The sequence below is a fragment of the Molothrus ater genome, chromosome 2 (genome assembly GCF_012460135.2).
Source record: "Molothrus ater isolate BHLD 08-10-18 breed brown headed cowbird chromosome 2, BPBGC_Mater_1.1, whole genome shotgun sequence".
NCBI lineage: Eukaryota > Metazoa > Chordata > Aves > Passeriformes > Icteridae > Molothrus > Molothrus ater.
This window is the reverse complement of record NC_050479.2, coordinates 89,873,751-90,017,929: the sequence shown is the minus strand read 5'-3', so window position 1 is coordinate 90,017,929 and position 144,179 is coordinate 89,873,751. Positions and strand designations below refer to the sequence as shown.

Below are 144,179 nucleotides of genomic sequence, written 5' to 3'. Positions count from 1 at the left end.
ACTAACCATGCTATGATTAATGGCTCAGATAAATAGGCTCAAAATAGGTCTGGCACACATGTAGGGAAGGAGAAGGGTAAATGGGATACGGACTGGATGGGTCTGTTGCAGGACATCGGTGGCGTGAATGGCATAGCGGGCACAGAGGCAGGAAAAAATGTTTCATGCTATTTATAGATCAAAATTACAGCTACAGATGGTGAGGCTGTCATGTAGCAAGGGCTTGGGACATGGAGAAAAGGCAACCTGCATTGCCCAGACTTGTCTCTCCCTGAAAGCTGCTGTGTCTCTGAGATGTACACAAGTCCTCCTTACCCCAATAGTAGGGCAATGCATAATGCTTGACTGAAGCTTTATCTGGATCTCCTGGAGTGGTTTTGCTCAGTGCTTTACTATACAACATATTCTGCTATCCCTCTTCCACAGGCAATATTTTCCAGCTTCTTCTGTCAGCTGTTATTCTGTTTACATTCAGCTCACATCGTACAGTGATAATTTTGAGCGGAAATGCCAGACACACTGTGTTAGCAAATGGGGACAAGTGTGTCCCTTCAGTGGGCTCTGAGAGGTACAAAATCACAGCTGGTGAAGTTTGTAGGGGAGACAAAGCTGGAGGTGTGGTGAAGAATGGGGACGAGGGGACACTGATTCAGGCTGCTGATTCAGGCCTGATCACCTGAACAGAACCCTTTGAGCAAAACTCAGCTTGAATAAATAAAAATGCCAGGACATGCATCTAGTGGGACAGAATGGAAAGCTCTGTCCAGTGTGGAGAGGCAGGCACACATCCTGGAAAGCAGAGACTCAGGAAGGGTCACGAGGCTGGATAACTCCAGGCAGATGGCTGAGGCAGGAAAGCAAGTCAGACCCTACAGCTCAATGAGGAGAATAAGGAATGGAAAATGAGTGGTCCAAATTTTAACAAGAAGCAGGTCACAGTCACAAGCTGTTACAACACAGTCATATGGCCTTCCAGACAGGTGGGAGCAGAGAGCAAAGGGAGCATTGGACATACAAGGCTGTCCCCATGTGAGTCTGCACAGCCTTGAAACACCTTTGCTGCTGCAATCCCTGTGGCTCAGCTGCATCCCAGAAATATCCCCTCCTACAGGATTCCTGCTTGCTGCTGGCAGTAGGATGCAGCTGGCAGAGCTGGCATGGCTGTGAGCTCTCCGGAGTCACAGGCCAGGTTAGCACTGTGTTTCTTACAGAAACCCCTTTGCAGCTGTGAGTGACAAACTGTGTCACTATGAGATACTTACCAGCAATTTCTAAAGTTGCTTTGCCATTATTTTCTGTCTGAAATGGTCTAGAATGACTCATGTTTCTGAAATAAGAATAACAAGAGAGTAATTTCATACTTTTTGCCAGGGTGAAACCTCATTAAAAATGATGAGGTGTTTGGATTTGATGCTGTTTGCACCTTTCCACCTCTGATGGCACAGGTTCCTGGGGACAAGACTCTTCTTTGGGGACTAAACATAACTTTGGTTTCTGGGAAACAAAAATCCTTTTGACAAAAAGTGTGAAATATTTTTTCTGAGGGCTCAAAATAAGTGAAATCTTTCCCCCTGAGCAGTGGTAATACAGAAGGTGTACATAGGCCTCTGTCAGCAATACATGAACATTAGATTTCTGCCACAATGCAATAGCAGCGTTCTGTCTCAGGGAAGCAGATTCCCTCTTTTAAAATGGGAAGCCAGAAAACTGTGTGGATGTAATGAGATGTTTCCCAGTTGCTGGAGTACTACAGGATTGTCATGAGGCAGTAGAAAGCCTCCCAGTTCTGTGAATTCATCAAGGCTGAGATGAAATGTCACCTTTTCCCTCAGCTCTCTCTCTCCCGAGAAACCAAAAAAAGAGCTTCCAGGGAGCTGAGCTTGCAACTTACAGACTTATCCATATAGGCATTAGAAATAAATGCTCTATGACTTTCTCTGTCCAGCTTGTATTGCATATTATACAACTTACTGTAATTTAAATATCACCAACTGTATATTAAGCATATTAAACTATATTTAACCATCCTGCCTTATATATCTTTGCTTGTGCTAATATATTTGTCTATTTTTTTTATAAACATGGATATGGAGTATGTATTATAGAGGGTCAGATATTTCCCATGAATATCTTTTTCTGAATGGAAATTTAGTCTTCAAGAGCTCTGAATTTCCCTATGGCACTTTTGCTGGAGATTTTTAGTCCCCATTGGGAAAAATAAAATGCTTTGTTTTGAATTAGCCCAACCTAAATTGAAATACTTTGGTTTGTCAAACTGAATTAAAACATTTCATGAAGGGGCAGTTCAGCTTTAATTTATGTCCACAAGAGTTACTATGTGCCTTGTGGACATTTTAATTTATAGCCATCATACTCCCATAATGCATCATAATTGTCTCTCTCATTAAGTTTTTGCAATGTACTCTGAGAGTCAGTGGCCACAAAACATCACAGGACTCTGGCTGGGAACTTCATCGACTGAGCAACATGATGTATCACCCTCATGAGGCACCACAGCAGTTCCAAGGGACCCACAGTTATATCAAACCAGGCTGATGCTAAACTTTTTCTGAGAAAGGACACATTTGCTTTTAGTAAAAACATTACTCTTTCAACATTTCTTCCAGATGTGCATCCAAAATAAATGTTGATACCAGAGCTTTCTGTAGAACAAAACATATAAATTTTGACAACTTCTCTGCCTAATAAATAAGTTCTACCTTCAAGGCTTTAAGCACTTTTTGCTCTCTTGTAACACAGGAGCATTCACTGTAGTTTTTGATGTAGCAAACATCAGTGACCTGCCATCTAGGTAGAATTAAATTATTTGGGTCAGGAGTATGAGGGGAATCTGTTGAATTTTAAAAAAAGCTCAAAACTTCCACATCTCCCCATGGGCATGAGAAATGGTAGATCAGAGGAATCAGAGCACAGAAACAGATAAATAGTAAAGGATGTTTCTAACACTAAAAAATAATTATAAACCATGACAGTTAAGATTTTAATTTCAAAATATTGGGATTTTCAGAGTCACAATTGCCTTTCTGAGTGTATGCCTGCTAGCTGCATTCTGGTAAGGTCTTTAATTACATCAGCACACAACACAGGACATAAAGCTTGGAAAATATTTACATTACAGCTCTGGACTGAATAGATTCAGGCATAGAAATGTGACATATCTTGGAGTGATGCTGAAAGAAGGCAGAGATTGTTGTGGGACGGGTGCTCAGGTGATGATGGATCATACAGTTTGTTATGAGCTGAGTGTCGGGAGTGTGTGGCATAAAGCCTGGACACAGGACAAAGGATTTTGACTCTAGTCAACTTTGCATGAAATTACAGGAATACAGTATGGAATTACATGTGTTGGCCTTCAGACAGGACACCATAGCTAAGACCTTTTCTTTTATTAGAAATGATAAGTCAGATTTCAGGTAAGATTTTCAGGATGGCTTCTGCCAAGGCTTGCACTCCACAAGAGAAAAGGCAAGAGTGGTCATCACTTGGGATATGAGAGGTATGGACATTGTTTGCAGAGGCTGTATTGAATCACAGTGAAAAATCAGAACAGTGATTTTGTCTGGGTTTAGGATTAAGGGACTTTCCACTTACGTGGCTTTCGTTTCTCATTAGGCTGTCGTGAAACATGTCATGGTTGTGTCACTGAAACATGGAGATCCAGGCTTCAGATGACACCAGGTGTAGGATTATGCACAACACCTGACTGCCCTTTCCAGAGCAAAGTGTTGACATCCCAGTCTGAGAATACCTTGGTCTAGTGTCTGGTTCTCTCTGTCCTTGAGGGAACTATCCTAGTTGGGGAAGTTAGCTACATGTAACTGAGAATTGTGTCAGGTCTAATGCCCCTTTAAGGTCTCCCTGAGTACTGCTGTGAGGCAGCAGGCCTATGTTTAGAAGACCTTGTAGGAGACTTATTTTGCCAGCAGAAGTGATGAGGTTTGCTGTATCAAAATTAGTGTGAGCTCTGGGTGTTGCCTTCTGCTGGCCCAGAGACAGAGTCCTATATACTTGCTGCTTGTGACCTCCACATAAAACACCAGCTGTCTTCCCCTTCTCTTTTACTTTCCAAGGTCATGAGAGCAGGAGATTCAAGTCAGTTGAAGCCTATTTGGTGCCATTCCCACTTTCTCTGTTGATGTATCCAGAGCACCCCAGATGTGCATGCCACACTGACTCTCCCACCCAATCCTTTGCCTTCCATCTCAAAGCTTTTCCTGGTCCGTGTCTGTTTTTACTTAAAAGACTGTTCTGGTATTGGCATTGATGCCCAAAGTATGTCAATGAAGAATATTGGAAAACTGCCCTGTAGATATCGCCAAAACTGTCACTGAAGAAGTGGATCACAGAGCTTGCTAGAACAGAGACCCAGTATCTCAGGTGTGTATTCCTGGACTTAGAGGACACTAGTTCTTTCCACTTTGTACCACACAATTCCAAAACAAATAGGGAAGATCACCAGTTCTGGAATCAGAAATGACTACAGGGAAAACTCCCTTCTCCTTCTCAGCTTGTTACCAGCCTGTAGCAGTCACGGAATGAAATAGGTCTGGATTTTGCATTTTAATAGTCATTTTGTGTTGTATAGACTTGGATATGTCAAAAGAAGGACATCTTCTAGAGAAATCCTTTTTTATCTGCTGCAGCTTGTTCGTGAACTCGCACCAGCTGGTTCCATGTGGTGCTCTGTTTGGCACCTCCCCGGAGGAGGAGGAGTAATTCCCCTCCAGTCCTCTCCCAGGAGGTGACCTCCGTTCTTGAGAAAGACAGGGATTAACTGAGCCAGCAGGGCATGTAGTTAATGCAGCTGGGGAGCACAGGGAGTGCTGCATGGCTTCAGCAGAGTCCTGTTACATAGTGCTGACCACGGCAGGAAGAAAAGGAAAAGGCCTGGAGAGCACAGGCAGGGCTGGAGCACACAAGGTAGCGCCATGCCTGGTGAACACCACCTTGCTGGTTAAAATAGGTGATTTGAATTAAAGGAAGGCAATTATCATTAATTTTAGATTGATTTGTGTGCAGTGTTGGTATCCTAGGCTTATGAAGAGTGTCTCAGTACTGGAAAAAAGAAAGGAAAAGGTGAAGGAAAATGAGAAAATTGAGTTGGTTGAGTTGGTCGTGATGATAATAGGAGTTATATATTGATGTCATATATAGAAAATGTAGATGCACACTCACATGCAGTAGCACATAGAGAAGATACACATACACATCCTGGATTTTATGCAAAATAACAAGAATTTCAGTTAGCCAAATTGTTCTGGTGGATCTAAGACATCCAGTGTAGATTGGCTTACTCAGTATTTGTGCTTGCTAATGCCAAAAGCCCACATGATGTCTCCCAACTGTAAGCAAAACATAAATAAAAATAAAGCACAGAAATTAAAACAAAATTACCTTTGGTTAGTGAAAGATGGGACATAGGTCACACCCTGATGTGCTGCTAAAAAGTTGTGCCTCTCAGGATGTGGAATTTTCTTGGACAATGTTTGGGCTGGTAGCTGTGATTTGTGCACAAAACCAACCATCATAAGAAGAATCTTGGTCAGAGTGATCATAAAAACCATACCAGGCACCATAATGGAAAGACATCCAAAAACTAAAAACAATATCTTCCTCTGAAAGGAAGCCAAGAGCCTGTGCAGTTCCTAGAGAACAAAGCTTGGAAAGTAGCCCAAAAAAATCTGTTGCATTGGTGTAGTGTACTGGTATATTGGGCACACTCCCATAGTAGCTTAGTCAAAGAGTAACTATGAAAGTTTAAATATTTTAAAATTAAATTATCTGACGACTTTGCAGTCAAGATTTTTTTGAAGCAAATCAGGGAGCTTTCTGAATACTGGATTTAATTTCTCAAGTTTTGAAGTATTGGAAGGGTTCCAATGAAATATTAAGAAGCTAGTCTGCTGACATTTTAAAGAGATAAATGGCATAACAGGGGAAGTTATAGGTCAGTTAGGATGATATTGATGCTGGGAAAAAATAGCAGTGGGACACAATCAAAAAACAGTTAAAGTACAAGAATTCAATGAGTGTTAGTGAGGTTGCATGGAAAAGGGATTCTACTAAAATAAATTCACTTTCTTCATTGAAAAGATTGTATTCCTGGCTGACAAAGCTAATTCTGTTAGGGTAGGTTTCAATTCCTTCCAAATGTGACTTTGCAATATTTTGAATTCTGATTAAAAACTAGTAACCTGCCAAAACACTATTTCACATATTAAAGAAATCAGAAATTAATGAAGTGACTGAAAACTGTATTTACCAGTGGGGAATCTTCAGTAAAGGGGTGTGTGCTTCTAATGTGGTCCCACAGAGGTCTGGGTTTAGTCTATCACTGCTGAGTATTTTCTCTGATAGTCTTAAAGTAAGCATAAAAAGCCTTTTTAGTTCAGGTAGCTAATTGCACAAGATTTATGGCATAGTAGATAAGGATGAAAGCTCCTGATGGATGCAAAGAAAACTGGGTAACTTTTTAGGCTGAAAACAGTTGAACATACATGAGTATATCCTAATATATATACAGCAACCAAAGAAATGTGTACATGATGACACAGTTTGGGGTAGTGCCAGTGTGAATCCCAAGAAGAATATCCATGGTGGGGGCTGGGAAGTGCTCTCAGAGCAGCTGTAGTGGGACTATTTCAGGGAGTGTTTTGGAATTACACCTCTGGGGAAACTGCTAAGCTGGGAAAGTTCCTGTGTTGTACAAGGTCACACAGAAATCTCATGTCCCCGAAATCAGCTGTTCAATTTGCCTGCTGAGAGCCTCCTGGCAGGCAGGCAAATGCTCTGCTCAGGTGAGCTGGAGAGGAAGCTGTGAGAAAGCCTTCTTCAAGAGAGAACTGGCAGTGTAATAATATTGCCAGACAAATTCTACCTTCTTTAGGAGAAAAGTGGCCTGTAGATGCAACTCATGTTTTTAGGGAGAAAGCCTGGAAATTCAGAAGGAAGGAAAGGCCAGCATGAATTGAGCAGGCATAATGGTCAGGTTAAAAGACTGGGAAGACTTAATTTGTGTCTCATAGAGCATCAACATGGGAAAGATCTTTGTTGGACCTGTATGAAATATGTAGATAGATAGATAGATAGATAGATAGATAGATAGATAGATAGATAGATAGATAGATAGATAGATGGAGAGATAGAGATAGAGATAGAGATAGAGATAGAGATAGAGATAGAGATAGAGATAGAGACAGAGATATATGTTATGTCCTCTGGAAAACTGTGGAGTAGGGAGGTGAAAATTGGTTGTGTCAGCCATAAGCCACATTGCTCATCCTGGTGATAGCCACTAAAAGGCCAGAAAGAAGCAGGCAGGTGGACTATGAGGAAGACATCTGAGCACTTGTTTTCTTGTGTGTGTGAAGCTGTCTCCTCATGTAAAGCAAAGTTGTTGAGGACCCTTGGACCTGGAGTTAGATTTGTGTCCCAGTAGGCACCATATTCATGAAACAGAAGGTTTCTGTGTTGGCAAAGGCAAGGTGATTCCATTTCTGATGGGAGTCTGTGTTGTTACGAACTCTTAGGAAGAAAAATATTATCTTTGGCTGATAGTCTTACATGAAGGGCTGCATTTTGAAAGTGACCTTGACCTGCCCTTGAAACTTGCACCTGCTGTTCTGCAAGCACAGAGTTGCTGGGCAGAGATTTACTCTCTTCCATTTCTATAATTTCATTTTGCAGGCAGAGATACAGCCAGGCCCTTAATGCAGTAAAAAGTTCACAAACTCACAGACTATGCTGCTTGTTTGCACACGAGCTTAATTGTGTTTAAATTTTATGGCACTTTGGCTTTTGATAGTAATTTATCTGAAAGTATTTATTTGAAAGTAATTTATAACCCATACCTGCACATGGCTCACATGGGCATGTGAAAATTCACAAGCTATTTTTGAAATGTCTTCTAATGTTTGCATTTCATTCTGTCAAATGAACCATATGAGAATTTGCTGGTAAATCCAAATTGGGTGGGATGCTTTGATTTGTGTTCTGCTAGACTGCTCTGTGACCACATGGGCAGAACTATCCAGGTAAAAAACAACTCTGGTTAACTTCTGGCAAAGGGTTTGTGTCAGATGACAAAAAATGGTTGTAAGAAAGACCGACTTCCGGATGAGTGAAGAAACCAAATCTGTTCAGTTTAGAAAGGAGAGATGGAGTAGGTGAAATGATAACAAGAGCAAAGGGCATCCCTGAATTTGAATATCAGCTTCAGATTTGAAGATTGGCCTAAGGAGATTTTTTTGTCATGTAGCTCTTAATGAATCTGTAATGGTCACAAAAACATCTGAGACTGTGTGAATAGTTAAATGAAATTCAAAAGCAGGTGTGCTGAAGGAATACTCCCAAGCACATGGTGTGATTCTTGGGGATGATTTGATGCAGGGCCAGGAGCTGGACTAGGGGATCCTTTTGGGTCCCTTCCAAATGAGCATATTCTGTGATTCTGTGAAGTTATTGTGGAAAATGATGTTTTAAAAAGCAATAGTATGAACTCCTTTTCTACTGGTAGAAACTAGGAAGGAGCTTTTCCCATTATTGCATTTCACAGGCTTGTCTACAGAGAGGACACCAGGGCACGTGTCATTCCCATTTGGTCATGAAAATTATCATGTGCCTCCAGAAGCAACTAGAAAAGCAAGAATTTTAACATTCAATAGACAAGCATCATTTTATGGTCTGAATACCCATTTGCAAACAAGCAGAATTCTTGCTGCTTCTGCTTTAGTTCTTTAGTTATATTGTCATATGGTAATGTTATCCAAAACTTTCAAAACTCGAATGTGATCAAAGTAACAATTTTTTTGTCTTTCCATATTAAACCCTACAACCTTCTTCCCTTTCAGAGCATTTTTGTGGCATAGCTGCAGATGTTAATACAGTCGCCTAAATTCTTCAGGCCTTCCCTTAGGATGGAGTTCTTGTTTTCCCAAAACAGACACAGTCCGCACAACACCTCATCAAATAGTCAGCTATGCCTTCAATTTTATAGCAAACAACAAAGCTTTTACAGGAAAGTAATCTTGTCATATAAACAGTAGCTAAAAACATATGTAACTGTCCAAACACTTTGAAATTGTCTATTAAAGTAGACTTCTAGTTGCTGAAAGAGCAATGCATAGAAATTCTGAGACCTCTAAACTTCTGGTGTGATTTAAATCCATTGCATGATACATACCAGGGCAATGTCTGCTTAATACTATGGCCTTATCAAGTCTGTTGCCCATTCACATTCTCTGGAAGCCTGGGATGATAGCAAAACATATGTGGGCATCTTTTCTGAGCAGCCTGCCAGATTAAAATGTTGACAGTTCTGATACACATGTGTGCTATATGGAAGTTCAGAAAAGATCTTTGAGCAAACTATCAGAGATGTCACATGAAGCCCACAATGATGGGTGTCTCTAAAGCAGAAGATCTGATAAGTTATGGCACTTTTACTGCAGCCCCTGCAGAGTGACATGCTTGAAAAGGGAGGAACCAAGCTCACCAGGGCTGCTAACAGAGTGGTGTAACAAAAAACACAAAAACAGCGCAGCCATTCATGGGGTGACAGATCAGATTTTTATACAATAGGTTGTGGCCAGAAAAGTTATTGTCACAGAGTTGAGCATCTTCATATTTGGAAAGCTAAAATAAATTATGATAAACTTATCTTTATTATTATAAACTAATAAATAATGTAAATGCAAACATATAGCAGTGATACATAGCACAATGTATTTTATGTAGCACAGTGTATGACTAGATTTACACTACCTTGATATAAAATGGGGTTTAGAAAATTTCTTGTATGCAATGCTATTGGATATAAAAAGAAGAAGAAAATATGATAAAGAGTGTTTTACTGTGAGATGGGGTAAGTCAGAAAGCTGCCTGAAAATGCTTAGAACTTAAAGTAACAGGCTGTGGAACAGAGAGGAAAACTAGTGTAAAACCAGGAAGAAAATGGCTTACTACAAGGTAGAAAGGAAACAATTTATTGCAGGTAACAGCCAAATGTGGAAACAATTTTGAAAGAGTTTCAGAAGAAGAGTGAAAGGCACTTATGATCTAGAGTACCTGTCGTTTGTCTCAAATCATAGATTGGTATCATAGATTGGAGGTGACATTCTGTGGATGTTAAAAAATTGGAGTAGAAAATAAATGGGTAGAACTGGTACCTTCTGATGACCAAGAAAACAGCCATGTAGAGTATGTCCACCTGAACCAAAAGGCAGGCACGTGCACCTGTTTCTGAGAAGATCTGTACTCTCTGACTGCACAGTTTGTCACATCACCCACCATGAGGGACAAAGGAGCTCCTCCTGTTCCCTTTCACTCCTGCAAACTTTTGCTCATGACTGTGAAGGTGTGTTGCCACTTGGGCTTATGTGCATACCAATCTCTCTAGATGTCTTTGTGGACCTGGGTAGCTTTTGCTGTTGCTGTTGTTCCTAGTATGGCATCCTGGTGTCACTTGTAGTGTTTGGCCACTTGTACTTGCTGGTTTAGATAAACACATGACTTCTGGAAGAGAGGGGAAGAGTGGCAATTAACTTAGAGCAGGAAAGAGATTTCTCCCAAGACCAAAAAAGGGGTTACACAGCACAGCTACAGCAAACCCTGAGCAATCTGATTTGTTCTCACAGACAACTCTGTTTAAGCAGAGGCTTGGGCTGAGATTTTCAAGTTGTCAGGATTCTAGGTCATGGTCACATATTTATCAAGGGACACTGATTTACAACTTTCCAGGTTCCAGCTCCTGGGCACACTCTGATTATGACCTGACTGCATGTCTAGATTACAGCTGTTATTCACCACCCCTATCCAAGCCTGATTTCTTTAGAACAAGGGAGATGTGATGTGCCTCAGGAGTTCTCCTGTGGCACTGGTCTGCATAATGCAGAGGCTTTAGGGCTCAGGAGAAGCACACAGAAGTGCTCAGCACCTCAAGAGCTGTTCAGAAAGGCCTCCCAAACACTGTTAACTTCCACACTGACTCAAACAAGGGTCAGTAACATTTGCTGAGGCTGAATTTGTCACTCTCACACTCACCAGGTCTGCTGGAAGTTCTACCTGCAAAGGCCTCAAGAAGAAACTTCTATTGGTTCACCCGCAGCCAATTGTAGTGAATTGCTACCTCTGAGTGCTTGTGAAGACTAGGAAGCGAAGCGAAGCAGGAACAGTCTGTCTTTGGCTCCAAAGGACCCTCTCAAGCATCTGAATCTTATATCTAGCCCATTTTCTTCTGCCCCTGAGCCCCCCACCCTGACTACCTCCCATCCTCTGGCTGCTGAGCTCCACTGCTCCCATGCAAAGCTGCAACCCATTTAAATCAATTCTGACACCTAACACCTCTCTGTTTTCTCAGCCTGCCTGCCCCAAATATTTCCCTCCAGCCTTGACAGAACGGGTATTCACAGGGCAGCTCCAGAATAACAAGTTTCCATTTTTTGAGACGGTTGTATGGGGAGCTTTGTGGTATGGCACTTGGCCAATGGGTGATCATTTAGCCAGGGTAGCTCACTACTGGGTAGTTAATTTGACATGCTGAACAGGGTGGTTGGGCTCTCTCTGAAGCCCAGTCAGACACTTCTGGGTTCCCAGAATTAAATTATGCCTGATGTGCAACGTCAAAATATCTGCACTTGCGTGCAAACCTTGACTTCAGGGATGTTCATCATCCCAGCAGTGGCTCATTTGCTCCGACACAATCAATTTTCTCCAGCAGTCACTGGGACCATTACCTGCTTTACAGAGAGATGTGAGTTGCATTAGGCTGTCCACAACCTCTGCATCACTAAACTGGGGAAAATAAAAAGGTGAAGACATAGTGGCGACAAATAGTGCTGATGAACCCATAAATATAAGGCTGGGAAGAGCAGGTCCTTTCTCAGTGGTAATAGCCCAGGACTCTGGATTGACTCATTTCCCAGGAAATATATCAAGTGTAGAAATGAGAGCATGGTTGCAGAGATGGATTCCCACTTTACACATGCTCTTTCTCCATCTCGTTTAGGGCTTGGACTGAATAATCGTTATCACCACATGGTAGCTATCAGGGACTAGCTGACACATTATAAAAACCTAATGTAGCCAGTGCACATTGGAGTCTTTGCCAGCACCTGAATTGTTTGCCAGAACACTTTTGAGATAGACTGTTCTTGTGGTATTTGTATCACTGGCAAGAACCAGAAACAGAGGAAATCTGGAAAACATTTCTCAGGCATAGAAAAAAAATCTGTGAAGTGCTGTGGAGTCCAAGATGGCACTGAAACTCTGGTTCCTTATTCAAATGGCTGTAGAGCTTGGTAGTCTTTTGGGCCTCAGAACAATATTTCTGATTGTGTTAGAAATTACAATCACTTGGTCTTGGTCATTTATTTTCCCTCCAATTTTTGGACCACTCCTGTCCCAAAGCCTGTGCTTCAGCATTGCTGTCCTTCTAACTGAGGAAACAGGAGAATTGTCCCTACTGAACACAGCTGCTTGAAAACCAGGGGGAAAATACTATAAATAAATTATTTTAATAAATTAAAAATATCATTAATAAAAAATATACTCTTCTATATCATGTGGCACTGGCCTATCCTGTCTCAGTGCTGTCCCCAAAATGCATGCAACATCCTGAGGTCTCCAGGGAGCATTTGCTATCTGATTAGGCAGTTGCATATTAGGATGACAACTGGAACATAAACCAAAATAGCCATAAAGGAAACAGAACCGTCCCTCTGGAATAGATTTGCTCTGCCATTCATATCCATCTCTCACACAGAGCTGGTTGTGCAAAGTGCTGTAACAGGACTGCTAGAGCCCCGTGATGGCAAACAGAGAAAATACTGTCTCTCAATAAACACAGTTGGGATCTGTAGCACCCATTCACCAGAAAAGTCTGATATTTCAAAATATTTTTCATGCTATTGAATGGCTGACAAAATACAGTTTGCCACTGCACCAGAAGTATTGAGATATCCTGAATGACTTTTGCCCAACATTTCTTACTGAGATGAATGTTTTTTCCACAGATCAAAACTGTAGTTGTTTTATTAAAAAAAAAAACTGAACACGAATGTTTCCACTGCAAGGGCCAGTTCATCTTTTTTGCAAGGCCTCAGGAGTTGTGGCAGATCTCTTGGGACCCTCTGTGTCACCTCTGCATCCTTTGTGGGCAAGGATCTGAGTTGAATTTCCTCTTGCCAGTTGCTCTGATATGATTCTCCCAGGCACTTTCATTTTGGTGAAAAAATACTTGATTGATTTGAACTGCTTCTCTTACTTTTGGGAGTATTTCTATTTTCTCCCCTGCCAGGGCAAAGAGAAACTTGCCAAATATCTCCAGCAAATTTTGTGGGAATGCTAATGTAAAATCCTTTCAATCAGTTGCGTAGAAATGAAAGGATCTACCCCATAAAACACTGCGGTCAGATAACTTTCTATGAGAGATTTGAGCCTGGCATTCCTTTGAGTTGTGCTTGATGGAGTTAAATACATAATTTTAATTTCTTTAGCTTTTACTCACATTATTAAAAATTTACAGTAGAAAATGACATCTTTTGTAATAATCCAATGGACCACTGGAGAGTTAGAAGGACTCTGCCTTCAAAAACATTCAGAGAACTGAGAATGGAAGGAATGTCTAACTGGCCTGCTAATAATGCCACATGGCAGAATATAAGGAGGAAAGAGGGAGGAAAATATGCAGGACTCAAGAGCAGGACGATTCCAAGCAAGAATGGTAGTGCATCCAAATAGAAAATACATATATTTTGCTAGAAGAGTGTCAAATTCCATGCTGAGAAATCCTGTCTTTTGATCCCATGGAGCACATGCGTTTTGGCCATAGGGTACCTGGTCCTTTAGAATGTTTTGCTGTCATCTCCACAAAAAGTGATCCCTGAAGTTTCCATCTTCTGTCCCAGGACTGTGCCAAGACATTTATAGCAAAGTTCATGAGAATTGCTGGAGCATTGCTGACCCTCATTCCTTTATGTGGGGATGCACCTGTGGCTCCTTGTGCCCAATGTAGGACTTTATAATAATTCTGTGATCACAACTGTATTAGCCTGAGGCCAGTGTTTCTCACCCTTGCAGGGAGGCTGCTTCACAGCCAGTCCTTTCCTCTTGCTTCAGATATTTGAATGGTCTTCTTCAGCTTCCTCTGAAGAAGATAATCCCACCCCTTTGGATCTTCCAACTGCTAGGAGGCCTCAATGGAACTGGGTTTTCCAGCAGGAAAAATTCAATGCCTCTGGCTGGCAACAAAGCCGTACCTGTAAGGTAAGCAAAGAGTGAGAATGTTTGAGGGAAGCAACCTCCCTTTGGGAGGGAGCTGAGAGAGTCATCAGAATGGACCTGCCTTGTCCTCCTCTTTCGATGACATCTTCCTTTAAGACGTGAATTAAATAGTGGTGGAGGTAGGAGCTGGGTTCTTGGCCTGCAGGAGAGCTGTTTGTGCTACTATGTCTTATCAGGCGGGGGGGAAAAAGAAAAAAAAATAGTGCTAAAAAAACCCATGAGGAAAACAGAAACTACCTGTGTCCTTAATGACTGACTGCAATTGCCACCTGGGTCCCCTGCTGGGTGCTAAGTGACCATGGAAATGCACACCATGGTCACACTGAGTGGGAGCTGAGAAGCTGAGGAGTGCTGTGCTGACATGGCCCTTCCCCTGGAGGCATTTGGCACCTAATCGTTTTTGATCCAAGCAGATCACCTTTCTGGGAAGTTGCTTTGTCACTGGCAAACACAAGGCAATATGGTACCAAGGTTTCTGGCAGGCTGTGGACTGTAGAGGTGAATGGAAGAGCTGGTGCTCAGATGGAGGTGGAAGAGCAGCCTGCTCTCAGATGAAGTGCTCTTAATGTGAGATTTTTGGAACTCGCTCTTCAGTGTCCCCTGTCACTTCATGACTTACCACTTCCTTTTTCTTCAGGATTAATTTAATTTGAACTTCAGGGTTTGCACCTTAACCTCTCAGTCTGCAGGGAGTGGGGAGAGGACCTGCATCTCAGTAAAATGCTAGCAATGGCTGATACCATAAATCAGAGGGATTTTAGAATCTGATGACAAACCGAATTCTTGTCAGAAAAGAGCAGAGATGACCCCTCCCAAACTGTCATCGAAGCTGGGTCATAAAAATCACAGCTGTCACCAAAGCATGCCAGGCCTCTGGGGGACATGCCATCCTGGGGACTCATCTGCTGCTTCCATGGCCAAATTCCAAGCCCTCAGGCACATTCCACTTGACATTTTGTCACATCTCTTGCTGGTGCATCTGTTCGGGGGTATTAACTCTTCTTAAATCACTTTATCCCTTTTTTTTCTCTCTCAGAAAAAAACAAGACTATAGGAGATGAAGAGGTCTGAGCAGTGGTCTGTGGCACAAAACAGAGTCCAAATGTTTAAAATTTGGCAGCATCTGGAGTAACTAATCCTACAGGCAACGTTACTACAGCAACAACATCAGAAGTATAACCCGTATTCACGTAAACTTCAAAAAACAACTTCAGCTCAGTTTTGTAGATACAAAGCTACAAGAGATCTTCCCAGTTGTGTCCCTTTGAGCTTTGTCCACAGACAGAGCTCTGTCTTCAAAGGAGGTGGGTGAGCAACAAGTCAGACCATGGTGACTGGGGTTGACCTGAAGTGACTGTACACTCTGCAGTGGCAAAGAGCAAGAGCAGAGACATTGAGGCACCTTTCTCAAACCATTTGAGATGGATGGGGTCCATGGATGGGGTCCAAGCTCTGAGATGCCGCTGTGTGCCTGAATCAAAATTTCTCTAACCCACCTGTTCATGATAACCATGCAGTCAGTGAAATTCCCAGCCGCCTTGTCCAGCAGGGATGGCAGCAGAGAGGCTGTGTCTCCAGGCAGCAGAGAGGCTGTGTCTCCAGGCAGCAGAGGGGCTGTAATGTGCTCAAGAGTGACTGTTCCAGAATCACAAAATTTGAATGTGTGTGGGATAAAGGTCAGCTGGTTTCACTAAGGATGGGGAATGACAGCCATCTGGCCTAGGAGAACATGGAGAGTATTTGCTGGACTTCTCAGGTTACTAGTGACAAAACTTCTAAGAGTTTCTAAAAATAATATGTGCTAATTTCTTTACATGCAGTGTCCTGCATCCTGGATGAGATAGTTCAGTACCAACTCTGAATATTCATTAAGAGTTAATAAATTTGTTATATTTAAATAAATATATTTTTATATTTATATATAATTTACTAAGAGTTAATAAATAACCTAAAGGTCAATGTTTAATAAATACAGTCATAATAATAACATAATAACACTAACAAGAGTAACAACAATAATAACAATAATACCAACGACAACAACAACAACTGAATGATAAAGGGTAATTAAAAAACAATACCTAATACTCCCCCCACAAAGCCTTGTTTGAATATGGGTCTCTTTAACAGCAAAACTGTGAAGTCCAAAGTGTTCAGTGCACATTGTATTCCTGCTATAAAGACAAAATAAAGTATGATATTATGGATGGAGTAAAAAGTTTGCAGTCTGTAGCAAAGGAAGGCGTGAGACAGAAGCTACCTTAACTAAATAACAAAGGTTTTTGAACTTCTTGAATCATACTCTTTTCAAAAATCCTGTGGATCTGGGAAAATTTGAAAGTTTTGGAGGATTCATTTGCTAGGAGGGGTAGGAAATGATAAAGCTATGAGAAAATTTTGAGATTTGCAAATGCCTGTTTAGTTTCCAGGATGAGAGCCACAGTTTGTAAATCAAGGGCTAAGAGAAAGTCACTTGCATTAAACTTCTCAGTAAAATACTTACCTCCCTTTGCCCTCAGTATGCTGCAAATGCCCTCAGTTCTGTATAACTCTCTGAATGAGCAAGAGCTGAAAGCAAATTCAGTTCATTTGTTCCCTGAAGGTATCAGAAGGGTGTTTCTCCTTGGTGTTCTGCTGGCCAGACATGTTCTAGTGTGCTTTCAGGCTTTTGCAGTGAGAACTAATGTTTGTTTTCTTGCTTTGCTTCTTCCTGAGGGCTGAGAAACCAGAGAAAATAAAAGGCAGCTCTCTGAGTGGGAGCTGGTCTGTGCTCCAAAGCACTTCTGCTGCAGGTGCCTGGGGGTGGTACCTTGTGCCCCTGTGTTCAGGGTTACAGTCCCTGGCTTGCTCAGGGTGCAAATGGGGCTTCCCCAAGCTCAGGCTGGCACAGTCTTGGAGGTGGCTTCCCCTTCTGCAGTACATGGCACACTTTGTTTGCCAGGCTGTTGCTTGTGTTCAGGGAGGCTTCCCTGCTCCTGTTGGGATACAGGCAGAAGATTCTGCTATGCCCTGTTCTTGGCTTTGTTCAGGCTTTGGCCTTGGAACTGAATGTGAAGTGATGTAGACAACATGTGTACCACAGTCAGTGATACATGGGAGGTCTCAGCAGACAGCTTGAGGGCCCTTCTTCCCTGTCAATCTGTGAAAATAACTTGAGAAAGTTCTGAACAATTACTAAAAGTAAACATTTTAAGGTCCACAGACTAGATACATTTTACCAAAGAGCTTTAAAAATACTTGCTGAAGAGGGCTCTGAGCTATTCCTCTTGCTATTTCATGGATCCTGGAAGAGTGAGACAGCTCCAGATAATTGGGGGGAAAAGCTCATTGTTGCTCCTGTGCTCAAGGGGACAAATGGTATTGCTCAAGCAAAGCAGGCCCATTAACCTGGCATCAGTCCCAGGGAAAATTATACGAAGAGACATAGGAGACATGGCTGGTAAAGAATTAAAGGATACTGATGCAATTAAATATCACTGGTATCATAATATGGAGAGAAAATCCTGTTGGAAAAAATTAACATCTCTTAGTAGAGAATGATTATGAAGTGACTGATAAAAGTATGTTTGCTGGCCAAAGCAGTTGATTTTGTGTGATAACTTTCTGATGTAAGCTTCATCTTGTACAAATGTCTACAATTGTTGGTAAAGAATCTTCCTCTCAAACTGTGGGGGTTTCTCTGTCTCTGTCTCTGTCTCTCTCTTTTTTTAATGGGAGCTTGTTTTGCACAGGATTTTTCCCATTTGGAGAATCAAAACCATATGTTTCAGTTTTGGTGTGTATTGAAATATTTCAGTTTGCTCAATGGAGGCAAAGTCTGACCATAGCTGTGTCTGAAATCCCGTTCTTTGTGAGGAAATCATAAGGACTCTCAGTGCTTACTTGAATTATTTTGAGTTTATCGACCTGCAAGCAAATCATTCAGACTGTGGATTTACTCAGCAGGCCTCTGGAGTTAGAACAGCAAATCTAAAGAAAAAATCAACAGTTTTGAAAGCTCCAGGCCTCTGAAGCTGGAGCCCAAACCAATCTATATCAAATGGAAAGGGGAAAGACAGAGCTTACCAGGCACTTTCCCCAGCAGTACTTTATCTGCTAAGCCTTCTACTGAAAAAGCCTCCTTTGAAAACAGCTGTTTCAGACAACCAACACAAGCATGAGAGTAGCTGCAGTAGTGCTCTGACTTCTGACAGCAGTGTGCAATGCTCCTGAGGGTTAATAACACCCTCCTTGCTGGCACCACAGCTCAGGGCTGCACAGGCAGCCTCCACCCTGCATTGTCACAGAGGTATCACCCCTGGCAGCACATGCTGTGTATTGGGTGGGCTAGAGAACTACAGCCCAACACAGCACAGTGGAAGGACATCAGTACTGTTACCCATCCACCTTAGCTTGAAGTTGGGTCTTTAGGTTCTGTATGTTTTGCTGCTTTCAAGGGGGAAAATGAGAGCATAAGGGTCCTTGTTCCTCCTCATGCCCATTCCTTTTCACCCCCATTGTCTCCTCATTACTTCTGTGGCTTTCAGTCTTCTCCCTATCCTCTGAGTGGTTCCTAACCCTGAGTGGTTCTTCCCTTCTCATTCCCTAAGATTTCCCCTTCCCAAACTGTCTTTACACCTTTTTTCTCTTCCTTTGATCCCTTTCATTTTTCTTCCTGGCCACCCATTGTCCCCACCCTTTCTACCTCTGAGATTCCCAACGGTGGCAGGTTTCCACGTTCCTCATCCTTGCTCCTGCTAGCTGCAGAGCTTTAACCTCCTGAAAACAATCTCTTACTCTCCCATATCTTTTAACCTGTTGCATCTGGAAGCTGGTGGTGACACAGCTGCAGTGGCAGAAGGGACCTCTAGCAAACTGCCCACTCCCAGGGCTGCCACTGCAGCCTCACAAGCTCTCTCTCTGCTCCTCAGCTGCCAGGTCAAAGGGTGGGGTTGTTTGGTTTTTGGGTTTTTTTTTCCTATTTGGTGGATAGCTGTGGGGGTATTTTGAATATTGCATCAACTGCCATTCATTGGTTATCCCTGAACTGCTATGATCCAAAAGGAAAGGAAATCAAATGCAACTGTGTTGATCCCGGGTTTGCTGCTTTTATCCTTCAAAAGGCATTTAAGAAGTCACGCGCATATGGCAGCGAAGAACCATCACAGAAAAGGATCACATGTTGCACAGTAAATATTGACAGATATGCAGCAGATATCTGTCCCACTCCTTTCTTTTGCTCTCTCTCTTTCTCTTCCTCTCTTCATTCTTCTATCTCAACAGCCGGCCCTGTTTCTGCTTTCTTCCATCTGGCAGCTCTCACAATAATCTCACCCACCTGTTAAATGAGAGAACGTCAAGTTAAATTTACTGCAGGGCCTGGAAACAGGATGCTACAGAAAAGTATTTTAATTAAAATCCTCTAATTGAATGCATGCTTCCTCGTGAAAAGGGAGCTGCCAAGAAGGGCTTGATGTCACCACCTCTACCCCCATTTGCCACAAAAGGAGAGCAATTAAAACCAGCTCTCAAGGTGGAAAGAGGAAAGGGCATTTCCAGGGAGTTTTCCAGGGTCACCCTTGCAAAATTCTTGGATGGTTCATGGGAGGTTTTTGCCATTTCACCAGAATCAGAGGTGAAGATGGTACAACAGCTGCACTGCTTCTGTCAGACACTTTGTAGAGTAAGAATCTGTGTGTGTAAGGATGGGGCAATATCTGTGTGAAACCTGAACTCTGAATAGAAATATGACAAACATAAATCCTGTCTGATGTAGAGATCACCATTGCACAAACTCTCCTGGGAACACTGTGCTCTCCTTTGCTAGGCAATCAAGTGGGGTTTTAAGACCTGGTTTGCTGGAATAGACACAAGAATGGAGAGCAAAGGGTTGATATGGAAAGGAAGATGGCAAGACACACCAAGAGGCAAATTTCTGGAGTTCCCATCCAGAGAGTGTGGATGACCACACCTGGTGCAGCTGTTCTATAACTCCAGACGCAGCCCAGAGAGAGAGAAATAACAGGGTGGGTAAGTCCAAAGAGCCAAAGGTGGGAGGCAGGAGGAAGTATTTAGGGAGAAGAGGGAATTAGCAAGTGCTGTAGAACTGCGTCACTGCCATGTAACTGTAGCTCTTCTAAATACTATGCAAATCCATCAACACCATATACTTCCTGTAAGCATGAAACCTCTGACTTTTCTTTCCTTGTTAGACAGTGGTTGACTGTTATGAAAAGCAAGTTACAGAGGATAAAATGCACAGCACATGCCTCTACCTAAAGGCACAGTGATACCAACAACAATTAGTGACATTCTGCAATATTTACAGGTTTTTCCATTAAGCTGCCCACAACACGTGGAGGGGAAGTTTGGCACCACCTCATTCCTGTGCCTCCAGGCTGGTAAAGGTCATTTCCCGCAGGCCTCAGGTCACAGAGCAGAGAAGTTCCCGGCACCCTCAGGTGTTAGCCAGCCCTCCTTCCTTGACAACAGAGAATCCTTTCATAAAACACATTTATTTTACATTTTGATATTTTAATGCTTCATTGGCCTATTTAGAAATTGGAAAATCTTACATCCCCTCTTGAGAAATCTGGCAGGCACGTTTGGCTCATGCTGGGAAAGCAAAACCACTGGCAAACCCTCCAGCCTTCACTAAAATTTAAAAAGGACAGTCCAAGTGTTAAAGGCATTTTGAAAAGACATTCCCTTTGGGAGTCCTGGGGACTCAAAGAATGAAGACCTAAAGAAGAATAAATTTTTTTACATAGGAAGCTCTGAGTTGCATGGATGACTTCCAAGACAAAAAATACAGCTCCCCAGAATGGTACACAGGTCAGGGGTCTTAGGGTAATGGAGAATAGAGAAGCCAAGACTTTTGCCCTAAGATTTTTGAGTCTCACCCACATACTAAGCACCAGCTCTAAGAGAAAGTGTTGTAGAGTGCAGTAACGGTTTGCTGACCAGGAGCAGCATTTGCCCTCAGCAACTCACATCACCAAACATGGTCTGGAACGTGCTCGAGCGTAGCTTTGGTGATGAGGAGCAGAGCTGGTGGAGCAGGAGGGCAGGGCCAGTACTGCAGATGTGGGTAGGCTGGGAGTAGGGACAGTGGCTGGAGAGAAGCTCTTCAGATGGACTGGAAAAGAACTACTGGGGATAGAGATGACTCTGCCAGGCAGAGCTCAAAATGAATATTTTCATACACATAATGTCTTCTGCAAACCAAGATAATGGCAATGTCCTATAGATGCTTAGCATGTGTTTTAAAGGAACACCTAATGAAAATGTACACTGGCTGAAGAACAATTCTAGTCTTAAACTAGCATATGAAAATGGAGAAATGCCCTTGAGAACTGAACAATGTTTTTGTAAAAAACATTTGCTTTATATCTGTATGAACTGCACTGTGCTGCAAAAGGTATTAAATGAGCTTGGAAGTAGGGTTCAGATCCTCAACTGATGAAACATTTCTTTAGTTTGCAAAACTTGCATTTTATTTCCTAAGAAATCACAGGAGTTTGCAGGCATTCAATGAAATATTAAAATTCTGCCTAAAATCTTTTAAGTAACCTACAGCATCACGAGTGTTCAGCCATTCACCTAATTTGGACCATATGAACCTTGTAAGTAATTTTCAAGCAGTTGGAAGGCAACAGCTCAGCAAGAGACAGAAAAGTAGAGCTGGTGCCACACTACAAGCCTTGCACAGTATGCTCAGAGTGCCAGGAATATCCTCTCCTGCCCAGTTGTTATCAGGCTGTTAAGCTGATATATAAAAGAGTGAGAAGTGTTGTCACTTGCAGCTGGGGATCAACAAGGCTGATTGAGCTCCAGAGCAGTGGCTATAAGTAGAAGAGTCAGTGTCATTTTCAAGGAAGTTTTAAAAGTGGAATAAAAGATAGAAATGAAAGAAATGAATAGGGGTTCAGGGAGAGTAAGACTGAAAGGAAATTCCCTGCAAACTTTTAGGCAGTCCCTGATGTTGGTGATAGAGAAAAGGTAAATATGAGCAGTCACAGAGACTGTGTAAGACCCTGTTGGTGTTCTAATGAAGGAAACACTCATCTGGGTTCAAGCAGTGCCCAGCTGAGGATCTGTCTGCAAGGGGAGGTGAGACAGGTCAGTGGGTGGTTGTTTTGGGTCTCCTGGTAAAGCTCAGCCCTGTGCTGCAGCTGACCTAAAGAAGTAGGGGCTCCTCTAGGTGCTCCTAAGAGACAACCCTGCCAGCATGCAGGGAGGGCATCTGGCTGCCTTCTTGTGGCTTTTGGCAGCCCCAGTAATCACATGCAGCATCTGAGAAAGAAGCGGCAACTGAGCTGGCCGTTCACTTCTCAAAGCTGTCACTCTGAGCTGGATGTGACACCAAGCTGTGTGGGTGTGAGAAGCTGGCCCTGTCTGTGTCAGCCTACATCTGCTCTCTGGGGACCCAGCTCCAGTTTCTAATGCTGCCAGGCTGGTGTTCCTCACTGCTCCACTGACTGCTTCTAAGGAAAATGTTAATCACGGGGATTAGTTACAAAGAAAAGACTGTGAAGCCCAAACCACTCAGGTTTGTAGCATTGCTACTGGCACACTCCTGAGCTTGAAGCACGTCTGAGTCACTACCATCAGATAAATAAGTGTAATGTTTCTGTTGAGGAAGCACTGAATTTTCCAATTTTAAGGTTTTAATGGAGGAACTCATCTAGTGTGAGTGCATCTCTGGGGATACCACATTGTCAAACATGGAGTGGTAGCCAGACCTTAGGGCGCTCTGGAATACCATGGAGAGGTCCTGGGAGTCACCCACGTTGTGACATTGTCAAAGGGCTCGCTTGAAGGTATAAACCTCTGGGTGTCATACAGCTGCAGATGGATCTGTGCCCACTGCTAGACTGTATCAAAGTGCTTGAACACTTTGGGCTGTTTGAGATCTGGGGAGGGCGTGAGCACTTCCCATTGCTTAGCAGTTGTTTGTCCTTCTCCCAGGAAGCAGGTGCCAGCTCCAGAGGAGTGGGCTGGACCCATCATTCCATTCCTCACCTCCAGCTGTAACCACCCATCCCTCTGCCTGCCAAGGATCATATCCTACAGGGATTAGTTTTGGAAACCTGATAATGTAAGGAAGAATCCCAGATGTTGTTCAGAGGAAAGTTTTGACTCTTTCCCTAGCAAAAGAGAGACAGAGTGTATTGGAATTTCTGTCACATAGTGTAAGTTCACAGGTTATTTTGGTGACCAGCTGTCACCAAAGTCAAGCTGTGTTGCTGGGTTCTGGGAATCTTCAATTTTTCTCATGCTTTTGAAAGCTGATGAAGAACTGGATGCTCCCAATCCCATCAATGCCCTTAGTGACTCTTTTCTGCTTGTGGGCTCTGAGTTCCTTGCTCCTTGACAGTGGTGACCAAGAGCAGGGAAGCAGCCCCAACCCCTCCAACGCTCTTCCCTCAACCCTTCTCACAATCTTCCTCAATGATGTCCACCCCTCATCTCCTCTGCAGCTCTTTGCCATTCATGTCCTTGTTCTGAGCCACTCTTTTCTTGCATCATGCTTCTCTAAGCTCCATCAAACTCACCCATGTCACTGCACTCCCTCCTGCACTCTGGACCCTCCTGTGTGCCTTCAAGCTGTGACCTTAGCTAAACAGAGCTCCGCATGTGGCCCTCTCTCCCTGCCTCTACTCCTCAGTCTCCCCCTAATTCCCTGTCTGGATTTTTAAGAAGCTGCCCCTTCCCTCTGCCTTTCAAGGCTCATTCTCCTCTAGTTCTGAGTGACCTTCTGCCTCTTAGAGACTTTCATTTCCTTGAGCATTCAGCCGGTGGAAGATTATTGACATCTTGGCACTGTCTCAATCCAAAGTTACTGGGGACAACTCTCTGTTGGTCAAGAGTCTGATAGCAAATGTTGGAAGATGGAGCTGTTTTAGTTATTGTTAATTTGTGCCAGCAGATCCTGAGGGAAAAGCATCAATACAGGATAATTCGAGACTCATTAGACATGGTCCTCTCTCTTGTTCTTTGCTTGGGCTCCCTGCTTTCTCCTGAAGGCTGCTCAGCCTTCCTCTCTCCTAAATGACTTTTGCTTTTCTTTATCCTTACCAGTATTTTCTTCCTGGTGTTCAGATAATAATGAGTAAATTATCTAAACTGAAAAGAAAAAATAATGAGTCTCACAAACCACCCTCACGACAATGTCCATTTACAATTATAGAAAAAGCTAATCTTGAGCTGTACAAATCTTGGAGAAAGACTCAAAAACAAACTGCATATGAAGCTGCAAAGAGGGTGGAGGGGAAAGAAAAAGGAAAATGCATGACAAATCCACATGAAGTGTCCCAGACAGCTTTTGTCTGCACAGAAATGGTTTTATGGGATTCTCTGCAGAAAAAGGAACAAAAAATTAAGGAGCTGGGTTCAAAAGATCAAGTTGCATTTTCATTGATCTCAGACTTGTAAGAGCTGCCTCATCAATCACAGTTGCTTAAAAATTCCTATTAATGGCCTCAAGTGCTGGGGCTGCCCATATGGTTCATCTTTGTAGCATTTGAGCAACTCCCTGGGAGCAGTATGAGATCTGTCAGTGTCAGAGCCAGGCACTCAGTGCTCATCCCTGCATTCCCGCAAGTGGTGTAAGGAGAATAACTATCACTGCAAGCCTGAGGAGCTCCATCTGATCCAGGGAGCAAGGAGCAACAGAGGATGAGAAAATCATGAAATCCAAATAATTTGGCTTTCAGGGACACTGGAGAACTGCAGACGTGAGCGAAAGTCCAGGGGGTGTACTGGGACAGCTTCAAGCCAAGGTGCTGCATGGCATTGCACAGGAGTGAACACTGTCTGCTCCCAAGGAGCTGAGAAGAACATGGTTGGTGGAGGCTTTCAGACTGGACAGGAAAAATTCGTAGGAGTTTCCCCCAAGATTATTCTGAATGATGTGATTAACTCTGGGCTAGGCTGGAAGTCTTGTCAGGCACAGCTGGAGCTTGTCCTGTCCTGGGCAGCAAAGTGAGCATGGTGATCAGACTGAGCTCTGCAGGTGTCCAGGCAGGGGCTGTGCTCCTCCCTGCTGCCTCGTGCCCTTGGGCACCTCATGTGCTTTGAGGTTGGCTGCTGCCCTTGGCATTGGACATCCCTAATAGTATGGGTAGAATACTAGGAATGTTCTTGATGAGCACATTTCCCCTCTTCCAGAGGACTATCCCATCTAGCCAAACTGACTTCATGCCCTTCATGCTGTCAGTTTTCCTTGGGGACAATTCAGATCCAAAATTCAACAAATCTGTCTCTCTAATGGGCAAAATATTTTCTTTGTAGTAAGTTATCCTACTTTCTTTCATTGGAGAATTATCATGAGGACACATTTTTGAACTGAATCTTCAACTCAGCTCCACATTGGACTTAAGTAACAACAAAATAACTCAGAAAATACTGAAAATAACACTGAAAATAACACTGAAAATAACTGTGCCTGACATTAGTAAGAGTTAAAACATTCACTTTGCCACTGTTGTCCCAGAAGCTGAGTTGTGTTTTCAGAGGCATGGAACAACTCTCCTGGGAGGAAAGATTGAGAGAGGTGGAGCTGTTGATCCTAGAGAAGAGAAGGCTCTGTGGAGACCATATAGCAGCCTTCCAGCACCTAAAGGGGGGCCCACAGGAAAGGTAGGGACAGACATTTTAGTAGAGTCTGTTGCAATATGAAAAGGGATAATGTTTTTAAACTAAAAGAGGGAAGATATGGACTAGATATATGGCAGACCTGTTGTTTGGGTTTTTTATAGTGAAGGTGGTGAAACACTAGAAGAAGTTGCCCAGAGAGGTGGTGGATGCCCTATACCTGGAAATATTCAGGGTCAGGTCTGACAGGTTTCTGAGCACCCTGGTCTAGTTGAAGATGTCCCTGTTTATTACAGAGGGTAACACTAGATGACTTTTAAAGGTCCCTTCCAACTCAAACCACTCTATGATTCTATGATAGGTGTAGTTGGACAGCTTTTGGAATCTGAAATAAACACCAGGAACCAGCAGTTTGCTGCTTTCATGGAGAAGTTTTAATGTGAGCTATGACTGTTGACATATTTGTTCACTACTCTTATTGGAAAGGAATAAAGCTGCATCGGGTGAAATTCAGGTTGGATGTCAGGAAAATGTTCTTCACTGAGAAGATGGTCAGTCACTAGAAGAGGCTCCCCAGGGAAGCGATCACAGTGCCAAGCCTCTAGAAAGAGCATCTGGATGATGCTCTCAGTAATATTGTTTAGTTTCATGTATTCCTGAAAGGAGCTGGATGCTAGAAATTATGATCTTTATGGGTCCCTTCCCAGTTGAGATATTCTACAGTTCTGAGCTGTGACAGAGCAAGTAGGAGCCATCAAAACTGCCAGAAGGTCCTTTGAGTTTGCAGGGTCTTGCTGTATAGAAATCTGCAAGGGGAGAGGAACATTCACAATCCCTGCTCCCCTCGTGCTCTTGGTTTACCCCCAAAGGCATCACAGTTTATTAAAAAAGGTAAATACTTGTACATGAATGAGGCCAGTAGAGTGTCAGAGAGTGATCACTTCTTCTTCATGTGGGCTGAGAGTTACAGGGATGCAAAGCTCAGCTCCTGCTCATCCCATGCCAGGGCTGAGTGAAGGAGCACCTCCTCAGGTCTGAGCACAGACAGAATGAGTGATGCCATGAGAAAAGTCTCTTGCCCCAGAAGCAGCAGAGCTGACATGACAGCAGCGTCAACCCCTGCTCTTCAGTGAGCCAGCCTGCCACAGGGAAGTGCTTCCAAGCAGGATTAAACTTGTTGGACTGAGGTCTGCCACGTCTCAGGGACATGCACACTCATTCTTTGTATGCCCCCTGCACACATGACACTTCCAATTCCTTTGCAATCGAGATGCTTGCAATGCTGAATTTCAGTGCACATCCACTATTTCACACATTTTCACCTAATCTCAAGCTCTTAGGCAACAAATTTTTGAGGGACAAAAGAGTTTTTTTCCTGCCTTTTCTGGATGTCTTTTCCTTGTTAGTTCTATGAGGTTTCTCTCTTTGTAGCTTCAATTAAGGCATTCTGATTATTTTCACTTGGCTAGTTTGATCCTGCAATGTACTTACAGGAGCAAGAATATTTTTTCTGGTGGCTGCCTCAGGATCCCGGCAAGATGCCACAGTCTGTTAGATGAGAAATAGTGACCTCATGGATAGGGGAAGGGAAAAGAGGAGGCAAGACTCAATTTTTGGTTTTCTACATTTAAATCCCATCAGGCTTTGTGTTTTCATTTCAAATTCTTTCCAAAATACTCTATCTATTTTCTTCCAAGATACTATGACTGAAATGACTTTATGCTTTGCCTCCAATGATTATTTTTTTAAACCAAAAGAAATTATTTGTTTTCTGAAGGATCTAAAACTTATCCAATAAAAAGTACCCAGAAATAACGAAGAAAAAAAGAGTAATAATCAAGTGCTGTAGAAATTAGCAAGTCACAAAAGAGTTAAAATTCCTTACACGTGGCCAAGTTAAATAAGACCTAGAGGGACACATGGTTCTCCCCCCAGCACCCCCTGAACTCTGGGGTGTGGGCTTGCCTGGGAGGCAAAGTTGGCCCCCATTGTGTCTTGTTTAATTTGGCTGCTTGAAATACTCACTTTTTTTTTTTTGTAATTTGGCTCTTCCTGCAGTTCTCACACCTTTCTTTAACATAAATGTCCTTTACATTTTCAACGTGCCTTTCCTCAGCCCTCCATTCCATATTGTTTGAGCAACTGCCTCTTTTTCCCTGTGCACCTACACGTGGCTGCTGGCACAGGGCTGCGTTTACCCACACACAGAGGGAGATTCAAACCAAACTGCAGAGCACCATCGGCACAAGCGTTGTGTTTCCAGGGTGCACTTCTCAGCTCCACAGTCTCATAAGGAGCCAGGAGTTGCATCCAGGAGATTTCTGCTGGCCAGCAGCAGGACTGCTCTGGAGCAGCACACAATGATGAAGTTTTCCCGCCTGTGCATTGTAGCCTCAGCTGGAAATTCTTCCACAACCACCTTGCCATGGGTCGGTGATAAAATACTAAGCTCGGTCCCACCAAGCCTGCGTGTCTGGGTTGTGTTGCAACAGTGATGGGAAAAATACAGCTCAGACTTGACACCTGTGCTTGGTGGTGTCAGCCATCACACAGCATGCTCTTCCCTCCATCTGCCTTTAATATTAAAGTATAAATTGAGCTACATTACATTTATTCAGTGCCAAGTTGGCAAAGATGGGGACTTTGTCAATACTTCTGCCAGTGATAACAGTTTTGCAATAATGCAGCAGAGATTGGCACACATGGCCAAGGGCAAGTCCTTTTTTTGGTTTACTTGCTGTAAAATGGGGATACAATGCTTTGACCAGCAAGGGAGCTACAGGGATTTCACAGTTATTCTCTAACTGCTTTGGCCATGGAAAGCTGAAGATAAATTTTGAAGCGCTGTCACAAAAATGAGGTTGCAGGTTTTCCCCCTGACTATACAGAGAAAAAAAAAAAAAGGTGTTTAAAAACTTATTAACATAAAATGGAATTTAATACAAATTTTAAGATTTTCTTTTTTTGTTATATGCAAGTCTGTATTTAGGCATAAATGCCCAACAAATTTGCTGAAAAGCAAACAACTTATTCTTGCACTGAAGGAGATGAGTTTCTACTTGCTGTGTTAGAAATGTGTTCACTCCAAAGTATGTCTATGTGTGAAAAGGCAAAGCCCCAAGTGAGTGAAGGAAATGCAGGACTAGAAGACATTCCAGCTGCTGAGACCTGACATCTTTGGGAGCACAACCATTCATGTTACTGCAGACACTCTCTCAGCAGTGGCTGGGTCAAGGACACCTTGTCCATGTCTCAGGATAATGTCAAGGACAGATATTCCATTTTACTCTGTACACTATCAAAATATTCCTGGGAAAAAAGGCTCTGTCGGCAATGACTCTATGGGATTGAACACTGGCAGCCAGTAACGCTTTTCTTTCCATTATTGCTGTGAAAATAATTTTTATAAAAGGTCCAAAAGGAAATCTGAAAAAGTGCAGTGAGAAACCAGTGAAACCAGGAAATGGAAATGGATGACTGGATACATTGGGATTGCTACAGGCAGCTCTGGTTCAGTGGGATTTGCTGGGTTGTTGCTTTGCTGGTCTGGGAGATACATCAGAAGATGATATTTAAAAATCATAAATAATCTCATTATATTGCAGCTGCCAGCATTCTGGGAAACATGGGTAAAAGCAGAGCAGAACTGAGTTTAAGGAACCCCCCGGTGGCACAATTGTGGCAACAGATGAAGGGAGAAAAAAACATAGATATTATGGATGGACGAACAGAGAGGATTTTTTAGGCTTGGATTCAAGCTCAATTGTAATTGAGCATGCCTGCTTGCCTTGTGAGGGCAACCCATGGATACTGTCACTCCTTCTGCTGTAGAAGTGTTGGGCATTAGCACTGGGCATCCAGTCCACCCAGGTCCACAGCCCACTCAGCACTGACTGACTCCATAGACTTCCCCAAGGTTTACAGCTGGAACTCTGTTCCACAGCTAAATTCAGCTTGAAAAGCCACTTAATTTATTATTCTCTTTGCATTTCCCTTTTATTGTTCTATCTTCTCTTCACAACTTGTATAGGATGAAAAGTAAATCACTGCTGAAATGGAGTGTCAGGGGCTGCCCTGAACGTGGGTCACATGGATTTGGATGAGGCTGTGACTGCATTTCTTATCAATAGCTCATTGGTGCCAATACAATGAATGTGGAATAGTCTACCAGCTCAGACCTGAAAGAGATGGACATCAGAGGATCACTTCCCATCAGGTATCATGGCACACTCAGACACTCACAGGGTGAATATGTCCCTGATATTAGAAAGGAGAGGCCAGAGAACTAAGGCCATATGACAGCTAAGCCTTGCTCCACCACTCTGCCTCTTTCACTTTGTGCTATTTATAAGCCTGACTTGACAGCTTGATCTATGGTCATGTTAGGCAGATATTTCCAGCCTTGCATTTGTCTTATGGCATTACAGGACCTCCCCACCATGTCCTTTGGGGTAGAAAACACAGGTTCCAGAATTACTTAGTTCCCCAGTTTGGATTTTTGCATGAGTAGACCTGCAACAGGAGTCAGGGTCTTCATTTTTTTTGACAGAAAGGAAGCATGATAAATCAAGAATGACTGCAAAACAGATTTTTATCTCCACAAGTTCTTTGAAACAGATTGTTTCCTTCCCAGATCATGGCAGTGATGGAAAAATCTTTCTAAGTCACAGGGGCAGACAACATCTCAGTAGATGACTCCTAACATTTCATGGTGGTTTTGTCACCCTAAATAAAGAAAGAAAAATTAGGCTTTGCCTAAAACCATTTATGTTGGTGTATAGGAAATGTAACCAGTTTGGTGTGCTTTCAATTGTGTCTAGTGATTTGTTGTGATGAACAGTGCCTGAAATTGTGTATACAGTGTAAAAAAAAAATATAATACAGCACATTTCACATTGAAGAAGTGAATGTGTTTCCTTTCAAAGGTTCATTTTTCTGTTGATATGACTTCTGTCTGTGTGGTCAGAAACTAGAGCATCTCAAGCTCCTTGGATCCATCCAAGAAGGAAAGCAGCTTATTATTCATTATCTAAAAGTAACTGAGGTATTCACAGAATATCTTTTCAGACTATGCTGTTCCTTTTTCTATGTGACCATAGCCAATTATCTCTTGTTTTGGATGCATGCACTTTATATTTCTCTTTTTTTTGTACAGGTTTCTTCATGTAAGACCAATCTTCTTTTAATAATCTTTGGGGGTTTTTTCTTTCCCCAGTTCACCAAATTTTTGTGTTGGTTTCCTTTGCTCTCCTATAAAACTTGACTTTGTAATGTTTACAGAGTTAGGAGGTGGAGTATTTTATGGATAATACTACAGCTGTAGGAACTCATGTAAAAAAATACAATACTGTATGAAAGTGGAAGAGATTTTCATTTCGTTTTTAAAAAAAAAAATATGACACTGCCAACTCACACATGGAACCCACAAGCTCCAAAATTTATGTCTCCAAGTATTCTGGAGTGATTGCCATTAAAACTTCTTCATCTTCTGGCTTTCTTTTCACTGATAATAATGTATTGGCATTTGGACAGATCTTGTATATATTTCAGGAGTCACAGGTATTGAACTTTAACCTTTGAATTTTGGTTAATTATCCACTGTAAATCTTGGGTGACATCGCTGCACTTCTCCTTCCCTAGTCTGGGTGTCTTGCTAGCAAATCTAGACTTCTTGTTGGGGTTACAGTAAGAGAAATGCCACAGCAGTGCACTGCAGTCTCACTGCCACTCTCCCATTGCTGCTTGCAGGGTGAGCCACCTGTGCTGTGATTTGGGTGAAAGCAACACATTCCTCAGAGCTTACCAGTTTCACTGCCATTGATCATGTACCTGGCTATCAGTACAGGCCACTCTTTGCACCCTTGCTCTCTTGTTCCTCTAGTGCTTTTCCACACCCCTCTGCATTCATGCTGCCTTCTAACTAATCTTCATATTTCTGTATACAGATTTTTGCATGGCAACATAATATAAACCAGAGAGTGCAGTGCTGGCCCTGGCTTGGATGGCTGGTAGGATAAATCTATTTTATGCAGGGTTAATTGTACTGCAACTTGTTCCAGCTTTACTGAGAGAGACAGATGCAGGTGATTACATCATGTCTTCAATCACTAAACCACATCACCTCTTTAATATAGCTCAGCGACTGCAGTTTTCCTTTGTGCCTGTTCCTGGGTTGGTTACACCAACCTAATGCAACTGTATTCACCTGCAATTACCTGACTGCACATTAAGGGAAATGTTATAAACCAGCTCAAGTAGGAAAAGAGCCCTAGACCATGTCAACCTCCCTGCAAGTCACTGAGCACCCCTGATTCTTACAGTGGAAACACTGGGAAGACTGTGGGTGCTGCAGAATGTCCCCAGGGCTGCCATCAGTGTAGTCTGGAGGGAGAAGTCCCAGCCACAGCCTCCTCCACTGACAATAACTATGTGAGTAAAGCTCCAGGTTCATTAGCAGCTGAACCAGCTTCTTGGCTGAAGCAGCACCACCCTCTCCACCATCCTAAGAAGGGCAATGGTCTCTGCTGGCAGTGCCCCGAGCTGGGATGCTGGAAGTTTAAGGGCAGACTCAGCTAAACAGAGCCTAGCACTGCTCCTGAAAGCATCTGAGGTTAGTCCACAGAAGTCACTCTATCCAATGTCAGAGCTTCCAAAATGGTCAACAAATTCAGAACATTACTGGAATAAGAACAGCATCTGTAGGAACACCAACCAGTGTAAAATTACATGCTCCTAATCCTTCTCCCCCACAGCACGCAATGAGTTCCACAGTGAGTCAGAAAAGAAGCGAGCCCAGTGCTCCAGAGATGGGCTATTGCACAACTGTCCCCACTGTGGAGGTTTATCACTCCTCCCAAAATCAGCTGGTGATTACCACTGTCCAGCACAGAGGCCACACTCACCAACTGCTGTCGGAACACAACACTGTGCAGTGTCCATGGGAACTGCTCTTTTCCAGCCTCTTCCTCTGTTCAGACAGGCTAGAACTGTTGGAGGGCTTTATAGCAGAAAGAAGCTGATATCTGAAGAGCTGTACACTGCTCCTGTAATTTGTGGCCATGTCACACCTCTGGGGTGATAAGCAACAGTGACTGATATGGAGAAGTAACCCTTGGAAGGAGTTATATGGATTTTAGTTATATTCTATGCAGTTTCCTAGATACAATTACACACAAACTATAAGAAGCAGTGAGAAAACTGAGTGAGCCACTTTTCCAGCAGAAGTTTTGTGGGTCAGCATGAGGCTACAGAAGCCCTTCCCAGCTAACCCACAGAGAAGCTCTCAAAAATGATCCCATCTGTGGATTCAAAGTGCTGGGCTACAGACTTGGCCAAAAAGTTTGCTCCTGCAGTTTGCCTCTCTGTAGAAGAAAAAATACTGAAGGAGTCAGATGTTCCCTGGACAGGAACTGGCTTATTTATAGCAAACTGTCCCTTGGCCACACCAGCACCCTCCTCATGAAGTCCTGTCATTGCTTTTATAGCTGCATTTCTACTACATCTGTGGCATGCAATGGGCATGCTCAGGCATTCCTCTGCCCAGCCCTTGGCTGCATTTTCATGTTGTTGTTTCATCTAGAATGATGCCCAACAAGCAGCATCCAGCAAAACTGATCTGCTAGGGCTGATCTCACATGGGATGGGTGCTCTAGGTCAATGCAGCTATTCCAGTTGGGAGGAAAAATAATCTGAAGACTTTTTAATGGCAGATGCTACCTGTCAGCCCTCACCCTCCTCAGTAAAGCTTCAATCAGTATGCAATAAATGAGCCACTTGGGCAGATTGTCTTCTGCAATTTTTGCTGTAGTGCATTGTAAAGCCCCAAAAATATAAAACACTTCCCAAAGCATTAACTTGGCCCATTCAACTCAGCAAACTCTAAGCCCATTAGATTTTAAGTTACTCAAAATTCCCGTAAGAGGGAATTAGAAGAAGAAAGAAAGAAAGACAGAAAAGATATAGAAAAGGACAAATATAGCCACCACTCCTGGTTCCTGCAGTGTTCAGCTGATAGAAATTACAAGAGGATGTAGGGTCAAGACATGTCCTTGCTGCATGTCCTGGGTTAAATACCCTTTGGCTTTCCTGGGCCTTTCCTCCATGTGGGACTTCTGGTCATTTTTGGAGCTGGATTAGGGGCTCCAGAGATGAATGCGTTGCCTCTGATGTGCCAGGGATTGGCAGCCACTGCCAGGCTGGGATACAGACTCTAGGAATAGGGTGGGCAGGGCAGGGCATCCCCTCTCCAGGGCAAGACCAGACCTGACCTTACCCCTCACACACACACACAGAATGTTTCAAACCAGCAATCCTTCCAGCCTCTCACATTCTTCAGAGAGTGTCAGAGCCTGTACAACTTAATTTACACTTATGTTTGTGCCCTGAACATTTTGCTTTAGCACATAGTGCTTACATTTCCTCTGGGAACAGTATGTTGCCCTGGTTTCCAGTGTCCTGGCATTGCTGAGCTGCACTGACTGTGGTAATATTTATGTCCTGTGCCCGTCAGTGTGCTAAGGAATGAAGCTAAATAAATTCGGTAGAGCCTGCAAACCTACCCTGATTGTTTTTGTGCCATTCTTTTTATTTCTGTAACAAGTTGTCAGGTTTGCACTTGGAACAGCCTGTGTTGTAAGATGAGGGATCTCCCATCATTGAGTTTCCATTACTCCTTCTGTGATTTGGATTCAGCTTTTACAAAGTGATACTTCTTCAGAGAGGTACATGATATTTGACCTTTTAGATTTGCAGCAGCAAACGGGGAGATAGAGAGCTTTCTTTTTTCCTGGACTGGAAACCAGAAGCCTGCATGGGCTAAGGCCAAATGGGCCAGCCCAGGAGAGGTAGAGTTGAGACCCTCTGGCTTCTGCAGCTCTGGGTGGATCCTCTGGTGTTAAATGACATCCATATGCCAGAGGAAACTTGTGGCTGGGGGCTTGCATGCAGGACACCTGTTCCTTGTGTGGCTTCTCTGAATGAGATGTTACATGGTGGCCTTCCCTGCACTGGGAAAATTAATAAGGTCCCTGCCCTCCTGCACTGTCTGTTCTAAAGAAACATGTGAGAACTTCCATCCCAAAGCTGCTTAACTGCCCAAAGCATTCAAATGTTCGTGGTAAAGTAGGGAAGGAAGGAAGGAGACAGGAACCACAGCACTGCTGCCTCTGCCACCCACACACACATGCTGTGCAAATGAGCCATCAAAGGGCTCCTGGATCAGAGGGGACCATGCCAGGAGGGCTCCCAAGCCCTGTGGTCAGGGAAGTCACCCAAGGAAAGGGAGCCTGCCGGGGGTGGCTGCTGGGTGTTCTGCAACCCGGGCTGCCCACCAGGCCAGCTGGACATGGTTGATCTCACACTGATCCCAGTGCATCTCTCCCATTCTCCCCTGCTATCACCTCTCTCTGGGAAGCCCCAGTAAGAAGTGGCAAATGGCTCAGGGCCCTGTGGCCATACGTGGGTGGCAGTGGGAGAAGAGCCACTGCTGTACAGGAGACTCCTGTCACACGTGGGTCCACCTCAAATATAATGCTCATGTCGTTTTTCTGGGGTGGTGTCAAGGCCTTAAGCAGGTTATCTGCTCAGGGGAGTGTTACCCTTGTGCACCTAAACAAGCACTAAGTAAATAATTTCAACAAATTTGTCCCATTATTGCTGATACTGTCTCCCAAACACTGTTCTGGTTTCACTTTGCCCAGTGACTGCCAAGGAAAAAGTGAAATATTTTTTGCCCATTTCACTGTTACCTTGTTTTTAATCCTCATAAACTGTCAGTGCAACTTTCACACCAACAATTATTTGTGTACTTACAACTTTACATCTTGGAACAGGGAAGCCTCTCATATTTTTTTCCTATTTTTTTCAGTTTTGATGCTGACTATTCTGACCCTGCAGCAACAAAACACTAAGGAATAACTACTATCTAGCTATCTAAGCTCTCTCATTTTATTTATGTGCCCCATAAGAGTTAAATAAATATGTCTATAAGTAGGGTCCATGAATGCTCACCCTGGGGTCAATATGCTTCATACTAAAAGGAATTTCAATTTGTACTAATGCAGTAAGATTTTCTGAAGAATATGGTAGGATCAGGGGAAAAAGTACTCAATAACATGAAGGATCACACTGCTAAAGAGTCTGGGTGACCATTCCAAAGCTCTTACCCATGGATTCCTACAAAAATGTGTGGAAACTTAGATGCCAGTTCTTCACACTAATATTGGAGTTGTGCCCTGCATATGTGTTTTGCTTTTTTGAGCTATTGTTTCCAGTGATCATTTTTTATTCTTTTGTTTTGTTTTGTTTAATCCAGATTAGACACATGTATTTTGATACAGACAATGATTTTGATTTTGTTGAGTCTCTTCTTCTAGCTGAAATACAGACTGACTCACAAAGAATTAAACTGATTAAATAAGAAAGAGCAATCTAATGCAAAGAGCCAGAAGAAAGAAATGCTGGTTCACACAACATACTATTAACCTGTAGAAATTGTTGCATAAAAATGGAATTAAGCCCAAAAACAAAAATCAAAGCACAGTTTGAAGGGCATTTCTGAAAGATTCAGAAAGGATTTTAGAAAGGCTCTAAAACTCCCTGGTCAAGATTAAACTAATAATTCATTATTAGGGTAAACAAAAGACAACAAGGTGAAGGACAGATTGTCCCCATCCATAATCCCCCCTACCCTTCTCAGCAGCATCCAAGGCCAGACACAGTAAGAGGCAGAATACAGTCAGACAGACTAGCACAGAACTGGGAATGGCATTGGTATATTTATCTTCCCTTGTAAAAACAAAAATAAAGAAATGCTTGCAGAATTGATCTTTAAAGGTCTTTCTACCTTTCTGGTACTTTTTCAGTTCAGAGGAAAAGAAGTTTATTGACAGAAGGAAAGCTGTAAACTCTGCAGCCATAACTTACAGCCAGGTTTAAAGGGGCTTCAGCCTCCCACAGCTTTCAGTATTAATGTCTCAATCTCATATTAGAATTACAGTGCAAATAAAAAACTGACATATTCCCCCAAATTGCAATTTAAAATTATTTTTATATTATAAATAAACTATATTGCTATTTTTAAGTATCATTGACTGTACTGACTGTGAAAAATTGTTCTGAAGAGCTCCTTCAATAATCAAAATAACATTTTGAGACACTTGCTGTGAAGAAGACAACTTACAAACTCCAAGGACTAAATTTTTAAAATACTTGAGAAGACAGAATTTTTTATTTTTATTGCAATATTGCCTGGACTTCACAATTTGGCACCATATCTTCACCCCTTCTGTTGTGCGAACATATGTGGCAGTATTTTTAAAATGTCTGTCTCTAGAAAACCACTGAGGAAGCCTCACAGACAGAGAAGAACACAGAAGGAACAATTGCAAAGATTTATTTAGCGCTTTCTGTGCTTGGCACTTAGAAACAGAGTTCCGTGCATAGGGCAAATCTTTATACAGCTTTTTCTTCATACATATTTTACATACCATTTTTATTGCCCTCTTTTATATTCATAATATTGAATACCCCACTAGGCATATAAATACATTTATCTACAACACCTCACAACAACTCTCAATAATATCTGTATTCTGTTACTTGGTATTTGCATTTTCACACAACTTAAATGCATAGCTTGCACCAAGCTACAATTGTTTTCTTATTTTTAAAGGATTTGAAGAGAAAAAAAGGGAAAAAAAAGAACAAGGGAAAAAAAACAGAAAAGAAGATGTTAAAAGGCAATGATCTATTTGGTTAAGCAGAGACCATGTGGCAGGTGGAAGGTTGGCAAATACTCAACCACACTGTTTCTGAAATGCTAATGGTTTTCTACGGCAACTCTCGCATGCAAGGTCAGCTGCACTCCTGTAGAACTCTCTTTTCTCATCACTCTTCCCCATGAGCTCAGTCTGGACAATTTCTTCCCAGTGGGATGAGTGCTATGGGAGACACACATTCCCCACAAAGGCTGTCATCCATTCCGTTTCGCTGCATTACTTCCAGTCAAGCCAACAGGAGCTGAGCCCCCTCCCCTCATTCACCTTTCCAAAGTTCCATCCCCACTTCTGTCTGAGGCTCATTTGTGAGCTAAAACTTTTCTCTCCTCTCTCTCCCACCTTCATCTGCAGGCTGGGTGCTGGTGAGCTCGACCTCCATAAAGAAACAGCCGGTTGGGCAGAACCATGGTGAGAATGAGAAACCTCTTCAGAAGAAGATCCAGCCCCACAGCGCCATTCCTGTGCTACAGTGGAAGGAAGACCCACAGGCCTCGCTGGTTTCAGAAATGGCCTGAGCCACTCTGGCAGTGAGGAACTGTCTGGGAAGGAGGAGGTCTTTAGAGCCTTGGCAGCGCAGCCTCAGAGGATGAAGCTCTGGGAGACTGCCCTTCTTCAACACTTGGAGGAGACAGCACAGGGAATGGATCCCTCCACGCTGAAAGCTCACACTGCCTAAAGTTAATGCAAAATTCAGTAAATTCAGCTGCTTCTCTCCAGCTCCTCGTTAAAGTCATGCCCTCTTTTCTGCAATGTCCAGAAAAAGCAGATGCTGCGTGCCAGTCTGGAGGCCCTGGGCTACAACAAGCTGCGATCGCTGTCAGTCGAGGCTCTCCAGCAGGTTCTGGGGCACACACCTAGATGGCTTATGTTCTTGTTTATCGTTACAATACTAGTTCCACTATAAGTTTGAAGGCAAAAGAGTACTGGGATGGGGTCACCCCTGGGAAGGATGAAGGTCCAGCTGCCTTCGATGCCAAGGAGAGGCAAGGCTTGTTAGACCATGGGCACAGACATCTGTGAGGAGGAGCCCTGGACCGCTCCGTACTGCCTGTTGTCACAGGCGGCCGCCGTCTGCTGGTTGCTGGAGGGAGGGCTGATCATGTGCATCCCATGATCCATCCCTGTGGAAAGGTATTGCCTCTCTCCAAAGGCCCCACTGGAGGGGGAAGAGCAGAGTAAAGTGCTTTGGGAGGTGGTGAGTTTCTCTGGGCTTGCCGCCAGCCTGGGGGAAGCAGGGAAATTGTATCCATAGAGGTTGTAGGGATTGTGCAGGGAGAAGGCATTGTAGGAGCTCTGCTGCATGTGGCCGCCACCAAACATGTGTGAAGAGGAGGAGGTGGAGGCAGGGTTGCCTGCTTGCATGACATACTGAAACTGGGAGCTGGGGAAAGATCCCAGCTGGCCACTGTACGCCTCCATCTTGCTGTTGCTGGGCAGGGAGGAAGGAGCCGGCATTCCTGAGATCAAGGAGGGAGTCCTCTGAGGCATGAAGGTTTCGGAGGGCTGCGAGGCAGAAGCGCTGCTGCTCTGCAGCCGGTTGTAGCCCCCGTCGCTCAGCCCTGGGTAGCTCTGCAGCGCTGCCATGTTGCTTCTGGCGCAAGGAGGATAATCAGACAGGTTGAGGTTGCAAAGCTGACTCTCTCGGCAGCCAACATTGAAAGTGTTGGGGGCCAGATGGAAGGCTGGAGGAGAGCAGGATGGAGAGAGAAGGTGAGAAGAAGCGGATGGTGATGGGGTCCCCGTGCTGGAGGTGGTTGGGGATGTTCCTGTGCTGCCTCCTGCAAAACAAAACACATGGGAGGATGTTCAGCACCCAGAACCACATCTGCAAAATGAGACAGCCTCATTGAAAAACAGCTTAGTTCAATAAAGAAGCAAGGGTGGTAAAATGGCCACTGAAAAACTCAGCATTTCTTGGCAAGGGCCCTCGCTTTATTAATAGCATCCCTCAGTCTTTCCTTCTGCTTTTTTGTTACAACCTTGGATTTCAACAGACATTTTATTCCCTTTTAAAATGGGAGAGGGAAGCAAGCCTGCCACAGAGTAACCCAAGGCATTGGGAAAAGCTGCAAGGAACGATGGCTCCGTCAGTCAAGAGATCTGCCATTTCCAGGCATAGTTATCTTTAGGGGGGGGGAAAAAAAAAGGTAATTTGGTAATTTCTGCTCTCTCCTGGTCTGCAGGAAGATCCCCAGTCAGTGAAGTGTTTGGTCCCACTGCAAACACGCTTTATCATCTGCCTGGGGGCTCGTGGTGGGAAGTGGCTGAAAGCGTGTTGGACTTTGCACTATTCAGCATTTTTGTCAGCTGGCTCACGGTGCAGCAGCACTGATTCAAGCCAGAAGTAACACTAAAATGAAGAGACACAGTTTCAAGCTATATCCTGCTCCACAGAGTGCAGAAAGGGGACGTGTCAGGATTTTCAATCATGCGCACAAAATTTAAAAGGGATTCCATATGTTGTACCACAGATGTTAACAAAATACTGATATATATGCGTGTCAGTAATATCAGCGCCTTATACAATATTTATGCTACGAATGATGGAATTGACCATTCTGCACAGCAGGGATGCTCACATGTTCTGACCTGGGAAAATAATACTGTGTAATACTACCAAGAATGGTAGCAAACTGAAAGTAAATGTTATGAAAAAGAGATGGCACAATTTTGAGCTTAAGAAGTGATTATTTATAGGCAACATTCTGAATTGGAGGAAGCTTCCTTGAACAACAAGGAAAATTAGTTCTGTGCCTAAAAGAATTCAGTTTTCTGATGTGAAAACTTTTATTTTCATTTGGTTATTCTTTGTAAGAGATTCCCTTTCTGCATTAGTAAAGTGAAGACTCTTGTAAAAGGAAGACTCTTGTAAAAGGACCAAAGAAGTACTGGTGAAAAAATTTGACCAGGGAATAAACAGACCCAGAGGAGCTGGGAAGCAGCATTTCCAACAAGGTAGAAAATTACAGATGAGAGGCAAAGGGAATTGAAAAGACAGTGTTTGAATGGGCAGGTGAAATTTCACCAAGGCAGAGATTGCACACTGAGGATCAAAAATAAAGGACAACTTTTTCTTGTATCATCTTACATGGAAAAAATCCAGCAGGATTTTGAGACCAATCTAGGTCTGCTGCTAGAAAAAAAAAAAAAAAAAGAAGAGTTTAATGCAGTGTTGCTTGATGAAAAGAGAAAAAAGAGAATAGGTGATGCCAGGTGTTAAGAGATGCACTAGAAAGATGTGTTCTGTGTCAGTATATGATGGTGAGAATGAAAGTGAGATTATATCTGACTCTTTCTGACACATCTAGGGTGAAATAGAATGGGGAGAGAAAACCTTGAGACAGTAATAATATTTGCGATTTTTTTTTAATTTTAATTTTTTTTTTTAACCCAGATTCATAAAAAATTAAGAAAAACAGCACTGGGTAAGCACAGCCTGAAGTGATTGCTGTTGACCCAGGCAACATTAACAAAAGGCGAATTTCTGTGTTGCCAAGTCAGAGTAGTCATTCCCATTACTAGCCATGGGGAGGAATGTTTACCAGTTATTGCTGAGCCACTGACTCCTTTTGTCATTCATTCCAAAGCATAAAAGAGAAGCATTGCATCAAGTCTCCATTAAAGTAAATGAGAGAAACTGAATTTTCAAGTGCCACTATGGACTCTGCTTTCACTTCTTAACAGTACTGATATGCTCAAACCTGCTCACATATTTTAGCTCCAGAGTTCAAAGGTTTGTTGTGTTGTCTAAGTTTCTAATTTAGCATTTATTTTAAAGGCAACACCTTCCTGGTTCATTTAATGTCTCTGTCAGACAACCTTGGGCTATTTTGGCTGTGGTAAGTAAAGATGGCACCTCCTTCAGCCTTTGTCCCTATCTCTCTTTCATAGGTTGTCAATATGCAATAGGGTCAGCAGAAGGGAAGGTTGGCTTTTACACAAGTAGTTCCACTCCAGCCTGTTTTAGTTGAAATTGCTGAAAAAGGTGAGATTGAACACAACTACAGACAATATTTTTTGTTAGCCCTGCTGTAAAGAGCACCTCTATCAGGGAGAACAGGCAGACAGCTGAATCCATGTATCATCTTCTAGTTATCCAAGACCAAAATACGGAGATCAAACAATCACAAAGCAAATACAGCACAAAGTGAGGTGTATTTAACCCACAGTAATCCTGCTTTTGACTCTTTACACCATTTATTTCATTAACAGACTGCAGAAAGTGACTCCCTTGCTTACAATGTCTGGAGAATAAGTGAAAATGCATATGTATGCATGTATGAGTATTTAATGATCTGTTTGAAATAAAATATATAGATAAATTATTAAATACAATGTCTTGATTTCAGTCTTCCTTTGCCCCAGAGCTAAACTTTATCAACTCAGTAGGAGAAAAGTGCACACACCAGTTACCAGGGAGAGATGTCATATTAGTTACCACTGTAAAGAGCCAACCCTGAGTTCCCTTGCTAAACTGAACAACCAGAGTTACAAAGCACAGGTTCAGACTGTGAATTCCTACCTATTCCTGATTTTTCCAAATCTGTTTGCTTACAAGAATTTTCTAACAAGCAAGTTCTTAACTTTGCCAAGCTTGTTTTGAAACTTTAAAGCTTTATGTTTTCTTCATTTTTTTCCTATTAATTCTAGGATTAATATTTGAAGCCTTGAGTTTTTAGCATGTTCACAGATATGGATATATCACACTCTCACTTTCTCTAGAGGACATATCACAGCCTGTGACTTACATGACTGTCAAAGATACTCAGAAGACAATCTAGAAAGAATATAGAAGTGAATCCTTCATCCTGCTTGGTGGAATAAGGATCCTTAAAATGTGAGAGGAGGGTACAGAGAGATCTGCTTGTATAATTTGCATTTAAATTGGGGGTCATTGGACTTTATTCATCTGCTGAGAAGCTACAATCCAGTTGTACCCATAACTGAGGCTTTGGCTACACAGAGTAAGTTTTGCTTGTTAGCAGTTTCAAGGGTTTCTTAATGGTTCCAAAACTGAGAATTGCACATTTCGGTCACCTCTACATTGCACATTTGGAGGTCACCTCCAAAGAAGGATTGAGTGATTCTGCTTTGAATAATCCCTATTTGCAGGCAAACAGGAAAACCCTGAAGTAACAACACAGCAGTTAAGAAACAGAGTAAAAAAGATTTTTCTTTTTCTCTGTAACTTCAAAATGATGAGGAGGTAAGAGATCCATCAACGTGAGCAAGTACCAAACCTGACAAGTCTCTTTCAAGAATGCTTTGCTACCAATGCCAACCACAAGCACAGGACATGCCACACTTCTGCTGCAACAGAGCATAACGCAGAAGCAAGAAGTTCCTGATCATTTGCAGAGTAATCTTTACACCTTTAAGTGGAACAGGAAATAATACAAAGCAAGGCCTGTCTCAGGTCATTCTCTTCAGACCAGCTCCACTCTTCTCTGAAGGACATTTCTTAGCCACCTTTGCTGGCAGCCCCAAGTGTGGGCCATACACAACCTGGACTTTTGTGAAGTTATAACTTGGTCTATAGTTGTTACAAAGTCAGCCAAATACCCCTAGAGATGGCAGCAAGCCCAGTAAATATATCCACACCATACCACAGTCTTGGAAAAACAGATGTGTGTGTCATTTCAATGGAAGGCATGGATAGAAACCAATCTAGTTAAACTGATACACAAAACTATGTTAGGTCTGGTTTAAGTCAACTGAAACCACATTTAAGCAAGAATAAAATGAATCCCTCGATAGTTGCCCTCTGTTCCTTTTCTCTACCCACCATTTCCCCTGGAAATAATTGCCAACACCAAAAGTATTTACCAGCTATGTCACAGTATCTCTCACCTTCACACTTACCATCACTCCAGAGTGATTAATTACTATTTTGAACAGCCCCTAGAAGATAATTTTTTGGCTCTGCAGGCATTGGTTCCACATATGTGCCTTTATTGAGCCACATTTGTATAACATAGAAGGCTCAGAATTTCAAAGGCCCCTCCTTTGTATCTGAACCCTGCCCCACATGGCAGGGGAAAGTGTCTGTCCTTCACAGTGTCCTGCTATTCTGTCCAGAGTTTAGCCAAGCAATGCTGTCATCTCTGGGCATACAAGTGATAACTAAATTGACCTTATCAAAAGGACAGAAGCATTTTCTATGAGGGGAACTGGAGAATGATCAAGTGCAAGAGAAGTCAAAATTTGCAAACTGGTACTGAGAAGTAGGGAAAAAGAAGAATGAAATCATGGTGGAAGACAGGGAGACCATGTGGAAAGGGTGGGATGTAAAGGCAAACCTTCCTTTTCTTGACGCTCTTGTGACACTGAATAGAAATGCTGTCTGTGCACCAGTGTCAGGTACATGCCCACAAGTCTTAGGGAAGAAATTACAGCTTTTCCTTTGGGTATCAACAAGAGGTGCCATTAAAATACCACCTCAAATAGCTTATGACTGGCATTTCCTTCCTGTCACATGTCCATCTATGCCACATTAATGGTGCTGTCTTCCTGTATGTCCCAAATAAACCCTTGCTTTTGCTTTTACCTAGACTGAGCTTGTGTTGAGGACAATTTAAGGGCAAACTGCAGCCCAAACATACATAGTCCATAAGGTATGATGTGCCTTAAAATGAGGGGTTGGAATATTCTGGAAACATTCAGCGTGCCAGGGCATCTGAAATCCTACAGGGACCTCTTCCACAGAAGGCAGATCACGTAGAGAACTTCTAATACTGCAGTGTAGATGGAAAATGCATCTGCCAGCAGCCAGCATTTGCCAAAGGAGCTTTCTGGCAACAGCAAGATAGTGGGGAGAGCATCAGTGCCAAGGGAGTCTGAAGCAACTGTGCATGGAAAATTTTCTGGGATCTCTCTTACAAATGACACCATACTATTCACTTGACCCTCAACTTATCCCAACCTCCTTTATCTGAAAGGTGCACATAAATCAAACTTTGGACTCCGCTACCAGCATATTTTCCTTGGTAATGTTTCCAGGCGTTGGATGCTACCATCACCTACAGTGGCTCCATAAAAACCTCTTGGTCCCTGAAGCCCTTGCTCAGTGCAGAGCTGCCTTCAGCACAACATACCTGAACAGGAGTGCCTGTGCAATGGTAGAGTCTCACCAGACAGACAAGAGCTTTAAAGAAGTTTGGACAACTTGGTCACAGCCTGCAGCTCTCAGCGTGGCTGGTCTCACACAGGGGTGACCTGGTATTCACTGTCACATTGCAAACAGATGTGGCTGCACGTCCTCAGAGTTTGTGCTTTACTTTCTGACCAGGATGGGAACAGCAAGATGGTTTGTCTTGAGATTTTATGTTTGGATGGGTCAGGCAGCACAAAGCTATTCTTTGAATGCAAGAGCTTTGCCCACTCCCACCTACAAGCTGGTTTAGCTTGTGGCCAGACATGAACCACAGGGTCAGCAGGTCAGCCAGGCCTGCAGGCTGTGCTGAGCCCACAGGACACTGTCCAGCCCACAGCCTCAGCCAGGCCATCTCCTTCCACCTCCATATGTGAACAGGACCTGATGCTTGGATTGATAGGTGCATAACCTCACCTGGAGGAGCCACAGACCCTCTTCTGACACCTGCCCAAGATGTTAGCATCTTCATCATATGATAGGCATGTATCCAAGCACCTGGGGGTGCAGAAAAAAGGGACTGTGGCCACCAGTCATTCACCTGGCTCACAACTCTCCTCCTGGCACTTAACTTGGGCAAATAAGTCCTCCTGAGAGGTAGTTTATATTCACTTGGGCACAGAGCCATGCTAATGCAACTCTCCATCTTTCCAAATGTAGCTGGCCAGGAGCTGGCATGTGTCTGGCCAGCAAGGAGCACAGAGGAGCCTGCCCATGCAGATGTACTCCAAGTCATTTCTGAAAGGTCTGGTTTTTGTGAGGACTCTACAGTCTTGAATACATATAAACAGGGTCTTTCTAAAACACAGGAAAGAGCAACTCTTACCAGTGTTTTGCAGTGTCCTATCCTCAGACACAACAGTAAATAAATGTAATGGCATGTATGCAGGAAAACAAATTTGAACAGAAAGGTAAATCCTACTACCATTCTGTGCACTTCCACACACATGCACACTAAGTATGGCATATGAAATTCACTCTCTGCCTTCCAAGTCACTTCACCTTTGGTCGCAGAAGAAAAATTAAATTTTTTAATTGCCCAAGGATAGGAATCTGAGGGAGTTATGAGGTCAGGAGGGAGGGTTTGTGCAGATTGCCAGGCGGTCTGACAAATAGATTATGAGGCCAGAGTGTGCCACTGTAACCATCTGATCTCATGTCCTTTTGGAGCCAGGCGTAGCACAAACCTGGATCCATTTCTGCTTCAAGCAGCACATGCCTCAGTCCTGCTTGATGCCTTCAGACATCTAAATGCCACAATATCAGGTGTCACTCCTGCTCTCACCTATCATGGCAACTTTTTCTTTGCAAGTATAACTGGCAGCCCAAGGTCTCTGCTCCCAATCCTAGCTTTCCAAAATTCAAACCTAAAACCTCCAGAAGGACTGAGACATTCTTCATCACCATTACTACCCCTCTGAGTTCCCTCACCACCTTGGAAAACTGAATGGCTTTGATGCCTGTTCCTTGTCTTCTCACCAAGAAAGGGCAGGGCCACCTGGTCTGTGACATGCTGGACTCTCTCTTCACTCCTTCCCTATTTTTAGGAATGAAAACTTCCCACTTTCATGGGAATGAGAGCCATTTCTGTCTTCAGAGAGTGTAGCTGCCTTTTTTCTCTCTAGAGCCCTTGGCCAATTATCAAATTATGAATCCGCTGGTAAAATCTTTAAAAGGCCCAAATGAGACTCAACTCCTATTGCGTGCCAAGTTGCTGGGTTGTAGAGGAAACATAAAGAGTGCTTTGTAGTTCTTTGGGATACAGCTCACAGAGCACATAAAAAAAAGAAGATAATTACAGCAATGGATTTAAGGGGGAAAGTATGTACTGTATGGCACAAAAGTGAGGAATGAAAGGAAATTTTGGTTAAGGTTAGCAAATTATAGAGAAGGACTTTTTAAATAAGTTTGCCTCAAATTACAAGAATCATTGGAATTAATGGTAGATCTAGAACAATTCAGAATAATACTTTACTTCCCCTTACATCTTACAAATTTCTTCTAGGCAGACTGAGCAGTCAGAAAGTTTTATCTCTAACTTGCCTCAGTCATCCTCCAAGAAAAAAAATATTTTCAAGATCTAATGGTAAAAACCGACCTTCTTTTCTAATGTGGACAAAGAGTATGATTCAGGAGATGTGATTTTCATTCCCATCCATATCCAGAGCACCAAGACAGCTGAGGAAAAACATTGAAGTACTGCGGCGAGTTCAAGGAACATGTAATTTTTTATTAATAAGAAAATTATGTGCAACTCTTAGGAAACCATTCAAATCTTCAAAGTATCATTGCCCACCTCTAGTCATTCATGTGAAATCTGAACACCACTCAGCAGATAACAAAGAGTTAGGCTTCAGTCACTGGAACTCAGGGTAAACACCTCTCTGGAGTAACAGAGCACTTCAGGCTCCTTTCAGATCATTGGGAAGTGGCACAGGCTTTGACTTCCAGCTCCCTGTGTCACATCTGGGAGGGCATTTTAATTTCCAGTGATGCGCCAAAAATGTTCCTTCTCTTAAGAAGAATGATCTGCAGCTCAACCTAGAAGAAGCTGGACAGTACATACTTCCCCCTTAAATCCATGCTGTATTTCCCTGGTGCTTTGTTTAAATGAGGCAATCTACGAGCCATTGCAAGTATGTAGCAGAAACCAGCGCTTGATCCCAATAACTCTGGCAACAAATGCTCTGTTTCCAATCTCCTCTTCAAGGTCAAAAGAATCAAGCAGATAATTGGGTCCACACCCAGCTATCTGACCTCTGCCAATAGCCTAGACTGTTCGCAATTGATTTTGAAAGGGAAGCAGAATCCAGATTATCCTGGTGGCGTTGCTGACAGAACTGATGACTGCCTTTGGGAGACGAGGGACCAATCAGATGAATTTGTAGGTGGTTCAACCTCCCTTGGCATAAACAGCTCCACTCTTTTGGGAGACACTATTTTTGGGGTCTAGGATCTCAGATAGAGCCAAAAGGATCTTAACAGTTATATACTTCTTTCTACCTCCAGGTGCCTGTGATGCCTTCAGATGAAGTTCTGGAGGGCTCATTCTTCCTTCCACTTGACACCAGTACACACTTGTGTATTCAGGATTTTGTTTTCATATGGGTGCAATCAGGGCACCTCTCTGAGCACCACCCCTATGGGGGAAGAGTATTATACTGAATAAGTTACAGGCAGTACAGACAAACTTTGGCAAGAGAGAGGTGATGCCTGCCCAGAAAGGGTAATGTTTACAGACAGAGAAGCTGGAAAAGCAGCAACAACTCAGCTCGGGGTATCTGTCTCACATCTGCTGATAGCCCATGCAGACTTAGGGTCTGTCTGGAAACATTGTTGCTACAAGAAAACATTGTTCCTTTCCAGCACTAAATGAGACCTTTGAATCTCTTCCACACCGAGGAGAGGGAGCCTTTTGTGCGTATTCTTGTTGACACAAGTCTGCAGGGTTAAGATATTCCCCTCTCAGAAGTGGACAGTGGGACCTGTACTCAATCAGTTTGTACATGCATGCTGCTTTAGAGCTAGCACCAGCTGTCTCACCAGCAAGGAACACAGCCCTTTTTCCCTACAGCACCCTTGTAGATGATTTCCAACGCTGATCTCAAGAGCCATTAATGCCAATTTTGCAGACCCTCTAGGAGGTGTGCTCTCTACTCTCTACCTCCTGTCCAAGATCAATGCAGATGCTCAAGCTGATGGAGAAGAGGTTGAATCTACTGCATCTACCCTTAGTTGGATCCCTGGCAAAAGCACTTTTTCAAGAAAAGAGCCCATTTGGAAGGAAAGCTGCCCTGAGAGCTGACCAGTCATGTTTAAGATGTTTGACTCTTGTGGATTTGTTATTCATGCATCAAAACAATAATTTAATGACAAAGTGAATTTTTATGTGCTGCAAGCCTAGTGATAGATCACATCATGTGACTGTCACATTGGTCCTGAAGTTCTACTTAGGAGGTACTTCTTCCTACCAACTGCCAGGGTAGCTTTGATTTCATTTCTTGATAAGCCATCGGCTTTTGTAGGAAGGATTAGATACTCATCACTCTTCTAATACTGCCGTTTTAGTCTCTATGTCCTCACAAAACTTAGAGTCACTGATAATGATCTGCTCATCACCATATCATGTGGGAAACTGGATATCACAAATGAGCCAGCAACAGCTCTTTTTACTCTTAGTGACATAATGCAGAGTTACTGGAACTCTGATTTTCTTTTTTTCTCTCCCTCTTTTTTTTTCTTTTTTATGTTCCCTTTTTAAATCAAGAAACCGAGCCACAAATTTTTAATAATGAGAATCTGGATGAGGTTCAATCTAAATTTTGAAAACATATTCCAATTAAAGGCTTTAATAGATTCTTGGCTTTCTGCACGTCTCACTGCCATATGCATTCAATAACCCCAAGCCCCCTTTCTCACCAGCAGTAAGTAGACTGCAGTGTGGGTGATACCGTTCCCCAGAAGGTCAGCTGCTCCTGGATTGCCATTTTTGGAGTATTTCGTGCAAAGGTTTTTCTCAGGGGGGGCTTCTTTCTTTCAAAGCTGGCTGCAGATCTGCTGTGATTGTGTCCAGCCTGGTGCTCACTCTTGCGAAGCTGCGGATACTTTTGGATTACGCACTCCAAAAGAGAGGTTTTGTTCTCAAGCCAGGGGATTTCGCTAAGAGTAGCAGCATGTTCTTTCCCTTGGTGGGACAACATGGTGACCACTCAGGTCACAGACCTGCCAGGACTTGCTGATGTGCTGCCCTTCAATGCAACACGTGCAACTAAAGCTCATGGACCACAGGACTCAGCTGCAGCAGGTATCTGCCACTGGGTGCAACATCAAACCCTCCAGTTTGCCTGGCAGCTGAAACCCATCATTGTGCAGATTAGAAAGTTATTCAATCCCTGCATGAAACAGCTGCATCCAGCACACCAAGTATCGATTTTGGTGTGTCCCTTGCTCCACATAAAGCTTAGGCCAAACAAATGAGCAAAGCACTAGGATGTAGGTCAAATGGCAGAAAGGATAATGTGGAAAAAATTGTAGTATCTTTAGATAATTGTATCACATAGATGTGTCTGGAATACTCTGTGCAGACTTGTATTTAAAGAAACTATTAAGAATCTGGAAAAGTTCCCACTAAAAGATAAATTAAATTATTGGTTCTATTCACTTTGAGTGGCACAGAAGGGGGAGATAAAAACCTGTAAACAATTAAATGTATGAAGAAGGTGGATGAGGGGAAATTTGTCCTTAGCTCTTTAACACCCCACAAAAAGGAATAAGCATTTAGTTAGAGCAGAAAACTTGAAGTCTCTTGAATGAAGCATGTTTGCATGCTTGCAGTTTACCAAGAAATCTCTATTGCCCTTGCTTCCTCTGTCCCCATCACTACTGACCATTTTGCAGTATTTTTGGGGTTTGTGCCTCTTAGGAACTGCACTAATTCATTTAGCTCTGGATAAGTTAGTGCTGGAACCAGACTGCAGAGTAATACCAGGATTGTCCTTACAGGAGGGCATATTTGTAGTTGTCAGCTTGGAGATCAGTCAGCTCCTCATTTCAGAATATACACTAGCTTTTCGAAACTGGCACATGTGGCAGTAAATTAAATGCTCTCCAAAAAATCATCACATTTATACAGTTATTTTTATCAGTCAAATCTCTAACCTGGCCAAATAATTCAGTTGGATTTGTTAGGCAATACTATCTTGGAAAATTCAGGTAGCACAGAAAAATTTAGCTTGAAAGGAAGGAAGACACCATATTTATGCTGCTGATGCCCCAAACTTTTGCCCCTGAAAGTGTAATTTTTCCTGTTACAGTAGGATGAATCCATCTCTAGAAAATCGAAACTGAATTCCACAGTTCCCACAGGGAAACTGTTACAGCACATCCTTAAACTTAATGTAACTAGAACCTACTGTACTTTTTCCTATCACCACAGACAGTATCTTATTTTAGTACTTTTATCTATTCCCTCTCTCCTCATAGGCTGGATAACCATGGCTTGCTCCTCATCAGTCCTAGGCATGTGGCCACTCTTGCTGCCCTCATCTCATCTCTCTGCAGGGAGAACTCACTCCTCTTTAGCTGCAGTGCACACCTCTACTCCCAAAAGTCTCCCGTAGCCCCCAGGCAATTTCCCAACATTTCAGAGGATAAAAGGAAAGCTTGCATGTCCTCAAATGTTTATTCAGAAATGTCACATATCCACCCAGCTTTGATGAAACCAGTGGGATCTGGAATTAAAATATCAGTTTATGAAACCAAAAAAAAACCCCTTAAAGTTTCTAATTCACAAATATATAAAGGTATGAGATGACACCATGCAGCTCAGAGCACTGAAGCTCCAGATGAGTGAGGAGGAAACGCTGGGGCAAGTCACATCTATGTAAAATCTCAGAGGATCTGAGGTTCAATGGCTTATGCTGATGTCAGCTCTTAAACAACAGTGATTTACTCACCTGTCACCCAGTTCATGTGCTTGAAAGCAAGGAGATGAAGAGGGGTGAGCACGATATATCCTGGTTGTCTTACATTTGGAGGGAGGAATCACATGTGGCTTAAAGCCACCTCAGCATTTTTTTCTCTTTCTGTAAGCAATTCCAAGGACTCCATACCAGCATGTTTGTCCTTGCCTTAGGGGGCTGTCCCAGCAGCCAGAAATTAAAATAGAGCACGTTTGTACCTTAGCTTTCCACCTGTTTTTGAGACTGGGGTCAGCTTGTTACAGCAGTTATCGGAGAGATGAGCACTATGAGGGTTGGAATATTTCTGATTTATTATTTCACATGGCTAAATGCTGAGCTCAAAAACCCTTTTGTAACAAGTTGTTAGGTTTTGAGATCAACCTGTAAACACAGCTTCAGTTAAGGGCTGCCCTAGGCTTTATTGTCTCTGGTGCAGTGGTGGTGGTCCACACAGGGCCTGCTGGTTACAGAGTACTGGCCTGCTTTCTGGCTTTTCAGCTGCCTAACTATATTATAACAAGCTAAAAATACATTAAATATTTTCCTTTCCTAATATTACCTTACCACGTAAGCAGTAGTTGGACCAGGCACTAGGATGTTATCTGATAACTGAGGGGAGGGAGGCAGGCGAGCCCGGATAGGGGGTGAGACATCGGAGAGAGGCTGCTTCAGTGACTGTGACCAGGAGGAGAGGCTGTTATGTTTCTATTTAGGTGGGTGATGAAAACATTTCTAAATCCTTGCTTTAACCCATCTCTGACCACGTGCCCCACCACAAGTGCTCCTCGACACAAGCCCCTGAGCTTGTGCAAAGTCCCTCCTGCCCCATGCTGTGCTGTTCAAGAGGAGTTGGGTGGTCAGGTGAAGACCATGCATGGGGAGTCTAACAGAGCTGACTGGAGGGTGCTCTGTCCTACTTCTGTGCTGTGCCATCAGAAAAAATATTTAGCAGATGACCTGGGCCCTGGGGTGTTGCATGTGGAACTGGCATGGGGACAGTCAACAAGCAAGAAGAGATTCCTCAGCTGAACACTCTTCTGATTCTGCCTCAGTGATGGGCAACCCCAACAGCCACCACTGCTTCCCTGCATCTTGAGGAGAACACACCATCCATCCCTAGGTGGATTCAAGATCTGGAGGGAAGTTTTGGGGGTGATGTCAAGACTGAATATGAGAGGCTGGAGATCTGCTACACAGGGCAGGCATTTGGTGTTGATTGCTTACCTTTGCTGGTGTCACATTTGAACACCATTTTGAATTGCTTCTTTTCTTGCATGTACATTGTAATAAAAAAAAAGTATCAGGCTGCTGCCTTGATAACTCTTTCTCAGTGATCACTGCTTTTAACTAGAAATAGCTGCACTAAAGTGAATGGGAAAGACCTACCTCTGCAAAAAGCAAAATAGCAACATGGCCTGAAACTAGAGATGAAAGCCCTACTTAACTAATGAGATATGTAAAGGGCAGAAGCTATGAAAAGACACAGCATGAACACTTGGCCTATCCAATAATTCCTCCCAGATTCTTACTAGCAGAAAGTGTCTCCAGCAAGGCCACTGTGTTTTGAAATCAGGGTAGCATGACCCCAAAGGGAGACATATTCTTGGTCTCCTAAAACTTCCAGAGGGCAAATCCCACCCCCACCCCACTACTTCCCCTTGTGTTTGCATACAAATGGCAAATGTAAACTGTAAATGGAGAACAACATGGCTGAGAATTTCCTCAGTCTTTCTGTGTTCTCTTCACATTTAACTCATGCTGTGTACTTGGGCTGATTTGCCCAACCCTACAATGCTTCCTGCTCCTCCTTCTAGCTCTTAGGACTCTAGCTCTTGGGAGACCAGGGAACCCAAGTGATTCCATTGCACCTCATAAGACACTGCCCACTGTTTCCATCCCCCTCTCTGCTCTGTATCCTCTCACTTCAGCCAAGACCTCGACAATGTGTGTGACATCCCCATTCCACTTGCTGGATGCACAGCAAAGTGTGTGCATTGCTGCTTTTATGTCCTCTTCTCCTGCTCTTTCTACAGGAGAAAGAGCAATCTCTTTCTTGCCATCTCTTTGTTCACTCACCTTGCTGCTTCTGCATGGTAGTGAAATCTTCAAAGGTGAGAGTGCGCACGGGGGGCCGCCAAAAGGCGTAGGTCTCCATGATGGCCTCCAGCCCTGTCCTGTGCAAAGGAAAGAAAATAAGGAGTGAATAAGAATGTCACCAGCTGGGGATACAGGCACTGAGGAAAGAAGGCTCTGACCTTGCTTGGCAAGCTGCCAGCAGCCACTGAAAGGTCACCTGGCATCTGTGAATTCCTCAAGTGAGTCTTCCCTCACAGGTGCTGACCACGAGAGTAAAATGAAATTTCCCCAGCCCAGGATTTCAAAAGTTCCTAGCGGTCTATAAATGCCTTTTTCCTTTCTAGCAAGAATCTCAAGCCTTCTGTCTGCTTTCCAGGGGACGCACGACTGTCAGCTCCTTAAGGCATACTCAATTTATCATTGAGTGGCCGTCCACAATTTTGGATAAGCTGTGATGCAAATAAAGAAGGCCTGGGACTCAGACTATGCAATTAGAGAGATTTTGTGAATTGCCTTTCCCTGCCACTTCACAGTTCTGGACACTGTTCCAAAGTGCTACGAGAAGCCATCAAAAAGGGAATCTTCTTGGTTTTGAACTTCGACTAGAATGTGTAAGATGCTCTTTCTAAAAGGTCAGTGATACAGCTGCTTTGGGTCCCTAACTCACCAAAAACACTTATCAAAGAGAAAAAAGCCAAAAACCAAGTGAGAATTTTTCTTCTTGAAAGGCTGAGGATTCAGATTTTTTCTTGTTGTCACCACAAACTCCTAGCTCTGCTGGAAGTCTCTTAGTGCCACAGGCTCAGTGAGGACACAGGTGTGTTATCAAACCCACTGGAGTTTCTTCCCAGGAAAAGCTCTCCTCAGTGGAAGTTGTACTCTGTTCCCCATTCCTCACCTTCCCCAGCCTGTTTTCCCACAGTAGGTTACAGCCCTTGCACTGACTGAATACCAGGAGAGATTCTTCATCAAATGCGAGAACATATCCCCTTTCAATGCAAAAGGCACAACATCCCCAGAGCTGCTCATCAGATGTTGAACTGACACTGGAGCTGCCTTTTCCTTCTGAAAATGTCTTTCTGCACATGCCTCCACTCACTCAGTTAACTTTCCAAAGTCTCCCCGGAAGCTTGGATGCTTTAAATACATTGGAGTTGGCAAACCAAACTCTGTATTTTAAGAGGAGGTTTAGAAGAGAGGTTGTTGCATGGTGTTTATTAGCTGCTAAGCTGTTAGAAGTAGAAACAGAAGACATCTTTGCATAGCAGTCTCACACTAGTGCTGAGCACATTACAACAAAACTATTTGGTTAATACAGTGGCCTCTGCCAGCTCATGGAGCTCAGATGCAACAAGGCAGGGCAGAATTTGAACCCATCGGCCAAGCTGGGCTCTGTGTGCAGAAGCTGCCCTTTGACTACTGGTACCACCCCCAGGATTTCCTCTGCTCCCTGTGTATGAAAGTCACACATGTTCAGACTCCATCTGCTTCTCAACACACACAGCCAGGAAGAGAACAGTACATTTTTGCAGCCTCAAGAAATGATCCCCAGCCCAAACACTGAGGGAAGACTTTCTGTATATCTGGGTACTGTATATCCAGGGGGCATAAAATGCCCTGAGCAAGTTGCAATGCAGCCAGACCTGTTGTTGAAAGGACTTGCCTTGATGATTAGAACCACGTAATGTATCAGAAATGCAGACTGAAATTTCCAGCTGTGCTACTCCAGCTGCTCTGTGTCTGCCACAGGATCGTGTGGGGAAGCAGGGAGGCTTCCCCACACTACTGAGAGCAGTGACACACAGTCTGGCTCAGTCCTTAGATCCCCAGGTGCACAACCTCACTTTGCACCAGCACAGCGCTCTAGCTCTCACAACTCACCTCCAGTGAAATCCAGTCCCTAATAGGAGGTGGCTCATGGAGGCAGTAAAAGTAGATTAAATCTATTACCCTTGCCTCTCCCTACATCATGATCAGCTCTTCAATTGACTCACGATTCAAGGTTTCTAGCTTTCCATTTAACACTTTCCCCTATATCAATACAATTCTCAAAGGCATCATATAATTTCTACTTCTAAAATAAAAGGAAAAAAAAAAGAATAGCCAAGACATAATAAAAAGAAGAAATAAAACAGTAAATTGGGAATAATATATTGCTTTCAAGGGTTGGACTTGACTCGTCTGTGGGCTGATAGGGGGTAAATGGCAGCACTGAGAGTGTCAGAGCAGCTTGTAGAGCTGCTCTATTCCTGCCCTGCATGTCAGAGGAAGGAAGGATGCCAACACCAACAGGGACCGACCTCCTCCTGCTCCAGGGGAGCAGCTCTACAACATGCCCCTTGCTGTGAACACAGCTCCTGCCACCCGTCCCCTTTCACACTGTGCCTGCTGGCAGCAACAGTGTGGCCTTGCCCTGCAAAGCTGAGGGCAGCGTGGTGTCACAGGTACCTGAAGAATGAATGTCAAACTCCACAGTTGGCTCTTCCTTCCCCAAATGTGAATCCTTTACTCCCACAAGTTTCCATATGTTGAACACGTGTATAAAATATCCTCTCTGAGCATGTGGGTGACAGAGCTCAAACTTATGTCCACTTCTCCTACGCACAAATTTAAGCCTCTATATACTAGATCAACCTTTTTTCCCCATTAGTTTGTGGGTTTCTTTTTTTTATCTTTGGTGTCTGGGTTTTGGAACTCTTTTTCTTCATGCAGAAAAAATGTTGAATGTTGTGGGTGTTTTTGAAACAGCTTCTAAGCAGAACACATCCTTACTGAATTTTCACATCCTTCTAGGTATCAGACAAGACCCATGAGATAGCACCTTCGTGTGCTAACCTGCTAGGCAGCTACCACACTATGAACGGAGTCTTGGAGAGGAAAAAACATTCATTCGTGCTAAAAACAACTCTTTGTTAGAAGGCACACCACCTTTGTGTACTGATTTTACAGCCCTAGCCCCAGCCTTTGTTCTGTCTGCGATGAATTCCTATTTTTGAAGGAAAATGTTGAGGGGATGAGGTGGGAATCAAGAAGTTTAATCCCTGTCAACTCTAATAACTGTCTCTCCTGTAGCAGTTCATGACATTGGTGTGCTCCCACAGTCAGCAGAAGTACTGGAGTGCCATTCTGTATGTGTGTTCCACCCCCTAACAAGGAAAAGGATATCCACCTGGCCAATGAAGAGACATTTTGGGACAATAATAAATGTTGACAAAAAAATAATTGTTTTCAGTGTTTCTGAAATGTCAGGAAATTTGGAGGGCCTTTGCTGAGGGTTGCTGATACCAAGTGAGCTGAACATTATCCATGTGGCATCTACTTTCTCTTCCAAGGAACTGCACTGAAAAATTAACTTCAAAATATCTATCAGGCCATAAACCCTTCCCTCTCACACCATCTTTATGAAGGAAGTAAAAAAAAAAATTATCAGAAGGTCTCACTGCCAGCATTTTTTTAATAAGGTCAGTGCTTTAAAAGGTATCCAAAATTTGCTCTCTCTTTTTCATTCATTCTTTTATTTTTAGTGCTATAAAGTTTTAATAATAGGCAATAAATGAAACAGTTCCATTGTCTGAAAAATGAAACGAGCTATCTGTGCACCTCCATAATCCATCCCATATGGCTGATCCTGCCATTTCCACTGCACACAGGATTCAGGCCATCATTTCATTGTTTGCTGGGGAAGCCAAACTATTGGCTCCAAGTGTCCTCCTGGCTCTCTTATCCTAGACAAAGCTCAAAGAGTACTTCCAAACAAACAACTTTTATTCACCTCAGCTGCCCACATCTGAAAGGAAAGTGCTGGCTTTTCCTTCAGCCTAGGGATTTTTTCTTCCATCACCCTGTTGAATTTCCTGACTGTTTTCCCTTCTGGCTTCCTCCTGGATAAGGAGCTGCTGCAAGCATCCCACTGTCAGATGAACTTTACCCAGTCTCTAAAAATAACCTCTGTGGCATTAAACCTGCACCCTCACCACCCAAACATTTGGCTAGCTGAGCTCCATATGTCAAAAACAGGTTTCTCAATCTCTTGAAGTTTAGGAAAGCAACCAAGTAATAACCTGCCTTATTCATACATTATGTGGGTATCCTTTCACCACCAGAAAACTTCTCTTTCAACATCAGGAACTTCTCTTGTTGCATTTCTACAGAGACTTTATGTGCTTTTGCAAAAAGTGAGGAAAGCCCAAAACTCAGATAGAGAGACTCTCTAATAAACATTAACTAGGATTGACCTTCAATCACAGGCTACCTCTGCCATCCAACAAGGCTCATGGTTAGATTCCCAAACTCCATTACTTAACATGGTTTGAGCACTCAAAGGCTGCTTAACATTAGCAAGCTGCTGAGCTGTTTTCATCCTTCCCTCTGAAACACCTCAGTGTTCCTTCTCCCAGCTCAAGGACTGAGGCAGTAAGGACTGGAGAGACACTCATGAAAATAAGTGACAGAGATCCAAGAAAGGAGCTGGGAAAAGATTGCTCCCTCATATGGGCACAGTCAGTCACACTATGATGGGGTATCCCCAGAGCAGCAGGGTTTTAGCAGCCTCTTGCACTGATGAAGGGAGATCACAGGAAATAAAGGGGCAGGCTGCATGCTGACAGAAGTGAAAGATTCAAAATGGAAGCTAGTTTTAAAAACAACAGTCGCCTCCACAATTTCTGCAGCAGGAGACAGCAATGAAACAATAACAATAAATAAGTGGAGGAAAAATATCCATCTCCATTTAATGGAAGAGCCTCAACATAAAGCAGAAAGGAAATATCCTAGGAAAGAAGTGGCTTAAGAGTTCCTTATCGTCCACCATGTCCCTGGGAGTTCTTTCCTCCATCCTTTCCTGGCCAATAACCATGGCTCTGACTCAGTATCCAATGTCTCTGGAATAGGATGTCCTGGAGTTGCCTCAGAATTCTGTGTCTCTGCCTCTTGCTGCTGCCACACCTTTATTTTTTCTTTTAAGTCCTTATACATAAAACCTTTTGAACATGACTACTCACTTGGCTGATTCACAAATGGCCCTTCTTCAAATTACCCTATTTCTTTTGCAAAGGAGAAATTTTCATTTTCAGCAGGACCTTCTCCAGCCAGTCTGAGGCATTGCAGTTGACTGAACTGTGGGAAGGACATGGGAAGTTGCAGAGTATCATAATTGTTTTTTGACCAGTGATCCTAATGAGATTACAGATTCACAAGGGAGAGAAAAGCCATCCAGCACAGTTAAGGAAAGTCCCATTCGAAAAGTCCTTTCCACACACAGCTTGGACTTCAATGCTTTCCTCCCTCCTATGGGAATATCTGTGTTAAGTGTCCTCTGGGAAGGAGGCAGCTGAGCATTTGTGTCCGCCTGTAGCTGACAACAGCAGTGCAACTGCAGCCAGACCCCTGCTTGTGAGGCAGGCGCCTGACTGCTATATATGCTTGCAAATACCTTTGCCTGTTTTTTTCTTCCTAAAGCCTCAGGCTGCTCCCTTTGATGTGTAATACCTTAAAGATTTTAATTCCTCTTTACATCAGCAGAGAGCCTTACTGAGCCCTCCCCACAGCTGCAGCCGTGTAGCAATTTCCTGCCCTTTCTTAAATCAATGAGCTACAGAGATCAGCAATTCCCAACCTTTTCAGGAAACTGTCCAAATTCACTGAGCTAGGACCTTATTAATGCCTTCCACATTAATGCAGCCCACCATGTACCTGGAACTGTATCAATCCCTCTCCCAAACCCAGCCCCCAGGTGCAGCTGTATCTGTGCACACGGGGAAGATCTCGTACCCAGGACACACTTTGCTTTCCCCACACAGGAGAGGAGAGCAGAATAAAAGTCACATATGCCTCAAGGAGAACTGATGATCACAGTGGGGATTAAATGAGAGTGGCAACATCTTCATGCATAAATTCAGTAAGATAACAGCAGAGGAGCTGAGCTCAGGTCCTTTGAATGTCTTCTTTGGGATGATGGAGAGAGTAGCACTGAAGTGAGTGGTGGAAAACACAGGGCAGCTGCTCATTCATGAGCACTGACCTCACCAAACCTCCTTATGAAGGAGACAGCAGTCCTGGTAAACACACACAACAGGAGCATGCAAGTAAAACTGAGTTACAGCACCCATGGGGACAGCAAATGAGGGCTATGCGCACAACTTTTACTCTGGTCTGCGCACTCAGAGCTTTGCTTTACAACCCTAGGCTTCTTGTAATGTAGTTATATATGTCTAATTGTATAATTAAGGTTTAAAGCCTTTGTTACACTGATTTAAAGGATACCTACATCATTTAGATCTGAAATATTTACATCTGCTGCACATTCTGCTGTAGGATACACGAACGGCAGAAAAAGTTGAAACTTTTTTGGATTTTCTTACCTTTTTTCGATAACTCTGTAACGTCTTTTACTAATACAGTGGGGGGATTGATTAAAGCTCCATTTTAACTACTGTGCTGTTAAAATATAATTTCTTCTTAATAATATTTAAGGCACTCTACTTAATTTTTCCATAAAAATCATGACAAAATTAAGCAACACAGTCAAAGTGAAACCATTGGACACCACTGGATAAAAATTGAAATTATTTGGAACTAGAACATTTTTTGCACTTTTATCCTTCACACCTATGAGAAACTTATTTTTTCTCCTAACATAAAGCAAGCATTTGCTCTCCAAGCTTTGGCATTACCTGTGAAAATTAAAATTTAAAAATGTCCTCCAGCCAACCTTACATGTAATAATGAATAATTCTTCTGCACAGTGTTAAGCTGTGACCTATTTGTCTGTTTTACAATCTGCAATCCCCTGTTTTTCTATCTCTGTTTCTCATTTTAAAATAAAAAAATACCTTTCTCAACCATAGACATTTGCCCTGTGCACTCACTAGGGAAAGGAGGGAAGAGATCAGTGAGGAAACACAAACAAGTTTCTGTTACCTGTTTCTCCCAGAATCTCTGAAACCTTTGGCAAAGGGGTTTCTGTCAATTTTTAATCTGGTGATCTAAAAGGAAGAAAAAAAAAATTAATTGATATTTTCAATTATTTTTCTTTCAACAAATGAAAATTGTGGATTATTTCTATTCTCATCCAAGCCACCCCTACAATGATCTTTCACACTTATTTCCCCAGACCTCTGTCAAATGTGCCCTTCCATTATCCACGAACAGATAATCTGCTTATCAAAACATGTCACCAGAGACAGAAATCATGGTAGCATTAGGAAACCTGGCACAGTGCTGGGGCTGAGAAATTGTTCCTGGAGTAGAAGTACACCAGGTGCAAAGCCCCAGGAGCTGTTATTTATCAATGGCTACATGGTTTGGGAAGCAGGCACTCTGCTCAAGTTTGGCTGCTATCTGAGTTATCTCAGCCTCAACACTCCAGATATCCAGAAGCTGGAGGCAACTCATGGACTTTCAAACAATGCTGAAAAGAAAAGCACAGGCTACAGCCCCCAAAAATGTTGGGTGGCCACCCAGTCACACATACAAGTTGCTGTTGTGCTGGTCAGCATCAAGGCAGCCCTCAAGAGTTTTCTGGTCCGTAAATTTTTCAATTTTTTTTCCCTCCTCTAAACAAAGGAGGTAGCAGCCAGACTGAGTGCTTTGGAGGAATCTGCTTTCCTGCTTTATTTTTAAGCATGAATTCTATGTTGGTAAGTACGGACTATAACACTGGGATCTTGACCTTGCAGCCTGTGGTGTTATACTCCCTGTTGGCTATTCCACAACCCAGTGTAGCAAAAGAGCTTCCCTCTGCCAGCCTCAGCTTGTCCTAAAGATTCTATGTTTGGAATGAAAGAAGAGTGAGATCTCCAGAACCTACCAAATTTGAGGTGGTTTTGCTGAAACTGCTCAAAAGGGACTAGTTTAATACAGTCTGATCTGAAGGGGATTTGCAGGTGTTTTGCTTCTGTCAGAACCAAGCCCTTACTCTGGATATTAACCTCAGATCTGGAATGCAGCTCCTATTTTTGCAGAAGCTTAATTTGTGAACTTAATTTCCGCTAGCCTGACTTTGCAGCTGTCCTGGGACTTGTGTGTACAGAGACAGATATGTTCTGTGGAGGATGGAATTACAGCAGAGGGAATCCCTGTGGTGGATTTGCTAACATTTTACAATTGTTTCCAGAGACACTTCCCCCAGTAAGGCAACACTCTGCAGCCACTGGAGGGCATGCAGGCAGATTCAGGGGATTTAGATTTGGTTTTAATGAAAGTGTTTCTCCAGCCCACCAGAATCTCCTTACTGGTATTATGAAAATGGGATTGTGTCCCCCAGATATTTTGAACACAATCCCCAAACACCTGGAATTCAGAGAGACAGAATGTCAGCATTTCTTTATGGTGAGGCAGGTTATGGTGCCGATTCCTGACAGGGATCCCTCCCTTAGCATCTCCCTCCCTGTGTAATTATGTCTTATAATTCTGGTCATTAAGGAAGAATGACAGGCTTAATTCCTGTAATTTCTTCTCCTTTCCCTATCCTCCTTCTTTGTCTGATCTACAGTTGAGATTTGTAGAGTATCTGCATTTGGACAAGGGGGGGAGGAAGCTTCCCATACTGCAATGATAGCAAACCCACCAGTGTGTTGCAATGTTTTTGATGCATATTGGATCCTGACTTAAGTCAGCTCAAGGGGACCAGACTGGGAATAAAACCTGGGAGTCATGGGAAGAAAATGAAGCAGTCACAGGAGCACTATCTGCATCTGCGCTCTCTTATACATTGCCAAATAAAAAACTCTAACATTTCACTAAATTGTTAGAATTCACAACTGTTAAAAATTGGTTAAATATTGCAATCTGCCTTAAGCTGATTTAATAGGGGTCTGTCCTTCAGTCCCAGAAGACTGAAGTTTAGTTTAAGAAAGTGTAGATCACTAACAAAGTCAAGGTCCCTAGAGAAAGAGTCCTGCTGTGGTGACATCTTTTCCTTACGGTATCTAAAGTCAATACTAAGTCTCATTACTGAGAACTATGCAAGACCCAAATCAAACACAAATTATCATAAAATCACAGAATGGTTTGGGTTGGAAAGGACCATAAAGATCATCTTGTTCAAACCCACATGCCATGGGCAGGGACATCTTCCACTAGACCAGGTTGCTCAAAGTCCCATCCAACCTGGCCTTGAACACTTCCAGGGATGAGGCACCCACAGCTTCTCTGGGCAACCTGTACCAGTGTCTCACCATTGTCACAGTAAAGAATTCCTTCAGAATATCTAGTCCAAACTTACATTCTTCCACTTTGAAACCATTCCTCTTATCCTGTCACTACATGCCCTCGTAAAAAGTCTCCCCATCTTCCTTGTAGGCTCCCTTCTGGTACTGGAAGACTGCAATTATGTCACCCCAATGCCTTCTTTTCTGATCCTTACTTACAGTGGGAAGCATTTTGTTTACCCAGTCCCCATCCAGGTAAGGTACACCTTCTTTTAACTTCCTCTCCTGGTTAACTTACCTGTAGAGTCCCTTCTTGTTAGGCTTTGCATCCCTTACCAGGTCTAGTTCCAGCTTTGCCATGGCTTTCCTCACCCAGTCCCTATACAGGGTACCTGTCTTTGTTTCTACTGCTTGTGCATTTGTTTCTTTCCATCTGGTTTTCCCAGCAGGTCCCTACTCAGCCATGCTGCTCTCTTGACTTTCTTGTCTGATTTCTGGCTCCTGGGGGTTGCTGGCTGTTGGCCTGTATGGAAGACTTCCTTAGAGATCTGCAACCTCTACTCTGCTCCATGCCCTGCTCCTAAGGGCAGGCTCCCAGGAGATCCTAATGACCATCTCCTTGCAGAAGTGGAGTTTACTTTCCTAAATTTCAGGTGTATAACTTGACCCCTTACCTGACCCCTATCCCACAAGACATGTATGCAAGAGAATTTCAGTTTATATGCAATACATGCATTCAAAGGCTTTTTTTGTCAACAAACTGATGAGATTGGGCCTTTTCAAAACTTTTTCCTTCACTGCTATAAAAACCCCAACTGCTTTGTCTCTGAGAGAACTGATCTGGAGTTATAGCTGTACTGCCTTAAAATTATAGTGAGGACAGGATATTCTAGTTTTGTACCATGAGGTAGCTAGGAAATTTGAACACAACACATCTCTTTACAGTTGCTCTTAGTTACTTATTTTACAGTAAAAGCTACAGCCATCTTATCTTCAAGGTGGTTTCCTAGCTAGATACTTCATGTCTACACATTACCCCAGGGCAAGCAAGCATTTTATTTTCTTTTTTTTTTTTTTTGTAAAGTGTAACTTTTCTATGCTTCTCAGAGAAGTTAGTGTCTCAGTCACAAAGAGCACACTGATTATTTTTGTGAAGGCACAACATAAAAGGAGCATGAAGGATTTACCTGTTGATTTTGGTAAGCTGTCACTGTGGTGAAAACAGTCTCAGGGAAGTTGAAGGTTTTCACCCCATCTCCTGAAGGAACAGGCTTTGTAGGAGAGAGATCACTGCTGAAATCCTTGCGGATGACATGAACACGAGGCTGATACTTATGCATTGAGTGTAGGATTATCTGAAAAGAAAACAAAGGAAAAGGATCTTTTTTTCCCCAAAAAATATTTTACACAACATCCAGAGGTACAAGAAAGCAGGGATGGCGTAAGAGTTAATATGGAGAAATTATCCTTTCTTACAAGCATGTATGAAACAAAGTTTGTGCTGTGAGCAAAGAGAAAGGTGCTTTATAGGATCAGGCAACATTTTGAAGAAAAGCACTGAAATAGCAAAAAAAAACCCCATAAATCTGGAAGCAACCACAGACACGTGTGCCCAACGGGACACAGGAGCATCAAAGCAGCAGCAGCACCCTTTCGAGTCTGAGAGGAGCAAGGCTAGGACAGCACCAGGCACCAGGATTAAGTTCTAACTTACATGGCCTTGATCATCAAGCTCGTTGTTGGTCAGCTTGAGCTTGTCAAAACTGACCACCTGCCTCATCCAGGTGTCTCCAGAAGCCAGGGAGTCAGGGTGGATGTAAACCCTGGGGGGCACTGGGGAGTCAGCATTGCCAGCCACCATCCACTTGGAGCTGTGGTACACATACCTGAAAGAGGAAGGGAGGTTTTCACTCACCCACTGCAGGAACACATCCAGGGCTCCCCCTCCCCTGCCACCCTCATGCACCCCAAGCTCTCATTTGCAGTCAGGGGAGAATGTGCTTTATTGCAACCTCCTACCTTCTAAATGAAAGCCAGATTACCCCTGAGCCACTTGTTCAGACTTGATTCCTTATTAAAACCACCTTGCAGTTATTTTCCCTGTAAAACTCTGCCACATGTGTCTTCTCAACTCCTTAACCCTCTCTGAGCCAGAGTAAGAGGCTGGAAAATATGGTAAACAAAGTCCTCTCTGAAAATATTAATAAATACCCTGCAATTTCTGGAAATCTGCATTGTATCTCATACCAGACTTTGGAAAACACATGTGGCTTCACCCAGAATGGGCAATATCTAATAGATACCAGTAAAACAATTGATAAAACAGAATTTCTGGTTTGAAATGTTGCAAAAAAGGAAATTCCATATAGTATTACATACATTGGGATTAGAAGAAAAAGTTATTTTTGTGTTCCTGTTCTAGCCATCCTATATATACCATAAATTTCTCTACCACAGCTTTCCCTAGGCACTTTTTTTCTCCTGATCTGCAGCTCCTTCCCTCAAAGGCATTTCACCAACAGTTCTACTGACACCTCTGAGTTTTGCCCTGTGCTGCATTTCATTGGGTCTCTACTCAGCTCTGCTAAGATGTTCCAGTCTTTACCTACAAACAGTGACTAATTTCCTGTATTGTCACAAGAAATTGGGGGGGGGGGGGGGGAAGAAAAAAGAAATGAGGAGTCTTTTACTTTCCTGTTAATTTGCTCTGTGTGGCTGCACAAGCCAAGCAGGGCAAGAAAATAAATGTATTTTCAATGTCAGTGTTGCTAGAACCACACTCTTAGAAAGAGGAAAACATCCAGCTGAGTATCAAACACTATCTTTCTGCTTTCCCAGGGAAAAAAGAATTTTTCCTGAGAAAACACTCTGTACAATTTGGGAACAAAAATGTAGTATTTAGCATTTGAAGCAGAGGTTCAATTCTGAATCCTTGAAATGTGGTTCAGTCAAGACTGTTTGGAGGAAAGACTGCTCTCAGGGGTCTTTTAATAAGAATACATAAATCACGTCAGTCCAGAGAGTTTTCTGGGATGCAGAGGATCATGAGTTTTCCAGAGTATTTTTTAAGATCACAAGCCCATTAATATCAGAGAAATCTCCTCTTCCTGTCTTCAGCTCAGCAGTGGGAAGTTTCTCAATGACTCCAAACTGTAGGTCAGGGACCAATATTCACTGAGGCTGCTGTGCTGGACAGTGAGCACTTTTGAAACAGAAATCACCCAATCCAGTTCAGGCCAGACCTGAAGGGCCCTGGCTTAGTTCCAAGCTGCTCCTTGCCCATTCTTTTCTTGAGGAAGTAAGGTAACTCAGCCCCTGGAGATAACCCCCATTGATAACTCCAGTTCCCTCAGACAGTCATTGCTAATTGTGTCAATCAGGAAATGCATGGCAGAGATCTCCTCAATTAAAAACTGCTACTTGAAAAGAGAAAGATTTCACTCCAAAAGTGCAAGAGCATGTATTAAAACTCTGAGTTTGTGTCTAAAGATGCTGGTCAAATCTGCTATGTTGGTCTAATCAGTAGGGTCTCCTCCAGCCCACGTTTGCAATGGTGTTTAATGCAGGTGTCTGTCCTAGGCTGTCATTGACAGGTAAAGCTGGTACAAGATTCCTACCTCTGCCCCTGAAAATCTTACCTGTATCTCTTGTTATCCACAGGGACAATGTCCATGGCAATATAATACTGCTGGTGGGGATCCAAGCCTGTAATTTTCACCCTCATGGCTGGAAACATTCTCCTAGGAAAATAAGAGTAGAAATAAGGAAGAAAATGGTGAATAAGGAAGCTGAAGAGGCTCCTTGTACTCTCTGGCACCAGAACATGCTACTTTACACAGCCCAGTCCTTGGCATGACTCCTCTGGGCTTGGTGTGGGTAGAAAAGACTGTGCTGGCAGTGCTTTGAATCTTCAATTTTTTCCCACTTAGAAAAAGGGGTAACACGGTAACAGCCTGTAAGTAATGATAAAATACTCACAGTCAAGCACTCTGTTTCCAGTTCCTAGAAGACAGTTCTGCTATGCTTCACACAAATCATCCTCTCTAAGGCATTTCTAGGATGGACAGTGTGCTTTTACCTTGTGTTTTTCCCACTGGCCATCCACCTGTAATTCTTCTCTCATATTCCATTAAATGCAGGATCACTTTATTTCTCTTTTTTTGAGAATGTCACGTTTCAGTAAAGAGTTTGACAGTACTGAGGTAACATTTGAAGCAAATGCATCATCCTGAAAGATCCTGTCTCATGTTTGCAGATATTTAAGAAAAACATCCCTCAAATTAATCTGTTCATTAGGAATGTACTTCACATTCAACAGAAACACTGGCATTATGTCATGGCTTCCTTGAACTCCTGGTAGTGTTTTGTGCAATATTTTTAATAGGTGTTGTCTTTTCTGTGCCATATGATCCAGATCTATCTTAAGCATTTTCTCCTGATAGACAAGGTATGGAACTCTACACCAACAAGAAACAATTCCCAGCCTTTTTCTTCTTGTCTGAGCACAAGTTAAGCTCTGCTAAACACAGTCACTGTAGTGGAAGTGTTTGTAGCTAGGCAATTATTTCAGAAGAGAACAGATCAGAACAATTCTAATCTTAAAGCATGTTAGTGTTAGTGTGGTTATGACATAATTTCTCCTTCTTAAAAATTTTATGGTGGCCAGTAGACCAATTTCTATTCTACACCTCCCTCAAAGAGCATGCTGAGGGAATTACTTATGCCATATTATATTTCCAACTCATGTGGTATTTTTACACCTTCATAAAATCTGAGGAGCTGAACAGAATGAGGTGCAGCAGGAATTGAGCAACATTGAAATCAGAGCAGAGGACTGAAAGAAATCCTGCATTGTTTCACTGACTGTTAACCCAGACCTGAGCTCTACCTGAGTGGCTTTTCAGCCTTTATCTGAGAAAAACTTAAGCTGAAGTCCTATAGGATGGTGTTACTCAATTAAATGACTTCTGCCTAGAAAATACAGAGCTTTGGCAGGAGAAACCCCAAAAGTACTGCATGATTATACAAAATCATATTCTGCTTCTCTGGTAAGTAGACATATCCTTGAAAGATGTAAGTATGTGGATGGAGGGAGGATATTAAAGGGCAATTTAAGATCACAATGCCAAAATAGTAGGAAAGTGTGCAAGAAATGTTTCTAAAAGTCATCCCTACAAACCATCATGACACTTTCTCTTCTATTTAATGAGAAACAATGAAATGTCAGAGAAGAAGATTTAGTTCTCCTTCCAACATTTCTGTTTCTCAAAGTATTGCTAGTGAACACAGCCTGGAGGAGGAAGAAAACAGGAAAGCTTGTGACAAGATCTCCAGACATGTCTCTCAAACTTTGCATGACAGAGATGTGATCATGAGGATCTATATCATTCTTTCCCAGCCAAGCCTCATATAGCTCCATGCAGAAGAGTGGGAAGGAGGAGGATGCTCAGCCTTTGCCTCACCCACAGCTCTTTCATTTCAGACCACACTGAGAAGAGCTGACCTATTAGTAACTGCATCTGCTTAGGAAAAGGGCATTTATCATGGGGGTGGGAGAGCACCGCCCCACAGCTGCCACAGCACAGCTAACCTGAGTTATGAGAGATGTAAAACTGTCAGAAAAATCGTCTGCAGAAACCCTTCAAGGAGAGAGCAATTTGTGCAACTGATGGTGTGAGTTTGCTAGTAGAATGACTGGGGGGGGAAGTGGGGAAGGAATAATGGATTAGTCTTGAGTGGCTTGAGGGCATTACCTTGTTTCTGCCACAATGGCTCATTAAATCTGCCAAGCCAAATGGGTACAGGATGTGGCATTTTACAGTCCAGCTCTCTTTAATTAGAGAGAGGTGGCTTGGGAGCAGCTAAAGAGGTAGGTCATGTTTCAGAGGGTTGATGAGAAACCCAGGATTAAATCAGAGTCTCTTTGGGTCTAAGTCTGCACACTGTGTTTTGAATGAGCTGTGTGTCCCAAAAAGTTCTCTCCAAATCTGCAGCCTCGTGTAAAGTTGCAGCATAGCCTGTGGGGTTGTTTGCTTATGAAATGCCTTGTAAAAGATTACCACAGACCATTCAGCAGGCTTAGAGGCTAATCTCTAAAATGATCGGAGAGAGCTCGGCTGATCCCACTACTTTCTCTAAGGTTTAAGTGTATTTTTCAAGTTTTGTAAATTATTGCTGTTTTTCTTTTTCTGTGGGTATAAAAGTAACTTAGGTTTCTTTGCTATAAAGATGTGGCCTGGAACTGTCACAGCAGGTCTACAGCAGCAGTGCTGTGTGGAAAGAGGGAAATGGAAAAGGCAGAGGCTAACAGGGGAGGCTTAGGGATGTGCTCGTGTATTATCATGGTAAAGTCCCAGTTCTCTGCATTTCCTCTTGGCTGGCTCTTGGTTGCCCAGAGGCACCAGCCTTATAAAAAATAAGAGGCTCAAAGGTTTGGAAGGAATTCAGGACATTTGGATATGGCTGGATTAATAAACAGTCAAGACTATTTCATCTAGAAAGGTATCAGCTTCAGTCAACAGCTACAGACATGAGGGCTGTCTGTTTTCATAGGGAACATGTGATGACATCTGATATATTTTAAGAGGAGGTTTTATATCAGCAGCAGTTTGGGATGATCAAGTTATTTATATGTTAGCTTTACCACTCAGCAGGAAAACAGTCCTCCAAAACTTAAGATTGTGAACTTACACACAGTACCCTTGTAGGGGAAATATGACAAGATATGAAATAATTTATTACAACTGCTTTAGGACCACTTAGAAGTGTTTCAAAAAACATTTTAGCAACAACAATGTGCCTCAGTGTACTCAATTTCTGGTTTTCTCCATAATGAGATTGGAGTTTATGAACATCAAACATGAAGAAAACTGATGGTAGATAAATACCTCTAGTACTTACTTAAAAAGTATTTGCCAGCACAGGAGTGTACTCGTATTAAGAACCATGTTTGGGCACTTTCAACAAAAAAAAAATTAGTTGGGTTGTGTCAGCTAGCAGTATATCTTTTGGTGGTGGTATTGGAAATTTTCTTTTAAAATACAGTTTAATTTTACTTTGTGAAAACTGGTCATAGGAGGAGGATCACAGATATATCCCTGAACTGGATTTTTTTCCCCAGTAGAATAAACTTTCAGTTTCTTACCCTTAAGTTAGGAACTTAGATAAGAGTAGATTTGTATAAGGGTGACATCCATTAAATGCAAACCCTTAAATGAAGCAATGTGCTCTTCGACTGCAACAAAAGAAATAGACAGAATAGTCATTTCCCAGGCATAAAAATAATCCAGTAGAGAAACTCTGCAAAATAATCTGATTTAGGTCTGCAGATTAAGTATGCACAGTGTTTACAAAGTGTGTGAGTTTACAGGGCAACCTGAAGTTATCCTTGTTATTTCATATCTCATATTTCCTTGCATTTAAGACTGATGCCAAATGTATATTTCTTTAGAGAAACAAATGTGTAAGGAATGAAGGCAAGGCAAGGCAAGGCAAGGCAGCGGAGGAATGCCCTTCTGTTTCTCTCTGCAGCATGGGATCATGGAGACGTGTGTTTTGAGAGAAAAAGCTGAGGGCAGGGCTTGGTAGCAAATGGATTTATTGTTTATGAAGGAGAAGGAGACCAACAGATCTTCTCAGTAGCTCCCAAAGGGGACATTCTTCTGGAAGCTGGAGCAAGGTTATCTGGCCCACAGGGCCAGGAACTCTAAAAATCAGTTTGGTAGCTTGCTATGAGAAGTTCTCTTCATAGGCCCTTCAGCAACAACCAAGCTTGATTACAAAATCTCTGCTGCTCTCTCTAACTTAGGAGCACTTTGGGACCCACCTTTCTTTCCACTGGAAAGAAAAAATAACACCTGGTAATGCAAACAGCCCTGAGTACATTCTATTAAGAACTCAGACTCATTATTTCAGGAGTGCAAAGACACTGCAGGCAAAGTACCACTTAACCTGTCAGGAGGCACAGAGAAGTCAGGAGAGGACAAGGTCACCTCTTTCACTCACTGCTGACTTTTTTCAGTCTTACTACCTATCCTGGCCATCAGCATTTTGGTTTGAGCCATCCTGAGCACAGATATGATAACTGTGATATGACAGATGAGATCATTCCCCCATTGCTGAGGTGAGATCCCGGCTCTGTTACAGGTAGAACCTGTGCTCCCAGAACAATACCTCTTGGATGTGCTGGGATGCATGGTAGCACTCATAAAACCACCTCCATAAACAGTAGGTAGCTGTTCCCTTCCAGAGGAGGACTCCAAGCACTCCCTGTAGTGTATTCCCCCAGGAATAAGTGCACATTTCTCCCCACTTTGGGCAGCACTCCTATGCATCCGTTAACAAACAGTTACCCCTGCAGCTCAGGTGAGCACGGACATTAAATAGGGACTGCAGAGTTGTGGAAAGGTTTCAAATTCCTCCACTGATACTACCACTATGATCACTGTTAGTAAAGGAGAGCAGTGAAAAAGAGTTAAAAATTATTTTAGGATTAGTTGTTCAAATCAGTATGACCTGGGGCTTAAGACGAACTTATTTTATTTTGTACAGAGTTCAAGGTTGCCTTTCAAACAAAAAGGAGATAAAGGTAACTGCAGATTTGAATGTCTGCAGCTGACAGCCATTTGCATCTTTTACACAAGGAAAAAAGGTGTCTTTTTATAAGCATCTGATTAAAATCTAAATAAAAATGCTTTGATGGAAAGGAAAAAGGAAGAGTTATAAGAGGACTGGAGTAGGTTTATGGAAACAGACAAAAAAAAAGACATCTATAAATACAGCATCAAGAAAAGAAAAACAACAAAGCAGAATTAGAAATGAGTGAGAGTAGGAGTCTGAAAGTCACAAAATGCAGGGCAGGATATAGCCCCATAACTATGTTTGAAATGAGAACGTAGGTTAGAAATTAGCATTACCCAGCAAGAGCAGAGAGACATTGTGGGGACAGACAGGAACCAGGCAGTGCTTTACAAGTCATAGAAAATTAAGGAGCAGCTGTAGTTATAGGCAACTGAGTCTGTAATTATAATGGCTTTCAAAACAAGAAGGCCTTATGGGACTCAGGGTTTCCAAAGAGAAAGCAACAGGAGTAAAATATTCTGTGGGGGAGGAAGCAGATGCAAATTACTCTGTGTGTCTCTAACAATTTGAATAAGTAGTAGGAAATCTTCAGGAAATAACACCAGTTCTGCTATTTATGCCAGAAATAATAAAATCTAAGCTCTGGGATGCATCATGTATCATGCATCCCATATGGAGAAACAGGACTGCTAGATCCAGCTCACCCATCACAGACACATCTTCTCTGAGAGAAAACTCTTTAACCTATTGAACTGGTTAACCATTTAATTTGCAAATTCTATCACACCTGTAAGGACCATCCTCAAAAAGCAGATGTATTACCTAAAGTAACTGACCGGCTCTTCATTGTGGTTTGAAATGATTAACCTACAAATGTAGTCAACAGAAAAAGAAAAAAAAAATAGCAGCACTCCAATATTGTTAACATCACTTCTGAAGAAGAACGTCATCAAGTAGAAAAAACACATCTATTTAGTATTTACATAGATTTACTGTGGACAGTAGTGTGACAGTTGGCCATCAGGACTCAAGTAATTACAAGCATCTCCTTCCAAGGAGAAAGGATATTATTTAGGATTAAAATGAATATATGATTTGCGTGGGAATTTATGACTCTATTGTGATACATGATCTTCTGTAAGTGAAAAAATTATCCACAGTGGAGCTTGTAAGATGTCAGAAAGGTCAGCTACTTTGTTCAGAAATGTGTGAACTGACAAGATCCTCTTCATACCGCTAAGTTTCAGCCATTTTTGTTTGAACTGATGGGCAAGGACATATTTATGTTGCTTTTAGTATCTACTCCATGTATCATCAGAGAATTAAATATAGTTAATCTAACAGGTAATAATGTGTTATTTTAAGTTTCTGAAGCAGCATGATCCAGGCACCAGGACAATAAATCCAGAAAGAAGGAAGATGGTTTTTCCAGTGCCGTATTTAATGATGCTGGACAGATCATTTAATCTGTTTAGGTCTCAATGTCACCACCTTTGAAAAGAGGATAATAATGATTGTCTCTGTGCCTGCTTTAACATCTCCAGAGAGGAGGTGTTGCACAATAGCAGGTGATATCATTCCTGTTACTTTGCCTCTTCTGTTTGAGGCAGGTCAAAACCAGCAGCCCACTCTGTACTGGTGAAAAATGCTTCCTTTGCCACTGAAATCTAAAACTGGGAGCTAATCTGGGTCTGATAATCTTCTTCAGGGATGATCTGGGTTATTTGTTCAGTGTAATTTTCCTTGGATTATCTGGACTTTCTGGGGCTAGAGAGCAATAGGACTCACTTCACAAGCATGTAAAACAACAAGTCGAGCTGTTCTGGAAAAAATTGAGAGCACAGATATGAAACAACGCTGTAAACAATAGAGCACCGTGGGTTTTCCCCAAAACTTGGGTAAAATTTCCCTGCTGCGTCTCTGCAGCACAGGCGGGACAGCTCCCGGGTCGCTCCCGGTGTTTGCTCGCCTCACCGGGCTCTGTCCGTGGTGCTGATGTTCTCCTTGTCCGCATCAATCGGAATTTAAACCACATTAGGTGAAGGTAGGAAACGGCCTGCTCATGCAAACGTGCCTAAAAATCCTGGTTTGGGACATCTAGAAATGTACAACTACCTCTGGATTGTGTTTTGGCAAACAGGCTCCTAGCCATTTTTAAATAGCAGTGAAAATCTTCCCCTTGGCTAACCTGACATGGTGAGGTTTTCCTTTTTAAAAAATCTGGCTAATTAGTGGCTCTTTCTAACCTCAGCTGTCATGGTATCACTGCAATAGCAAAGGAAAGCATTAGGGTTGCACATTTTTCATACAGGAAGTCTTTAACACTGCATCTATTTAGAGCTGCAGGAAGACATTCATTTGGTGCAAAGGTGAGTTTGAATTTCACTATATTTGAGATTAAATCAATAAGCTCATGAAGTGCTACGGAAACTTGAAAAGAGACTCAAATGGCTCCCCCCCAAATTTATAGCTCATCTTAAATTCAGTACAGCCAACAGTACAATGATTGTTTCCTGATTTATTTGCTCAAAGGAACGACTATCCTCAATGGTTTCCTGCAGCTGCCACTTCTCCTTTGGAGCCACTTATTCAAACAGTCATATGAAACAACTTCACTTGTCTTAAGAAAGCTAATAGGAAACACAGCTGAGAAACTCAGACAGCCATTTAATTTTTTATGCATGTTTATCCCTTTGGATTATAAGAAGGAATAAAAAAGTTTCTTTCTTAAAAATCAATTAAATAAAAATTGGTTTGTTTGGTTATGATTTCTTTTTTAACTAGACAGAAATCCAGAGATGTCTTACCTGCCTGCTTTTGTGATGATCATCTCTGTCCCAATGTCATGAAATCTTTTCCAGAGGTCTGCACACTGCAACTCTACCTGGATCTCTTCCATGGATGAAGGTGGAGGAGGCTGAGGGCCTGAGCCACCAGATGTAAGGTCAGAGTGGGAGCCAAATGAGCAGGATGTCCTTTCTGCCAGCACCTCTGTGTCTGACCCAGTGCTCTGTTCTGAGTCTGCAAAGTAAAGAAGCCAGGTAAGACCCTTCAGTTCTACCTGCTGTGAGGGGTAAGAGGGGGGAAGAGAAGGAAAGTCAACACAGGAAGTGCTAAAGAATAGTACAGTGGCATTTTATATGGCATGCATATGTATGGGGTTTTGTGATTTATAGCCTGATTTGGGTCTTTGAGTTTCCAACATGATATCTGGCTGCTTTTGTAAAATTTTATAAACAGCTGAAAAAGAAGATCCTTAACATAAAATATAAATAGTAGCAAGCAATGACGGGAGTGCAAAACATAGATGAGAAACAGAAATGAAAAAAAAAATAATTCAACCTGTCATTTCAAGCTAAGATAAGGTGGGCTCACTGGAAAACTACACTTCATTTAATTGAATATTCTCCTACAGTACTATTAAAGAGTTGGTTATTTTTAAACAACACAGCTTTTATTCGCGTTAATATCTTTGTCATCAAAAACAATGAACATTTTTCTGTTTTGCTATTTGGCAGCACTATTTTGGAAAAGTGTTTTATTTGCTCCTATAAAACTCTTTTTGAACAATGATATTTCCTGTGAAGATACTCTTGAAGCTTTTGGTGAGAAAAATGCTCCAGGCTACTAAAGGAAAAAATAAAAGATGATAGCAAACATATGGAATATGCTACCAAGGAAACAACTGAAGCAAACTGCAGAGAAGATCCCATGACACAACCACCTGTATGGGGGAGAAGAAGAAGATTTGCCCAAAAAATAAACAAACAGACAAAAAAGTGAGGTTCAACTAGCTTAAAAGTCTAGGCTGGCATGTTGAGTCAGGTGGCCATTTCTTTGCAGAAATATTTAATGTGTTTATTGGGTAGATATGCTATATATGTTCAGTCCTCTTTTAGCCTCAGAGGGCTAAGATGAAATTTTGCATATAGCAGTGTGGTACACCCAAATTGAATCAAAATAATTCACAATACATTCTGCAAAGCAATGTGCTTATGTTTCCAACCTTATTTTTAATAGATTTGTGCTAGTATTATATAGATGATATTTAGGAAAAGAATAAAATTACATTAAACACTCCATCAAATGGCTCAGGAAGAGTTCTGTGAGTTTCACAGAACATACAGAAACAATATTTTAGAGTGTCCTCATTGCTCACACCAGTAAAGGCATCCCAGTGAGTGAACAAGACAGCTATTTACATGTGTTCTCTGCATATGAAGAAAGAAAGAAAGAGTTATCTCTGTCTGCAAAGGAAACCTAAGGAGACAAAAGTAACAATATGTGCTAAAAATGTGATTAAATCATGGCATGTAAAATTCCTTCCACACCAAGAAAATGCCAGAAGCTCTTTAACAACCTCTTGAGGTCGTGGAGGCTGTCTGAAGTTTACAGCGCTTCTGAGAGACGTCTCCTGGAGCAGCCTGCACATCAGTGCAGGTCAAGAAGAGGCTATGGTTAAGAAGAAAGAGGCAGTGAAGATACCACCCACCTCACCTCCTGCCACATGGAAACATTTCTGGAAAATCCATTTTGCTGTGGTATGGGCATAAACTGTTTGACTGATAGTTTATGAGAAACTTTGAGCCCCAAGGATCATCAGGAAGCATTTCTCTTTTATGAGAGCCCTAGGTGATGTCACTGGACAGTGGAAATTTTGTTTGAGGGGTGTTTTCAGTAAGCTTTGTCAGTTATTTAGGCAATCTGCCAGTAAAATGTAGAAATCTGCAGGAGAGAAAGGTTCAGTACTTATTGCTCGCAATCTATTTTGAAAAGGGAGTTCTTTATGTCTCCCATGGACTTCCAAGTTAGGCTGAAACAATAATAGGTCTATCCCTCTAAAGGAGTAGCACAAACTTATGCATAGAGGATTGTTACATGGAGACCAGTCCTACATCCAAAACTAATATCCTACACACAAGGTGATTCCAGACAATATGGGATAATCTCCTGGGGTTCTGTGGCCACAGGACAGATGATCAACCTGACAGTACAGAGGGGCTGAGACATTTGCTCCCTGCTTCACTACCCCAGTGACACAGGAGCAAATCTTATCTTCTTCCTCTAGCTCAAATTATTCAATCTCAAATTGTTGGAGAAGTAAGCATGAGAAGGGGTCACTATGCTTAGGTCTCTCTAGGAATGATTAATCAATTTTTCCTTCAACAAAATGAGAGAGGATACTTCACAAATCACAGTAAGATCTGTTTGTATACCTGCTCATGTCCTAAACCATTAACCAGAAGTCTTACACTTTCTCTGAGATCACAGAATACAGAATCAATTACACTGGAAAAGACCTCTGAGATCATCAAGTCCAATCTATGACTGAACACCACCATGTCAACCAGACCATGGCACTAAGTGCCACATCCAGTCTTTCCTTTAACAGGGACAGTGATTCCATCACCTCCCTGGGCAGCCCATTCCAATGTCTAATCACCTTTTCTGTGAAGAAATTCTTCCTCATGTCCAGCTTAAAGATAAACTACACTGGGAGTCTGAAGGGACTGGATCTAGAGAAAAGCAGAGCCCTCCTTCTGAAATGAGTTACTAGGTCTGAATCTGAAGAGAAGGATTTAGACCACGTCATCTGTGCTTGGTTCAGGCACTCAGAAACTGTCCTCTGAGGCAGTATGGTAAATGGCCAACAGATGGCACTTGGCTTGGTGCTGTCCCCACATCATTCCAGCATTTCCTGGACAGCCTTTCAAACTGGGCATGTGGCTGGAGCTTTGGGAATCCCTGGGAATTAACTGGAATAGCATGCTGCAAAAAATTAAGTATCGGAGGCTAAGGCCCTCTCTCACTGATTTATACTGATATTATCCCAAGTAACTTTACAGACTTCTGGAGGGCCTTTAATCATGGAAGTCAAAGGAGAGCCATAATTTTCCAAGCTGGCAAAAATCAAAAATTGCAAAAGGAGTTCAGTAATTACTGATAAGCCAGTATCTACCCAAATATGTGGTACCACACAAAAGAGAATAGAACTCTTTTTTCCCCAGGGATACTACTTTGTGCCCTGACTTATGAACCATTATTACCCCCAAGTTAGTGCACAGAACAGCAACTACCTCTCCTTCTTCTAATTTTGGAAATAGAAAGTCACTAGTGTTGTTGCTCTTAGTTCAGACTCAATAGGAACTGAGACCTGTTTTGTGTTTTCTTCAGCCTTTCCTGAGCTAAGCTCTCCTGAATGTTGTCATCCAATTCAAGACACTTAGTCCAAACCCAGGGATTCAGACGAGGTTAAGTGCATCTGACATATGAAATTCAACCCTACTGACACTTGATTTCTTCACACATCAGCTTCAGTGGGGTGCAACTTTGTTAAATTCAGAGAAATTACTTTTACTTTACATTGTTGTGAGGAGAGGGAAAGCAGGCAATAGTTCCTGAAGCCCCAATATGATTTACAAAACTGTGAGCACCCAGAGATGTGTCCTGGGGCTGGTACTACATATTGTGTATGACTGAAGGACAAACAGAAGGATTGCTGAGGAAGATAAGATACCTGTAGTTTCTTCTAACTCCAAAGCGACAAGATAAGAGTATTTCTCTCTCCTTTAAGAGGTGCCTTATACAAAAGCCCACATTCTGAACTCAAGGTGCCATCAGAGGGCCCCAGGAATGCTGACTCTCCTGCACTATGTTAGGCTGCAATCCTACTGTGTCTGGATGTGGCACTCAGGGATATGGTTCAGAGGGGATTATGGTGGTGCTAGTTTGACTGTTGTAGAGGATTTTGAAGGTCTCTTTCAACCCTCATGAATCTTTAATTTGTGCCATTTTAGTCATAAGTCAAGCCACAATTAAAGTAGTTTTATGATTTTCTCTTGTTAGGTTACAGTCCTTGAGAAATAATTCTTCGCAACCAGCTCATACATCACTGGCCACTAACAAAAGTGGGAGTAGATGCAACTGAGGTTTCTAAACCTACAGTATTTCATTGGACTTTCAGCTGGGACTGTCTCAGATCAAAATGTTCCTTATTGCTTTTACAGGAACTCATGAAATTGCACTTTCTGGTCTTAACTGTTTTTCTTCACAAGGTCATTCCTCTCACCTGTCTGATTGAAGCAAGGCCCTTTCTGCTGCACCATAGCTATGGATGTGAACATCTCCAAAGCTACCACTGACTGCACAGTTAGTACCAATCTGCCTCCTTCATTTCCCCATTCTTTCAAATCTCTTCAAAAACTCTCCATTTCCACTCTTGCTCATTCTTCATGCTTTTTTTCTGATGTTTCCACCAATTATTTGTGCTGTTCTATGAAGTGATGTGTAGCCAGAAGAAAACACAAACATTTTGGTCTTTGTGGAGACAGACATGGTGACCACAGGGAAATGCCAATGCTTAACTCTTCCAGACTGATAGGTTTTTCCTTACAGAGGAAATACTAAAACACTATCCCTTGTTACAGGCAACTTGCTGGACAAACAGACTGACCAAGTGTTTTTGACCATAGGACCTGCACTGATCTGTCAAAGCCAGACAGGCTATTGAAAGAACTGCATTTCAAGGAGGTCTAAACCATTTAATGGGAAAATACCGTAAATTTCATGGAAAAGACCCCTGGGTTCAATGTGCAAAAAAAGTCTCTAAGGCCTGAAGGCCATAACTCTCTTTCACTGTCACTGTGCAAAAAGAGTTCCCTTTTCTACTGTCCCGTTGGATGGCTTCCAACCATCCCTTCTTGCCATGCTGACTCTCCATCCAGCTGCTTACTGCAGTTTAGCTGAATTGGAGGACAGGAAATTTCTCAGCACTTTTAGCAACCTTTGAGTCTAACCAGACCAGAGAGTCATTTTCAAAGCTTCCAGGCCCCTTCTGAGCTTATAGAAGAAAATTTAAGTAGTACACGTTTTTTCTTTCTTAATCCCTTTCACATTTCTACTATCTCTGTATCACCCTGGAAATCCTCAACTTTAAATTTTTTCTGATCCACTAATCCCCAGGCTTTTTGTTGGCAGAGAGGAAGGAAAACACCATTCTGACAAGCATGGTGAGTCTGAGGTCAGCATCTGCATTGAGTGCCTCAAGATGATAGACAATAACCCAAGCCAGTTTCCAGTACCAGTGTCCTGGGATCAGAGCTGTCCCACACAAATCAGCAAGGTGCTCCTGCCTGATCTGTTTCTGTGATTCAGCTGGCCAGTATTCCTCATGTAAATTTTCTGGGTTTTCATCAATTGGGTTCAAGACACAAACTGGTATGTGAGATATTAAAAGACTATTTTCTACGCATCTTCATAGATGAATCTTCAGCAGAATTTTTTGCTGCAGCTGGAGCACAGCAGGGATACTGGTCCCCTTACTTAACCAATAAAAGAAATAGAGCTCAGTTTAGTCCTTGGCCACATCATGCAGCTCATGCACTCAACAAATGTTTTACTTCAAACTATCAAATATGTAAACTACAGGAGTGGGAACAATTACATACATAAAACATCACCTACTCAGAGGAGCCCAACAGATTTATTCTCTTTCTCTCATGATTTTTCTTCTCTTTTTTTTTAGGTTTTTTTCCTCCGTATGTGTAGATATTTAATGTAGATCCTGTCAGATTCCATTAGCATAAAGACTTCTCTTGAGTGGAATGTGGCAGCTGTTACAAGCTGTTAGGGGTTTGGTCTTTTACTGTTTATTTTTGTTTGCAGGGTTTGTGAATATTTAGTGCAACAGGTGGTCTTTCCCTCTCCCCTGCAGTTGATTTGCTGGTCATTAGGACCTGCAGACTACAAAGAAGGTACAAAATCTGGAATATGTATTGACAAAGAAAATTTGGGGAACTTTTTCTTTGGTTGTTTTTTTTTTTTTTTCCTATGAACTCAGCTGAATTTAGCAGAGTGGACACCTTGCCTTTGCTGCTGGTTGCAGACAGATCTCATGGTTCTTTTTAGATTTATGATTTTCAAACTGGCTACTGCCATCCCACAAGATCAGCAGCCTAAGAACCATGCATAAAGCAGTGTGACATTACTGGAATTTAGAAACAAAATGTCACAGCCCCATAAAAGTGAAAGAGCAGAAACTCAGCAAGTCCAAACAGTTTGTAAGAGTGGAAACTTATCTGGCCATGGGATGGCGGCTGCTGGTGTAACAACTTCAGGTACACGACTGTTTTCCCTGATAATAAACACTTGGGGAGAAGCTAAACCAAAGACTTCAGTAACGTCAAAAACACACAAGAAGTCTGGCTGTGGCAAAGGCAGCAGGAGCAGCAGAGGTGAAGCAGTCTGGAGTTGAAAAGAGCTGTTCAAATTAGCACGGTGTATTTTGCACAGCTGATCCCGCAATTGCTCTTGCTGTAGGCAAAGGTTTCTAAACACTTGGTGATTGTAACCATATGGACATACTGCACACAACAAATAACACAAAGATAGTTCTGCAGGTGTTCTTATAGATTATCTTATCCCCCTGAACTTTTCCATTCACTCACAGGCCATACGACATTAATCATCCCTTCTTCCAACATTAGCCCATTGTTGACTACATACAGCTAGAATTTATAACCTGTTTATTACTGATAATAGAGTCATAGAATTTTTTTTTTTGCTCAAAGATACCTTTTAAAATTTATCTTATGTATCCCTTAGTAATACTTATTATTATTGCATTTGTGACTGCAAGTTGCAACCAACATCAGGATTTGCTGATCTGGAGACAGTGCAAGCCTGTCCAAACTAAGAACTTCATCTATGCTCATGCTGCATTGCAATCTCAGGCAGCAAAAAGAAACGTTCAAGTAATTCATTTCTTGCCTAAGACCATGAAACTACAGCAGGACAAAATGGCATTCATATCAGCAAGACTCAAAAAGACAAAACTAGACGATGTAGAGATGGAGAAATGTGTCATAGACAAGTGGAATGACCTGACTGTCACAAATGGTATCAATAGAGACAGGCTGGTTCTGAAGTATAGAATTCCTCTGGCACTTGAACCTCAAAACCTTCCTTATCTTCCTGATATGTAGTGCTATAAGGTGTTTTATTAAGATGACTTGAGCTGACAAAACATGCAAAACCCACTCAAAAAATGCTGCACTTACCCAAACTGGGTTTAAGACTAGTACAGTTATCACACATCTATATCTCCATGGCAAACACAGCTAGTAGGAGAATATAAAAGCAAACAGAAAGACACCGAAAAACCTATGGTGGCTTTGGCTCAAAATGCAAGTCTTGCATCAATTTGACTGTGCAGTGCCAAGAGCTGACTGCCTCTGCCTTGTCTTATTCTATGTAAGACTGAAAAAAGAGAAACAAAACTCAGCAAAGAAAAAATCATCCTGATTCAGGGGTATACTCCAGCTGCTCTGCTCCACTCCAGCAATGCAAAACAGCTGTAAGCCTGGTTTAACCAGAAAGTTAAATTGGGTTTATGACTTCTCAGTATTGGCAAAGAAGTAGAAAGCAGCTGGAGTTTACTAGTATACTCAGCCCTGGGGGTTTGCCCTTAATAGTTAACTTTTGCTCCAGAGAGAAGAAAGAATATAAGCCACAGTTAAACTTTAAAGTGGATTTTTATCTCACAATCTATTGTAATTTTTCAAAGAATGCTGAGAAAAACAGAACTTGTACGCTATGCCAACATTCAGTTTAGGACCAGACATCCAAGACACCAGCTCCGGTTTTGAAATGCATCAGCTGAAGGTGGAGATGCTGACTGCTGGGCTCTGAACTCATCCTTGGCAAGTACAAATTCTCATTACAGAGGCATAAGCTAGGTAACCAAGATTGTTCTGAGTAGTACCACAGTGAAGGCTTTCTTTGTAGACTTCATACCAAATCCCATTGTATTCTTTGAGTAAAACTGCCTGCAAGTCATCAATCCATGCTTTAGACTATCTATCACAACTAAAAATATCTCATCAAATAGATGTCAACCAGAAACCTGTTCTATAAACTCTCCCATCTGTGGATGGTGGTATCTTGTTTGTTTACAAGAATTTTATAAGCATAATTTTTCCCAGCAGAGGCTTCTGGCAATCATATTTCAGGAGAACAAAATCCTCTGAAGTAGCAAAAGCTGGACTCAGGGTTTGATATTGTATTATTGTCTTCTGGAAAGCAAGAATGGCTTGGGCCCTCAGTATGTCAGACTAGCTTTGAGGAAAAAGCAATTTGAAATTTCAGTATAGAAGAAACCAAGAGATTTCTAAAATTCCCTGAGGAGACTCTCTGCAGCTGTCATTCAGATTGGGCTCAGAACGAGGAATCACCAGTAAAGCCTCACAAAAACACTGCAAAGTAGTGAATAAAGACCATATTTAAAATAATACAGGGATTTAAAATGAGCTTCCAGAAAAGTAAGATTTAGTTAAATCAGAAGAAAATATAAAAGAGTATAATATTGAAGAAAGTACAGAAGAATGCAGAGAATGGCTACCTTTAAAAACATAAGAGGTACAGGAGAGAAAAGTGGCATGTTATTAAAAGAAGAGGGAGGTGAAATTGATGACAACTTTAATCTGGCCAAGATCCTGAACTGTACAGACTACAAAGAATTTGTCTGGCCAATGTCCAAGAGTTTGTGTAAAATTAAAGAGTGGAAATGCACTTGAAAGTTAGAGCAAGTTAAAAAAAATAAGGGACCGGGCATTAGATACATTATATGCTGTAGCCTGTAAACACAGAGTCATTATTCTTATAAATAAAACCATACAACAAATATTTAGAGAGCAACTCTAACCAAAATGTTGGCTCTAAATAACCACAAATTGTGCAGGAGTTTGAAACTAGATCCCAGCCTTGTGGCAGGCCCTTCCCTGGCGGAAAGGGGCACCAACTCTGGGACAGTCTGTTTCTGGATTCTGCAGCTAGGACTACTCTCTGCCAGACAGGAAAAGAAAAATCCTTCATAAAAAAAGGAAAACATGACAGAAGATTAAGGCTGCAGAGGTATCCATTCTCCCTGAGACCTATGTGAAATCGCTGGGAAATTTAAAATTACTCTGAAGTCCAGACGATACTAAAGTTTTTTGTAGGCATAAACACAGCTCAAACAGAAGAAGTTTAACATTTTAAATATTTGCAAGCTGATATTTAGTGGCCTACGAGCCACGGGGAAAGAGATATTGTATATGTTTCCCTATACTGTGGTGGTTATCATTACAGTAGTATCAGGGAGCTAGATGGTATCTTAATAACCAGAAAGATCCCGTATTTCCATTAGTCCTTTTGAACTCTTGGCACTGCTGTCACATAGCAGTGAGCCCCACCATGTAACTGTGCACACAAGAAGAGAAAGAGTACTTTTTATTTGCCTCTGTTGTATGACTGTCCATTTTCTTCAGTGCTGTAACAAGATATATGCCACTCTATGTATTTCCTTTCTAAATGAGACGATTTCAAAAGGAAATCATTAGGAAATTTCTATGGGAATGGCTTCACAAGAAAAATGCAGCTCCATTAGGCTGAAGTTTCAAGTTTGAGTTGTTCGTTTCATTCACAATCTACAATTTTCTTTTGGGAAAACAGTAATTATCAGGCTAGTCCTGTTGAACTGTTGTTTGGGTTTGTAATAGTTCAACAAATCATTAAAGTGCATTTTTTTCATCTACATGCTACATTAGCCAAGCTGTCTGTCAGACCTCCCACATCCCTTTTCTGAGCCAGACTTTGAAAGACTATCTGCCCTTGCACAATTTAGATTGCCCTCTATCTAAACTTCTTGACTGTAATCCAAATCCTTTCAGATTTCATTCATAACAAAGCTTCTCCTTGACTCTAAACACTGCAATTGCTTGCTTGCTCAATCTGTCCTATTTTTATTACATACATGAGTGCACACACACACACAAAGACACATAAATATATGTATGGGATAGAGTTCCTAAAAATGTATTTGGGGTTTAAATCAGTGATCTGCCCATGGCTCACACAGCAGAAATTACAGTATTTTCAATGGTACTTTCCATTGGGAAGTTTCTTGCAATCTAATCTTCTGCTTGCTGTTTTGATCATCTCTGCAAAGTGACCAGATGTTTTCCTAAGCAATGATTCTGGGGAATTTTCACAAATGATAAACATATTCTTCCTTTTATTTCCTTCACATACAACTGACTTCATCCAAATCAGCCAATTTTCTGATGATGCAGCTGTGCAGGTAGGCTTGAGAGAAAAGATTCTCCAGAAGAACCTGAGCACAGTTCTGGTTTTATTAGCTTCTAGCATTTCAAGACCAAGCTAGGAATAAAAAAAAATATATATATTTTTAAAAGTGACAACATGGGGGATGGAGTTGGTATGAGTTCATGGTTCTTGGTATGAGAACCATGAGTGACTGAATAGGTTATGGGGCTGCATTACAACAGTATGGTGCATGGACCTGGAAAAGATGCATTAGGAACTTCAATCAAGCCTGTGCTATGAAAAGCAACTGTGTCATATAAATGCAATTTAATTTGAAATCTGAAATATCACATACACATGCCAAGGCTTAAATTGAATTTCCCCTCAGAATACTTCTAAAATCCCACAGCTCCCACGTACTTCCACAGAGGAAAAGCAGCACAAAACTGGTGACTTAGCCTGAGGCTTCAGCCTCAGTGAATGCATTGTCTCCTTTTCCCTTAACATTCGTGCTCCTTAGATGTGCATTTTTGGCTTGGCTTTTTTTCTTTCCTTTTAGCAAATGTCTTCAGCTGAAGCTCCCCTGGTCACATCCTGACACACTCTGCCGACCACAATCCCACATGTCCAAGTCCCCACATGCCATCACACACGCTGGTTCCAGGAAGCGCTTGCTGCTGGACTTTGTTCCTTCCACTGAGCCACCCTGATTTACGCCTGCTGAAGCCCTGGTCCCAAGTGTCATAACACCTCCACTGCACAGTTGTCCCACACGTGTATATCCTATTATCCAAACAACAGATGCACCAGCGTGCATTCACACACATACTCCAACATCTGGTGATCACAAGCTCACTGCAAAAACTCCATGGGCTTCATTCATCTTTACAGAACTCACAAACACTTCATCTGTACAACTGAAGAGGTGTGCAACTTTTTCACTTCGTTGGAAGAAGTATGGGCTTTTAATGTGACATTTACAGGCACACACAGGGAAACACAACCAATCACTTGTACTTACTCTAAAAGCACTTATTTAGCCCTTCTGAAAACAGGGCACGAATGTCTCTGACATAAACACTTCACAGGTGTTGCACACAATAACTTTACATATACACTTTTCTATTTCTTAGTCATACCTGTGTCTACGTGCCTTACCTACTGTGAGACTCACTTTCCCACTTTCTGGCTAGAAGCTGTGCCAGAATAAAACTGATAAAAGGAAGTGGAGAATCATCTCCAGATAGCTATTAAATTAAAAACATCCCACTGCTTAAGACTGAAACTGATGATTGCATAATTCAGCATTTCTGAATGTTGGAAATTTCCAGTCTGTTTGCCTTTGTTTCTCTCATCCACATCTAATATAAAAGATATAGTCAAGGAGAACGTTGGCAAAACCTTCTGATAGTTTTGTATTTTAATATATTATATACTTTAATTCAGAATGCTCATGCCTGCCTGACTCTCAATTCAGCACTCTAGAAACAATAGGATGCCCCACTGTGATGTCCTTTGGGAAGCGCATGGTCTGGAAGCACTGAAGTCACAAAAGTCTCAGGTTTGCCTGATTCCCCCACCAGTGATGTCAAAGCAGCAGTGGTGTCCTCAGAAAGCAGTTGGTTTCTGTGACCTCAGATAGCACCCTTTAGGGATGTCAAAAACAGGGCCAGTAATTTTCTGTGTATGAATACCCACACATTTTCAACCATGCAGAACCAAACTATTTCATAACCCATTCTTTTAAAACCTTTAAATGCATGTACTACACTTGGGAAATTATATGCATATTTTGAGCTTGCTGAGGATTCTTTCCAACCATCTTTTCTCTAAAAAGCTGGTCTTTTGGCAACGGAAAAAATGGCTCACTGTATCTTACTGCAAATGAGAAGAAGAAATACAAAGGATACTAATGAATTGCTACATTTAGAAAACAAGGATTAACATTTTCATGTGGAAAGGAAATCTACAAAATTCTCAAAATTTTCAATCTCCACTACAACTAAAAATGTAAATATTCCACATATTTTTTAAGTAGAAAATGAGAATTTACATCATCATTAACTTCTACTTTAGCCTTCATGATATGAGTTTAAAATAACGTCAACAGATAGCACATCAAATTTGCAGTCTCCAGATGTCTCCCAAAAAGCTCTGTTCAACCTCACTCTGCCATCCAGCTTTAGAGCTTGCACACTGAGACACTCCTCTCTCACTTAGGAGTTTCTATCACAAACTGTGGCACAGAGAAAACTAAAGGCATGCTACTGCAGAAAATGCACAGAACGGAAAGTCAAAATCACTCAAACTAAAGGCCAGAGATTGAAAGACCTCCATGGACATCAACAGACCAAGAATTCAGTGCTTGTCAGTCCTACCAGTACTTGTTGCCTTTTAGCATATTCCCCACAAAAGATCATAATGAAAAAGTGTGTGGCTTTTCTGACATAAAGATGATTCTTCACACCCTTCCCAGATGCTGCTGCAGATTTATCTTACTGCTCACTTCAAGAAGAGCACAGAGGAAAAGCAGAGTTTATCATTGGGGTTTCATTGGGAGCGGGGCGTAATTGCACAAGCAGACAGATAGAACATTCCTTATTTGGTTTCTAAACATATTATTTCATCACTTAATTTATTATCTCTCGTGCTCTTGTGCATCCTCCTGTGCCCTCCTTATTGCTGAAATGCTGCCATCTGTGGCTCAAAACTTCCTTTCAGCCCTTCCCATACTGCAGCATGAAGTGGTTGGAGAGAAGCACTGAGCTAGTAAGGGATCCACCAGTTCTTTCTGAGGAAAAAGAGGAGAAGAAAAAGATAGTCTCAGAAGAGCATACTTTCCTCCCCCTCTCTCCATCTTCCCTTCAATCATACTTCTGTCACCTTCTTCTTGTGTGGTAAAATTTGATGTGAAAAGCAGCCTGGGCTTGTCTCTGATGCTGCTGAGTTTGACCATGTGGCTACAGGAGGAGGCAGCAATTTCCTCTCCCAGTACAGTTTGGAAGCCCCACAGAGATGCTTCAAAGTGAAACTGTGACCCACCCCTAGCAGCCTGGAGCCCAGCAGGGTCTGAGATGCAGCTGGGCTGCTCTTCAGAGAGATGCACCGTGGAAGGCAGAGAGGGAGGGAAAGGACAAGGCTAAAACAGAAGAAAAGAAGTACAACAAATGTACAGGGTAAGAAAGGAGAAGGAAGAGGCTGGGGATTAGGACAGTTTATTGGGTGGAACTGTCTTCCTGGCAGCAAAACTGTAAAGAAAGGACAGTCCAGGGGGCATTACACCTTCTCACAAAAAGCCCAGCAGAAGGAATGGCAGCGAGCCAGGCTAATGTCCTGGATGCCACGCCATCCTTTCCCTCCTTTCCACAGCTCATGTCAGTCTGGCTTTGTACTGCTGGCTGCAGGGCTGATCTGCTCGAGCAGGTCACCTCATTTCCTCCTATGTGCATCAGCTAGGGAGGGACCTCTTAACCCATCTCAGCAGCTTTCTTGCCCACATGCATTTAGTGATGGAGGAAAACACTAATGCAATAGGGAAATGTGGGGTTGCTTCAACAAAACACTCTTTGTTGCATAAAGCACCCAGAATCTGACTGGCATTCTGTTTTTGACTCTTGAGAATCTGGTTTTTACATAAATTTTATGGCCTTTAGGGGTAAAGAGGCTAATACTAAAATGCTTTCACACATTTGCACAGAGCAGTTGCAGGCAAGTTCCACTGAGGAATAGAGATTTTAAAAAAGGAAAAGAAAACCAAATAAAGTAAAAGAAAACAGAAGTGGCTGGCTGAAATTGAATGGCTATTTCCCTGGCTGAATTTCAAGATGTCTTTGCAAAATGCCTGTTTTGCAGCCACAGTTACCTTTCTGCTGCTAAAAAAGTCAGGATATTTAGAGAAAGGTAAACTAATGAAATTTGTTGGCCTCACTTGAAAATAGGAGCAATGGGTTTTCCCCAGAAGGCAGCAAAGCAAATCTGACATTGCATCGATTACATCTCCTGCCTTTCCATATCTTTCTCTGAAACCAGGGCAAGACCCTCACAAGCTCATTATATTGAATATTTTACAGAAAAACAGCTAACTTGTGAATTTTACTCTAAAAAGTGTGCCTTTCTTGAAAGGAGACTAGAGAATAACTAATTCCTCTGTGTACTGAGTGGGAGGAACTGAGAAGGTTACATCCATGGGACATGCTTTGTGTAATAACTGTGGCATTTCTAAATCCAGGAAGGCATCTCCGTGTCAGCTTATAGGGTTACTCAGCAAGCACAACTTTGTGATTTTTCTTGAATAAAGAATTCCTTACACTGATTGCCAATCAAAAAAATATTCAGTAAGAACTTCTTGTGCAGAGAAGCCCTCAGAGCACAGGGCAAGTGTCCTGGGCTGGATATTGCTGGGATAACCTAAGTATCCCACTGCCTTCACCACACTCCCCCAGACCTTGTTCTTCTCAGGTCCCTTGTGTTTCAAGCAGCAAGAGGCCATGCTTGTCCCTCCTCTCCAGAGGGACAGGTGGCAGAGGGTGCCCCATTCCACAGCACGAGCAGGAGGCACGTGCTGTCCCCCGCACTGAAACCTGAGCCACAGCAACCCCCTCCTCCTGCAAAGGCTATGACAAAGAGCTTCCCTCATCCCAGGAAAGGCCACAGATCTTCCCTGCATGTAGCAGAGGGTACATGCACCAGTGCATGCCTCCTGCAACCAGCTGGTTTTGCTGCATCATTGCTGCTGTCCTGCCACCCTCCACATAACCCCTCATTCAACAGCAGAAGTTCTCTGCTATACAGAGGCACAGGGAGATGGGAATGGGGGTTATGGTCACTTCATCACATGTTGTTTCTAATTCCTCCTTGGGGATGGAGCCCTTTTCCTGCTCTAACATGGGCTCCCTCACACGGAAGACAGTTCCCCACAAACTTCCCCAACATGAGTCCTTCCCACAGGCTGCAGTTCTTCAGGAACTGCTGCAGTGTGGGTCCCTTTCCAGAGGCTTTCAGGAACAGACTGCTCCTGCATGGGTCCCCTGCAGGGTCCCAAGTCCTGCCAGTAAACCTGCTCCACCATAGGTTTCACTCTCCATGGGTCCATGGTCCTGCCAGGACTTCCTACAGGGTCACAGCCTTCTTCCAGGTTTCCACTTGCTCTGACATGGGGTTCTCCATGTACTATAAGCAGATCTCTGCTCCCCTGTGTACCTCAGAATCTCAGCTCCGGCACTTGTAGCACCTCTTCCCATTCTTCTTCACCAACCCTGGTGTCTGCATAACAATTTCTCTCACATATTCTCACTCCTCTCTTCTCTGGCCACAATTACTCCTGCACAATAATTTTTTCTCCTTTAAGTATGTCACACACAGTACTAATGGCTATTAGACAAGAAGATAATTAAACAATTTCATGCAACGTGAACACATCCTGGGATTTTTTATGACAGAGCTGTAAGATCCATCACCACCAGTAATTATAAGATTTGTCAATATTGCTATGTTGTTCACTGCAAAATTGTTTTTTTCTGGAACCTAGCACAACCTTGCCACAGTTCTATTTGTGAATGTTTGCAAGGATAAACCTGGGGTTCCCCCACTCTTGCTGTAAGCAGGACTGGGCAGAGCAGCTTGGGAGCTGGCAGAGAACTAAACAGGAGCTCTGGCTGCAAAACTCTACATACAGTGAGAACTGCTCCTGTCCCACCCCCACATACTGACCCACTAAATGAGTTCTGACTGTCGGTGTAAGTAAGGACTGTGTGCTGCTCTTCCACCCTCAGAGTGAGAGGGGCACAGCACCCAGCTTGAGGAACTAAAGTGTCTGTACTTCCAGCTATAAAATCTTTGTTTAACTGCTATACTGAGCTGCTGGAGCAGAGCAAATCAGCCTTCATGCTGCTTAGCACCTGACCTGACTGTTTTTCTGATTTTATTGTATCTCTTACAGAATCATTGATATTTCACACTTGTTTCTTTCACAGTCCTGAAACTGTCTATGTGCTCCTGGTGATTTACTGCATGTGATTTCCTCCCATTTATTTGCTCCTCAGCTTTTTATTTCAAAGGTTTGAAAAGCACTCAAAAGAATCTGCCAGAAATGTACAGCTTTTGAGTAAAAAGTGTATTACAGTTCATACAAATCATTCACACAAGCCAGCACAGTCTGTCTAAGAATGCAGAGCTTTTAAACTTTATAAGGCAGCATGATTGCCTTGACAGTACAAATCAGAAAGCAAAAACCTCTGTGGTAGCACAGGCTGTTTTAGTACAGATTCCAACGTTCCAATAAATGCTTTGTTTTACACATACAATTTAAAGCAATTTTATGCAGCATTTTCTGACAGAAAACTATTATATTCCAGCTTCTTCAATGAGCTCAAGCAATTTCTTACTTATTTTAGACCGAGGTTGTTTTTGATGGGGATTTACATAAGGGTTACACATGTGCGAGAGCAAAGACAGACAGATCTACTTACATACAATGTCCTCAACCTCCTGCCAGGAATATTTCCCTGTGCCTGTGCTCAGCTGTGCTAAAAGCATCCTGGGGAGGACCAAGCTGAATCACACTTATGACAATTGCTCAAACCTGAGCCTTTCCCTCCTAGAGGCCATGATTAATTCATGGTTGCTATCTCAAAGCAGCAGCAATGTATTAGCAGGCACCACTGGGCAGGCTGCCCTCCTGCTCAAGCACAAAACCCTCACCCAGAAGCTGGGCTCACCAACAGTGTCTGGGGACTGGCAGCTACAGACAAGAGGAGCAGGTCAAAAAATCCTTTCTCCAGCCTGTGTCCCTTCACAGCCCTCCATTTTTCCTTGCCATAGACAATGGCAAGTGGCAGTCACTGGTACTCTCTTAAGGCTGCACTCTACCTCAGTGCTTAGCAAAGAAAAGGCACCTCAGGAAATTTCCTTTCTCTGGTCCCAAAGTCAGAGCTTCCAGCAGAGGACATTACAGGAGAAACACAGGTGAATTTTGGGTTCAATTCAGTTACTGGCCCGGGAAAGGTAATCTTCTGACCTCCTAAGCCAAACACTCCAAGTTTTAATTTTTAATATCACAAAAACCTGTTGCTTTAGAGGCATACTGCTCTCTGCTCTTGGCAGAAGCACATAAAATCTGTTAGAGACAATAAGAGCAAGAACAATGCAAGGAGAAAAAGAATACAAGAAGCAAGATGAAAAGGACCTGGAAGGACACAGAGATGGAAAGAGATGATGTGGTGAGGTTATGGGGAGAGAAACAATTTATAAAAGAGGAAAAGAAAATAAAAACAATAGGCCAAAGACTTAATGAAATAAAGGAATAGTGGAAAAATAGTCCAAAAATAAAATCTGCCCACGCATACTCAAAATAATTCAGTGTCTGCAGACTTGGTAACCAAGAAATTAAATCACTGAAAACATTCTCAAGAATTTCCTATGTGGCTTGGTAGCTAATGCAAACATTCAGGAGCCACCTCTCCAGTCACAGGGAATACTTTTTATTTACTAAAATTAAGGCTTTGACTGTAAGTTTCCCTAAAAGTTCTGTTGACTCATATCCACCCATGAAACTGTTCAGACCATCCTGAGTTCAAATGTCTTCAGAGGAAACAGGTAGAAACTCTGTAGATTACAGTAGTGAGAAGGGGAGAAAGCACAGGAGAAGGACAATGGGAAAAAGCTAAAGAAATCAGTGGGAGAAAAGATTAGGAGATGAAAACACAGTAAATATGGAGCACAGCTTTAAAAAAACATAGTGCAAGTAATAAAGAAAAATAAACATAAAGACATTAAAAGGACATTAGAAAGGCATAAAAACTTGAAAGAAAAACATAAGGAGGAAAGAGATTATGGAAAATGCAAGTCGAGCTGAAATTCAGAAATTATTTTGACATACTAAAGAACACCTCACCAGTGCTCCCCAGATATAACTTTTACTCCTCTGTGAGTTGCCCACATTGCATGAAAAAGACAACCACATGCAGGTGGGCACAAAGCCACTTAAACTGGATTACAGAGGAAATCTATGAAACTCCTCTAATACTGAATCTTAACACACTACTGTATTTCTCTGTGTGCTTTTAATTCAGTACAAACAAATCCCAGCTCTCACCTCAATCACAACAGTTACATTATCTATTTTAATGGCATTTTTCCACATTTCCAGCGATACTAGAGATTTCTAATTGTTCTCTATTGTGCTCTTTTTCTGGACAGATATAGCTCAGACAGCAAAATGAAGGAGAACAAACTCTGCAGTGTAGTATACTAGAGAAAACACTCCTGCATCTCCATCTCAAATTAGAGTGCTCTTGCCAAGGACCTTGGAATGGACTTACAGAGAGCCAAAGTCAGGACTTTCCACAGCATCCTGTGGGAGCTCAGATAGAAGCAATTATGGATAGATTGGGAAAACATGCAAAGATCATGTGCAAGACAACAGATGACATCCCATAACCACTATTATATCATTTGGCCCCAGACTGAGGTATGAATTCTCTCTTCTCTACCAACAGAGGCCTCTGAAATCAGAAAGTACACACAGGAACCCAGGGATTAAAACTGCTGAGCTGGTCCAGTTTTTGCAGCTGTTAATCCAGCAGAGGAACAGGAGAAAACATTTTGCACAACCTTCAAAATTCCCCTGATAGCAGAGAGAGGGCAGGTCCAGATGCCTTGCATAAAATGAGTATTAACAACAAAATTTACTGCGTTTATATCCAGGTTGTTTTTCCCACTTCCTCATCCACCAATGCCTCTTGATCAAAGGAGGTTGAGTGGCTGCCAGCAGAAGGCTTGGCTGGGTCCCATGGTCCTGTAACATCAGTTTCTTGAGGAGAAGTGTATAATCATGGTGTCTTACCAGGATACAGGCCAACCATGACCCCTTCAAAAATGCCTTCTTCTTGCACCATATGGGGGCTCTCAGTGGCAGAAATATTTAGAAGCTTTTGTAAAACACAGATTGGGACCGAAACATCTAGGACGCCTAAAGCAATCTTCATATACCCATGCACCTTCAGCACAATGCTGAGCCGTGGACCTGAGGACCACAATGACCCTGTTCACCCTGCACAGCCACCATAACCCACAGTACCAAAGTAACCTTGGAAGTCCTGCTCTGGCCCCAGGGGGAAATCGTGGGATGAATACCTGACATGCAAATTCTTCTTTGGCTTTTGGCTCAGCCTGGGGAAGAGCTCTGCAGGGGACAGCAGCATCCCTCCCCAGTGCTCCTCCGCCTGCCTGGGAGGGCACAGGGAGGAAGGTGGATGTGAGAGAACATGGACCAAGCTCTGGTCACCAAGCAAGACCTAAAGCAGACTGGCTTTAGCTTCAGGGTTCGGTGTGTGGGTGTGTCTGCATTTGTATCTGCACCTAAGGACCCACCAAGAGGAGGAGGACAGCAAGGGGCCTAGACATTCATAAACACTAATTAAGTAACACAAGATACCACTATTTTTTTGACTCTTTGTTGTTCTACTCTACCTGAGAAAATGATGGAAAAATGAAACTATGAAACTCGTCAAAACCTGCTAATGAAACAGTTTTTCTTTGGAATATGCTATTTTGTGAAAATAGAAGTGTATCCAACAGGTATTAATATTGTTTCATATCTGAAACTATGTCTAATTCTCTGTTTCATTTTGATTAGAGTCCTTTTTACACATTTCCAAAAACTGACATTTGCAAAAATGTCAATATTAAAATGTCCATATATCATTTTCTGAAATGTCTTGCATATTCCCACTTACTAAAATATTTTCCCCTCTACTATGTGCGGTGGTGCAGGGAACAGAAAAATAACGTAGATATCAGGTGTCTGTAAGAACAGATGGTGGAATGATCCAGCCAATGCAAGGAAAGGTGAGCAGCTCTTGTTCCCTTTCCACAGCTCAGTTCTGCAGGTGCCCTGCACTGCTGCAGGCCCTGTGTGGTGTGGGAAGGCTGACCAATACAACCCCACACATGTTGGGGTACAACCCCACACCTGTTACAGTGTGAAATGTCCAGACAAAGCACAATTGCTCTGAAAAACTAAGGAGTCAGCAAGGACATCTTGCCCACTCTTCCATCATCTCTAAGTCAAATCCATTCAATTTCTGAAATGTTTTTGGGAGAAGTCTAACCTTGCAAACTGGCCTGGGATGTGAAACCTAAGCTGAGTACTTCCAAAACATTCCCTTCCACTGAAAAAGACGTTGTTCTTTCTATTCCAGCAACACCTTTCTTAATAGAAAGTAATTTCATGTGCCTCTAAGAGCAGCCCTCCATAAAATAGAGGTATTTGCATACAGTGCTTCAAAGATTACAAGAGATTTTTAATTTTAGCACAGGTTTTTGTTTATTTGTTTGTTTATTTGTGGAGGTGGATTTTACAAGTAGCAGTTTTGCTCTCTGACTAATATTGACTCTTAAATGTCAGGACACAACCACAGAAGAAAACAATGTTTTAGAAAGCACTAACTCAATTCCTCTAAAAACCTGTGCAGCGTTATTGTAAGACAGAGTAAGTATAACCTAATGTCATCTGAAATCTAAAAAAAGCCCTTTCTTTGCCATTAAGGGTGAAAAACAACATTTCAGTGTCATTCATGGTTGTTTTTTCAAGATTCCCTAAGTGTTGAATCCAGCTCCTTAAAACTCCTCCTATGGAGCAGGCAGGCATGAGCCAGCTGAAAGTCATCTGCAGCAATCTTCTGTCCTGCTGCCTTATTTTTGTTCGAGTTTTGTGAGGCTGGTTTTTTTTTAGCATGAGATTTCAACGGAACTGAAAATATCTCGTAGCACAAACTCTGCAGCATGCTGTGAGTAATTTACAGCTGCCAAAACCATCTAAATCAAATCCCATGAGGGATTCTTCTTTCTTCAACCCATGCACGTTAGAAAACAAAAATGGCCAGCAGCCATTCTCCTTCTCCTCCTCCTCTTTCACTGAGCAGATTCCTGCAGCTGGAGCAGTGTCATTAGAAGCTGCACTTATGGACTCCAGGACAGAACAGAAACATGGAACAGTTTACAGCAAGCAGTTCAATTCATAACAATATCTTCATATTTTATTTTTCTTTTTTCTTTTCTTTTTTTTTTTTTTTTTCTGAAGTGAGAGAATTTCAGAGGCAAACACTGTGGTCTGGATTCTGTGCATTGCAGAGTGTGCAGGCCATACAATTACTTGTAATTGCAGTTCATCTGACTGCATCCAAAGGCAGTCAGACATAAAATGGGATTTAATATCTAACCAATGTTCTGCCTGTACAGGATTTGAGATTGCATTTTTTAGGGCAAACACTCAGAATTCTAAAAATATACCATGCAAAGCAAATACACATGCAGAGCATTTCAGGTTTTCCTCCAAAAATACCACAGGCAGATTTGAAAAATGTATCCCTTGATTTATTCATTGAGGAAGTTGGTTTTGAAGAGGGTTTTCACCCCTCATTTTTAGATTTTCAACCTCTAAAGAGAAGTTTCAGGACTATGGGGGCTAGAGCATACAAGGTGGGGAGCTCACCTTTCATAAAACACTGGAGAACACCTGGATGAAAACCAGCAAAAGACAAAGTGTTGGATTAAGTCCTTGGACATACAGAAGACAGAGAAAGCAACTGTTAGCCAGGCTGACAAAACACTTCTTGAGGTATTTACCAAATAGAAAGAGCAAATCAGAGTGGAAAATGAGAGAAAAGAAACAATGCTATGAGAGATTTTCAGAAAGAGAAATTTGATTGCAAAGGGACTTGGTGAATTGTAAATGTCACGTTTCATTACTGGTGGCCAAAGATCCCCACCCAGTACCGTCACTGGCCTTGCTCAGTGCAAAGGAGCCAAAGGGAGACAACCCAGAACTGCATGGGGCCCTGTGGAAATGCAGATGGAGGTGGCAAGGAGGGTAAACAGAGAAATTGCTGCTCACAGGGTCTGCTCAGATGCTGTGCGGTACAAAAGAGACTGTGGAGCCTGTGTGGAGAAGGTTCAAAGTGGTTCCCAGGGTTTTTTTCCCTCCACTCCTCCCAGCCCACTTCCCTGCCTACTGCTTGACCTGGCTGCTCAGACCAGGAATTGAAGTCTGGGTTTAGCTGATATTTAGTTACTATACAGTAGTTATTCGAGATAGCTTTTGCTCCCATTAAATGCCAGTTATAGCTCTTCTGTGAACACTGCAAAACATGTTGTGTTCTGAAAATCTATGTGGGCAACATACTGCATAGCCTGGCTACTAATTCCTAGTTTCCTATTTTTTTCCAGCGTCACAGTGTTTTCCCTAGCTCTAATGCAGTAGGCAGACTCTCCTTTGATTTTTTGCCTCTCCTAGAGGACAGAAGGATTCCAGTGTTTTACTTTGTCTTGGAAGGCTGAAGGAGTGAAGCTGTCCTCCCTTTGTAGAGCAGTGTGTGATAGTCCATTCACTTAACACTTCTTGTCCTCCACCAAAGCCTCAGAAAATATGGGCTCATCTTTCGCTGCACAATGCAAATCTGTTAACATGAGATGCTGGCTGGGTTTCTGTGTGGGATGATTCCCATAACCAGGTCCTATGGTCTGCTCCACAACAAAATGCAAACTAGATTGGTTTGGGTTTTTTTAAAGAATCTTCTCATTGTCTTCTGTGTCCCGCAGGCCAAAAGCAATTTTCTCCAACATTCTTTGTACCACCGCCTGCACAGTTTGTGGTAGAAGTTCATATATTTGTAAGGTCCTATTCAGAGATATTTTCAGCACACCAGAAAATGAAAAACATTTTAACAGATGAGGAAAAAATTAGCAACATATTAGCTAGAACTGACTTCCAATTTAGAGCCGTCAGAATCCACTGCTATAGTTAGTACAGAAAACGTTTCCAGTCAGGTTTGGGTTTGCTCAGTAATTCACTTCTACAAGGTCACTGTGACCTGAACTATGCCTTCCTGATGTTTCCCTTATGCAGAAGCAGTTTTGCTCTTCAATCTCTCCACCCCCCAAGTTTCCACTATTTTTATGATTACATAATTTTTCTTTCCCTGATGACCATTTTTTTCATTGTGAAAACTTCTGTACAGTGGTTTTCATGCCTCCTTTATCAGGACAGTTAATTGCCAAGTGCACTCTGCAGAATGTCTCATTTAACCTTCTCCCTCCATCTCCATGCAGACTGAGTAGATTCCCATCTTCCTTGTATTAGCCCTTCTTTATCACCAGAAGCTTGCCTGGGTGTTGTCTGTGTTTGAAGAACTTTTTCTTTGGCTTTAGAAAGATTCTATTAGATAGAATTATTTAAGCAATGATACTAAGCAAGCCAGCACTAAACATTACTATGACCTCTTCAAGCTAGGTAAAGGGTAAATTATTTCACTTCATCCTGAGTAATCTTACATTTTAAGACAATTTTAAGAAAGATGAAAAAATATCCATGCTGCTTTAAAATTGCTACTTTTACAGGAATTCTTCAAGGCACTATCTACACAGAGATATTCAGGAAAACTATACTAAACCAAGAAAGCTGGTAATTTAAAGTGGATTTTCTAAAATGCTAAAAAGTACTTAAGAGGAAATCCCTACTGAGAATTAAGATGATGCTGACCTGATTTCATTTACTTAATTTCTAAAAAACAGATACCCAGGATTTCATGTAAATTAGATAATGCTTTTTCAGGAGAAAATCTCAGAAAATCCACTTGTTTCCCTACATTTCACTGTTCTGTGCAAATGCAAATGTATGTATATCCATATGCCCTGACACATATCCAGTTCAAACCAAAGAATGCAAGAGCAGCTCTGGTACAACCCATTTTCTCCTTCTCCAGTTCTTGCTTTCTCCTAGAAAAAGGGAAATGCTGCTGCATCTTCCCAAGTACCTTCCCATGCCACAGTAAAGGAATTGTAGGGCTGGATCCTGCCCACCAAAGCAGTGAGTTCATGGGACAAGCCTAGAGAAAACTTAAATGGACATGAGTTGGTGCTCATTTGTACCAAATCTGGTGGAATGGAAATATCTCCCTGCAAAATGTCCAGTTCTGACTCTAACCTACAGGCCTGCAGGAAAACAAGGAGATTTCTGTTTTAGGATTAGAAATAATGGTGCTACCTATTTATTTATACGATATGATATGATATGATATGATATACAATATTTGATATGATACAATTTGTACGATATTTATATGATATTTCGCACAGTCACATGCCAACATTTTGAACCATAACTCTATTCTGTGTTTTATGCAAGTTTTGATCTTTTTCCAGCAGACATACCTGGAAATCCTCACTTCACTCATGATCTCTGCTACATGCACCAGGCATTTTGCACGTGAATTTGTCTCCCTGGTTTTTCATTGCTAGAACCAAAAATTCACCTTCAGTCTCCTATTCATTTGGTGGTATTTATCTTTTCTCTCTACACTGAGTAGTTGTAATTTTTCAGTCTCCCGGCCTCTGGAGCCTTGTTTGCCAAAAATAATCTAGGATGACCATTTTTTTTCTTTTTGGAGGGGTATTGAGCAGAAATTAACATGCATCCCTCAGGTGGTTGTTGGTTGTGAATGTTCCCCCTATTTCTTCCTTTCCCCTTTCCTTTATTTTCTTCTTACACTGACCTGAAGAAAAGTTCTCCCCTCCCACAAAATTTTAAGTGTATGCAATTGTAGCAGTACTCTGATTCCCAGTTGTGGGTGGGAAGAGCAGGCTGAGGAAGAATTCAAACATATGGAAATGATGTTTTGTTCTGTGAACTGAGCAAACATCGGGATCTCCTCCAGAGACTGAAGATGGAGGCAGCACCCTGAAACATTACAGCAGTGGCCTGGTAGCCACCAAGCCAGGTCACAGGAGCACAGAGTGCAAGCCCTGTGTCTGCATGAATGACAGCAGGGCCAAGAACGCCCCGGCACAAAGCAGCTGCAATTCTAATGTTACAGCAAACTATCAGCATGCACCAAGGCTTCCTGAGAGCAGGTGGGAGTGCTTCAATCCAGATAATCACTTTCATAAAAATAGTTTGCTTGGTGAGGGCAGAAGATTAGCACTTTTTGTGGTTAACAGTTTAAGGGTCAAATTGTGTTCTCAAGCCTGACCCAAAAGCTGATTAAAAGTCTGTGGGTATTTGTATTTTGAAACAATCCATTTCAGTGTCCCAACACAATTTTGGAGTAAGGGTCCACAGGAACACAAAATAAGCAGGAAGCAACAGGCAAAGGAGACAATTCTGACCAAGTTTTAAATTCTCTGAATAAGGCAAGCCAAAACCAGCAAGAAAGTCTACATTAGTAAGTGCTAAAAGTATCAGGGATTTACAGGATTTCATCAGAAACCAGCAATAAATATTTGCTTGTAGCCTATAAAACTAAGAATGCTGAATTATTAAGATCAATGCATTCAGATACATTAATATAAATACAAAATTAACAATTAGTCATGTCTAGGTCTCAGAAGTAAGACAGCAACATGTAAGAAAGCTGAAGAACTTTTATATTTATTAGTAACAGAGGAGGAAGCTACATAAATTCAGATCAGCCCCCTAGGAGTAAGCACATTCAACTTGGCAGGCCAAGGCCACTTGTGCATAACAATTCTGAGAGACTTGGCTGAAGAGATCTCTGACCTGCTGTGATGGTCTTGAATGTTTGCTGGAAATGCAGGGGAACACTGAAGAGCTAGAACAGTGTCAGTGCTAAGTGGATGGGATGAACAGAGGAGCTCTGCTGACAAGTCTTGATATTTCTTCTGGGCAAGAAAAATGCAGAAGTCGGGAAGGGATCCCATTCATAAAAAAGCCAAAGAATAAAGATATAAATAAATCCATACCGTATATTTCAATGGAACATAAATCAGGTTAAACAGGGTGTGCTAAAGCAGGCAAATGCAAAGTTGTGTATTTAGGAACAAAGACTGGGAGCCAAACCAACAAACTGAGGCTTGTGTTTTGAACAGCAGTGCGCCTAAAAAGGGATATGGTGTCACAGTGACAAGAACACCATGGGAACTTCCAGTGTAATGCTCTGGAAAAAACATATAACTGTGTTTAAACTGGGGAGTACTGAGTGGGACTTGAGGTAGTTTAAATCTAGGTTTTCAAAGCTTTTAAGGAAGAGGTGCTACTACTGGACTGATGTGTATAGTCCTGTGCATATATTTTTAAAGGATGGTTAAAAGTTCAATGGGATAGAGAAAAGAAATCGCAAAATTACTTCTGATTTTGAGAAAAATGTGTTTCAGAGGAAGATGCAAGGATCTGTGGCTGCTTCATATACCAAAGGAAGATAGGGTGAGTTTATTACAATGCAGGAATATGCTTACAGTATAAAACATGAAATATAAGACAATTCTTTCATTTCCTGGAGGAAGACTTGACAAGAACCAATACAGGAAGCTGAAGCTCCTTTCTGAGGGAAAGAAGACACATGTTCCTAGCAGCAGGATATCTCCTGCTGCAGGTGGTGCTGAATTCTGCTTCTGAATCTTTCAGAGGAAGCCTATGTGCTTTTCTAGAAGATATTCTTTAGCCAAATAATAAGTTGACTGAATAAGATACTGCAATCTCTGGTAGATGGAAAGGTAATGAGGCAATCTAAGAGTCTCTGGTCCTTAAACTCCATATATCTGAACTGCTGTTCCTTATCACAACTAGAAGGTTAGCAGGTCTCTGTGGATTTTCATTGAAATAAGCAAAAACGTTGTTATGCCAAAGACTATTCCTTACCCCACCAGGATATATAAATCTACAGGCATCTCAGGTGATCTCACTAAGTAACTCTTTTAGTCCTTGTGTTGATTGAACTTCAAGGCTTTTGTATTAAAGCATTCAAAAGGAAAAAGTTTTGTCTTTGGATAATGATGATGCTGATGATGACTTCAAGGGAGTTTCACCACCCCTTTTCTGTGTGACCCTCGTAATATTTAAATAAATAGAAGCTTCAATATGTGTCTTTTCCCTGTCATATGACAGCAAATACAAAACCAGTGAATACCACTTTACACTGTAAAACAAAATACAAGCTGCTAATATTATTCATAGGTAGAAAACTGTAAAACACTATAGCTAATCAGTGTAACATGAAGAAAATCATATAAAGGCCACTAGGATGGCCTAGGATGGCTATCCAGCAGAAGGATATTCAGTCTATGCTTCTTGTGGTTTACAGCATATCCCTACTGCTAATGGAAAAGGTGATCTGCAGTGTTAAAGTACAAATATTTGTATTCATAGAAAAAAAAGGCACTATTGGGAAAAAATGTTATCAAAGTTAGAAAGCCAAAAGCACTCACTAAGCTTCACTGCAAAGAGGATGCAAATATCACAGGAGGGATCAGTTAGTTGCCCTACTCAGCTCTTCTGAGCTTCAAAAGCAGAAGCAATTTGAAAATTTGAATCAGAAGTAAAGCTGGGAAAAAACAAAGAAAAGGTAAAGCAACTTCCTTTTTCTCCAGTGCAGATGGGGCAGATGGGCCAAATTCCATAACGCCGAATTCCATCATTCCCTTTCACTTTCCCTGCCAGTGGCAGGAATCCAGAGGAGCTCTGTTGACAGGAGAGGTATTATCAGCAGTACCATCTGCACCCGCTTCGACACTAAACAGCTCTCCAATCGATGGATGTGACAGTAAATCTGCAGCAAAGCCCGTGAGAGTAATCTAATGTTTGCATTAGGTTCTGAATTTGGTTTCTTTGCTAGTTCCTTTTGCATCCTGCATTGTTAAGTGTTCTGCACATTCCTCTGTAGGCTCAAAAGGAAATAACAGGGAGAGGTATTTCTGTTTGCACATTTGGCATGCTTTACATCTTGCAATGTTTATGGCTTTGATGTGACTTTTTAAGGAAAAGCTTATACTGGGCTTTGTGGGGGCAAATTTGCCACATTCTCCCACTTCATGATTTCAACCAAACTTACTCCAGAAGTTCTGGTTCTAATATCCTAATGCATTTTTTCTGTTCAGAATCACAGAAAAATCAATACACAGGAAAGCAACACCCTCAGACTATACAGAGTTCCCCTGTTAAATTATCATCTTCAATCCCTCTTGATCAGGTCTGATTTCCTCTTTAAAGCCCTTTAAAATCTCTTATGAGCCCTGGATATCATTGTAGAGCATATCCTGCTTTCAAACATGCTTTCACAACTGCTCCCAGTTTCAAGAGACTTAATAACAAGCAGCACTTCCCCCGTCTGGGCAGCAGAAATCTCTCCAGCGAGGCAGGGTGCCTTCCTTGCCTTGACTTTCAAAGAGAGCAAAAGCTTTGGGGACACCCAAAGACTTCTGTGCTGCCAGCTTACCCTGGCTGGTGAGGCCCCCTCCATATGTAAGAAATAAAACTCCTGGTGGACACCATTTTCTTGGCAGTGGGTGCACGACATGCACGGCACCATCTTGAACAGAACCATCTTGAACATTGCCGCTCAGGTCCAGGCAGTGCTTTAAACCTTATCCTTCTTTTGATTTGAGTGACTCTCACAGATTGGCAGGCAAACAGCTGTTTTTTGTGTAGGCTCTCAGGGATGACAGTAATTAACCCCCCTGGCCGGGCCAGCAGAGTTTTTAAGATAATGATGTCCTCCCTTCCTTGCTCTCCCAGCATCTCTCTGATGCAAATGCTCCCACTTTAATGATCAGTACCTTCTATTAAGGCAATTTCTGGTCACTTGAAGTTGCATTTGTGCTCCAAAGGACACAGGACACAGCAGTCCTTGGAGACCCAGAAGGCTGGCACTAAGTTATTTAAGACAGGAGAAATTCAGAATGGCTAAAGTTAATGAATGTTAGGGCAACGGCATAGTATAGAGCGCATAGAAAGATAGTAAAGTGAGGATATCATGAAGCCTGAAAAGTTATCTGAAATTTTGTCATCTCCTCTATTAGTAAAAGGGGATGCTGGCTATTGCAGCAGGCAGCACTGAACTGTTTATGAAAGTATCAGCTAAAAGGACTAAAATAAAATCTTGTAAATTTTACTGTTGGAAAAGCAGCAGCTGGAAAGTCAACAGAACAGGAGAACCAATTCAAATTATGTCTTTAACTGTTAAATGATTGACCAGCTTATGTCAATGAGTTTTATAAGCAATTAATTATTTTTTTAATTAATAACACAGCTTGAAATTACAAGAAGCTCTTTTGCAGACCAACAATGAAAGCTTCTTGAGCTGCAATTTGAGAATATACACCATACTGCTTGTCAGGCTACCAGGAGAAGGGGTGGCAGTTTTATTAGTCAAATACCTTCTTTTCATCCTAAAAGCTTGGTGTTTGAAGATGGCAGGTATATTCTGATCAAAGACTTCTAAAATGGTAACTTGAAAGAGTACATACTCCATACTGTTCCACACAGGAACAAGCTTCTTTCATATCACTTCCCTTTTTTTAAAGAATTTTCCATCAAGTTCAGGACAGAAGAGAAAACTGTAATCAGTTCATGAATCCAGCCCTTGGTAGAGGAAAGTGATCAGGATTTGCAGGTCCATAGGTATTTTAAATTTTAATATCACCTTGTTAGATGCTGGTAATGTTCAATAGGTGGTAAGGTCTTAACTTGGGGGATGCTCTTACTGCTGTCAACCATGTGATGCAAATTCAGGCACTGATGTATCTCCTACCAGAGTTACCTAAAAAAAGCCCAGTAAACTCACTGAGATAAGAAACCTCTACAGGGTGCTTGAAAGGTGAGGGTAAATGGCAAAGGTACTGGTAAAGCTTTCCATGTTAAAAAATCAAGAATCAGTGAAGTCCTGGTGAATCCCTTTCAGACTGAGATAAACAGAAAGTTACTTGAAGGTTTTGTTAAAATATGCATAAACCCACAGGGATTGGAGAACTGGATTTCCTGCAAGTCTGTTAAACAGAACCAACTCAAAAATGTAAAAAACAAAGTATTATGTAAGGGAAAGATGGTGGGCAGACTTTTGAAAGCAGATAATATGGCAGTTTCTTCAAAAGAGACAGCAAAGGACATATGGTAACATGCTGAGAAGAGATGTTGGGTGATTTGAGACCAAAAGGTTTTATATATTGCTCAACTCTCCAAAAGCCAACAACTTTTAAACTCCTTAGGGGCTTCTTTCCCACAGAACCACAAAATAAAAATAAAAATAAAAACATATACATGCATATCTACATATTTATGTATACACTGAGAATTCTTGGATAACACACTTCAAAGGAGGAAGTGAGTACTATCATAGAAAGTCTGAATGTAAATAAGGCAGCAGGAACAGATGGGTTTATGACCAAATACAGTGTCCTTAGACTTATTTATCAAGATCATGCTCAATAAAACAGTATTTTCTGTTTGAGAGATAAAATAAGTAAAATATTAAAACCCAGGAAATTTCAAAGCTTGAAAATTGTGTGGGTTGGACTTCTTATCTCTGGATGTAGAGATAATTAAGCAACAGAACTTTATAGTCATGGCAGAAACAATATGATTTTGAAGAAATGTCAAGGACTGGCACTTATGCCCTGTAAAGGTCCTACAGCTCATCTGTTTGTGGATTGTTGGATTGAATGTCTTCAAGGGGAAGACAGTTGATGAGGCCCTGCTGACAGCTGACAGCTGTTCATTTTGGCCATGAGAAATTAAGGAGAATTCTCAAAATTGAGCAAGTGAGGGGCAGATCAGAGGCAGGGCATGCAATAGCTCTCTGGGAAGCATTGAGCAATTGAGCACAGGATGCCTCATACTGCTCAGCTTCCACACTGAAAATTGTCAGATAAGAGAAAAGGAAGGTGTTAGATTTCTGTGTTTTCAAATTAAAAAAAAAAAAAGCCCAGAAACTACTGTGGATTAAAGATTCAACGAAATACCTGCATATCTCAAGTCCTCAGAAACTTTAAGAAATGAAGTAAGAACAGAAATTTCTCAGATGGGGTAAAAAAAATTATGAAAAAGAACATACTCTCTCACATTCTTTTCTTATTTCACCACATACTTGTGTGTGTACCAGACAGCACTTTAAAGACTTGAAAAGCTGTTGTCATTAATTTCATCTGGCAATAGGCAGAGTCAAAAACAAACAGTTCCATACTATTAAGGCCTCCCACAATGGGAAATCTTACACGGCTGAAAGGGTAGCACATTGTTACAGAGCTCAGCTGAAATAAGAAACTCAGCTGAAGGATGCTTTATACTTGAGGACAAAGCCATATTTGTAGACTAATACAGAATGAGAATGGTGTGAGAAAATTTCTGAGATGAGTACTACATAAGAAAGGGATTAAGAAAGGAAAAAAAAATAAAATTAAAGCCACTTCTTTACTTGTCCTTCCTTGAGTATATAGGAAAATACTTTTTTCCCTTCATGTTTCTCTCTTTACCATTTGAGTTAAAAATAAAGAATTCTTCACTCAATCCAATTAATATTTCTCCTTGCATTATGACAGCTGTCATCCATTTAGATTAACCCTTTTGTAGGTGGATATCAAACACTAAAAATTTGTAATAATAATTCAAGAAGTCCTCTCTTCTATCTGCGATAGCAATCAGCAGTAATCATATACAAGCTCTCATCTCACCTTTTTGCACTTTGGAGCAACTGATGTGGATGAACTCAAGGAAAAATGGTATAGTTTCTAAAACACATGTAAGTTTAAAGAGAAATAGATACCTCAGCATAGGAAACAAGAGAGAGGATTCAGCAGGGACCAAGCCAAATTTCCTATTAATGATATTTTTTATCAGTCATATTGATTATTTACATATTGCACATACACCATTCACATACTACTTTTCTTTAAATTTGTTACTCAGCAGAATACTTCCATTAAGTGAAATGTATCATGTTAATGCTCTTGTGAATCTTGAATATCTTGTTTTGTTGTTTCTGTGTGTTCCGGCTTTGTTTGGACTGGAGTTTTTTAGTTGTCTAAACAGAAAATCGTTTTTCATTTTGGTTTGGGTTTTTTTTATTTATTTAATGAAAGGTAAATAGCTTAGGAAGGGCCTGGCCTCATGATCATGTGCCAAACAACATCTGGGGAGAATTATCAGAGTAATGTTCCTGTAGACAAGATAGTCTAAGAGAATGAGCATGGTGAGTTTTCTAGGGAAAAGAAAAGAAACAGGATTCTGAAACAAAAGGGAGAAGCTGGAGACTTGGAGAAGAGAAAGTGAAAAATCAACTGAACAGAAAGTAGCTGAAAGCAGCCAGGAATAAGCAAGAAGGAGCAGGGTTGATGTGCCCAAATAAACTGTTATTTCTTCCTACTCAGGCAGATACATCCCTGACAGAAAAGCTATCTCTAGACAGAGACTTTTCTCTATGCTTTTCATCCCAGTTTGCTTCTCTGCAAAACCCAGAGTGACCAGGAGAAATCCTACAGTGTCTTAACAGACCAAGGAAGCAAAAGGCTGTAGATGTGTGAGATAAATTCAAGCCCTGAGCCCTTGCCTCAAGCTCTTGTAGATTACTGACAGGCAGTCACTGGCACACAGTAAAGGTGCAGACCAGTCTGACCTCTGTATGGTTTGCACGCTGCAATTCTTACCTTTATTAAAGAAAAGTAAAAGGAATTTATCTCAGATTACACAGACAATGCTTATCTCACTGGAGTTCTGCCCAATTGGCTACTGTACTCATACTTCTGTCTTGCTAGGTCAGCCTCACATAGTATCAACAAGGGAATATTCACTCAGGCCACTGGAACTGATTTATACCCACAAGAATGTGGATTTTGACTTTTTTTCCCCTTTATGCTACTTCCCCTTTACAGTAATTTTTAAAGGTTTTTTTCCTGTAACGTTCCAGGGCTTCATGTGCCTGATACTGCAAAGGCAGATATAACTAACTTCAAAGGCCAGTCCAACTGCAGTCATGGCTTGCATGGAATGGGTTTGGCCTGCTGAGCTCATGAAAGCAAAGTTTCATCTGTTTTGTGGATTGGGCTCTTGACCTGCCATAAAAATAAATGCTATCTTCTCCCTTTATTAAATGGTAGGCTGTTTCTTGTTACTACTGTGGTATACTTGTCTCTTCCATATGCCTGTCATTAAAAATAATAAATTGGGTTCCCTTATCTCATGGAGATCTCTTATTTTGCCCTCCTGTTTTGGTCTCCTGCTCATTTCCACACAATCTTGCCGACAGACTCACACAGTTTAGATTAAAACAAAAACATGCAGGAGCCTTTTCCCCCTGACAGCAGACACAGGCAGTTCACACCTTCATCTGCTGTTCCACTTAACCAACAGCACTCTCTGAGTGCACAAGGGAAGCAAGATAAAAAATCCTACACAGTAAAAGAGGAAATCAATTTGTGTACAAAGATTGTATTCTCACTACACTTCAGCATTGTTGAAACATTAATTGATTGTTTATCATGCTGCCATTTTGTGTTAGCCTTTGCTAATTGATTCTGTGCCATGAAACTGCAAGTGTCTATCTGTACCCTGCACTAGCTGACCAGGAACTTGAGTATTTTATAGATCAAACACTTTACTTTTAACACTGTTGCTGATGAGTTATCTAGTCTCACTAATATATTCAGCTCAGTCACTTCGTTGCCGTCCTGCTGATACTTTATAACAGTCTCGGTCCTCCAGACTGCATTCCTCATGCTTCCTCCAGTGAATGATACCCTTCCCTGTGATTGCACCTCGAAACACAGAATTATTTTTCTGCCTAGCTCTTCAGCAGGTAACTGCATCCAAATCAGCAAACCTCCTTCTATATTTAAACTAACGACAGTAATTTTGTTTAGTGAAGGATGGGAAATTCACAGGTTTTGTTGCACTAAAGATGCACTTTGTCCTATCCCACTCCAAGCACCTAAAACACCCCTCTGATTTTACACTGTTAACATCCATTGCAAATGGTACTCACATACTTTTTTCTGGATAAGAAATCATCCAAAGGCACTTCATTAGTCCTAAATTATTCTTCTGTTGCAAAAGGTAATTTTTAAAGCCCTTCATTTCTCTCTGTTAGAAAAAGCTCATTTTTTTTACATCTCGGACTACTTTTTTCATCAAAGCACCATCAAAATATGAAAAGTAAAGCCTCTCAAGAGATACTACTGCTCGCTGTGATCACCATTTTCTTTCATTCTGACCACCACAATGTTATTTTCTTGTGAGGAATTACATTGTATCTGAAGTTCTGCTAGTATAACACATGAAGATGTGCCAAGAAATTGTGCTGATGAACATGATGTGAATTCATTAGACGTGTGTGGCTTCTGAGATGCTCTCCAGGAATATGTCTCACATACCATGGCCACTTAGTCTCTTTGAAATAAAAGAACAACTACTGGACCAAACCAGATGACACTGCTCGGTGGTTTTCCCTTACAGTCAACTAAAAATTTGCCAGACAGCAAGGCTAATGTTTATTCATTATTTTCATTTTCACATATTATTTTCCTGTTCACAGCTCTACTTGTGTGTGTTTTTAGAGTGTTTCATACATGACCCCTAAGTTCAGTCCCACTACAATCCAGTATAAACACTGCTCCTATTAATTTTAATCCTGCTGCCATTAGCTGTAATATGCATAGAAGCTGGCTAAGTCACAGTTACATGGAGAGTCATTTGGAAAAAGTATAAATTAACTTTACCAGTGGTTTTAGCTTTGTTTATATTGAATTCATCTGCTGAGCATCTCTTTACATCCCCTCCATGGCATTTCCATGCATTGTTCCAATCTCTCCCCAGTGTTCAGCTCGAAGGACAATGGGAGAAAGTAGTTCCATATTTCCATCTATCTGTACACAAACGGGCTCAGCCTGTACATTCTTTCTTTTCTTATTTTTGCCCCCCCAAAAGAGCTCCCAGGGCAGAAAAGGAATGCAGGATCAGGCCTGTCCATAGTTGTGTGTTCCCCAGCATCCCACAGAGGGATGTTGTTGCTATTATTTTAATAGCAGATCTCTGCTGTTGTTTCTATTTTAATGGCAGATTTTAAAGCTTCCGCTGACATTGGTACAGACCCTGAAGCTCAGCTAGAGAGTCAGAGGTGGTGAGCAGATGGTGATACAAAGGAGGAATGCTGTATCTATAAATATTCTGATGAAATTCATATCCAGTGTTCCACACAAGAGCCAACCAACTATACTGAACTCTTAATATGGGGTTTTAGTTAGTCTTATGTGGTAAAGGGGTTCTTGATCTGGGTTCCCTAACAGGCAAATCTTTACTCAGAGAGTGTAACTATTTATGTCAAACCACTGAAATAATTATGAAAGATTAATTGTGTTATTAACTATCATTTTTATATGTTACCATTTACCAAATAAGGGGTAACATTTCATTCTGAGTTGTCAGGGCTTCTAAAAGAGCCCAAGAAAAGGGCCAATAGCTGAGGTACAGCAATGAAATGCTTCTGGATAGTTTGTCATAGTCAGAATTAAATAATGTTTCAGTACATGAGTTGAATGTGTGGCAATTCAAATCTCCTTCTGGAAAAATGAAGGGCAACCTCCTTTCAATCGAGGTGCCAAACACTGCAAGTCACCCTATGGTCATCTGTGTGAATCTGCAGTCTCTAAACCAGCAGTTTTGAAGTTTAATGTTCTGTTTACACCTTCAGGTAGTAATTTGTTTGCTAGTGGTGATATACGGATTTTTGTTAGCTACCTCCTTATATGTATTTTGGGAAAGGAGAGGAAATGTTGTTTAAAAAACTTATGATGGGAACAAAGGGACACAGAGAATCAGCACCTCTTTACAGCATGTGCATAAACTCTATGCAGTTGGGTTTGTTTCCTGAAGTGGCACTCAGATCTGAAAGTTGAAGAATGAAGCTATAAAAATGAAAAAAATGTGTGAAAGTGTGGAAAATTATTTTTTCATCATCTTTTCATAAGCACATAAAATAACTCTAGCCTGAAACATCTCTTTTGAACACTGGTCTGTAAAATAAGCAGACAGATTGCCTGTCTACATAGCAAACATTTTAGCTGTATTTTTTAGGAATTTAGCCCACAGGAGGCCATCAATTGGTAAATTTTCCTTTCCCCCTTAATATTCTCACCCACTGGTCCAAACTGACTCACTGGTCAGGTTCTAACAACTTTGACAGAAGGATAGCAGTGTGAAATGAATTACAATACTACACATTTTGTGAAAATCAAAAACAAATTAGCACCTTCACTGAAGAGGCTCTCTTGACTACTTGCTCTATGTGCTGAGCCCAGGAGAACATCCTCAGACAGGATCCAGATGGAGAAAACATTCACCTGCACCTGGGATGCTGTGAGATGTTCAGGGAAATATATGGGAGCTGAAAATGTTGGTGAACAACAGATAGAGTCATTGAGGAGGGGGCAGAAAGAACTAACATTTTTGGTGACATCAGAATATGATGCAAATCATTTGTCCAGCTGCTTGCAAGAGGCTTGTTTCTTTTACAGAAACACCCTTTAGAAGTCTTCAAGAGTTTGGGGCCCAGGGGAAGAGCAAAACCAGGCTTTTGGGGTGGAAAATGTTTATGAAATCTTCCTGAAGTGCTGATATGTGCTTGTTCACATTTCATTTTACAAAATCTAAATAATGCCATCTTGCCTGTGCTCTGTAAACAGCTTTCAGTAAAATAGCTGCACCACCATGCAAGAGGTCAGAACAAGAAATAAAAATCACCTCTCTTCTACATAACTTTCCTGCAACTGAAGTCCAAAAACTGAGTAACAGCAAAACACCTTTGCCCAAATTTTACCAGAGGCTGTTAGCCAGAAAAAAAAAGAAAGAAAGTCAGATAATTTCTCACCTAACAGCTCAGTGCTCTATCATTCCCACTCTTCATGTTGGGTCTAACAGCTATTTGTGCGGTGACTTTACCAAGCTCTGTAAGATGACAGCAGCTTTGCAGTCCATCTCAGCCACCTCTAGCACAAGGTGAAGGCAGCCTGTTATGGCTAGGCTACATTTTTCAATTATGCTCATGCATGTCATTACCATAGTTTAAAACTTGATATACTTCTGAAGGCATGTAAATAATTTAAGCACACTTTCCCCCCCTCCCCCATGCATTTTCAAATGCAGTTTAGGCTCTTAGGTTCAAGTAAATGCCTGAATTGCATCCGATGTATTTTGCAGCTCCCAGGGACTTCAGTGAGACTATTTTTCTGAATAAGGCCATATAAGGGGTCACAATATAATTTTGTTCAACATTCTGTCTTCTGTTGACACCATACAAGGTGGTTTAATAAGTGCTGCAATTTCTGAATGGACTTGCCTAAAATTCCAGCATCAGAACTGCTCAATGTGCAAAACAAGATCACGCATGAGGGAAATAAAATCAAAGTCCCGCTGGAGTTCCATGGCAGGCAACAAAAGGACTTGACAGTTTCACATTGAAATGAAAATATAGGATGAAAATAAAGAACCTGATTCCTCACCTCACAACTGAAATAATTTCAATATGTACTATTTTAATAGATATTTCTGCTTAAAACTATGTACTTAGAAGGTGAAATATTACATTCCTCTCTGAAGGGACTGTCCCTTACTAAAGTTACACATCACATCTAGCACATCTATAATTGAAATATTAAAGAAATATGCTTCACTCCATAGTCTCTACTGCTTATTTTGTTCCACAGACAAAACTCTGTGCAGTTTCCATTTCCCCTACAATTAGGCACTGCTCCTACAAACACATAAGTGTGAGCTCACCTTTCCTGCTGGGAGGGATTTGGATGGGAGACCCACTGCAATGAAGGACATGAATACATTTTGGCAGGATCAGGGCCTCAGATAGCAAGGAGGAAACAGGCTAACAGAAACCACCTTTGCAAACACAAGAAAGGGAATGAACAGAAATTAAACTCTCATGCACTTTCAAGTGCATAGACAGAGTATTTAAAAGGAGGAGAAACTGGAAGACATCAGACCTGATCTCTTTTTTTTAAATCCAAGGAGAGAGTGTCCCTTTAAGGACTTATGGCCTGGCACAGCCCAGGACTTGCTTCGTTTGGCATTGACTAAGCTAATGTTTTCATTTGGCAAGAGATTCAGTGACTGAAAGTGCAGCTTTTTCTTCCTCACAGCTGTTTGCTTGCACATTATCAAATATTTTCCCTCCAGCTTTTGCTCTTGCCTTGCTCATGGGATGTAAATGATGCAGGAACTTCGGCTTCACTGCTTCAATTTAGCAGAGTGATAATCTTAGGCAAACACTTGCAGTCTGTCTTTCATTAAGAGAGATTTCTGCACTTCTGTTTAACACTGCGAATTTTTTGAATTGCCCCTTAAAAGAAGATTTCACATCCACTTTTGCCTGGAGGAAAACCCGTGCTGCCACAAATATATCCGCTGGAAAAAGGGGAGTGCTCTTGTTAAGTGATTCTCGCCCAAGACAGTAGGCAGTTCTACCTTCACATCCTGAACATCACCTACTTGCTGCCAACTTAATTGGACAAATCTATACACAAAACAATCCTTCTCCCATTAAAAAGCAAGGCCTTTTTTTGCTGCCTGCTCTATACAAAAACATGTTTGAAAATTCCATTGTAAAATGAAAGTCGTTTTCATTACCAAATACATTAAACCTCTCTTGCAAATTCTCTTCTTTTTAGCCATCAAATGTAACACTAGTATCTAGCACTTGTTGCCATAAAAAAAAGTAAGTGCAAAATGGGAATGGAAAAGAATCATATTTCTAAAATACCTAAGATATGTTAAATGTTTAAATACAGTGTTTTAATGTCCCTAGAAAAAAGATTACTCTACATTCTTATACAAAAACCGTACCAAAAATACTAGTAAGATATGAAATATATATATATAAAACAATACTTTAAATTATATATAATATAATATAATATACATATGTACATATTATAGATCTATCTAGACAGGGAGAGACTTATACATGCACATGATGTGGAGAAAGTATATAGCAAGTAAAATGGGATTCAAACTCTGTCCAGTATTAAACAGTCACTTTTTCTGTGTTGGTAAGAGTAGCAGGGATGTCTTCACTGAAAAAAAAATCCTCAGTTCTTGAAAAAATCCTAAAACAAAAACAAAAAAAAGTGGGAGAGCTACATTCACCAAAACCAGGAAATATTTAAGTATAAGTCATTGTGACTGTTATGTTTTTGTTTAAATGCAGAAAATGGATGGGCTAGAGTTCTCAGTTGCTTGTTGAATTTGGCCCCAAATACGCATCTAAAGACTCTTCTGAAGAAAAACAAACAAATATTTTATAATAACTTTTTAAAGTCATGTCCTCATTAAAAAAAAAAAAAAACAACCTTTTTTATCTGTCTCAGGGTAGTCAAAATGTAATTGAAGAAAAGGAAAATGTTAGATCTCCAGTTTGGCAAATCCCTTTTTCAAGGAACTCAATCACTGTCTTATTCCTATTCTTTCCTTATTAAATCAGGATGCATTTTGAGCCAACAATTTGAACTGGGAATCCTGATATGTTTAATTGCTCCACAAACTCTGCAAGCTAAGCCTCAAGCTTCAGATTCCTCCGCCCTCATGAAGGAGAAATTACTGCTTCTATTCCCCTGTTTGTTGTTAAGATATTTAAGAGTAAAGGGGCTTTTTCACAGTATCTTAGACAAAGAGGAAACATAGTTCAGGAATTTCTGGGTTTTTTTCCCACAAAATGTGCCTTTATAAATGGGTATCTCGACTGTAATTCATTGTGCATTGAAAAAAAAAAAACAAAAAACCTCATGACCTCTGTTCTATTTCACAGAATTCTACTTTTATTATTTCTTCATTCTTCATTTAGGGTTTACCCTGTACTGAGATTTGATTTCCTTCTCAAATATCAATGACTGTTCTTTTGAATTTATAATTAAATTATATCAAACTCAGACCACAAGTAAAATAATGACAAATCCTGGTTGAAGTCCCCTTATGACAGAGATATCAGGGAAGAGTTAGGAGCATTTGGCCTGCTTTGCTAAAGGGGCAATTCTGGCACATGCATTGAAGATCACGTCTTAGTGTGTGCAGGGGAAAAAACCTCAGCCAACCACAGTGTGAAGAGTTGGTGTGAATGATGTACCACTCATGCAGGGTGACTGACCAGCAACAGCTTCAAAATGTTGCTCTTTGTACAGCTGCAGTGTCCCGAGCCCCTGGATGTGAATTGATGCTCTGCTGTGCTGTTAAATGTGAGCAAAGGGCAGCACTGGGCTGTCCCCAGGAGTCACCAGTCAAGGTACGTGCAGTGAGCCAAGTGCCACCCGTGAATCACCTCCTGCTTTGGGAACAGAGCTGGGCACACACCTTCACTCACGGGAGAAAAGTCACGACTCAGGCAGGTCAAAAATAATACAACTATGAATGTGGAATAAAGAAAAAAAGGAAGCAGAAATGGGCGGAGAGAAAACTGAAAAGGAAATGCTTATTTTTCAGGGAAAAAATGCAGAACAAATATTAAACAGTTCATTAGATGACCATAATAATAAGTTTTTTCTTCCCATTTGTCTGCACAGCAAACATCATTGTAAATGGTACAGCAAATAGCAACTGTCTGAGATGTAATTATTTATATTTTAATTCATGACTGTCAAGCATCCTCATGAATACTCAGTAATTCTTTGAATATTCACAAATCAAATGATTGAGGGTCAGTTCACAAACACATATTCTCATTCAACTGCAAATAATTGCAACAAGAAACCTTTGCTACTATACATAATTCTTCATTTAAGTTCGGGGGTCCTAGCCAGAATGGCATTTCAAAAAACTTCTGTTGCTGTGCAGAAAAGCTGGTCCCTCCTCTTTCCAGCCATGCCTCCAGGAAAAACACACAAAATAAACAATATAACAAGTACAAATTTGGTGTAGAGGGGGAAGACTAAATTATCTGAAGTACTTGATTATTATAAATTTAGTTTAATTATGACCCTAACAATCAGAAATGTGCTATGTGTAATTTAATTAGCAATTAGAAATTGCCTCTAGGTATACCTATGGAATAAATAACTACACTCACTGTGATAATGTTTAACATATTCTCTCTGACACATAAAAAACTTCTGTATGTTGATAATTTAAATATTAATACTATCAAGCACTGAAATATATTATGTTTATATTCAATGGAAATCCATAATGTTCAGCCAATGCAACTGCACAATAAAATAGGCTGAACCCCATGTATAATGTCTACTGATTATAAAAAGGACAAAGACCTCAATAAAGTAGCAAAAGTTGCAAACAGGATTTTAAATATTATTTTTAAAACTCCTGTGAAGCTGACTATAAGAGAAATTATTTCCTCTAGGAGAGTCTTTTTAATTTTTTCCTGAAATTCCTAATGTTTTGCATTAAATCATGGAGGAACAAAGACCATGGGAAGAAACCCTGGTCTTTTTCATGACAGCTTCTACCTAACTGAGACATATTCCCTTTCCTCTCTCTTACATATCTGAAGTACACCAAATTATTACATTTACTCACATAATGTCCTAAGTTGTCTTCAGAAACCATTATGAATAGTATATTTCATCTATAGGAACCATGCTATTCATTATTCTGGGGAAAAAAAATAAAAACAACACAGGAAGGTACCCAGATGCAGGGAGAAAGCCTGAAAATAGTTTCTAATTTCTCCTCATGCTGAGAGCAGCTGGTGGGTAGGAAATGAAGCCCTGAACCTCTCCCTTTCCCACCTCATGCTCCTCTTCCTTCCCAACAGTGATCCCTCTCTGTTTTCTATCAGTTTTCTGGTTTTCTACTCCTTTGCCACTGTTAACTCATCTCTTCCTGATTTCAGCATCATTTCATTCCCAGGAGGATAATGTACACCCATGACTCAACATGGACACAATGGTGACTCTCTTCATTCCCTTGTCCCAGCCAAGTGAGCCCCTCAGAAGGATTCAGGACATGCAGCCCTCATCCAGCCAAGCTCCAGCACTATTATTCTTGATTTGCTGTTTTTCTGTCGTTTCTCAGCCCAAGGACAAGTCAGCACCTACAGAAGCCCGTGGACATTCCAGTGCTCCAGGTGTCTGAGAGCACAACCAGGAGCAGGGCATCTGGCACTGCAACAGAACAGAGACAAAAAATGTCCCAGACATTTTCCATCCTCCTTTGGGGCTGAACCACTTTTCTATGGAAGTCTGTGACCATACTGGATTACTTTCTTTTGTGCCCTGTATGTACTCAATCCAACCTCTTTACATTTTTTTCTAATTCAATTATTCCAGCATTACCCTGGATGAATGATGCTCAGCACCTTAATGTAACTTGAGCAAATGCTCTTAATAACCAGCCAATTCACTATTGAATCTTTCATTCTGAGAAGCAGACTGAGGTGGTTTTTTTTTATTTTTGTCCTGAAGTTGCATTTTACGGCTATATTTTCACAAAAGCTATTAATTATTGTGCATTTCTGTAACAGCACACTGCTAGGCACTTGCACAGCTGCCCTCCCTTTCCCCAGCTCAGGCACAATTTCCTGAGTGATGGAGCAAACAGAATTGCACTGTACAGAATAATCCAGGGAGTCTCTAATGAGGCAGTGTGGGCTTTCTGCCGCTCCGTCAGCGTCGCAGGACCTGCGTAACAGCACAGTGATGTTGCAGTTTATGTGGTAACACTCCAAGCCCTGGAGTGAATAATGTGACTGCCTTGCCACTAGGCGCATAGAGACTTTGCTAGGCTTGTTTGATGGTAAATGAAAACTTTTTTTTTTTATTTGCTCCAAAGAGCTTGGCACAGGAAACCCCTAAATCCTACGATAATAAATCTTCTATTTATCTTTTAAATTCCAGAGCAAAATAAAAACCATTAAGCACCCACAGCCATGGACTGAATTCTGTATTTTCATAGCTTGCTACAATCTTCTGGCATAAAAAGATTAAGCTTTATGAAGCAAAAAAATAACTCTTCAGTGTAAAAATAACAGCCTTGTTGCCTTGTATGGAGCACTGTATTCTTGTATTACACAACTAAATGCCAGGAGCACTTAGAAATTACAAAGATAGGCACAATCCAGAAACCTGCTGCAGATCCAACCTGATTGTTTTCATGCTATCAAGCATTTGCACTAAATCTGAAGAGCGAACATGATCAAGCTATAGCATAAAATGATCACCGAGGTATTAACCTCACTGTCATGACTATTAAACTCCTACAGACTGACATGGTATTGAAGAAGAAGAAAAAGGAATCCCCCCAAATTATTTGAATCCCAGCTGTTGCACTGAGGAGTAGCCTACTTTCTCCTATCACCTCCTGTTTAGGGTGTCTCAGAGCAAAAATCAAGGGAGAGGTTAAGATCTCCATGGCAATTACACATTCCTAACACCACTGAAAATAAGGTCACAGAAGTTGCACCCTTGAAAATCAGCACCATATAATCCTTTGAAGTGCAGATACTTGGCATGTCAAACAATCAGGTCCTCCTTTAGCAGAGCTTCCACACAGCCTTCACACTAGGATGCATCAACTAAAGATTTAGTATTGCCAGTCCCAATTCCTGAGTGCCATTTAATTACAAGTTAAGGCAGCAGCAGAGTCCAGCACAACCTGAAGGCTGAAGTTTGCTTTTTAAAAAGCAAGTGGGAATGTTTCCATTAAGTCTGAGAGGGTATAAGGTCTGCTTCCACTGTTTTTTCACCCTGGTGAGACAGGCTGCCTAAAGCACAATTAAAATTCATTTGCATTTTTTCTGTGCAAAGTGCAAAGCTGAAAGAGGGTGCTGACAGGGCAGAACCAGGATAATTTCTTCAACAAAGAAAGTAATTCTTGTAAAAGTCATTAAATACGTTTACAATAGCACCTATGAACATTTAATAATTGACCTTTCAATAGAATTCTTAGAGCAGGATTGAGGAAAATCCAGTGTGGCGATTAGGTGAAAAATAAAAAAATCTATCTGTGAATCCCCATCTAGTCCCAAGCTTCCTTCTTCCTCACTAAACTCAGCCTTACAGAACTGATCTACAGGCATTTCAGGAGTAAACCAAGAAGAATCTATTTTTAAAGCCTCCCTAAGCTACACATCATATGCAGCATGCATTTCTAAATGTTACAACATGCTCTCGTATTTTCTCTGCACAGCCATCCACACTGATGCTGGTATCATGAGAAAGAAGCACTTCTGATATCTTACTTAGGGATATTGCTATTACTAGAGAAGCTTCTTAAGAAGTCTATGATGCACAGTTCTTCACTCTTACTAAAAGTAAAGGCACTTCAATGTCTTAAATTTTCTCCTTGGTTTTGGGGGAGATTTCTGATCAGGGAGTTCTCTACTTCCTGAAGCTCCTAAAAGCTGAAGCTTGGGTTTGTTAATTCATTGGTCATGGAAAGATGTCAGTGTTAGCCAAGAGTGCATCCAGCCCCTGAGTGAAGTCAAAGAACTGTAAGTCATTCATAACTCTTCTGTGTGCCCTGGCCCACTGATTTTAAAACAATTTTTGCTGTGGCTGCCTTCATATAAATGTGCTGATTATTAATATGATTTGGGTCAGCTTTTAACCAGTTGGTTAAGTACTCTTTAGAAACTCTAAATTGATTCTTTCAAAGGTGGTTTGCAATAATTTCTTCCCAAGCTCCTTTCCAAGAGCTACACATGTAGACATAGTTGGAAATGTCCATTTAACAATACTGGAAGATTTCTTTCCCAAAAAAGCAAAAGCCTTGAGAAGAATAAACAGGTGCAGTGGCAGTCAAGTGAAGCCATCCACTATGACAGGCACTGAGTTCTATCATGCAACTGAACTCCTTTTTTAATTGTATATATATCATTAACCAAGAAAATCCAGCTTAGAAGAAATGAAAATTTCATTAAATCCTGCAGAATTTGCCAAAGACCTGTGGCTTCTAGAAAAAGAAAAAATGGGAAGCAGTTTTGAGTGTCCAAATGCTTGGTTTGAGTATTATATAAATAAAAATGCCTTATTCTTTATTTGCTAATTCATTCTGTGATCTATTTTAAAACTACGTTTTAATTAATCAAAACAAGGAGGCTTGGGATCTATTTCTAAAATGGTTGCATAACTTAAAAACATTAGGTAGTCTGATGATACAAAAAACAAATACTTAAAGACTGGCCAAACCCTAAGTTTTCCTGATTCTCCATTAAATAAATTTTTTAAAAGCTTTTACTAAACTAAATGTAAGTGAATCCTCACCATCTTCACTTTTTTTTTGTGCTGAGTCCCAAAATGAAAATCCTCCTCAGACTTCCTCCGTTGCTGTGAATGAGCGTGTGCCGGCCCAAGCCACTCACTAGGTGAACCCTCCCCTCTGACAGCTGCACTTGCAAACACACAGCCAACAGTGGAGAGCCCACTGCCACAGGGGTCTGACTCAGACTATCCTCTCACCATCTGCACAACACTCTAAGATCAATGGCTCAATTAAGCAAATGGTATATGGAAATATTACTGTAAATATTACTGTAACAAGTGCTTTTATCACTTCTGGGATTGATTTACTGATTCATTGTTTTCTGACCCTGAAGAATATGCAATTAAAAGATGCCCCCAGGATGCAAATTGCTACAAGAATTTCAATTGGCACACATTTCTTCTCAGTTTCAAAAATTCTCAATGTACTTTCAAAGATATTTCAATTTAATTTTGCCATACCACACGATGTTATCTCTCCCTAGCACTCCTCACCAGAGCATACTACAGCTTTTAACACAGGAAATGCAAGGGGGTTGTATTTTGAGACAGCAGATGTTTCGCAGGTGTAAAAGTTGCAATCATACCTTATTTTCAACAATACTGGAAATAAGCAGCAGAAAGCTACACCTTTGGGGTTTTTTCCCACTGAAAAAAAGGGCTCAGCATTGCTGCACAGTACCATCTATCTGAGGAAACTGTAGTTCGCCTAAAAAGCTACAGAAGCAAAATCTTTCAATGTCCTGCTATGCAGAGCTGCTCTGGACAGGATTAGGAACTGGAGAACTGGGAAGATCCCACTTGCCTGCATTTTCCCTGCACCCAGGTGCCCATGGCTGCTCTTCCCAAAGGAGCCACTCAGCTCCCGGGCTGACAGGCACTGCCCACATGTCTGTATACCCACAATGCCTTTTCTGCCAGGATTCAAACAGAAGGTCCCATCGCATTACTGCCAACTAATTGCACTGTTTAAGATGATATCAGAGAGCTAAGAATTAGCACAAAATCCTGAAACTCCATCAACGGGCATTAGCACACTCAGCCTCTCTGGGAAACTCTTTCAATCTCTGAAACATTGTCAAGTTTAGAAAATTAAAGTTTCTTTCACTGAATTTGATTTTGCATCACCAGGGTAAACTACAGATCTCAATAGGGACACTTGGGGTCATTTAAATCACACCTGAAGGGATTTTACTAATTTTACAAAAAAGGACAATGTAAATGCCATCTGATTGCATCTCAATACATTCAGGAATTTTTTCAGTTCTCTCAGACTGGTTTTAGTGCATTATTTAAACTATTTTAACCTTATTAATCTAGATCAGAAGGCAGAAAAAAGAAACTCTGAAAAAAAAAAGAAATGTTGGTCTTTGAAGACCTAAGACTGCAAGTAAAGATTCATTCAAGAATCCAACGGATTACAAAAGGAACAGCTATCTGCGTGAATAGAAGTGACTCAAATGGCACCGACTGTGCTGTAAAACAATGTAAATGCTCTTTCCTGAATGCAGTGCTCTTGGAAGGCATCTTTCAGCTTTTCCATCTGAGAAAAGCATCAGTTTTCGTTAAAGACAGACACAGATAAAGCAGGACACTTCTGCCTGAGGAGAGGCTAACTGGGCTGATATTTGATATAAGTGCTCGGTCCCAAATGGGAGGAGGGAGAAGTGATTGATGGTTCGTAAGGAACTATTTGACTTTTGCTTGTAACAGAAGCTTTTTGGATTCTCCCAAAGTTCTTGTCGAAGACAAGAAACATCTTTTGAAACAGCAGCTTTCCCCTTACCAGCAGATGGGATAAACCTGTGTAAAAAATGCTGCAGCTTTAAAATACATATAAAAGAAAGGAAGAAATTGCTTGACACACCACCCTTTTCCCAACGCTCTGCTGTTCTTTAAGGTTTGCCTCTATTATTACCTGCCCTCTTAATACAGTGTGAGTAATTCGCCTCTCTGCAGGAGGAGGTTCACAAACCCAGCAGCAGGAGTTCCCCAGTTCAGTAAGGCACATATTACCACAGGAACAAATCCTTCTCACTCTCTGTTTCCTCAGGCTCCAAGGTCAGAGGTGTATGAACTTGACTAAGACAACCCTTTCCCGAGCCCCCACAGGACTCGGCTCTCCTGGCTCTCGTCTGGACAACTCCATCTGCCTCCTGCAATTGTCTCCTCGGGAAAGATGAGAGTATTAGCTCTGCTGCTGGGGTATGGGGGAATAGAGGTATTAGGAGGGGCAGATTTTTGCATTTCCTTCCATCGTGTACACAAGGGAGCAACGGAACTGAGCTCCGTATCCGTCTTAAAGAGGCAAACTGATGATCCAACAGGTGGAATGAATTCATCCAATCCCAGTCACACACAAATTCGTTAGAAAGACTTCTCATCAATAACACCCATCCCACGGCAAGGCAAAGCTGACACTCTCTTGTCTTACATCTCGTTGCCACAGAGCATTGCTCGTCCACGAGCTTCAAGGAACATGCAAAGGACTATGTATGCCAATATGCTCTACCTAGGGAAAGAGACGAGAAAAATTGCTCTGCTAGCTCTTGAAATCCTAGCCCCATCCACCGAGCACTCAAACAAAAGCTGAAGTGAGAAACCGAACAAAGTCACTCCCTCTTCACGGGTTTAACAGCCACTGATCGAGGAACGGACTTCATCAATATAAGCATTCAGAAGCAAGGGTATTAAAAAATAAAATAAAATAAAGGAAGTAGAAGGGTCAATGGCATTTTGTCCTGCTCTTAAAATCTCTTTACCTCTCCGGAGGGTGGGCGGGCTGTGTGGCTCCCGCACCCTCGCCGGCGAAGAGGGTTTGCCCGTGGGTAAGGAGGAGCAGGAACCCCGCGGCGGAGCGGGATTGGGATGGACATCGATGCAACCTCCCGGGAGACACAGGAGAGCAACACGCCGCGCTAAAAGAGCTGAAGGATTTACTCTTGTCAGCCACTGAAGGCTTTGTCAAACTCTCGGATCTTAATCTTACGGATAAGCACATGTAATAAACACATTGTGGGTCTTAAAATGTGTGCCTTGTGTTTTCTCTCTTTGCAGAGGCTCGCAGTAGTTCGCCAGTGTAGATTCAGATAAACACAAGGAACGAGTAACTAAACTCTCAAAAATGCCTTGCTTTCTTTTGTTTAATTTGTTGTTTGGGGGTTGTTTGTTTGTTTTCGGGTGGTTTTGGGCTTTTTAACCGGTAGGTGCCCTTTTAATATATGCAACCAAAAATACCGGTGGGATGGACGTGTGCTACAAAGACTGCACTAGCAGAAAAAATTCGTTTACAAAATGGCTTGCGTATTTCCACGCGAGAAAAAGGACGGTCCCAAAGCCGAAAAAGTCTATCTAGCCGCCTTTTGTTCTGCCTCTGAAGCGCTTGTGCTCGTCTCGCCGTGAAGAGACCCTGACCGCCTGAAGGAGCAAGCCGTATTCTTGTGAAGGCAAACGCGTCCACGGAAACACGTTCCCACCCACACTCCAAAAAATTTTTAAAAGTCTTAAACTTTCGGCAAGGAAAGAAGCGCGCTCGGCTCTGCCTCGGTCTGTCCCTGCGCCCTTGGGGTGGCCGACGAATGCCACGGCCGTAAAGGACAGTAAACAATATATTCATCAAGGGAGGCAACGCCTGGGGCCCCCGTGACCTTTCCGCTGCTCAGGTTAAATCTATAAATACCCAGAAGACATCCGAGCCCATTGTTTTGCTGCCCTCTGAAACCGAACCTGCCAAGGGGACGGTGGGGCGTCCCGCCACCCTCCTCCTCCTCCTCCTCCTCCTCCTCCTCCTTTGGCCTGTCGGTGGCGAGAGCCGAGTGCCGGAGGAGGATGCGGGAGCGCGGCCGTGGGCGGCGGCGCAGCAGCGGGAGAGGCTTCCTGGAGACCCCGGGCGAGCTCTGCCTGCCCCGGCCCGGCGCTCCCGAGTGCACGGGGTGGGAAAGAGAAGGTGAGAGCCGCTGTAATCCTGGATTCCTTTTCACAACTTGTGGTTGAACCCGCACATGATTAAAATCCAGGTTTATCCCCCTTTTAAATGAGTCTCGTAAAAAAAGCACATTAACTCTGGCGACAAAATTCGTGGCTGAGACATAAATAACTCGGATGCTCGGGAGATGTTCCTTACAAACCTGGGGGATTTATCCGCTTGCTTTCCTCCCCTTTGCCCACGCCACAGCCCGGCCCGTCACCTCCCAGCTTGCCACCTCGCTTCTCCCGGGAGGATGCGGCCCCGGAGGGAGGGCAGGTCTCTCGGGAGACTCGGTCTCGCCAATATCGTCACCGAAGAGTTTGGGCACGGCTGTAAGATGGCACGTCAGGAGTCAGGGATTCCGCCAAACGGGGAAACAAGCAGCGCTGCCTCCCAGGCACTGCGGCTTGTGCGCATCCAGCACAGATCCGCACCGACGCGGGGGCTGAAGCGGGGCCGCTCCGCCGCCTCCCCCCTCACCCCTGCCGCAGGACGTGTCCCGCGCTTGGGAGAGAAATCCTCATACTCGCCTTTTGCACGCAAAATATCTGGGAAAAGGAGAGCAAATCCTTACTCTGTTTGTGGCCGCGTTTAACTCCCCGCACTAAATAGTTTTCAGACCCTCCCGCGCTGAAATGGAGGCAATTTAGGCGAAAAGATCGATAAATGGGGTTAGACCGATGTAGGTTATCCCACGAAAATCAGGACATAATTTCCTAGCGCGTACTGTACGACTTGCGGCCTCCCCGCAAGCACCCCCGTCCCAACAGTACCGCAGCAGAGGGAACAGCCCGTCGCTGCTCGGGGGCAGCGGCTTTGAGTGTTGAACCTTTGGGACGCTATAAAAATTCCCTTTTCCAATTCTTTTTTCTATATCGCTGGAGATTTGGCAAGTTTAAAACACGTTAGGTGTAAAGTTTGTTCTTAATTAGGTCTTGTAAAGATGGAATTCGGTGGTCATTATAGAGCCGCTAATCAATTTTCACCCAGCAGCAAAAGTACACCGCCGAGGAATTAGGTTTAATGAAGTGACTGTGCAAATTACAGTCGCGGACTTTATTTAAAGTCTATCAACCTCCTAAAAATGATTTCTCAAACTGTTCTTGATTTCCTTTGCTTTATGAAAAACATCACGTTTACTTTCTGAGGTTTCAGGCACTAGCAGCCATTCTCTCCCGCTCTCCAATCTGGCGCATGGAGAGTTTTCCAATTTTCCAATTCGAATTAACTGAGAAATAAGCAAATTAAACTTTCAGACTGTATAAAAACATAACCCACTGCGGCTAAAAAAATGTGAAAAACTGTTCTAAAAAAAAGAAAAACAGTTAAAAAAGGGGGGGGGGGAAGAAAAAAAAAGAAGACTGATGCACAGATACTCTCTGTTATTAGAAAGCGGTTTTTTGTCTATGGTCATGTAATTATTCCTTTGAACGGGGAAGCCTCTGAAGCCGTAGCCTATTTTTTGACTGGTTGATCGCTGCTGTCCCCTCTCCTTTATGCCCGTCCCTCCGTTGAGAGAGACGACCCTGGCAGCAAATATTACCTACTTCTCCTTAGGACCCGCACCGAGAAAGGCTGCTGCTGTTAAAAGCAAATAGAAATGCGGTTCCTTGAGGACGTAGGGGGGCGAGGTCTTCATGGTCTTTAGCTCCCTTCAAAAACACTTTAAATATTATTTTTTACAGCAAATATTTTTGATACCTCGATCTAAAATTCTTCTCCTTTTTTTTCGCCTCCTTTTGTTTTTGTTTTGTTGGTTTGGGGTTTTTACTCTTAGTTTTGGGCAGCTTATGCTAATTGATAGCTCAGGGAACGTCACGCAAAATAAATAAAAACGAAATTTAAAAGGTGCTCCAAATGCAGCGAATGGACTTGGCAGGAGACGAGGATATTTCTACCCTTTTTCTTAGGGCTGCGCAAAGAAATCGTTTGACCTTTTTGCCCCATCTGAGCACTAAAAGCAAAGAGAAATCACCTAAAATTCTCTTTTTCCCCACACGACGACTGTGAGAGCGGGGCCTCTCCCTCCGTCCCTTGTTAAGGCCCTGGGGAACGGGGCGCGGGGATGGCGAGAAGGGCGCGGGGACAGCTCGGGGAGCGAGGCCCGGCGCGATTTCACCCCCGGGATCGCCGCGGATGCGCGGCTGCGTTTGCGGAGCCCTCGCTTTAGGCCGGAGAGGAGCGGCCGGAGAGAGAGGGAGAACTCGGGAGACCGAGGGTTTGGCTTGAGCCAAATGAGAGCTGCGAGCTAGCGGATTCCTTTTAAATAAAAACAAAACCCGAGAATTTAAAGCCCGAAGTACACCAGGACACCAGGAGGGAAGTGTTGTGCTCCCTGTCCCCTAACCCCGTCTCGCCGGCCTTGGGGCCGCGGGCCCGGCGCTGCTCCATACGCGGCTCCCGGGAGGAGCCAGGCTCAGGAGCGGGGCTGGACTCCTCGCAGTGCCCCTTACCCGCTGAGCTCCTTTTCCCTGCCGGGAGTGTTTTCCCTTCGGAGAGGGAAGGGAGCCCTCCGTGTCCCCCGCGCTTCCGCCGCGGCTTGTGCGCTCCGTGCCGGGAGCGGAGCGAGGCCGCGCCGGCCGGAACCCAGCGGGTCCGGTCCCGGGGGAAGGATCCCGAGCTGCGGGCAGCACACAGCGGGTCTCCATCGCTCCGAAGAGCTGGCGACCCCCTCCCCAGAGCAGCGCTGATCCTGGATGCCCACATCCTCCTCCTACACTGACGCCTCTGCTTAGGGCGTCACTGTTTCCGAGGGGAGTACGCGGGGGTGACTCGGAAAAGAGGAGAGGGGTGCATCTCGCACCCCACTCCTTTGCCCCCGAGCCACCCGGCAACTCCAACTCGGGGCTCGGGAAACTGGAGCAAAACGAAACGCCTGTCCCGAGACACCCGGGAAGGACTATCGCGATCGGCAGGCACGGAGGGAGTGGAAGGAGAGAGGGTTAAAAAGGAAGCAGAGGGGACACGCCGTCCCTCGCGGGAGATCATGGAGCTATGTGGGGGGGAAAGAGACACAGCGAGTGAGAGAAAGTTCCCGTAAACTGAAAGGAAAAAACCAACCAAACAATTAAAAAACCCACAAAAAACAACAACAGGAAAAAAAAAAAAAAAAGAAAGAAAAAATAATCTCCCCAAAATTCCCGCTTTTTTTCTGTACTCCCAGTCTCGGATGTTTTCCGGGACGCGCTGCCCGGCGGGCAGCTCCCGACAGGACTCAGGGAGAGAAGCTGGGAGGGAGCGGGGCAGGAGGGGGGGTTGCGAAGAGAAAGGAGTCGCACTAACCAGGGTTGAGGTCCAGGCACTGAGTCGGGTCTTCATTGTCCCCCAGCTGGCCATTGGGGCTGAGGCTTTCCATGGACAAATCCAGCCCCTTGTCCTCCCAGTCTCGCAGTTTCCTCTTTTTATTTGTCCCGATCAAGGCTTCTACCGAGAAAGCGTGCGCTCGGGAGCTGAGGGCCACCGCCGATCTTCGCCTCTCACTCATCTTATCCCCCAGCCCAGACCCCTGGGCACAGGAGAGACCAGTGGCTGGGAGCGCACAGCTCGGGGACCAGAGGCAGAGCCTCTCGCCTCTTTCTCCCCCCCCCACCCCTCCCCAGCTGCACCCCCAGAAGAACCAGCCCTCAGTCTCCTGAAGGCACTACATGAGGCTGCAGATACTCCGCAGGCAGAGCCAGGAGGGTGTGCTCAGCCCAGGTCCCAGCACTTGCTCAGAGGGGCTGCAGCAGGCTGGATTTCTTTTTTTTTTTTTTTTTTTTTTTTTCTTCTCCCCTTTCCTTCTGTCTCTCTCTGATTGATCCAAACTTCTGGGATTTTTTTTTCTCCAAGAGTTAGGCAGGCTGCGTGCGCCTGTCAGGAAAAAAAAAAAAAAAAAAAAAAAAAAAAAAAAAAGGGGAAAAAAAATGTCCCCGGCCAATAGGAGGGAGAGCTCGGGAGAGACCCAAAAGCTGCGACCCAATGGGGAGAGGAGGGAGACTCGGGCTTGAGGGAGAGGAATTTTGGCCATCTGAGTCCTGGAACACCGGCCGGGAGAATTAACTGTTTGAAGAACGGGGAGCCAGTAGGAAACCCATAACTCTAAACACAGAGAGGTAACAACTCCCGCACATCTCTGCGCCGCACCCAGGCTTCCCAAACGCTGCTGCTGGCTAATCCCCACGCAAAGCACCCGAGAGGTGCTTTACCGCCCAGCGGCGCCGGGTGACGGGGTGTTTTTAAAACTTCATTTATACCATGTATTACTTGCCCTTGCCGGCGGAATCGGTGTTTGGCAGAAGCAGAAGCAACGTCTCGAGGGGGTTGAAATTTCACTTCAAAACGATGCGTGTCCGTGGAGCGGCTGGGCTGAGCGGGCGGCGTGGGCTGGCAGGGAGACCCAGACACCCCCGGGCGTGGGGAGCGCCTTCTCTTTGGGAAGGGATTTTTATCTAGATAAAAATAATTTTTTCCCTTTCCCGCTCCTTTTTGTCACGCTAGCTACAGCGAAAACAAAGCCGCTAGGTACAAATCCCGGCTGCTTGCCTGGATAATATTCAGCATTTTATTTCTGCTCTCTTGTTCACTCTGCCCCGACATCCGCCCGGCTGAGGCGGGCCCGAAGCTGCTCCCACGCCCCTCGGTCACGCGTGGCGCGGGGGGGCTCGCAGTGAAAAGCAGCAAGGGCGGCTTTTGAGAAGGTGACAGAAGCGTGTGTTTTCATTAGCTGGTGGGACCCCGGAAAAATAGGTGAAGTCAAGCGAAACACTGTACACGGAAAATACAGCGGGGAAAGACGCGGGGGGTTAATTCGACACAAGTTCAAAATAAAATATAAATAATTATAAAGTACGAGAGGGGATTAGCCTGGACCGAGGCGTGGTGGAAAAGCAGGCAAGGAGACACACAAATTTTCAGGAAGGGATTATTTTTGTCCGTTGCTTCTCAGCTGCTCCCCGGAGGTGCAGAGCTGTTTAGGGCAGATTTTTCACAGACGATTTTTTTCCTATGGGGCTGGAAACAAGTGAAAGGGGCACTTGTGGGAGCCTAAAGGGAAAAGGCACTTCCTTTTGCTCCGAGAGAATCCATAGTGCCCACGTCGGCGGTACGGCGGAGCCCTTCAGCCCGCTCTCCCCGGCCTAAAGCGCCGACTGACAACTGCCCGCCGGGGTTCCCACGCACGGAAACGGATTTCAGATTAAAAAAGGGAAAGAAGCCATTTCTTCGGAAATCCCGGCTAAACCCTGTTATCTAGGCCGAGGAGCAGGTTTTGTACGTCTCCATCACCCGCCCTGCAGCCCTCATCCCCCTCCCCGTGGTGCACCTCCCCCTCCCCTCCAGTGCACCTCCTTGACAGGTCACTCTCCGCGGGCACAGCGGCGCTGCCACACGGGATGGGTGTCGTGCATTCCCCACCCTGCACTGCCCGCTCCCCGGCCTCGCGGGGAGCCGTGCCGGGCAGGAGTAGCAACAAGAAAGGAGCGACCGAGGCAGGGGCTTGGAGGAAGGCGACAGCGGGAGCGGGGACTCGGAGGAGGGCACACGTGTTTCCAGCGGGTCCCCCAGCTGTGTGTCTTTTCCCAGGCGAAGGAATGTCTCAAAAAAAAAAAATTCCCCCCCCCCCCCCCCCCCAAAACCCCATCAAAACAATTCTTTTCCCTCTTTCCGAAAGCCTCGGAAACACTTGTCTGGGATGCAGGCACCGAGGAAGGCTTTCAAAGAAGCTGGAGGGAGATTTTAGCAAAAGAGCCCAAGAAAACAGTGGATTATTTATAGCGGTTTAGTGAAAAGAAATCGTACTGGAAGGCAGGGAGATTTAAGCGAATTTTGGGAACTGATGTAAGAACTCAGAAATACGTTTTCCAGAGCAGCAAGTGTGGTTTTACGGGTGGACGGTTTAAAGCAGCCCCGACCCCTTTTGGGTCTCTTACCTTGGGGCTCTCTCCTGTGCGAGCTGAGGTGTCCGAGCACTCCGCGCCCGGCTCTGGCAGCCGAGCACAGCCTCTGCAGCACCGACAAGAGACACAGCGCGCTTTCCAAGCCAATACGGCCCCTAATTGTGAAACCCCAGGGAGCAGACCCTTTCACCAGGGGCGGGAGAGCAGCTCCCCGCGGTCCCGGACACCGCTCCCGGCACCGCGGGGATGGATGGATGGATTCACGGCCCCGACGGCTGCTCCTCTCCCTCCTCCCTGGCCCTATCCCGGGGCCCGGGAGGTTTAGGACTGCTCGCCCTTCCTGTGCCCGTCCGCGCCGGGCGCTGCGAAAGCGGCAAGCACAAAGGCACCGCCGCTCCGCCGTGCGAGCGGGGAGAGAGGGCAGCCCCTGCAGCGACCTTGCGGCCCCACTGGACGTGCCGGGGGAAAGGGGAGGGATGAGGGGGGGCGGGGGGCACAGAGAGCTGCCCCCTCGCAGGCTTCGCTGCCCCCTGCGCTGAGAAAGCTCACTCAGAGAAAACCCCGAGCCGGGGGACGGGAACTCGGCTGAGCCTTTGCACCGAGATAGATCTGGCAGAGCAAAACGCGGCCGCGCCGCCCGCACCCGGCCCCGGGGCTCCCCTCGGCCGCAGCGGCACCGGGGCCGGGGTCCCCTCTCCCCACGGCGAGCGGCGCAAACCTCGAGTCTACCCGAGGCCTGGCCTTAATCTGGATTCAGATCCGACTCCGACCCCCGGCCGCCAGAGATGAATGCGTCCCTTTGCCTGGTCTTTATTCCAGACTCTTACTCGCAGGGGTAGCTCCCATTAAATCCAGGAAACTGCTCCCTGGAATAAAGTGGCAGGAGCAAGGGTCGCAGGGCCAGGCCTCGGGGTTTATAAAGAAATCATTCACTTCTGCTTTCCAGTTGTCGCAGAGCGAGCCTGAAAAATATTTGTTTATATATGGAAATATTTGGGGGGAAAAAAGAGAAATAAGGGGAGCCGGCTGCTGGGCGGGAGTGCTGTCCAGATGTGCTGTTTGCAGGGGCTGGGCCACTTTCAAACCCTTCTCCACAGCAAGAAAAACCTTTCCGGAGGTTTCCCCAGATCTAGCCCGTGGATTTATTGTTATTTCTCGTTTTTTAAAAAGTTAGTAATGGAAAACAACGTTAAAACCAGGCTGTCTGATAACGTGAGCGAGCGATTTGCTGGGCTTTAACACAGCGCCTATTATCTTTGAACGGATCGAGGATTTCGAGGCTGGCTCTCTAGAAAGAGGCAAGTTTAAAGCAAGCACAAGTCGCCACTTGGAAACACGAGCGAGGTGATGTTCACGTGCTGCGCGGGGTCAGTTACTGTGACTGGGGAAAAAAAAATACGCCTGCAATTTATTTTTATGGTCTGCACAAACGGTATTGTTGCGTATATTAACTAATTCATAATTATACCCCTATTATGCTGTCGATTCGTTCCCCCTCCCATTCCCCCGGTTTTCTCAGGCTTTGAGAATTGAACTACCGCAAAATATTTACAGTCTCAAGTGTTTTTAAATGGGCTTTGTTTGTGTTTTACAGAATAAAAATCTCTATTAGTGTTTAAACAAACACCATGCCAGTCTCTTAAGCCTTCCAGATGTTTGCAATAAAATGTCAGGTTTTGCCTTTGGGACTCGAAATAAAATTTAACTACCTTCACCCTGTAATTATTCTCTTAGCTCTCCCTTCCTAAATTTATCTGCTTTCTATCAGGACAGAAAAAAAAATCCGATTATACACTTGGACTATAAAAAACAGCCACTACTTTCCCTCCATTTTACCAGAACTTCTCCCCTGTTTGTTTCGGCGCGTACATTATTTTTGTCTCTCCTGTTTTCGGGGCGGCAGAAGGAGACCAGGCAGAGCAGAGACGCATCGGCGCGTTTGCTGGGCTTAAGGCAACAAAATGCCCCTTGTCCCCGGGCCTCTCCCCCTATTCAGCCCCATGCCGGCCCCAGTGTTCCCGGTGGGGAGGAGAATCGGGAACTTAAAGTTGTCCCTGAACTTCCACTGGTTCCGGGCGTCACTTTTCTCCAGGCACCAGTGAGACCTGACTGCATTTCGGAGCCTCCCCGCAGAGCTGCTTGGAAATAGGCAATTATGATGAATAATTCACACAAAGCAGGTTCCCCTCGCAAACAAAGACCAAAGTCCCGGCTAGAGACCCTTCTGCCTTCTCAGCTGCTGACTTGGGACAACACAGGCAGGATTAAAAGCCATGCATTTCGTATTTACCACGCCAAACTTCAGAACAACCCGGGACGATAAGCGGGGCACTAGATGATCTCTCTCTTCATTTGCAGACTACAGACCCGCTTTGCCTGCTTGTCAGCAGGAGTTTCTGCCGCTTTCAGTCTCGCTGCTGGCGTGGAACCCGCAGATACACACGGGCGGGCTGCTCCGCTCCACGCTCCCTGCGCGCTGCAGCCGCCGGGCACAGCCTGGGGGCGCGCCCGCCCGGCGCACTCGGCTTCACACCCACGGGCGCCCCGGACCCAATCCCGGCCGCTCCTGCCGCCCCGCTTTTTTATAAGACATTTATTTTTCCTCCCTCTTCAGCAAATTTTCTCCCTGCCCTGTGCTGAGGTCTCCGCTGACAGGTGAATCCTCGTGGCTGCAGCTCTCGGATGGCGAGAGGCAGGAGGCAGCTCCAAGGAGGGCAGAGGATGGCAAGACCACCGGAAAGCAGGGCTGACCACCACTCCCCTCGCCCCCCCAAAAAAACCCTGTGCACCGCTTGGCTCCATGCGGAACAGAGGTGTCGAATCAGCCATGCCACCCGCCACATTACCTTCCTGACAGCCTTATTTGCACACACACACACTCACAGCCCCGAGGAGAGGCGGCAAAGCCAGCCAAAGCCGCTCACACAGGGTGCTGGTGCCGAGGAGAAGGTGCAGCTGGACTCCTGGGCTCCGCTGCCCCCCTGCGCCCCCCGACCTCATCCGCACCGGGTCGCTGAGGTTTCCTCGGGGCCTCCTTCTTCCTGCCCCTGCCCTGTTTGCAGGTGGACTCTGGAGTGGTGTTAGCCGGGGAGACGGGACCGAGAATGATTTCAAAGCGGTTCATAGGTCTGGGTTGGGTTGTTTGTTTGTTGGCTGACTTGGGTTTTGGGTTTGTTTGTTTTTTTCCCCAATACATAAACTACCCTGAAGTAATTTCGGAGCTCTAGAGGGTTGTGACCTCGGGAGGAGTGGGAAAAAGCCGGCAGCGAGGCTGTATCTACACAAATTCCAGGACAAGAACTTTAATCAGATCCACTGTCAGAGTCAGGGCACAAGAGCTGGTCCCGAGAAGGTCGCCAAGCATCCGGCCAAGCATCTCCCGGAGGCCGAGGGGCTCAGCTCTGCCGTGGCTCGGCACTCCTATGACCCCAGACAGGGATGTGTGTGCCTCCCTTATCACCGCACTAGGAGCACCGGGAAAGCCGGGCCGGGATCAGGCGTGGGGCAGCCCACGCGCGAGTCTCGGCAGGAAGATTTTAGTCTGAAAGGTGATTGTTCTCTGCAGGAAGCCTGACTACTTTTCCATTGGAAAAGTTAAAGAAATCAGTTTAAAGCTGGTAGCAAACAGCTTTACACAGAGGAGCATTGAAGAGCTGCTTCTTCGCAGATAATTGCTGCTGTTATAATTTGGGATCGTTCAAGGGAGTTGACGTTTGGGGATTTGTTTCCTTTTTTGTTGTATTATTTTTCCAGCCCAAACTCAACTCTCGGCTCCCAAACCCACAGGACTGAGTGCAATCAGTGGGGAGATCTGGAGACACGGGGCCTATGGTACCTTGCAGCCGCCCCAGTCTGAGCTGTCCCCGGGGAGGAGGCGAGGGAGAAGCCAAGCGAGCTTTAACCTGCCCCGGTCCGGGCAGGACCCAGCCACGCTGCCCCTTGTCCTGCTTTTGTCCCTAAGCCTCACACACGCCGAAGAAATGGCGTTTCCCAGAAAACGCTGTGGGTCTTGCGCTTGTACAATAGTTCTCATACGGGGCGCTGCAGGCGGACAACCGGCCCCTTGTTACCGAGACAGGATCCTAAGCTTGCTTTTCCAGGGAGGAAAGCAGGAATGCGCACAGCATTTCAATGTGTGTTCGGTCAAAAAAATAAATATAGGGAGATTTTTTCTTCCCCTCTTCAAGGCACGGCTCTTTGAACCAAGAGACGTCTCTGCGCTCCCCTACCTCATACATGATGTGTTATACTGTAAACAATCCCGTTTGGGGCCGAACCTAAAACGAAGCAGACTTTAATGGGACTATTCAAAAGATCCTTGGCCGCCGGATGTAATCCTCCCACTATGGAAAACAGTGCTATCAGCGCTCTGCGCCACTGCAGAAGCAGGAGAGTGGTCCCCGGCCTCCTCACGAGCTACACTCGAGGCACAACCCGGGAACTTCAAACACGGCTCATTTTGACCCACGTGAAACACAAGTGCTGTGTGAGGAAGGCACGCCGGACACGAGGCTACAAGTCCCTCGAAAGTGGCCATGAACCACTGGACCCAGACCCTTGCCCTCATTTTGCATCTCAGACCTCTCCCGCTCTTGCCCCGCGCCCGGAATTCACCCAGATTTATTATTAAACAATATTTTATTAGCTTCTAATACTGTTTTTATTAGTTTCTAGTAACCAGAAAGCTGGCGGGGACTGGGCTCTCTCAGGACGAAATTTTGGGCTGGCGGGAGGAACTTCTCTTGGTATCTGTGGTCCCTTTTTTTGCCGTGTGAGTTGCATACCTCGCAGGGATTTCTCCTGCCTGGAAGACAGAAACCTTGGAATCGAACGGAGGGCGACGAGCGATTACACCGTGGGATACCCCCTGATCCAGCTGAACCTTTATCCCTCTCTCAGCGCAGCTTTCTCGGCTCCCCACAGCTCATCCCGCTAATTCCCCGCAAAGCCGCAGAAACCTGCAGATATCCCCCCGCTCCCGTCTCGGTGCCGGCCGCATTCCTGTCGGGGTCGCGTTCTATCATGATTCTATAAGTGAAATTATCTTCTCTCTCCATCCCCTGGGGAGGCAGGACCAGGCAGCAGCGAGCCCGGCAGCGTGTGCCGAGTTTCCCCCGCCGCAAGGCCTCTCTCCCTGCGCTGGGCTCGGCCCCTGCCGCTGCGGGCACGGAGTCGCCCCGGGTCAGGGAGCAGCGTGTGGCATACTCGGAGGAGGAGCCCGAGGGCCGCAATGCCGCCTCTCAGGCTCCCGCAGAACAATATTTTGAGAGGGCCGGACCGCGGGGTCATCTCCGCAGCAGGGAAGAGCGGAGCGCCCTGGCCAGCCGGAGCTAGGGCGGGCAGCCCCGGCAGCACTTCCCGAGGCTGCCCGGCGTGGGCGCAGCAATGGGAGGTTCTGTGCGAAAACAGCACGGAAAGCTCAGCCGTGACGGGCTCCGGCTTAGGGAAAGACAGTGCCGGGTCTCGCCTGGCACGGCCGGCCAGAGGGTAAGCTGGGAAAGCCAAATTCAGAGGGGACAGCAGCTCGCCCACGGGGCAAGGCAACGAGGCAAATTGAGAGCGGGATCTGACAGTTCAGCACAGGTCGGGGCTTCCTCTCCTCTGGAATGAGCAGTCAGCGAGGGAGAGCCTCGCTGCAGGGCAGAGGGGTGTTCAGCCGCCTGCGTCCATGCCATTCTCTCGTGCGTGGGTGGCAGGAGGTTAAATAGGTACTCCTGGCTTTGGGCTGCAGTCAGGCGGGGCCAGCATGACGAGAACGGCCGCACAGCAACCAGACAAAGCCAGCCTGTGCCACACTGCAGCCGCGCTCGGGGAATAGGAGTTCTGCCTTTGGAAAACAAAAACACAATAGCAATTAAGCGCTCATCTGAGTATGACTGCTTGTTTGGCAGAGACTGACCGGAACCCGGAGGCTTTCCCCTTGCCAGCACACACATTCGCCCCCGTTTTCCTTCTTCACCATCCGTGAGAGAGGCGTCCCGCCCAGAAAAGCTCTCTAGCTATCGGGACATAACTCAGGTTGTGTGTGCCCGCATATCGCCTGGGGAACGCGAGCGCCAGGGGGAACGAGTATGGCCTCTTCTAAAATAGCAGGGCCGAGTAAGAGCCTCTGAGTCAAAAGTGCCTCCCTAGCAATCCTGACTGAAAGTTTTCTTCTTTACAGATGTTTTGTGGTATATTGGTCTATTTGTTAAGATCCCCCTGTGCCTTAGTAATCCTGCCCTGCCGCATTTTACTCACTTTGCGTTGATGTGGTTTATCCTCTTGCCTTTCAGGATTATAAAAATCTCTCCCCCTCCCTTCCTCTCTTTTCCCTCTACAGTCGGGTTTCAGAGAAATGTTGGTTAAACCTCATCTGCTGCTTTTTTTCTCTTGTGATGGCAAATTCGGCGTCATCTGTGGACTTGCCCAATGCAAACATTGCATTAAGAAGTATTTCAAGGCATTTTATTGTTGCTCTGCAGTGCTTTGATGTGGTCTATAGGCACCGATTGTTGATGTCTCCCTGCGACTCCTCAGTGTCAGCATCTGTCTCTTCTTCCTCCTCCCCTCGCATTTCTTCCCTTTTAAAAATAAGGGGTTTGAACAGTCGCGACAGATCCCACCACCTCACCCTCGAGTCACTCCGGCCCCATTTCCCACGGGAGGGACATTTCTAGCAGTGCGGGGCTGCCCCCTACCCTGAGACCACAGATTTATTTCCCCGCCCGCAGGCAGCAGAGGGGGCGGCCGTGTGCCTGGCCGCCAGCTGGCAGGTCTCCTGTCCCCCACGGGCACCTCGCCTCCCGCTGGCGTGTGCAGCTCTCCCCGGGGGAGCGGGGGAGGCACCGAGCAGCGCTCACCACGCAGCGGAGCGGGGACGGCGGCAGCACCGGAGCCTCCGCTCCCGGGGCAGCAGGGCGGTGACACGCCAGCCCGTGCGGGGAGCCACCCTGCGGGACGTGTCTCACCCGCTGCCTGGGCCCGCTCGCCAGCCACCGGTGGCTGGAGCCGTCCCGCCCCTTGGCAGCAGCGGGATCAGAGCCAGCCTTCTGCTGCCAGGGGCTCGCGTGGGTCCAGGCGGCCTTACAGCGAAATCCCGCTGGGATGCGGCTGCTGCGGAGCCGTTCCCACCGCGCTGGGGGAGGAGGGCGCAGCTCCCGCGCAATCCCAGCGGGGACCCGCCGGGCGTGGCAGAAGCAGAGCCCCGGTCGAGCTCTCTCCAGCGCGGGCACCCGAGGAGCTTTGCGAACATCCCCCCTGGGTACGACGGGCTCCCGAGAGAGCCAATTCACACTTTGAGTGGTCTGTAGGGTCAGCTGCCTGATCCGGGTCGGTATCTTTAGAATGGAAAAGCCAGGCAGCGGCGGCAGGGATTGCCCAGCAAGGCAATCACCGGCAGTCAACGCCGCTGATCCAACACGGGCCTGCGTTTTCAGTGGAAGAGTGATGGGGTCGGTGTTTCTCGGGTCCACCGCACAAACACACTCCCCTTATCCTTCCTCCCATTTGATTTTCCTTAGCAAAATAAACTCCTGACCTCCGCACGGGTGGGTGTCTCCCGGGAGCCCAGCCATTAGGCAGGTGGCTGTGGCTCGGTCGGGGAGGGGGAGGCCCGAGGGAGGCAGCTGTCAGCCTGCTGCTTCCATCCGGCCGATCTTAGCACTGTCCCTGCCATCACCGCGGGCCCGGCGGTGGCCGTGACCCTGGGGACAGGGATACCAGTCCAGGCTTCTCCGGGCGAGGAGGGAGCAGATGGGAGAGAGCCGCCGCGGTGGACTCAGGCAACGGGTGGGGTTGGCTTTGGTAACTCCAGCCTATGCATCGTATCCCTGAGCTGGGAGCGTCGCAACAGACGCGAGGCTCCTGGTTTTATATGGGGCAACTAATTTTGGAGGAACGCTCAAAGAGGGTTGGCCATGCACCAGTGAAAGCAGAGGGCACTCATACGCCCGAGAGGCAGACACTGATCTCTTCTCTGTGGTGACCAGTGACAAGACCCGAGGTAACGGCCTGAAGCTGTGTCAGGGTATGTTTAGGTTGGGTATCAGGAAAAAGCTCTTCACCCAGAGGGTGGTTGGGCACTGACTGGAACGGTCTACCCAGAGAAATGGTCACAACACCAAGCCTGACAGAGTTCAGGATGCGTTTGGACAGCGTTCTCAGGCACGTGGTATGATTCATGCGGCTGCCGTGTGCAGGGCCAGGAATTGGACTTCGATGATCCTTGCAACTCAGTATATTAAATGGTTCTGTGATCTCCCTCCTGCTCTGACGAAATTGGGTCGGGACCATTTGCCAAGCCGTGTCCTGGCCCTCGCCACGGCTCCAGCCGCAGTTTTTAATAGCTCCTGGGCTCCTTGCAACTCGATGTGTGCGCGCCTCTCTCCGTGGCATCGCGCCCCTCTGGCAGCCCCTGGCAAGCGCATGAAAGGGAGGCTCCCACCGCACGCTCAGTCAGCCCCCTGTGCACTGGCACACTTCTCCCTTGGGAACGAGCGGGGATGTAAGATTAGCTCTGAGCAGATGTTCCGGCAACCAGGCTCGTCCGCAGAGAAAGCCCCGTCCTTCCCCGCAGCCTCATTCCTGCGCTCCCGGCGCTCTCCCGCTCGCTCCCGCCTCCCGGGCCTCCCCGCGCGGCCCGATGACCTCATCCCCGGCATGTTTGCCATTACGCTTTGAGTTACCCAACCATTTTTTTTAAAAAATTAAAAAATATAAATTGCTGCTTTGTGAGATCAAAGTAACGATTTCTGGTGCATCTGGAAACTGGTGAAAAAAATTGGAGCAGCAACAGTTGCACAACTTCAAAGTGTTTTTTAACAATGATTTTTCTTCTTCCTCTCCTCCCCAATCTTTCAGGCATCAGATAAAGACAATGGGCTCCATGGCTGTTTTCCAAAGAAATAACCTGCCTAAAGTGCCGCACAAAATCTCAAGTAGACAGGAAACACCTTACACGGCTTTATTCTTTCGATCAAATAGAAATAGTGGGAGACTCGTCTTTCTACAAGCCCAAATCCCGTCGCTTCTAAACGGCCTCTGCGGACTGTATTGTAACGTGTAGGTAAACAAGTTTCAGGCGCGGGCTGCCACTAAGTCTTTATTCTTTTATAGAGGTTTCTAACAACGCAGCACATGCCCCGTATAACGCAGCAGCCGAATGTAACCCAATAACTCGCAGGGAAGGAGCAGAGGGCAGCGGCGAGGGAAGATTTCCCCAGCAGACACCCTCGGGCTGACAGGGGATGTAGTGGACGGAGAAAAGCAGGTACCAGGAGCAGCAGAGAAATTATTATTCCATGTATTAGTAGGATATGCCTGCCCTGGTACCCCAGTGATCGCGGATCCCAAGCAGGCAGGAGAGCGGGTGGGAAAACCACACTCTCCTCAAGCCCTGCTCTCTGCCGGGGTCACTCTTTTGGGCTCGGTGGCCCTCAGTGTCAGCTCTTTAGTGTTTGCAAAGAGAAGCACCAGGGTATTTTCCTTCCCCACTCTGTGTCCCTCAGGCCCCTCAGTCCTAGGCGTGGGGATAGTGCCCGCAGCGAAATGCTGAGGCCATAAAGGGCAAGGCCGCAGAGGCGGAGGCTCTAATGACTTCGACCCTGCGCTCCTGACCCAGTGCCTCCCCCACGTTTGTCCCTTTTGCCCCCTTAACTACTTCAGGACTGTGCCTTTGAACTTGAGCAGAGAAGAAACCCCCTTTGGCAGGGCGGTTTCCTGCAAAAGGGAAAAAGCCGACTGCGAGTCTTGCGTGTCAGGAGATGTATCTGGAGCTCCGGGAACAGAAACCTTCGCCAAGTTTTTAAAGTTAATGGACAAGTATAAGACAGCAAAGCGGGAGAAGGAATCACCCAGAGAGCCGCAGAAGAGAAATCTCAGCTCTTTGTCGTCTGCTCGGAAAAGCAAGAGAAGCCAGGTGTCCCCTGTCCACCAGCAAAAAAAGGCCAAGCTGGGTCGGCAGAAGCCAAAAAGCAGAGCACGGCCGGGGCAGGGGCTCTGGGCCTTTAGCTGCAGGTCTGCAGGCGATCCTTCCCCTCGCAGTGCCTGCTGCACCCGCGGTGGAGCTGAGCGAGTCCCAGCTCCGCTTCGCGGCCGCGGCCTCGCCCACCGCCTCCCCTGCCCGGGGGACCCCGGCCAAGGCCCCGCCGACAGATGTGACACCTCGGGGTCACACCTTCCCCCTCCGCCCTGACACCGGGCATGCGGGTCGGCCTGTGCAGGGTAGGCTTTACTGACCCTCTTTTATTGTAGCTGCATCTTCTCTGGTTTTCGCATCGGGTTTTTACTCCCTCTTTTGATTTTAAAATCACGGCTCGGGCGGACGCCGTCTAGCCGGTGTTATGCGATTAATTCTCTTTGCGGCTGCAAAGATTTGCAGGCTCCCCATTCCCTCTTTAGGTTTCACGACTGATCCCCGGCGAATTGGTTTCCAGGTCTGCACGCCGCGGCTTAAAAGAGACGCTTCAAAGGCCGCTTTTTCGTTTTAACGTCGGTATTGGAAAACAAATTTAGCAAACATTTTCCTCTCCCCGAGAGACCGTCACGGCGCACAAGTCCCAAAACCTCGCTGGAGAGAAGACACCTCGGCGGCACCACACAAAACGGGAAAATCCGGTGTGTCACCAGCTCCTGGGAGCTTTACAGCACCGTCCCTTACGGTTTGCGGCCGAAAACCCGTGCGGAGCTGAAATAAGAGCTTGACCTCTTCAGTCTTCCTAGAAATAATCATTGTAAAGAGCTACAGAAGAAACTTTTCGGGGTCGGGATCCCGATCTCCGCAGCTGCAGTTTCCGTCCTACACGGTTTCCCGGCTAAACGCCGAGAGGCTCGTCCTTTCGGAGAGCACCTTTTCGTCAGCATATCGCCATATTCCAAAACATGTGTGTCTAGAAACAGAACTAGGCTGGCGGCATTAACTCTTCTGGTCCTCTAACCCTGATCCCAGATTTAGAAATTGCTCATCTCCCGTTTACAATGGCAGATACATCACAGAATAGGGGGAAACCCCACGGGGGAAAACTATTTCAGAAATCAGTTCATGTTTATTTCAGGAGAAAAAGATCCCAAACAATAAACCAACCAACAATAAACTGGTAACCTATTTCAAATATGCCTAGGAGATCAGTGTTACCTCTTTTCAAATAATCGAAGTTGACACCTCATTTACACGCTGGCGCAGCTCGAAAGATTTTTACGGGTGTGTTCGTGTATATAAGTACAAGTACATTTTCTTCAGAGAAACCCTCTGAAAATTTTGAGTACTGTGATTGGGGTTTTGTTTGGTGACCCTAGGTGCTCAGAAGGGTGATGAGACTTGCCCTGTCTAATTGCTCAAAAAAGAACGAATTCGGGGGAGAGGGAGAGTTGAGGGCAAACTCATGCCAATCAAACTGGACAGGACTGGACACATACTTGACAATCCGATCTGGGCTGCCTCTCCCAGAAAGGTCAACCCTAAAGGAAGATAGACAGACAGATAGCTGGACAGACTGTCAAGCAGGGACACGAACAGATTTTGCTAGTTAGAAAAGAAGTTTGAGTTCAGCCTGGGAAGGGGTGGCACAGTTCTGAGAGTTTGGATGGAAGTACACATCGCTTTTACAGGCGTTGCTTTGATCGAAACAAAACTGCACCTACACTTCCCTGTCAAATTCAGAGGAAGAAGGAGAACGCGGACTAAACTGTTCTTCCTCAGATGAAGATAAAGATCACACACTCCAGACTGGACGGCCTGGCATCTCAGACACAGCAGAATGAGGGGTCACAACCAGGGGCTCATACTCACCCCCTCTGCCTTGCCAGCGGGTCCTGCGGACACCAGAGACAACACTTCTAGATGCCTTCAAACAGAAAGCAGGCACGGACACGGCAGCCCAGCGCTTCCACACACACACAGAGGACGCTTCCACACACGCACATACACACACAGACTGACACAGACACACACAGCGACACACGCGGCATGAGAGGCAGGCGAACCCCTGGGTGCAGGCTCCAGGCTGGGATAAGTTTCGGGAGGGCGCGGGGAACCCAGGCAGCCCCGCTGCTTTCCAGGGGCCGGGAAAGAGGGGAAGGTTGCAGGGACCCGACGGCGCCAATTTGCGTCGGCCGCGGGGTTCCCAAAAACGCCTCCCCAGGCGGGAAGTCGCCGGCTCCACCAGGGCTCCGAGGAGGCCGTACCTGGGGGTGGCTCCGGGCAGGCTGCCAGACAATTTCCCCCCTCGCCTGCCCTCTGCCTTCACCCCTGCAGGGTACGCGCTGCACACCAGACCCACGCTCACAGCACCCCCGGCTCTGCACTCATCCTCCCGTATAAGAGGCTCTACACGTACCTTCAGTCTAGATTTTTTCCCCTTTATATATATAATTTTTTTTCCCCACACGTGATCTTAACTCTTACTCCTGATCCGTTTGCCATGGCAACTGATCGCTCCATGTTTAGCTTATTTTCAGCAACAGCAATAAAAATGTCCAGGGCATTTTTAGCTCTGTCTTAAGGATAGACTTATTCGGAATCGGCTTTAACAGTGCGTTTGTCTAGACTTAGTTTAATCTCTCTGCCCAAACACATCCCCCAAACCATCCCGTACCGTTTCAGTGTATCAGAATATGCAAGGAGTCAAATATGTGTAAGTGCGCCTTTCCCGGCTGAAAGCTGCCCAGCTCGCAAGAATCAGGGGGGGAAAAAACTAAACCATATGTGTACAATGCCTCATTCTGCATTGCACTATAAGATAAAGAGCTTTGCCGCATCGATTCAATGGAAGTCATTAACAAGAAAGCCAGTGAAGATTATATCCGTATTTGGGAAGCAAATGCTTGTTTAGAAAATTTATTTGGGATACAATAACGCCAGGTGAGAGTTTGCGAGGCACTAGGAAAATCAGTGATGTATGAGCCTCAGTCGCCTGGAATAAAAGAGGTTGAGAAGATACTCGGCGGGGCTGATCCCTTGGACCTCGGGAGAAGATGGGAGGGGAGATCCCTGCTCGGGGTGAGCACCATGGGGGCTTCGAGACACAGGAGCGATGCGCTACCCGCCCCCGGCACTGCCACGGGCTTCAGCACACGACGAAAACGCGAGGGGATCGGCGAGATTCGTCAGGCTTTGCCGAAACAAGAATGAAAATGAGAAGCGGGATTTATCTACGGCAGCCAACGCTGCACCCTTCACGGAACGGTGCCGGACGCGCAAGGCTTCATTTCTCGAAACGCGCCAACTCACTCACTAATTGTTTCAACTATCTTTCCCTTCCTAACTTGGTTTTCGTTATGTGGAAATTGCTGCAATTTTCCCCGCGGAGATGCTCGAAAAGAGCGAGCGCCGCAGCCCGCCACTGCTGCTTCCCCCGCTTGCCCCACGCACGTTGTCTCCGGGGCATTTCCACGTGAACCTGGAGTTTTGCCTCTAGCTAATCCCAAAGTGTGGGCAATAATACATGACGGGGTGCTCGGGAACTCACAGACTATATTCCCCGCCTCAGCAGAACACGCTCGCCTTGCCCGTAACAATCATTGCCTTGCTTTAAGCCCTCCCCGAAAGCCCGTGGATGGGAACAGAGCCGTGTAATTCTGCCCACCCACGGGCTTGGAGCCCACGGGGCACAGCAGATGCGAGGGGCTCCGGACTCGCCCCTCTCGTCCATCACCTCTCCTGCCTCGCCGGGGTTTGGAGCCGTGCGGAGGCGAGGCGATGCAGGGCCAACGCGCTTTAACACCGCACTGCAAGTCTGAGAGAGGCTCAAGGTTGGGCTTGGATAAGACATGGCTTTCCAAACCCCACGCCTCCGCTTTTATTTCGGAAGTAGCCCCAGCAGAGGTAGCGGGCAACGAATAAAGGAAAGAAAGAGGAAACGGTCGTGTATGGAGAATTCGTACTGCAACAAAAGACGGCAGGCAGACGTTTTTATCTGCCGGTGCGTTCGTTCTATCCTCTCTCCAGTTAGCAGCATCAGGTGTATTTTGCCCTGTCGTTCCTATTGCCGACTCTCGAAAACAAAATCCCGGGCATCGATAGCACGCTTCTCCCTCTTTCCCCACGTTACGGAGGTGATGGCTCGGGCCAGCCCTCGTATTTTCCACGTTAAGGGAAGCGGGGAGCACTTAGTAAATAACCCCCGATGAGCAGATCTGATCGTCCCTGCACAGTCCCCTCACGTATCCTTTTAAACCTACTCGGCCACTGAAATAATCCCCAGTTTACGGCTTGCCTGAGGGAAAGCGTTGGGGAATTATCGCCGGCAAACGCACGGACAGAGTCAGCCTCCTTTTCCCTGCAGGGTTTCACTATCCCGAAAGCGGAGCAGGGACTGCCCCTGCTTCTGCTCTAAAATCTGTTTGAGGAAAGAGCCCTCCGGGATACAATGTCAGGATAGCCTTCAGCGCTGAGGCTGCATTCCGTGCAGTAAGCAAGCACCGCTCCAGAGGGAAGGGGAAGAGGCTAAGGTGCTCAGAAAGGCCCTTTGACGAGCCTCCTGCTCGCTTTTAACCTTTGGGAGGATGCGGTGAGTGCCCAGAGTCTTTCGAGGAGACACAGCCCCTGTGCAGAGCCGCGCAGTGTCGCGGCGATGCTCCCGCACCCACCCCGCAATCGGGCTGAGCCGGGTTCCCTTCCCGGGAGGACTAGTTTGAAAGTCTCCTTGAACCCGCGGAGCTCGGAGCTCTCTCCCTCGTCCCAGTCAGGGCAGCGGGACACAGGCAAAAGCAGTTCCCGGCCCCGTGCCATGAAGAAGCAGGGCGCTATGCGGGGCCGGGGAACCCCAGGGCGCTGTGCGAGGCCGGAGAGCGCAGGACAGCGGGCTGGGATGAGGAGCGTAGGACACCGGGCCGGGATGGGGAAGCACAGGACAGCGGGCGGGGATGGGGAAGCACAGGACAGCGGGCTGGGATGAGGAGGGCAGGACACCGGGCCGGGATGGGGAGCGCAGGACACCGGGCTGGGAAGCGCAGGACACCGGGCTGGATGGGGAAGCGCAGGACAGCGGGCCGGGATAGGGAGGGCAGGACAGCTGGCTGGATGGGGAAGCGCAGGACAGCGGGCCGGGATAGGGAGGGCAGGACAGCTGGCTGGATGGGGACGCGCAGGACAGCGGGCCGGGCCGGCCGGGGAGCGGGGCTGGATGCCCCACCCGCAGCGCCCCCCGGCCCGCCGCTGCCCCCTGGCGCCCGCGGCCAGGGCACTGCGGCCCCGCCCGCACGGACCCCGCGGCTCCCCCCG

The 144,179-nt window shown here is 43.8% G+C and overlaps 1 protein-coding gene across 1 annotated transcript; it reads right to left on the bottom strand.

Annotated features, from left to right (window-relative positions):
- Positions 1–37,081: 37,081 nt before the first annotated feature.
- On the bottom strand, positions 37,082–126,662 carry TBX15 (T-box transcription factor 15). Its single transcript, XM_036406789.2, has 8 exons — positions 126,390–126,662; positions 73,879–74,092; positions 66,130–66,231; positions 64,206–64,377; positions 63,679–63,846; positions 60,261–60,325; positions 53,343–53,440; positions 37,082–39,433 (listed from the first exon to the last, which is right to left on the bottom strand). The coding sequence occupies exons 1-8, from the start codon at positions 126,589–126,591 to the stop codon at positions 38,649–38,651; spliced, it is 1,806 nt and encodes a 601-aa protein (XP_036262682.1). The 5' UTR covers positions 126,592–126,662; the 3' UTR covers positions 37,082–38,648.
- Between the last annotated feature and the right edge of the window lie 17,517 nt (positions 126,663–144,179).

Coding starts and splice junctions, on each gene's coding strand:
- TBX15 (XM_036406789.2), bottom strand. CDS start 126,591: ATGAGTGAGAGGCGAAGATCGGCGGTGGCCCTCAGCTCCCGAGCGCAC. Junction 63,847..64,205: donor AGCTTGATGATCAAGGCCAT/GTAAGTTAGAAC, acceptor TTTTCTTTTCAG/ATAATCCTACACTCAATGCA. Junction 60,326..63,678: donor CAGCTTACCAAAATCAACAG/GTAAATCCTTCA, acceptor TCTTCCTTTTAG/ATCACCAGATTAAAAATTGA.